This window comes from Setaria viridis, chromosome 2 (genome assembly GCF_005286985.2).
Source record: "Setaria viridis chromosome 2, Setaria_viridis_v4.0, whole genome shotgun sequence".
Taxonomy (NCBI): domain Eukaryota; kingdom Viridiplantae; phylum Streptophyta; class Magnoliopsida; order Poales; family Poaceae; genus Setaria; species Setaria viridis.
Window position 1 is genome coordinate 22,771,782 of NC_048264.2, and position 143,394 is coordinate 22,915,175.

Genomic DNA, 143,394 nt, shown 5'->3' on the forward strand with positions numbered 1-143,394 from the left:
TGGCAACGCTATGAGTGTTTCAGATGGGAATGCAACGACAATGTCACACCTTGCGCTTTTGAGGGGGGTGACAGCGTAACTTACGGACGGAAGTTGCGGGCCTCCTGTTATTGCGGCGCAACGTGCCGGGCGAAATCTGCGGGTTTTTCCGTTAGCGATACAGCATCATCACGAGGATTCTTCTAGCATCATTGACTCTTGACTTCATCGAAGAGACTGCGAAGGGAAAGAGTAACCTTGTTTTCCCCACAAGAATTCTACTGGCATCAGGCTTCCGGGCGGGTGCTACTCCTATCAAAGACTACAAGCTTCTAGCCTGCGAGTGCTATTTTTTGGGCCATGGTTCTTGTGATGAACGGTGGTCTATTTATAGCAAGATGGCTAGTATACTACCAAGGTGCTACAGTGGACCCGTGATGTCTCACGACAAGATTCTTGATGGATTAACTTTTTTCTTCTTTGACCATTGGACCGATTATCCTAATCGCTTCAATGCTCGGGGGCTACTCTTATGGAGTGCGTCTTGCGACGCCCTCCGTAACCTTCGCTTCAACCTGCTGGATACCAGCATCAAGCAACTCGGCACTCGACTTCGCTCTGCGTGTTGGCTCTGCGTTCGTTCGGATTTTCTTCTTTTTTTGAGCACTGCGCAGCCTCTCCATCACCTTGACACCATCGCAGCTTCAGCTGACTTCATTTCAAGCTTCGTTGTGATGACCTCAAGTTCTTGTTCGCCTACACATCGCTCGGGACCTTGAGTTATATGGGTACCCCATGGATCCCTACCGACCAGGATACTCGTTGGACCTGACAAGTGGGCCCGCCCAACCAGGGCGTGCGGGCCAAGGACACAAAGATACTTGTAGTACACGTCAAGGCAACAAGATAGTCCAAATCTTCTCGTATATCATGGAATGCGTATTGTAGTCCAACTCAGATTACTTTCCATGTAACTACTGACATCCCAACATCTCAACTATTCCACGCACCAGAACAAAGCAATACAATCCAGCATATAGAACATAGGGTATTACTCTCAGGAGGCCCAAACTTGTCTAAAACCCTCGTGTTCCCTTCGTATTCTCGCGATCACCTTCGAGTTCTTGGTTTCCCAATCGCCCTCACCTTCAAATCAACACTTGGATAAACCCCTGGTGGACTGCCGAGCTTATAAATCCGACATTCCTGTTGCATCTCTATTGTGGAGGATGCCTCCCAAGGGGAAGTCTGTAATGACGGAGATGTTGTGTTTCTGGAAGTAGTGTCGTAGCTTCCCCGAGGTGAGTAGTATTGCGTATAACAATTTCTGAACTGGTGGGTACTGGTTTTGGAATCTGACAGCACCTCACTGACGAAGTAGACGGGCCTCTGTACTTTGTTTACATGGCCTGATTCTAGTCTTTCGACCACGATTGCCGTGCTGACAACATTAGTAGTCGCGGCGATTTAGACCAGCAAGTCTTCATTGGGAGTATGCGTTGTGAGGACTGGTGGCTTTGATAGGAAGTCCTTCAGTTGTTGAAGGGCTTGATCTGGGAATTTGCCTTAACGTTTGAGTAGTTTAAAGAAGGGTAGTCCCTATTCCCAAAGTCTTGAAATGAATCTATTGTGGGACGCCATGCATCCAATCAACTTCTGGACATCCTTGATGCACTATGGGGCATGTAAATTTGTGATGGTGGCGATCGTCTCAGGATTAGCCTCGATTCCTCGATAACTGGTGATGAACCTGAGTAGTTTTCCGGAGGGTACACCGAACACGCATTTTGTTGGGTTCAGTTTCCACCGGTATGCTCATAAGCTTGCGAAGGTTTCTTCCAGATCCACAATCAAGTCGTCGGGATTTCTGGTCTTTACGACCACCTCATCCATGTATGCCTCTACGTTGTGGTGCAGTTGTTTCCTGAAGCACTCCTGGATGGCTCATAGATATGTGGCGTCTGCGTTTTTCAACCCAAAGGACATTGTTGTCTAGCAGAAAGCTCCATACGGGGTGATGAATACGGTCTTGATCTGGTCTTCTTCCTTGAGAGCTATATGGTGATACCCTGAGTAGCAGTCAAGAAAATAGAGTAGAGCGCATCCAGCCGTTGAGTCGATGACTTGATCATTCCTAGGGAACCTAAAGGGATCCTTTGGACAGTGCTTCTTGAGGTCTGTGTAGTCGACCCACATCCTCCACTCGTTGTTGTTCTTCTTTCGCATCAAGACGGGGTTGGCCAGCCACTATGGATGATAGACTTCTTTTATGAAGCCGGTCGCGAGTAGTTTGACCAACTCTTTTTTGATGGCTTCTCTCCTGTCCTGGGCGAATCGACGTAGTCGTTGTCGCTTGGGTGTAGCTTTGGGATCCACATTCACTGAGTGCTTGATCAACTCCCGGGGCACCCTCGGCATATCAGATGGCTTCCATGCAAAAATGTCTCGGTTGGCCCGGAGGAAACTGATGAGCGCATCTTCCTATTTAGGGTCCAGCCCTAAGCCAATCAGGGCAGTCTTGGAGCTATCACCAGTCTCTTTAATATCGACTTCACTTGCCGGCTTGACCTTGGTCATCCCCGACTTCTTCTCTGAAATCTCAAGTTCTATCAGAGACAGTTTCTTGGAGGTGGCGAAGAATTGCATCATCGAATTTGGTACCTGGGTAGTCGCTGCTAGTTCCACAGCTTCTATGTCGTAGTCATATGATCTCTTAAATTCTCCGCGCAGGGAGAGTACTTACTTAGACCCTGGTATTTTGAGTACTAGGTACACGTGGATGTCCATGAATTTGGCCAGCGCTAGTTTTCCAAGGATAGCATGATACAATGTTTCGAAATCAGCCACCTCGAACCGGATGTACTCGGTCTGGTAGTGATCCTTGGTCCCAAAGGTAACTGGCAAGACCACCTAACCTAGGGGTACAGCTGCGTTGCCTGGGACAATACTGTAGAACAGAGAGTTCATCGGGGTAAGCATATCTATTACGTCGAGGCCCATCTTCCTCAGAGTCTTGGCAAAGAGCACGTTGAGGCCACTGCCGCCGTTGATGTGGATCTTGGTGAGTCGAGAGCCTACAACTACTGGATCCAGGATGAGAGGGTAGCACCCTGGGTCTGAGAAAGTAGTCCACTAATCCTTCCTTCAGAAGGTGATTGGCATCTCGGACCACTTGAGGAATGTAGGCAGTACTGGTTCAATGGACATGATCTCTTGGAAGGCTAGTTTCTGGGACTGCTTTGTAGCAGTACTCGGTATGCCGCCGAAGATAACGTTGGTGGTGTTGGACAGGTTCTGAAAATTCCCATTATCGTCCTCATCCTTATCTTATTTGGCTTTGCCCTTATCCTTTTCTCAAGAAGGTTCCGGCAAATCTTTTATGACTCTGCGAAGGCTATAGCAATCCATCACAAAGTGTTTGGAGTGAGGGGGCCACAGGCACTGCTTCTTTAGGAGCTCCTTGAACATAGTCCTCTCTTGATTTCCACCGCTTTTCTTAGAGGACTGTGACATCACTGCGATAGTATTGTCTAGCTTCCTCTTACGGTTTTGACCACCCGAGTAGTTGTCTCGGTTGTCGTTAGGATGATCATTACGGTTCTTGTCGTTGCTTTGGTTGTTGTTCTGGTTGTTTTTGTTTTGGCCTCTGTTACAACTAGACTCGAACCGCTCGATCTCTTTGTCTTCTTCATCCGCCCAAACTTATATCATAGTCTTGAGAGACTTGATATCCTCCGGGGGTCTCTTGCCAAAATCTTGGAACATCCGGCGATCATAGAGACCGTTCTGGAAACAATCTATAGCGTCCCGTGGCGGTGTTTTAGACCGGCAACCCGCCTAGGGGGTACCCTAGATGGTCTTTTATGCGGTAAGGGTCGTCGAGAATCAAGGAATCAATGGTGACGCAAGGAACACGATTTAGACAGGTTCGGGCCGCTAGATCGCGTAATACCCTACGTCCTGTGTGTTGGTTTGTATTGATGTATGTTCTGGTCCTGAGGGATCTGTCTTGAGGGGGGGTCCTTGCCCGGCCTTATGTACCCGGGAGGGCAGGATTACAAGTCTGAGTCCTGGTCGGGTACTATTATAGAGTTCTACTCGGTACCGTCCCGAGCAATTTTCCATAAACATACAAGACTAGTCCGAGTAGGATACGCCCATCCTTGTTCTGATTACGTCCGAGTACATCCCTTAGTGGGCCGTCCAAGGCCTACACGTGGGTCCGGGGAGTAGTCCCGACAAGCCCCCGAGTACTTTGTAGTCGTGCGCCATAGTCTTGGGCGCTGCAGACACTACCCGAGTAGTTTCACGGACTGAAGTGCCCGAGTACTGTCGCGTGGCTGGAAGGTACTCTTTCTGCAGTTTCGAGTTGTCTCCGTCCCGAGTAATTTTTATATGGTAGTGCAATGTCAATCGCACTCCATATGGAGTAGCCCCCGAGCCTTAGTTTGAGTCGAAGACTCAGGCTTAGGGTCAAACCAGCTTTTGCCCATTTTACCCTCGGAGATTTTGAAAAAGAAAAAACTGACCAACGGGTATGGTACCCGCAGCCTCCTAGCACTTAGGCGATTCCTGTCGTTGAAGTGGTCATCAATCCGTTGACTGTAGTGGCCGTTGGGTGTTTATGGCGATTAATACGCGATTTGATCTGTCCGTTGCGTAACCAACGCGTCGAATCCGGAACCGGCGGAGATAAATCTGGAACAGCCCCATTTGTAGTTGCCGTGACACCGTACGGGCATTAGATCTATTTTTCGTCTTCCTCCTCTGTGCTTTCGTTCGTTGTGCCACCGCCGCCAGTGCTGCCGCCTCCGCCACTGCCGCTTTTGTGAGGTAGATCCGAGTGGAAACCTCTTCCCTAAGGCGAGGTTGAATCCATCGAATGCGCTCCAAGAAGATGGGCAAGAAACCGAGAAGATCCAAGGCAAGGTTCTGGCGACGAGCAAGGTTAGATCCAAGAAGGGGAAGGAGTTGGTGCTGCCGGCACCGAAAGTGGGGCCGACGAACCAGACTGCTCTGCCACCACCTAGAGCAACTTGGCAACACTCAGTGATGAAAGAAGAGGGAGTCCAAGCACTGGTTGATGCCAAGCTTCTTCAGCCGAAGGAAATCGTGCAGTGGCACCCCGCATTTCCCAATGCGTGGCAGTTCGAGGAGCACCCGGCGGAGACGGTGATGCTTGCTCACTTCGTGGAAAGGGGACTGGCCGTGCCTACCTCCGACTTCTTCAGAGGTATTCTCGAGTACTACAATCTTCAGCTCGTCCACTTGAATCCCAATGGAGTACTACACATGGCTATATTTGTACATTTGTGTGAAGTTTTCCTGGGAGTACCTCCAAGTCTCGAGCTATTCAGGAAATTGTTCTGTTGCAAGCCTCAGCCGAGTGCCCAGCGGACGGAGGTTTTTGGAGGCTCCGGGTTCCAACTCAGGAACTCGAATGCATATATTGAGTATAATCTGACCGACTCCCATGGGGACTGGAAGAAAAGGTGGTTCTACATCGGGAACCATGATCCTCGCCTGCCTGTGGTGAGTGGTCACGCGCCCAAGCATGCGAAAAATTGGGTAAGCGAGCCTGAGGATACCCCGGAGCTTGATCTTCAGATGCAGCAGATCACCGAGTTGAAAGCACTCGGTCTGACTGGGATCAACGTGGCAGCCAGCTTTCTGAAAAGAAGGGTCCAGCCACTTCAAAAACGTGCTCACCCGGGAAGTGAGTACAAAGGTCTGAAAGATCCTTCGCGTATGTCTGAGGAGGACATATCTGACGATGACGTGGAGGCGCTGCTGGCGAAATTCTTCAGGAACTATCAGGGAGTTCCAATGATCCCTGCGGCCCTTCACCAGTATGAATCCTGGTACGAGCCAGAGGTGGTAAGTATTTCCTTCCTAACTTGTTTTCTTTGGACTTGTGAATCTTGTTGCTGACACCGATTTGCTGTTTAGAAGTCCCGAGTACTTGACGGCTATGTGGCACAGTCGGAAGAAGAGTTAGAGACCGCCGCCGAGGAGTCAGAGGGTGAACCGTCTCGTCCTGTCAAGAGGCGCAGAGTAGTCCGCAAGATGGCTGCAGCTGAAACTGTTGCAACCACTGAAAAGTCTCGGGGTACCACGGTATGTAGTTGATGACTTGTGTGTCACTGATGAACTCGAGATGCATTATTGATGTGGTGAATCTTTTCTTGGTTCACGAAGGCTGTAGATGAGACTATCTCTGAAGAGATAGCCGCGTCCAACCCTGAAGTCGGTGATGCGGCCGTTGACACATTGCCGGAGAAAATACTGTCAACAGCTGTGGTAGCCCCCGAGTTAACCGCGCCAGCTCCATCAGCTGCCGTGCCACCCACTGCTGATCAGGCGGTGCTGGGGCTACCTGCTGGAGTAGCAAAGGAGGTGTCACCAGTACTTGCTACTGGCACCTTGCTGTCAAATGTGATCGCCAGTGGTGAGTGCTGTCCTTTTCAATTGTAGTCATATGAGTAGTACTGTAGTCTTGACTTCAGTTTTGTAGGTCTTGGTGAGAAGACGGCGTCGGCGGTTGTCCCCGCGGCTCCGAATACTCGACCACCTGTCGTCGAGAAAAAACGTGTGCGACTGCCGCCACGCTCAACCCGGTGAGCCTCCTTGTCTTGTTGGATTCCGTTGGATTTTCTAAAAATCGTGTAGTGACACTTTGGTGATGCAGGGATGCAGAGGAAACTATCCCTGTAGAAACAGGGGTAGTGCCAGATCCTTTGACTACAACATCTGTTCCTTTTGAGGACATGATTGTTGAAGAGGTACCCGAGGTTGACCCGGGTCGTCTTGGAGCTACGATGTCGATGCTTCAAGACGTGATTCGCTCGGTAGAGGAGCCTGCTGCTGCATCAGGCTCGGGGAGTGTCGGCCTATCCTTGTCCTCTCGCGGAGTGCTGGCTGTAGTTGAGAAATCCAAGCGAGCGACTGCTCCAGGTAAATGCCTGTATTTAGCTATTGTAGTCGTGGTCGGTAGCTGATATGGTGAATGTTGTAGGTGCTGCTCTGAGTACAGTTTCTCTTGTGGAGAGTACCCGAAGGCCAGTACTTAGCCCGCCTTTTGACTCGGAGCTTCAGAGGGCCATGGATGTGTTCCGGGGCATCCAGGTATATATTGCTGATGTTACTACAGAACCTGAGTAGTCGTGAGGCGTGAAACTTACCACAACGTACTCGGACCTTTTCAGGAAAGAAACCACCAGCTGGAGCAAGAGTGCGCCCAACTGAGAGAAGCGCTTCGGGTTCATGAAGTCGGGGTGAAATCCTTTGCCGTGGAACGCGCGGATCACGCCGTTCTACAGGAGAAACTGGAGAGCCGCTATAAATCCTTGAACAAGAAGTATCAAGGTAAGCATTGCGACTACTTTGGGTGTGTTCAACTCTAGTTGGCTGTGGCCTAAGTTCTTTTGCTTTGTAGAGCTCAAGAAACAGGAAGCGTCTGCAAGGAACCAAGTCATTGATTGGAGGAATGCTCACGACCGAGTGGCAAATGAAGCCGAACATCTTCGGGCCGCGCTCGCTGAAGCAGATGCTGCATGCGAGCACCAGCGGGACCGAAAGATGCAGAACGGTGTGATGCTTGCCATGGCCATGGTGGCGTGCAGAGATCATGCCCAGACCTTGGGACGACTTCGTGGCGAACTCCAAGAACTGTCTGGAGCGGCCGAAGATTTGGTGAACGCCATAGCCCCCGTGGAAGGCGCAGGGCCGCAATCGCTAGTAGAGCGGATAAGAGCTGCCCCGAGTAAAGTAGCAGGACTTTGTAGGACTGTTTGCATACAGGTGCTTGTAGTTGTGAAGTCCTACTACCCAAGGCAGACTTGGCGGCAGCTGGAGATGGTGTGGCGCGTAACTGCACAGAGGACGCCTATGCTCAGTACCTTGAGGAGGCGGAGCCCATTGCAGCCAAGATGTCGGAGTTCGTCTCCTTAGAAGAACTTTGAGCTTTTGTGTGTACTCTTGGTCTTATCCCAAGTATGTTGATACTTTTGAATATCAAGATTTTGGATTTTGGAGTGTGTTGTCTGTCGAAAAATGTTGTTGAATCTTCGAAATGTTGCAACCCTGCTATGCCCGATCTTTCAAGGGTGGAGCTCCACCTCGCCCGACCTTGAGTCCTGGGGTCGGAGGTGCCCGACCCCTCGAGGGAGGGACTCCGCCTCGCCCGACCCCAAGTCCTGGGGTCGGAGGCGCCCGACCCTTCGAGGGTGGAACTCCGCCTCGCCCGACCCTAGGTCCCAGGGTTGGAGTAGTCAGAGCCTCCGTCATGTAAGCTAAGCTTCGCGTGTAGTAGTCCCGAGAGTCGAGTAGTCGTAATGTTGTTTGAGTACTCGTCTCCTAAAGGACACGGGTGTACTGTACTCAGCTGTCCTTTGTTAATGTACGGGTGGACTGTTGTCTTTTGTCCGTTGCAGAGGCACGGGTGTACTGTGCTTCTTTGTCTGTTGCAGCATGAGTGCAGGCACATGGGCAGAGGCAGGAGTTGTCAGACCTATTGATCACGGGTGCGCAGTAACTCTTGGACCGGTGGTAGGTGTAGCTTTCGGCTATAAATAGGGCCATGCGCTGGTCGAACCAACTCAAGCTCCTGAGTAGCGATGGATTGCCTGCGGTTGCTTCTTTTTGAGTGTAGAGAGCCAGCAAAGAGCGCACCGGTGCTAGAAGATTCCTCGTAGATTAAGACTACCTTGCCTCCACAGGCTCTTGCGCTCGTAGGGATAGCCGCGATGCTAGAAGAATCCTCGTAGGAGGGTTCATCGCCTGCCTCATCTCGTAGCTACTGATCCAGTGGAGTACGCGCTGGAACTCGCAGCGAGTGATGGGTGATGAGTGCCGCGATCTTCATCCCGCTCTGGAAGGTGGTGGAGGTGCGGCCGTAGAGTAGATAGGCCTCGCAAGGCTAGCAAAAGAGCAGCCTTGGTGCCCTCTGGGCGCGTCTTCCCGGTTTTGACGTTGCCGCTGTCCTGGTGATGGCGGTAATGGAGTACCTGGACGTGCCTTGGGTAGGATACCTGGGCGTGGCTGCGTTTTGTGCAGCTTCCTTGCGTGTAGGCCCTTCCTGCGGTCGGCAGACCTGAGTGGCCTTGTGATATAGTAAAAGCCTGAGGCTTAAATGCAGCCCGCTAGTAGGCAGTTGCTTGTAGGTTTTGTTGAGCCGAGTCCTTGTACTCGTATGTAATCTTGATGTATTCTTGTTTCAGTAAAGATTGATTGAAGAATTTGTATCAGGGCAAGTTTCCTTGTTGTATTGATAGCGCGTTGAAGCGAACACCCCTTGAAGTCGGCAATCAACTAGTCGTTCCGAGTAGTCCCCTTGGAGTGAGTACTCGAGTGCTGCTATGGGTAATAGCGATAGAGGTGTTCTATATTCCAAGAGTTTGGCACCTGTTCGCCTGAAAGCTCTTGGAGTCTGTAAGATCCGGGTCCTGTAACCTTTGATACGATGTAAGGACCTTCCCACGGTGAATTGAGTTTATGCAATCTTGACGTGTCTTGAATACGCTTAAGGACCATATCACCCGAGTTGAAAGATCTTTCCTTGACGTTGCGGTCGTGATAACGCCTTAAACCGTCAAGGTATCTGGCAGATTGCACAAGTGCTGCGCATCTTGTTTCTTCCAAACTATCGATATCCGTTCGCCGCGTTTCTATTGCAAGTTCTTCGTCGTATTGTTCAACGGGTGGTGATTGCCACATGATGTCAGCGGGTAGTATGGCTTCTGAACCATATACCAGAAAATAAGGTGATACTCCCGTAGTCTTGCACGGTTGGGTACGCAGGCCCCACAAGGCATTGGGTAACTCTTTGAGCCATCGGCCGCCTTTGATGTTGCCGACGTCATGTAGTCGTTTCTTCAGAGCATCGAGTATCATGCCATTAGCACGCTCGACTTGATCGTTGGCTCGCGAATGAGCAACCGAGACATAGCGAACGTCGATGCTGCTGTTCTCACAATATTCCCAGAAGTCGTGATTGTTGAAGTTTGACCCGAGATCTGTAATAATCCTGTTGGGAAAACCATAACGATGTACGATTTCATCCAAGAAATCGAGAACTCGGTCTGCCTTTGGGCAAGTGACTGGTTTGACCTCAATCCACTTGGTGAACTTGTCGATTGCCACGAGTACTCTGTTGAATCCCTCTGGCGCGGTTGGTAACGGGCCAATCATGTCGAGCCCCCAGCAGGCAAATGGCCATGTTGGAGGTATTGTGACGAGCTTGTAAGCTGGCACATGTTGTTGTTTTGTGAAGAATTGACAACCTTTGCACTTCTGGACTAGTTGCTTGGCGTCGGCCAAAGCCATCGGCCAGTAGAACCCTGCTCTAAAAACCTTGCCAACTAGTGTCCTTGAAGAGGCGTGGTTGCCACAGATTCCTCTGTGAATTTCTTCGAGGATTTCCTGGCCATCTTCTGTGGTGACGCATTTCATGAGTACTCCAGATGATGCACCTTTCCTGTAGAGCTTGTCTCCGACTAGAACGTAATTCTTTACTCATCGGGAGATTTGCTCAGCTTTATTCTTGTCAGATGGTAGTTGGTGATCTTTGATGTAGTCGATGAAGGTGTCCTCCAGTCGACCTCTATCATCATGATCTCTCGAGAGGCGTCAAAAGTCGAGACTACTGGCGGTGTGACTTGTTCAGGTATGGATGGCTTGCGTAGTTCGTGTACGAAAATTCCTGCTGGAACTTCTGCACGAGTTGAGCTCATTTTGGATAAGACATCGGCGGCAACGTTGTTGTCGCGGACGATGTGATGGAACTCCAAGCTGGAGAATTTGTTTTCCAAGTTACGGACTTCTTTGCAATAAGCGTCCATGTTGTCCTTGTTGCGGTCCCACTCATCATTGACATGGTTTATGATGACTAAGGAGTCGCCGTACACCAGTAGTCGTTTGATGCCGAGTGAGATCGCAAGGCGAAGGCCATGTAGTAGTGCTTCGTACTCGGCTTCGTTATTGGATGCTTCCCAGAATATCTGCAGCACGTACTTGAGTTGGTCTCCTTTGGGGGAGATGAGTAAGACGCCTGCGCCGACCCCTTCAAGTTTGAGGGATCCGTCGAAGTACATTACCCAATGCTCTGGTCGTTCGACTGGAGTAGGGACTTGATTTTAAGTCCACTCGGCTATGAAGTCGACCAAAGCCTGAGACTTGATGGCTGTCCTTGGCTTGAAGCTCAAAGTAAGAGCCCCGATTTCGACTGCCCATTTGGAGATCCTACCCGTGGCATCTCTGTTATGGAGAATTTCGCCAAGCGGGAAGTCGGAGATGACTGTGATGTTGTGCTCTTGGAAGTAATGGCGCAGCTTCCGGGAGGTGAGCAGGATAGCATATAATAGCTTTTTGTATCAGTGGATACCGAGTTTTGGAGTCCGAGAGTACTTCACTGACGAAGTAGACAGGTCGTTGAACCTTGTAGGCGTGGCCCGGTTCAGACCGTTCGACTACTATTGTTGTGCTAACGACATGAGTACTAGCGGAGATGTATAGGAGCAAGTCCTCGTTCGGCGAGGGAGCGGTGAGTACAGGGGGCTTTGACAGAAAGTCTTTGAGTTGTGTAAAAGCCTGATATGCCTCTTCCATCCACTTGAACTTGTCCTGGCGTTTGAGAAGTTTGAAGAAGGGTAGACCCCGTTCTCCAAGTCTCGAGATGAACCGGTTGAGAGCGGCCATGCAGCCGGTGAGTTTCTGCACATCCTTAATGCTCGCGGGGGCCTGCATGTTTGTGATGGCAGATATCTTCTCAGGGTTGGCCTCAATGCCGCAATGGCTAATGATGAACCCGAGTAGTTTGCCGGAAGGTACTCCGAAGACGCACTTAGTAGGATTGAGTTTCCATCGAAAAGCGCGAAGACTGGAGAAAGTTTCCTCCAAGTCGGCAATGAGTTCCTCCCAGTGTCTTGTTTTGATGACGACGTCGTTAACATAAGCTTCCACATTGCGATGAAGTTGTTTTTCAAAGCACATCTGTATGGCCCTTTGGTAAGTTGCTTCTGCGTTCTTGAGTCCGAAAGACATTGTTTTGTAGCAGAAAGCTCCAAAGGGCGTGATGAACGCTGTTTTGGCTTGATCTTCCTCTTTGAGGCTTATCTGATGATAGCCAGAGTAGCAATCGAGGAAACATAGCAGGGCGCACCTAGCGGTGGAGTCGACCACTTGATCGATCCTGGGTAACCCAAAAGGATCTTTCGGGCAGTGTTTGTTGAGGTCGGTGTAGTCGACACACATTCTCCATTCGTTGTTTTTCTTGTGAACAAGCACAGGATTGGCGAGCCAGTCAGGATGAAAGACTTCGTTGATGAATCCTGCCGCGAGTAGCTTGGCTAACTCTTTTTTGATGGCGTCGCGTCTATCCTGAGCGAACCGGTGTAGTCGTTGCCGTTTTGGAGTAGCTTTGGGGTCAACATTGAGGGAATGCTCGATCAGTTCCTTGGGCACACCTGGCATGTCGGCCGTCTTCCAAGCGAAGATATCGTGGTTAGCCCGAAGGAAACTGACGAGCGTGAGTTCCTATTTAGGATCCAGCCCCGTTCCGATCAGGGCTGTCTTGGAAGGATCTCCGGTCTGGAGGTTGATCGATTTGAAGTCTTGCTCACTGGCGGGTTTCACCTTTGTGGAGCCCGACTTGTTTTCAGGGATCTCGAGTTCAGTTGGATGGAGTTTCTTTGAAGCTGTGAAGACTTGCTGCATGGGACTGGGAGATTGAGTAGTCGCAGCGATTTCCACGGCTTCGGTGTCACACTCGTAGGATCTCCGGAGATCTCCTCGTAGCGTGAGCTCTCCTTTGGGACCTGGCATCTTGAGTACAAGGTAGACATAATGTGGTATGGCCATAAATTTTGCTAGTGCTGGCCGTCCGAGTATGGTGTGATAAGAAGTCTCGAAGTCGGCGACCTCGAATCTGATGTACTCGGTGCGGTAGTGTTCCTTAGTTCCGAAGGTGACTGGAAGGATAACCTGTCCCAGCGGTATGGCCGCGTTCCCGGGTACAATGCCGTAGAAGGGTGAATTCGTTGGAGTAAGCATGTCAGTGACGTCGAGGCACATTTTCCTTAATGTTTTGGCGAAGATAACGTTGAGGCCGCTCCCGCCGTCGATGAGTACTTTGGTTAACTTGGAACCTGCCACGACCGGATCCAAGATTAGTGGAAAACGGCCGGGTTCTGAAAATTTTGTCCATTGATCTTTTCTGCTGAAAGAAATTGGAATTTCCGACCACTTTAGCAGTGTGGGGTCCGTCGGCTCGATGGCCATGATCTCCCGGAGTACGAGTTTGTTGGCTCGCTTGGATGCTGTGCCAGGGATGCCACCATAAATGACGTTGACGGTTTTTGAGGCTAGTTGGAAATCACCATCTTCATCTTCGTCGTTGCGGTCTTTGTTTTTACCCTTGTCTCTGTTTTTGGCGTACTCTTCAGGAGTTGGTGGTGCTAGTAAATCTTGCATGACTCGGCGCATGCTGTAACAGTCCAATGCGGAGTGCTTGCTAGTCGGGTGCCATGGGCACTGCTTTTTGAGTAGCTCCGTGAAGGTTGGTCCGTCGTCGTTTCTGCGCCGTCCCTTTTTCCCGGAGGTGGTCATGGTAGCAACAGTGTTGTCAGGCTTCCTTTTGCGATTATGATTACCCGGATAGGAATTCCGAGCATCGTTATGACGAGTTTTATCTGTGTCATTGTTGTGGGTGTTGTCACGTCCGCGGTTACGGTGGGAACCGAACCGTTCACGTTCTTTGTCTTCTTCATCAGCCCATTGTTGCACCATGAGCTTGAGTTTTTTGACATCTGCTGGCCGTCGGTGACCGAAATCTTGGTATGTTCGTCGATCGTAGAGTCCGTTTTGGAAACACTCGATGATGTCTGCTTCAGAGATGTCTATTATGGTAGCCTTCTTTTCGAAGAACCGTCGTAGATAGTCGCGCAGGGTTTCGCCCTCTCTCTGCTTAATTTGTTGTAAATCAATCTTGTTGCCTGGTCTAGCCATGGAGCCGGCGAAGTTGTTGGTAAAAGCTTTTGTCAAGTCTGCCCAAGAGTCGATGGACTTGGGTTTGAGTGACTCGAGCTAGGTCAGTGGTGCGGGTTCCATGCATATGTGGAAATGAATGACTTTGGTGTCGTTATTGCCTCCGGCTACTTGGACGGCTAGCGAGTAACAGCGGAGCCATTGAACTGGATCTTGCTTGCCATCATACTTGGTAATGCCGGTCGGTTTGAATTTTTCAGGTAATTTTGTTTTCATTACCCGGTTTGTGAAACAGGAAAGTGATTGTAGCTGTTGATTTCCCTTTCACGCCAGTTGTTGAGGATTTCTCGTAGATCGCTGATGTTGGATAACTCACGGTTCTTCCGAGTAGGACGAACACTTTTAACCGAGTTGGTGCAGCTGGCTTCACCCACATCCTTCTGTTGAGTAGGAGCTTTATGCTTGCTTGGACCCTGGCTGTGTTGCCGGGGTTGGTTGACTGCCTCATCGTTTCGTGGGGTGGCATTTTTATCTGCAGCCCCCTTGCTTCCATCTGTAATGCGAGGAACGGATGGGATTGGTGATTCTTTGTCAAGCAGCTTGTAAGCTTGCTCTACGAGTTGTGCAATTAGTCCATTGCCACGCTGCACGAGTTGAGCTGTGGCTGCGTTATCATTATCTTGAGGCATCAATGTCGTCAAAATGTTGATGGAAGCGATAGCCGCGAGTGGAGTATTGTGCTCCTGAGCCTGAACTGCGTTGAAAGCTCGTTCAAGATTTGTAATAGGGATATTTGTAGCCATTGACTGTCGACGCTCAGCTCGAGTAGTATTGAGCGCCCTTCGTTGCTTGCGCTGTTCAGGGGTTTCATAGTCGGCTATAGACTCATCGTCAGAGATGTTGTCGACTTGTGCTAGTCACCCGGGGGTTCTATTCTGGCTAGTTCCCGGGTTGTTAACTGGAGTAATAACAAGTATCTCCCTGTCCGGGTAGTAGCTTCCGGAACTTGATGTAGCAATCTCTGTGTAGCTTCCTTCGTGGTTGGATGTAAGTGGAACGCCTTCTTGATATGGCAAGTTGTCTATGTGGGCGATGAGGCGCGAGTCGTAGTCACGGTCGAGGAAAGATGGTCGCAGTCCCGGCCAGTGGACGAATCTGCCTTGCGGTGTCGAAGTCATTACTAACCCTTGGGCTAGGCCAGATAATGGTATTTCTGGTGAGTAGGATGAGTTGGAGTCAACGTCCTCGTCATGCCCGAGTTCAACTCGGGTTTCAGCAAGAAAATCTTGATAGACTTTTGTTGCGTTGCGGAGTTCGTGCGGGAACCACTTTGAAATCGAGACTAATTTAGATGCTGACTGGGGCCGAATCCGAGGTGAGTCCGACCCTGAGTTCAGGGGTCGGCTGAGCCCGACCCTGTGAGGGAGTAGCTCCACCTCGCCCGACCCTGAATGGAAGTCCGCCTCGCCCGACCCCGAGTCCTGGGGTCGGGAGAGCCTGACCCCTAAGCGAGAATCCGCCTCGCCTGACCCCCGAGGCCTGGGGTCGGTGGAGCCCGACCCTTGAACAAGGCGTTGGCGTAGTCCGAGACGAAATCGAATCCGACGCGTAGTCGAACTTAAGCTTGTTGACTTTGAAATCTTGATTTTTTCCGGTCACTTCTTCTGGTTTCATCTTCTGAGTGTCGATGATCTGGCGCCGGAACGATCCCGAGCCTTCGGCGACGCAGAGCCAGGATCCGAAGATGAAGGTGGCGCCAGTTTCAATGAAGAAGACGGGCCTGATGATGACTTTCGCCATTGAGTTCGTGCTGAGAAACTCGACGAGCTCCCCTACCTGGCGCGCCAGCTGTCGATGTTTTAGACCGGCAACCCGCCTAGGGGGTACCCTAGGTGGTCTTTTATGCGGTAAGGGTCGTCGAGAATCAAGGAATCAATGGTGACGCAAGGAACACGATTTAGACAGGTTCGGGCCGCTAGATCGCGTAATACCCTACGTCCTGTGTATTGGTTTGTATTGATGTATGTTCTGATCCTGAGGAATCTGTCTTGAGGGGGGGTCCCTGCCCGGCCTTATATACCCAGGAGGGCAGGGTTACAAGTCTGAGTCCTGGTCGGGTACTATTATAGAGTTCTACTCGGTATCGTCCCGAGTAGTTTTCCATAAACATACAAGACTAGTCCGAGTAGGATACGCCCATCCTTGTTCTGATTACGTCCGAGTACGTCCCTTAGTGGGCCGTCCAAGGCCTACTCGTGGGTCTGGGGAGTAGTCCCGACATCCCGCTCTATGATGTCTATGATCATGGCCTTCTTGTCGAAAAAACGGCGTAGATAACTATGCAGGGTCTCGCCTTGTTGTTGTTTGATTTGTGACAAGTCGATCCTGTTGCTAGGATGTTGCATTGCCCCTTCGAAGTTTGTGAACGTTGCCTTCAGTTGGCTCCACGTGTTAATGGAGTTCTCTTATATAGATTCGAGCCATGTGAGTGGCCCTACCTCTATGCAAATGGGGAAGTAGATGATTTTGGTATCATCGTTTCCTCCCGCCACCTTGACTGATAGCGAGTAGCACCTCAGCCACTGGACTGGGTCTAGCTTGCTGTCGTACTTGGTAATACCAGGAAGTTTAAACTTGTCAGGTAGAACCGTCTTGCGTACTCATTTTGAGAAGGCGGGAAACCCATCAGAATCTTCTCCTGAGTAGTTGACTTCCTGCTCTCGTTCGCGATGGCGCCCTTTGATGATGTCCCGAGCGTCGCGATTCTTGTTGAGCTTCTGACGGAGGTCGTGCGTTGGTTGCTCAGGCTCTGGTTAGGGCCCACGTTGGCCGCGGCCTCCCGAGGATCCCGTTCGACTACCTTCTGCCCTGTGCTGACTTGGTTTGGGGTTTTCAATTCTAAGAACCTTGTTTTAACTCGGTCTGACATTCTCGTTGCGACTAGGTCTGGCGCTACTGCCACGATGGGAAGAGGTGCGTTGAAATGAGCCGATTGGGCTCTATCGATCAAGTTGCTCGTATGCATGCTCTACCAATAGAGACAATTACCTGGTGTACTTGGTTTGCGGCATGGCCTAAGTAATCAGGTCGATGGATGCGATGGTGACGAGAGGAGTGTGATGGTGACGTGATTGAATAGCTTCAAACGCATGGTCCAAGTTCATGATGGGTAGATCAGATGCAAGGCGGCAGCGATGATCTGCTTGTGGCTCGCTTCTTGCTCGTCGATGATTCCTTTGACTTTTGGTCTCTTCTCCTTCTACGTTGGCGGTGAGCTCATCCGCTAACACGTCATTTGGATGGTGCTTGCGTCGCGGATGCCTTTCAGGTGGCTATTTGCTATTGTCCTCTTGAGGAGCGACGATGGCGAGTAGTTCTTGTTCTGGAGAAAAACTACCCGAGCTTAATGTGACAATCTCTGTAGGGCCATCTTCTTTGTAGATAGGAGATAAGGGGTACCCTCCTGGTATGGGAGAGTATCGAGGTATGCGACAAGGCATGACTCGTTGTTCTTGGCGAGAGCAGATGGCTTCATGTTGGGCCAGTAAACAAATCTACCTTGTGGAGTGGATGTGATCAACAGGCCCTGCTGTGGACCTGATAAAGGAGTCTCCTCATCCGGATCCGAGTAGTAGTTGAGGTGCTCAATCGAATCCGAGTTGGATTGAGATCTGGATAGGGTAGCTTGGTAGACAACACCCGAGTTTCAGAGTCCGAACAGGAATCGACTTGTATCATAGACCGATTCACACGATGGCTTAAGCGCCAGCTCGTGAGAACCAATCCGACTAGTAGGAGAAGTCGAGTTGTATTCGGACTCGTCCCTTGATCCTCAGAAGAGGTTGAAAATTTCGTTGAATTTTTCAACGAAATCCTCCAAAGCTTGTCGATGAAGGTTGATGTCGTAGTGCTTCTCCTCTAGGGCAGGCGCGATGTGACGGTGGAAATTTTCAGCACCGTCGGCGATGCAGACCCAGGAGCCAAAGACGAACATCGCGCCCGCTTCGAACACGACGGTGGGCTTGATGATGACTTGAGCCATCGAGTTCGCCGGTGGATCTTTGGCGAGAGCCCCTACCTGGTGCGCCAGCTGTTGGTGTTTAGACCCGGCAACCTACCGAGGGGGTACCCGAGGTAGTGTTTTATGCGTAGGGCTCTTCGAGATAAGGAACTCAAAGGTGAATCGAACACATGATTAGATAGGTTCGGGCTGCTTATGTCGCGTAATACCCTACGTCTTGTGTGTTGGTTGGATTGTATTGATTGATGTTGTTTGGAGGGGGTCCTTGCCTCGCTTTATATTGCCGGGGGCAGGGAATAGGTCAGCTGTTTACAAAAATACTAGCCGGACTCGACTAGAGAGTCCTACTCTAATTGCTATGAGTAGTTTCCTAATCCTCAACTAGTCCTTATCCTCCATGTAGACCACACCGTCTTGCACCGTAGTCTGCATGTCTGACACGTCTCGGTGTATAGCCTCGTATTGTGGGACTGTCCAAGCCTCCCAGTGGGCCCATAGATGTATGGCCGACACTTGTCCGGGGCTTTGTCCAATTATGCTCCAATTTAGTCCAATTTCTTACGAAAATATAATATCCTCCAAAATACAATGCATATGCGAAAACGTCCCAATTATCAGGTATGATCAATAGTTTTGATATCATTTATATGCTGATATTGAAGATAAACACTGACCTGTTGCCGCGCCGGCAAGCTCCGCCATGAACAGCCGCCGCCGCCGCACGCGGGCAAACAAACTTTACTGCAGAGGCTTGAGCTCCGCCACATGTAGGGGCCAAGCTCGGTTGCCCGAGTTCGAGCTCCATTTCGAAAGGCCAGTGAGCTACGCCACACATGAGCGGGCGAGCTCTGCCACCCAAGAATCACCTAGCAGGCGAGGTATGCTGCCCAAGAATCTGCATCTCCTTCCATGGTCGTGGGGAGGAGCTTGTGAGGCCATAACTTGTCAATTCGTGGTGAAGGATCAGCTCCCGACGCCGATTTGGAGTGGAGGGTGGGGACGTGTGGGGCAAGCAGCGCCGTGACCTGGGTAGAGGGTGGGTCGGGGCGAGGTTCGCCACCCGTCCATCGTGTGGTCCTCGCCTTGGTCTATGAGGGGAGGGAGCAGAGGGTGGTGGGAGGAGGAGGGGAGGGTGGCGAAGCAGTGGCGGGCTGGCGCCTGCAGGTGCGAGGGGGAAGAATAGGGAGAGGAGAGGATAAGGATGTGTTGATTTTGCAGATTGGCTCCTGAAAAAATGATTCCATTCGTAAATTAGTCCTCAAATGGAATATAGGTTACCCGTCCTAGGTATACTACCGGAGATGAGCTCAAAAATTTTCCCAACATTTTATCTCTTATATACCTAAAAGGCTATAACAAATTTGAGATATCCAAACGTACGTATATGCTGCTGGAGTTGTTCTTACCTTCATCGAGTGTGTTGCCATGAGTCTCATTGCCGGTTGGGTCGGTCACAGAGATGCCGAGAGCCCGGCAGAGCGCAGTTCGTAGTGGTGTATCCATCCAGTCATCCAGCCGTTGATCCATTTGCCTGCATGGCTCCATCCCGATCGAACGGCAGATAACACCCTTCAGACCCTCCGGCTTCGCGTGGGCCCGTCGACTAGGGCGCACTCGCACGCACCGTCGGGTCCCGACCGATCGCAGAAGGGAGAGAGAGGGGAGGAGGCCTCACCCCTCGTCCCACCTCCTCGCCGCCGCCGATTCGCCGCCGGCGACCTCCCTCTCACGCCTCCACCCTATCGCCCCTTTCCATCTCTCCTCGCCGCCGGCCTCAGCCGCCTCTTGGAGCCCTATCTTCGATATACTAGTTTCCAGTTTTAGTCCCGCTCCCCGCTTCCACCCCAATTCCCGGCGTGGCGCGCCGAAACGCGGTGCGATTCCTCCCGGTCCTCGCGGGCGCCCGTTGCCGAGGCGGGGCTAGGGTTCCGTCTCCGGTGCGCGCGGGGTTCCGGTAGGAGAAGGAGCTGAAGAAGGCGAAGGTGGTGCGACGCTGAAACCCTAGCTGCGGGGCGGGCGGGGATGGCGGGGCTGCTGGGGCAGCAGACGGTGGAGCTGGGCGCGGTGGTGCGACGGGCGGCGGAGGAGTCGTACCTCGCGCTGCGGGAGCTCGTGGAGAAGTCCCAGGCGGAGGCCGAGGGGAAGGGTCTCGGCACCGGAGCCAATGGCGGCTGGCAGCGGTCCGACACTGAGAAGAAGATCGATTTGCTCAAGTTCATCACACGCACGCGCCAGCGCATGCTTCGCCTCCACGTCCTTGCCAAGTGGTGCCAGCAGGTGCCACCTAATTTGAGTCTCAGGCTCTCAGCAGAACTATTTCCTCTCGCTCGTTAGTTTCCTTTCCATAATTCCAGTGTGGTAACATGTCAATAATTCAATTTTACTGATGCAACTGGCTCCAATTTAGTACTAATATCATAGTGTAATGACAAGAAATTTAGTTGTGGTGTTAGGGCTTGTAGCTTTAGTGGCATTGTCTTGCCTATCTGGCTTGATAGTTGTTGGCTTGTTGCAGTGTAGTGGGCTAGTAAAGATTGGTGATTGTTGATGGACTATGCTAGTAGGTTTGCTACTAGTGGAACATTAACAATTGTTTTGTGGATAAAAAGTAATCCGGTTAAATCTTGGCATGTTTATTTATTTGTTTAGTTTGATTTGGTGCAATGGCGTGTCGGTTTTTTCTATAAGAGTGGTGTGTGTGGGTTGTTTTTTCTTTTCTTGTACTCAAGTTAGGTCTAACCAGATTCGTGTATTCCTTTTTTTCTACCTTAATGAAATGACACGCAGCTCTCCTGCGTAGTTCGAGAAAAACCTTGCTTGGCTCTAGAAACTTATATTCTTCTTCTGGCGCTCACATGGTGTGCTCTGACATAGATGAAGCGGGTGAAAGAAATTCATTTTCCAATGTACTGTACTCCATTTTGAAATAGTGCCCACCACCTTACACGCATATATTAGGAGAATGCTAATCAACAAATAGAAATTAACAACACCCTTACTCTTTGATTTAATGTTTTCAGTCCAGATTATAGTGTATGGTTTGAAATGTGCTAATGTGGCTGTTATACTGGTGTAAATTACTTGTTTATAGCATATTTGATGCAAACTAATCCTAGTGCAACCATGTAAGCCATTTTTACTTCATTCTAATTTTTCATTAGATAGCTTTTAATTTAGTCAACATCCATATAAATTTTGTATTTCAAATTTAATTGATCCTAGGGCAGGGAAAATGAAAATTACCAGTAAGCAATAAGTTAAAGACAAAGGTGCAATGAAAGCCGAAAGGCTACTATATACCGTAAGACTCTCTTTCTTTGCCCCAAGCAGTGATGAAGCTTGGATATGGCATTGGCCTAGCCCATAGAGCAGTTCCTCAATAACTTCACAAATTTTCAGGTTGATTTCATGGCATGTTGCGTCATTCCACCTAGTCAATGGATTGCATTAAATATGTCCCGTTGTACCTTAATTTTCAGTTAGGTCAATTGTGATGATAAGCATTTTGTTAAAAACTGTGATTTAATCTGACAGTATATTCTATCTGTATACATTTGGCTGTAGGTTATTTACTCCATGCCCTTTTTTATATAGTATAGACTGCGGTGATGTTTGTTTTACAGCCTCTGTTAATATTAACCCTTATGACCTTACACAATTGTTATCATGATAAACTAAGTTTTTAGAAACTTTCCTCATTGGTTTAGTTTTCCAAGGTGTGAATTGCAGTATATTGTCATTAACGTATCTACTTTTAATCTATTCAGGTTCCTTTGGTTCATTATTGTCAACAGCTCGGAACAACTCTCAGCATCCATGAAACATGCTTCACTCAAACAGCTGACTCGCTGTTCTTTATGCACGAAGATTTGGTGAAAGCTCAGGCTCCTATGTTTGATGTTCCTTCTGCTATTGAAGTCATGCTTACAGGGGGTTATCATAGGCTGCCAAAATGCATAGAAGACATAGGAAGTCAAAATCGACTTTCCCCAGATGAAGAAAAACGTGCTCTGCGGAAATTAGATGCTAGTGTGCGGTACAAAGTACTTGTGACACCTAGACCTAAAGAAGTATCTAATGTTTCCGTAACTGATGGAATAGCAGTTTTACGTGTAGATGGAGAATTTAAAGTTCTTCTCACACTAGGTTACCGTGGTAATGTAGACTTATGGAGGATATTGCATATGGAGTTACTGGTTGGCGAGAAGAAAGGTCCTATTAAGCTTGATGAAAGTAGGAGATTTGCTCTTGGTGATGATATAGAAAGAAGAATGGCAGCTTCTGAGAATCCCTTCACAGTGCTATATGCTATACTTCATGAGTTCTGCATCTCTCTTGCTATGGACACTATTATTAGGCAGGCTAATGTCCTTCGACAGGGAAGGTGGAAAGATGCGATAAGATCTGAACTCATCTCTGACAGTGCCACTGGACAAATTGGAAATGCTTCTCTAATGCAGCTTGTTCAAGATGGGGAATTTGATTCAAGTGGTTTTAAGATACCTGGCCTGAAAGTTAATTACTGGCTAGATGAAAAAAGCACTAGCACAGCAGAACCTGATTCATCTCCTTTTATGAAAATTGAGGCAGGGCAGGACATGCAGATAAAGTGTCAGCATAGTTCATTTGTGCTCGACCCATTTACTGATAAAGAGGCGAATCTTTCTCTTGATCTGAGTTGCATTGATGTTGAACAACTCATTTTGAGAGCAATCGCTTGCAATAGGCACACACGCCTTCTTAATATTCAGAGACAACTGTGCAAAAATGTCCAAATTTCTCAGTCCCCAAAAGATGTTATCCTGAAACGAGATGTCACTGCAGCGAAGGACCCAAAGAAGGTAATGATAGAAAATTTTTAGTTTAAGTTTTGTATTTGCATGGCCTTACCTATCTGCTATTGGCTAAACTGTATTTTAGATGTTTAGTTCCTTCTACCATGTGTTGGCACTTAAGCTTTTCCTGAACCAGGAGTTGCATGCATTCCCATATTTAATTGTTTCGGATGTATAGAGATTGCTTGAATGATGTGAAAGAGTACTGGCATTGAGATTACTGTGCTTTGGCATATGATATCCTTTGTTGTGTAAAATTCGGAATAGTTATGTGTCTCTGCATGCCCATGTGTGTCTATTTTGTCATGCTCAGAAAGAGCTACCAATATAAAAACTAAAAGCTGGGTTGACATTCTGCCAGAAACAATTGTAGTGGGTACTATTCTTGAATTAATACCTGTTGTACCATGGTTCCAATGCTGTTTTTACTCAGGCGCTGATATCCTAGATTAATTATCTTGACCCTAAATGATTCTCCGTTTGCAATCAAAGATGATATTGGATGTGTTTCATGTGTTTTTATGTTTTGACGATATTTCTGTAAACTGGTGGGTTTTGAACATTTTCCAAAAGTTTTCACTTGTTCTCAGAATTTATTATTTCCGTTGTTGTTTTAGGTGAGTTTGATGACTGTTGCAAAAAAAATCTGATGAATTATATGCATGTTCATATCATGCTTCAACTTGATCTGTCATATTTGCATTGAATTATGTTAGCTCTTTTATCTTCACATTTTAATTCATAAATTGCTAACATGAGGATACTGAATTGTTGCGCCAAAATACTCAGGTCATAATGCATGTCTAGAACATATGGTTTGTAAATGAGACATGTACATGGAACGATTGATTTTGTTCAGCCATCAATTGCATCAGATGCTTAAAAGATTTGTTTTTCTTGTGTATGCCCTTTTTGCAGTTGTAGCATGGAATTGATCCGTTTTTATGTTTATGAATTTTGCAGAATGCAGAGAAGAAGGGCTCCTCAGATTGTTTTGGGAATGAAGTGCTTCAAGTAAGGGCATATGGTCAGGCGTATATTAGCCTTGGAATAAATATCAGGTGTGTCAGTACTTTGATTGATCCTAGTATCTTTCCCATTCTTTATAAACCCTCTTTTGTGTTACAAAAGCTTTAGAACCACAATTGCATCACTGAAATGTGTGATGAGAACCATTTGATAAATGGTAATCATAAAATAATTCGGAAAAGAAAATATTTGACTTATGGTGTGTCAACTCTACCTGGTGGAACATTGGCATTTTAGAGTGTCATTTCGAGGTCATTAAGATATTGTTGGATAGAAAAAAGTAAACTCCATAATAGAAAAAAGAAAAGTTCTATTTAACTCGATTGGTTTCAATACGTAAGAAGTGAGCGTGTACAGATTTGTCACTACTTGAGGCACTGAAAGGGACAGGAGGGGAGGTTTATACTAGTCATCTTAATATCCTGCATGGTGAAAAGGAAATTCTTCGTGCCATGCAAGCAAAACCACTCTACAAAATGGCCAAGAGGATTTATTTTCTGTGGTCTACAACTCTACATGAGGATTGCGTTTAACCATTTTTTTTGGGGGTAGAGTAGACACATACTAATGTTCAGGGCTCAGAATTTTTGCAGCACTGTCATTTTTTTGTGCATAATATTTATGTCCATTAAGTTGCTAGATATCATATAGGAGTGATACTTTTTCCTTTCTGAAGACAATAATGGTAGATTTATTTATATGTCTCAGTTCTGGTTTAGCCTTCTCAACTCCCTAAATGTTTAACTCTTTTCTCTTCAATAGGAGTGGCCGCTTTCTCCTTCAATCACCGGAAAACATATTACCACCTGCTGCACTTATGGACTGTGAGGAAGCTCTAAACAAAGGGAGTACTTCAGCTACTGAGGTTTTTTCAAGCTTAAGGACCAGGAGCATCCTCCACCTATTTGCAGCAGCTGGAAGGTTTTTTGGCCTTAAGGTTGTCACTGTGTTTACAATAATATCTGAACTTTTTCACTAGCAGATGTGATGTCATCTAGTGCTTCTTGCACAACATTGAAATGCCACCATGGGATGCATGCACTTTTGATTAATAATATCTTTTCAAATATTTAAATTGGTGACTTGTAATGATGAAACTGATTAGTTGATCTTTATAATATGGTACTTTCATGTACATTTTTGTAGTATTATTGTAAGTATATTATTAAGAAGATGAATGATATTGGTATTGGAGAGCAGAAGATGACATCCTTTTAAGTATGACTTGGCAGTAGTAAATGCTTGTGCCATTTCTTACTTTGAATTATGCCTTTTTGGAAGTGATAAGTTTCTTTTAGCTTCTGTGTACGGTTATCATGGATTTTTGCTTGGTCTGTTATCATGGATTAAGGCAGTATACGGTTTATCATGACTTGTTAGAGCATGCTAAACTCAGTTTTTTGCAAACATAAAGTGTGAAATTATATTGTTTTTATTCCAGGTCTACCAGCAGTCTCAGGGCACTCTGAAGATTCCAAAGGCCATATTAGATGGTTCAGATTTTATGATAATGGGATTTCCACATTGTGCAAATGCCTATTATCTGTTGATGCAACTTGATAAGGACTTCAGGCCTGTTTTTCATTTGCTTGAGACACAGTGTGATGCAAGTGATAAGACTAATGCAAATGCTGATGCTAAAGAAGCTATTAGGTTTAACAAAATCAATGTTGGGCAGATGCAAATACTTAAAAGTGAGTCAACTACCAATCCTTTTGATGTGAAGCTGCAGGCCCTACAAAGTATAATGAGCTCTGCTGACATAATGGATAGTGATCTTCCTGTCCAAAATGGAATTGAGCCTCTTCCACTACTTCCTGCTTGTTCACCATCGTTTTCGTCTATTGTTGATGAGGTTTTCGAATATGAACGTGGTTCTACTGCTGCACAGAACCATTCTATACTACCATCTAGTTTGCCAGCGACACCTCATCTGAGTTCTCTTTCAGTTGGTATTCAAGGAGTAAATGCTAGGGCTGTCTCACCAATGCACGATGGAGGCTTATCTCATACTCAAGCTAATAATATTTTAAAAGTTCATCCTAGTGTCAGTTTGAACAGCTATTTCCCAAGTAATTTTAGACATTTACACGGTACAGACACCTTTTCTTTCTTGAGTCCTGTAATCAATGCATCTACGACCAAGTTGTCAGGTTCTAATTCTAATCATGAATTTGTCTCACTAAGTTCTCCATGTGACAATGTATTGCAGATGTAAATAAATCACTTCAGCTTGTCCCTTCAAGCAATAGTAACAGCAATCAAATCCCTGTTCAAAGCTCCCATTCAGGCAGTCTTGGGAACTCTCCCTCTGATCATTTGGTTAGACCTTCAACTACAACAGGAGGTATTTTACCATAATCTTCTATATATTAGAATCAGATATAAATATATCGGTAAACATCTGTGGTGAACTAGATTAGGCTTCATTATAAATTTATTGTTGCAAATATGATTATCTTACTTGGGCAATTGTCAGGACTAGAGAAGCTTATTACTGCTGGCTCTGATGGTGCATCTAGGAAACGCTCTCTTTCAGATTTCTTACCAATTATCCCTTCATTACAAGGACTGCAACCTAGTGATCCAATTAAACGGAGAAAAATATCAGAATCAGCGCGGAGTCCCCTGCCATTGCAGGCATACACATCTAATTTGCAATCAAGAGCCAGCCTCACCTATGGAGATGTTATTGCGGAAAGAAATAATTGTGTCCCAGCAACTATATATGCTTCTGTGCTACTACATGTGATAAGACACTGTTCGTTATGCATCAAACATGCTCAACTAACAGCTCAGATGGATTCGCTTGCAATTCCATATGTGGAAGAAGTTGGTCTGCGGACACCATCATCTAATCTTTGGTTAACATTACCTTTTGCACAAGATGATTCGTGGAAGCATATATGCTTGCGCCTTGGTAAGGCTGGAAGCATGTCTTGGGATGTTAGGATAAATGATCCACATTTCAGGGAACTTTGGGAACTCAATGGAGGAAACACCACGACACAATGGGGTGTTGGTATTCGCATTGCGAATACCTCAGAAATGGATTCACATATCTCCTTTGATTCTGATGGTGTAGTTTTAACTTACAACACTGTTGAGGCAGATAGCGTCCAGAAGCTTGTGTCGGATTTACGACGACTTTCAAATGCTCGTTCTTTCGCTTGTGGAATGAGGAGACTGATTGGCGTGAAAATTGATGATAAGCTAGATGACAATCAGTTATCCACGGAGATGAAATCACAATCTGTTAATAAAGGCAACAGTGATGCTTCAGACAAGCTATCTGATCAGATGAGAAAGACATTCAGGATTGAAGCTGTCGGTCTAATGAGCTTGTGGTTCAGTTATGGCACCATGCCGATGGTACACATTGTTGTTGAATGGGAGATTGCTAAGGGTGGTTGCACAATGCATGTTTCTCCGGATCAGCTTTGGCCACACACAAAGGTTCATGCATACTTATCTTCGTATTTCATTTTTCTTTTAGATTGATCGCATTTGATGACTTCGAATCTTTCTATCAAGTTTGCTACCAATATTCCGAATATATTTCAGCATGGAAAGTTCTACTGCTGATATTTTGCTGATATTTTGGTAGCTTAAATGGATTCAAATAGTTTTCAATAAGGCCTTGGATGATAAATAAGAAAATTCTTTCTGTTTCCTCTTTTCTAATGTGATGTTTTTTTCTAAACATTACTTAGCTTCTTACTAGTTCTGATTGAACCTCTCAATGTGCTTTAGCAAGCTTCAGATCAGTGTACATTAATTTTGCCTTAATTTTAACTGTCAATATTGCTCTGAATACATATCCTTGAACATTCTTCTTGGGACAAAATGTTATTTTGTAGGCTGGCATGTGCTCAGTTGCATACTTGCTAACTTTTTTTTTCACAAGAAGTGTACATTTATCATTTTATCTTTTGAAAATGGCATCAACAGTGTATAGGCAGGAAGTATAAATGGGTGCTGGCATTTTCACTGTTTCACCAGACAACGCCTGTGAGATCCTTTACTGGAAGTGCCAGATGGGTCATTCCAGGCTTCCATCCATTCTCAACATGTATCTGTTGATAAATAGCTGAAACCATGTTCTCTGTTTAGGCATGAAGTTTGTGATATATTTCTTAATTGATCTTGCAATAAAATTCACCTTTATATGCTTAGTTCATCTCAGAATCAATCTTGCATGAATGCAGTTTCTGGAGGATTTCGTGAATGGTGGGGAGGTAGCATCCTTCTTGGATTGCATTCGACTTACAGCAGGACCATTACTTGCCCTTGGAGGTGCAATTCGTCCTGCAAGGATGCCTGTAACTGTTTCATCTGGATATAGCTCTATGCCAAAACAGGCCAACAACATCCCTACACAAGGGCCATTAGCAAATGGATCATCTTCATCAAGCATACATCATGCACCTGTCCCCTCAAATGCTGCATCTGCCCATTTGAGCAGTCATAATCTCCATGCTGCTGCCATGCTTTCAGCTGCTGGACGGGGTGGACCTGGACTTGTTCCCAGTTCATTACTGCCTTTTGATGTTTCTGTTGTACTTCGTGGGCCATACTGGATACGCATTATATATCGTAAGAAATTTTCTGTTGACATGCGCTGCTTTGCTGGGGATCAAGTTTGGCTCCAGCCAGCTACCCCTCCTAAAGGTGGACCATCAGTTGGTGGATCATTGCCATGCCCACAGTTCCGACCTTTCATAATGGAACATGTTGCTCAGGGTCTAAATGCTCTTGAACCCAACTTCATGAATGCTGCGCAGGCTAGCGGACACTTAAATAACAATGCTGGAGCTCCACAAACTGCTCCTAGTGCAAGTCGCTTAAGTGCTACTCCTGGTGTTTCTTTATCTAGGCCAACTTCTGGTGTTGCTAACCATGTAGCAGCCAGTTTGAGTCGAGCAGGAAATGCCATGTTGGCTTCTTCAGCTCTTGCTTCAGGGATTGGTGGAGCTTCTGTACGACTTACTCCTGGAGCTGGTCTCCCTGTGCACATGAAAGGGGAAATTAACACAGCTTTCATAGGTCTTGGGGATGATGGTGGATATGGTGGTGGCTGGGTTCCTTTGGCAGCTCTGAAAAAGGTTCTGAGAGGGATACTTAAGTACCTTGGAGTTCTATGGTTATTTGCACAATTACCTGAACTTTTGAAAGAAATACTGGGATCAATCTTAAAGGACAATGAAGGGGCACTCTTGAATTTGGATCAAGAGCAGCCTGCACTCCGGTTCTATGTGGGGTAAGAAACTATAAAACTAGCAAATATCCTTAGTTTTCTAGCATCATGATACTTAAATCTATGCCATTCACTTTTCTACTACACGATTAGGATTCAGTATCAATATGATATTCGTTGCCAAATTACCCTTAGGCCCCATTTGGGTCCCTTCATTTTGAAGGAATTGGAATCTATTTAATGGAGTAGGCTAATTTATGTTGGAATGTAGCATTCCACAACTTTCCAAAATTTAGATATAAGCCTATCTTAAATTCATGGGGTGGGAGATGGAAATTGATTCTATAGATTATAGTTATTAGAATGGAATTCAATTCTTATAGCACGCTCTTAGACTCGCTTCTCTATAGTAGAAGTGCAGCATATAAGTATCTCTCCCATATCACCAACTATAATATACAACTATATTCCACATACAATTATATTAGCTTAATTAATTTGTGTCTAAATTATGATTATTAGGATGGAATTCAATTCCAATGATCCAAACGGGGCCTTAGTTTTCTACTGTGCATGGAATTTTATATATCTATATTGGTGTTAGAGATATTGATCACCATGGCTTTCTTTTGAAAATAGTGCCTTATTCTGTTTATATGTTGCTCTTTGGAATATATATTCATTGGAGTATTTTACATATTTACTGAATATGGGTGTTGTTCTGTTGTTTCTTTATTTGCTTTGATCATGGTTTTAAAGGCGTCGCACTGTCGCCTAACTTTAAGCGTCGCTTAGGCGAGTACAAATCCTGGGTGTCTCTGTCGCCATGACAAAATTAGTGCACGCACGAGAATGGTGGGAGGGGAAAGAGATGAATGAGGAACAAGTGGGGAACCGGCCAGCAAGGCCAAGCAACCACCGCATGCACCATTCCTTGCCGGAAATTTCGCTGGTGGCCGAGACAGCATTGAGCAGGCCTATATTTCTTGGTTTCAATAGGACTATGACCCCTTAAGATTTTTTGATTTCTACCCCCTAGTAGAAGAATAAATCCCCCAAATAGCACATGAAAAAACCAAAAAAAAAGCTCTGCCCTCCCTCTCTATCCCTCTGGGATGTAAAGTATATCTCTTCTCACCAACCTCTATTGCTCTCGTGTAAAGCCTTTTTTTTACGCGACAGGAAGTGCCGTCTGGGAGCTTTACCAGGACTCACTTGAAAAACGCGAGCCTTTTTTTCATGCTTTTCCCGGCAGTCACCCCAGAATGAAAGGGGTGATCTCGTAGTTCTTGGTCTGTGAAGATGTGTTGTTAGGTTCCCTAGAGTAACTTTTATCCGTTGAGCGACGGCCGCTCGAACCTTGTTCCGAGATGTTTTTGCTGGTATTCTGTTCTGGCTCGGTTATTTCATCTAGCCATTCCCTCCGGTCAGCTGCAGCGGCAGTGGCAGTGGATCTGAGGGGGTAGGGGAGTGAGTGATGAGGGGTAGTGGGCTAGCCGCACAAGAAGAGACAGGTGGGAGGCGCAAGCCGGCTGGCCCCCAGAGGGGGAAGTGAGAGACGCGACGACTATTTTGAGTCTGGGAGCGGAGCTGCATCCGCATAGGAGGCAGGGACTGGGAGGGAGGCACAAATGGGCTGGCTGTTGGGCTGGGGCAACAGCTTAACCCGTTCCTTCTCCTTTGTCCCTCCCCTTTTCTCCTTTTGTTTTCCTCCTTCCTGCAGTTGCTTTGCTGTTACTCAGAAAGCTGTTTTTCCTAGGCATTTGAGAGGGGGTGGGTCACCACGGCTTGCCTTACCGCCTTAAGAACACTGGTTTTGATGCTGTCTGACATGTGGTTGAGCTTAGACGAGAGTTCCAAGCTGAAAAAGTGCTAGGCTGCTAGCAGCAGTGGAGCCAGGAGTTCTGCGATGGGTGTGCACACCAAATTTTCTTAAGGCCCCGAAGTCAATATAAAATAAATGTATTAAAAAGGGCTTATAATATTGTGCATTTAAAAATTAATTTGAATTTATAAAATTGCAATATAAAGTGTTAATATTTGTAAAATAAGGTCTTACATAAATAGATACAATACCATAAATTCTTCCACTCAATACACTTCATCGTGGTCATGGAAGTTTTGATTATGTTATCGTTAATTACCTTTAGCAAAATATTCCACTCCATAAATGTGGCCAAACAATTGTCTTATCTCTACTACTATTTCTCAACTTATTCTTTGCTAGGATCATTGTGAAAAATAAAAACAATTTCAACACTTGCCATCACCACAACAATACCTTAAGAAACAAATACACCTAATCATAAATAGCATGTTTATTTGCTTCAACAAGCCTAATAGAGTGCTAACAGAATTGATTAGATCATCAGTTTTTTCATATCATCAATGGAGTTATCAAACTGGAGTTCAAACCTTATCAAATTCCATGCTTGTGGCCTATGTGCATTGGTGCGTAACTGCGTATGTGCATCTCACTTGCAGTTGGGAAAAAACACACTTGAAATGTCCTTGGATAAGGTAATTAATTTTAAATCATAGAGAGTTAATATTGTCAGTGGTGATCAAATGCCCAGCAGCTGCCTGCCTGGACACATGAAAAGTATTATGGTCCTAATGAAGATTAGAGAACATATACTTGAGGCCTCTACTTGTGTGTGAGTGCTGAGTAAACGAGTTTGTAAACTATAAATTTTGCTATGCCTAACTACTCCCTGGGGATGTATAGGAGTTTTGGGTGTGCCTGGCACACTGGGCACCCCAGCTGGCTCTGCCACTGAGTGCTAGACTGCTAGTGTTAGGTGTCAACAGTTCACAATGACTCATCTTCCTTGTTTTTCCTTTCAGTTAAGTATTTACATTTGGGACTGCCAATAAATTGGTTCCTGTTTTCATCTTGCAGAGGCTATGTATTTGCAGTCAGTGTTCATCGGGTTCAACTGCTACTACAAGTTTTGAGTGTTAAAAGATTTCACCACCAGCAACAGCAACAGCAGGCTCAGAGCAATGCTCAGGAAGAGCTAGCAGCAGCTGAAATCAATGAAATATGTGACTATTTTAGCAGGCGTGTTGCCTCCGAACCATATGATGCTTCTAGAGTTGCTTCTTTTATCACTTTGCTCACGTTGCCGATTTCGGTACTGCGTGAGTTTTTAAAGTTGATTGCATGGAAGAAAGGTTTTTCCCAGGCTCATGGGGACATTGCTACTGCTCAGAGGGCTCGGATCGAGCTTTGTTTGGAGAATCACTCAGGATCAGCTTCGGCTGATAATACAGAGAGCACTTTGGCCAAGAGTAACATTCATCATGATAGAGCCCACAGTTCAGTAGAGTTTGCCCTGACATTTGTACTTGACCATGCTCTCATTCCTCACATGAATGTAGCTGGTGGAGCTGCCTGGCTTCCATATTGTGTATCAGTGAGACTCCGGTATTCTTTTGGGGACAACAATCATATAGCATTCCTTGCAATGGATGGGAGCCATGGTGGGAGAGCCTGCTGGTTGCAACTTGAGGAGTGGGAAAGATGTAAGCAGAAGGTTTCAAGAGCTGTGGAGACTGTGAATGTGTCTGCTGTGGCTGGAGAGGTAGGCCAAGGAAGGCTGCGAATGGTTGCCGAGATGATCCAAAAGCAACTCCAACACTGTCTACAACAGCTAAGAGACGGCCCACTTTCTGCAGGCTCTACTGCATCATGAGCTTACTTGGAATGAGCTGTGTCGTACTAGGCCATTCCCGATGATCCGACTTGTATACTCAGCATGGCCTTTGGCTTTGTGGCTCCGTGCAGAGGTAAAGGAGTTATCTCATTTGGTAGCAGCGACAGCTTCTCAGCCTGAGGCTTGTTCAGATTGACAATTTTGTACAGTATAAATGGTGTTGGTTGACTCATATGGACCCTTAGCCCATTTGAGTGTGTAGGCTGTAACATAGCTAGCGTGGGTAGTAATGTATTAAGATGGAGTTGCTCACAGGGGTGAAAAAAGATCTTCGGAAATTGGTCTTCTGTATCATGTAAACTGCTGTAGTCATCTTACCCTTCTTTTCCCCTGCTGGATAGCACATTTAGGAGTTTTTATTTTTCTTCTGTCTGTAGGATGTTAATCTAGACAAAAGCAGATCTGGCATGTGTGGTGGTGTACATGATAAACTGTCACTGGACTTGGACTGACACATTCCGTTTGTATAAGCAGGACATCCAAAGTTGTGTTTAGAATGACTCAAGGCTGCAGAGTACGTTGCTTGTAGTTGTAGCTTTTATTGATGTTTCTTTTCATTATTGTGCCTAGTAAAGTATGTTTCAGTCGTTCTTGTTGGTAGTATGATTTTTAATATGCAACACAAAATCGGCTGGGTCCAAATTGATGGATGGATTAATAGACGAGTGCATGCTGTCGTGTCATTGCGTTTCGATTTTTTTCATCTTAACTCATGGCTGGCAAACTGACCACATGGATTGGCTTGAACATTCACAACTTGTTCAGCCCAACGTATTATCGTGGTGGTAACCTTGTGATTGGCCGGTAACATGTATTGTGCGACGCCTTGACTTGCCAACACTAATGGAGAACCATATCTTGGTAGGATGTATTTTTCAACTGAAGTTTCATAACCAAGCACTTGAAGGAGCTTCAACGATGCTAAGCAGCGGATGGAGCCCTATGTTTGGCGTCTTGAATGTCTTTCAGTGGTATGGGCATGCCTGTCGATGGCCAATGTCTTGCACAGGTTTATACAGGTGACTACGGGAAAGAAAACCACTGTTTCTGTTAGTGGATGGTGATGATGGTGTATGATACGGTTAATTTCAGCCGAAAATGTTCAAATCATGTTAACCGTCGTTCTATGTAGGTACTAGGTACTATAGCGCACCACACGCTTTCTATTCAAATTAGATTTCGAATTGAACCTTTGAGGTAGACATGATGCTCGTCACTTGGTTACTCCTATCAAGCATACATAATCAACAGTTCTCTTTTTTTAAAAAAAAGAAAGAAAAAAGAAACATGTAGTGCAGCATATTACTACTACTTCAGACGTGATGAAGTCACAACCAGCTATCGGGGAGGCCGATGTTCTGGAACCTGAACGACGAGTCCCTCGAGTCCTTGCCGGCGAGCCCCGGCCCGTCGCCGTCGATCTCGTCGGCCTCCGTCGTCTCCGCCACGGCGAGTGGCGACGGCAGCAGGAGCACCGGTGGCGGCTTCTCGACGTCGGCGTCGTCCCCCCGGGGCAGCGCCGCGGCGAGGTCGTGGTCCCACATGAGGAAGTGCAGCGTGATGGGGCGGAGCGCGTGGCGGTGCAGCGACAGCTTCTGGCTCAGCGACACGGTGTCGAAGCACTTGACGTCCCCGGACGCCGACGCCATCCACGGCAGCACCTTCTCGCCGCCGACGCGGGACACCACCAGCAGCCTCGACGCCGCGCGCGCCGCCCGGTGGAGCTCCAGGAGCCCCGATCGCGCCGACGCCACCCCCGGCGTCCCTTCCTCCGCCACCGACGACACGTAGATGAACCCTTCCTCCGTGCGGCTGATGGCGAATCCCAGACGCGTGTCGCCGGGGCGCAGCCGGAGCTCCAGCGCTGCCTCCCCCGCCACCGCCGCGTACCACAGCCGCACGGCGCGGACCACGCCGATGTCCACGCCGTGGTAGTCCTCGAACCCGTACAGGCTGGCGCTCGCCATCCCGGCGAGGTCCGACAGCGAGCCCGTGTTCACCGTAGACAGCGCCGTCTCGCCGGAGATCTTGGTCAGCAGCGCCTCCGTCTGCACGCTCATGAACACGACGGGCACGCCGGAGGCCTGCGACGACCGGAGCCACGCGTCCGCGCGCGCCAGGGTGTCGTCCAGGGAGTTGTACCGGGTGTTGGACCCGTCCGTCGCCTTGGGCAGAAGAAGCAGGGACAGGAAGCAGCTCGCCGCCGGCACCGGGAGGAGCTCCCTCATCTTCTTCTCCCACTGGAACGGCTCGTAAGCATGGCCGATCTTGGCGTCGCGCAGCGCCGACAGCAACTTGCCGTTCTTGGAACCTTTAATTCATGCAGGGGTCGAATATCCATGTCAGCAAACAATTTCAATCTGAGCGCATGCAGTTCAGCAGAAGAGATTCCACTCAGAACACAATGCATATGGCAATTGTTTGAGCTCATGACCAACCAGCAACTTGACAACATTTTACTAGTCAATTTGCAACCTAGTTTATGCATATAAAGACAGTAAATTGCGCAAAGAATCAACATAAAAGAATGCAATCATGGAACAAGCATTGGATCTAGGATAAGCAATTGCTAAAATACTCACAAGCTGACCACAAGTAATCTAGCAGAAGAGATGTGATCTTGGTATTTGGTGCTTTGACCTTCAGAAGGTCACCAAGCTCAAGACATGCTTGCAATTTGCAAGTCATGTTATTGTTGCTAGCACTCCCAGTTCAAAGATAAAAAAAGGCTTTCCGAAGAGGCAATAACCTGTGGACGGGGTAGAGCCTCCATCACCACGCTGAAGTTTAGAGAGCGAGATTTCGCCACATAACCAGTATATAAGGCAATGTGTTTGTAATAATGATCTTAATTTTTAGACACCTTCAACACTGTTACCTGCACTACCAAGTGTGGGAGCACGCAAACAAAAACATTGTTCTGTCATTGGATATGCTGGACATTTTTTCCACTGCATGAAAGGGACTTACTAATGAATGTGAACTGCTGCCAAAGCAACATAAGCTGCCAATTCAATATCATGGGGCCCAAGGGCCAAGGTATTGTTATCATGCTCTGGAACCTTAAAAGGGCTGGCAGAAAAGGCCCCTACCTGCTTGCGTTGTTAGACTTTCTGAGTTGAGAAAGCAACATGAGAGAAAGAGACTTCCTCTTGTCCAACTAGTTTCAAAGGGGACAGTGTCAGAGTGACAATTTGTTTCTATCTTCTCCTTTGTTTCATGGAAGATATAAACTGCTTCTAGCAACAAAGAGAAGCAAAACAAGATAATATAATGTCCCGGGACAGATTGACAAGGTCATGTAACTTCCAAGAAGGTGACCCTTTCTTTGATATATGAACTATAGAATTACAGAAACCTAAGAAGACTTGATGCTCAATCTTGCTGGTTACGCCATTGAATCGTCGGAAATTACGATAATACAAAATATAATCCTAGCGTCCTTGTCATGAGTACATGACCAATTTAGGATTAAACAAAGGCAATAAGTTTAAGAGCCTTGGAGGTACCATCATCCAACAAGGCCACGACAACAATGGCAAGCTAAAAGTTGTTGCATACGTTTAAAAAAACAAAGGTTGTCGCATAACTTAAATTCGCTCAATTTCGCATAAAAAAGTACAGAAATTAACAGAACATATAACCCTAGTGTAATTTATTTAGCTCATAAACCTAAAAAAAACTTGCTCAATTCAGTTAAAAAATATTCCAGAAGAGATGAACTGAGCAAGGCAAGGCAAAGGAAGGAAGCCCGTCTCACCGTCGAGCTCGAAGCTCTCGCGGCTGGACCGGTCGCCGTCGACGGAGCCGTCGCCGCCGCCGCCGCGCCGCCCGACCCGCCTCCCGGACGGCGGGCGGCCGCTGCTCGCTGCCGAGGAAGACGACCCGGACGCTGATCGGCTCAGCTGGTCCGCCTCCTCCCCGCTGCCTGGCGAGGCCGAGTCCCCGCGCTTGAAGGCCGACCGGAGCAGCCGGTGCATCTTGCCGCCGCCGCTCCTGGCCGGCGGCATCGCCGGGCCGGCTTGGAGCTCGAACGGCGCCAGCGCCAGCGGCTCCGGTTGGTCGCTCGGCATGAGCAGAGCTGGATGAGGTGTTCTTGGTGGTTTCTTGGTTTTGGACTATGGTGGTGGTGCGTGGGAAATGGAGGTCAGAGGAGCAGAGAGGAGATGCACTGGTTTATATATATATATATATATATATATATATATATATATATATATATATATATATATATATATATATATATATATATATATATATATATATATATATATACAAAATGGAAGGGAATAAAAGGTCCTTGGGATGTGAGATGCGCCAGTATTTGGAATCTAATTGTGCTAGAATGACCCTGACTGTGGAAAGTTTGGCATCGTCTTTTTAACAATTTAATAACTACACCTCTGCTTTTAAATATATGCCTATCATGCCGTTGACACGGCCTAAAATTATCATGTATTTTGTGATGTACAAGATTTCACTTCACTACTAGGAAACAAGATTTTGTCAACCCGTATGTTTTTTTTGTTTTACTACCATGATTATATATTTTATTTACCATATATTATTGTATACAAGATGCTTCTTGCCTAATTAGAACGGCTATTAATATGGATTTTTACAAACCAATTCTATCAGACATCAGCGGCATCCAACACAAGGAATTGTTCACAAGCTATGCAAAGAGAAAGAAAATCTCATGGATGCAATTTGGTTGGTGGGATGAGATGGAGCAGGACGAAGCTGCTCCATTTAGAGATGGCAATGGTACATGGAATGGGCAAAAACCTCTACCCAGCGGTACCCATACCCGCTTACCCACGAGTAAAATATACCTGAGGCGCATGTACATTCCCCTACCATTCTCGAACGTCGAATAACCAGGCGAGCATGTCTTGAATGGCGTGAACGCCGTATCCCTCTCCCGCGCACACGCCCAGAGCAGCTGGGACTTGGTTTCTGGACTCCGGAGCCATGGCCGGAAGTGCAAAGCAACTCCTCGTGTATTGCGGGTGGCGGTGGCAAGAGGCAGGGGAGGATGAGATATGTGTTTGAATGACAGGTGGGCCCATCCTTGCTGCGCGTGGCTGTTTGACTGGCAGGTGGATCCTACGGTAACGGTGACTAACGACCAATGTGATCCCTGACATTGATTTCGGCCATCGAACCAAACAAAAAATGAAACTGGTCCAGCCCTTCAACTAAATGTAGATACAGAACCATTCCATTCTTATAATTTAGGGTGGAATGACTATTTCATCTCACTTCGCTTCTCAACCAAACACACCTCTAAATGTAAAGAGATGTAAGTTTGGATGATACCTCGTCTGGAGAAATTTGGGTGGCTCTTAGATATGCATTCAACCGCGGAGAGCAATTGACCTGGACTGAGGTTTCAACAAAAGGCATGATTAAGGACCAGTACGTGTTTTTTCCCTGGGTTCCGTGTTCTTTTCCATGAACTTTTTTTCCTCAACAAAATAGAAGTGCTGTCAGCTCTCATGGAATATCTGATCACTTCTAACTGGTTTGTGCATGCGCATCTCTCCTTGTAGGTTCTTGACCTTTGCGCGTCGCGACGAACTATTTTGTCTGCATATATATATCTAACGCCGGAGTCACAGCTGCAAGACCTGGTGGTTGGGCCCTCCGGCGCGTGCAAGTCAACAGTGCACTGCCTCTAGTAGTTCTTGAAAATTACCCTGCCAGTGATGAATACGTTTTCTCCAATGGATAAAAAAATAAAATTACCCACAAACCAAGCTATCAGAGACTGTCAGGACACGTTGGTCTAGCTGAAATTCTCGGAGAAAGCGATCGACATCAAGTTTCAGAAAAGCTCAGCACGCATACTCTTGTAAGAACCAGCAAAGACTGTCAAACTTTGACATTCCCAAGAATTCTAAATTCCTCCGTTGCGACGAAATTGCATGCCCCCAACCTTGGAATCTCAAAGTATACTACCAAATTACTAGGGTCAACCGACCGATCAACGCATCTAGCGTGACTTAATACACCATTATTTTTCCCAGAAATCAGTATAAACCACTTTATGGCATGCAAGATCATCTGTCACCTATTTGCTGCTGCATCGAATGGAATTTTCATCACAAATATTTCATTTGCAATGAACCAAAGGGGAAAAGAAAAACCTCCTATCTAAATAAAAAGCAATTGCACTTTCCCTTAAAGATTATTACATCCATCCTAACTTCGGCTGGGAAAATATTAGTTACCTTTTGTCGGACTTGTAGGCGACGAGTTCTTCAGCTTAGGAACGCTCTTGGATCGCTTCATCTTCCAATCCATGCCGGTGAACTCAGCCTCTTGGAGTAGAACCTAATCCCTGGTTTTTCTTACGCTCCTATACCTTAGAACGCCGATTTGCTATTCCTAGCTTGGATACAGCTGGTTTTACAAAGAACTACGGGGGTCATGTAGTGCATATTTTCTCAGACCTTTGAGAAGTATATGAACCAAGAAGTTTCCAAGAGCAAATGCCATTACTTCCAATGCAACTGGTTTGTCTGAGTTCAAAGTCTGAAGATGAGAGCTTTTTTCTACATTGTTCCAGCTTCGGACAGAAACGTACTGGTATGACAGTTATCCAGCTGATAAGATAAACCAAAACTATTTATTTGTTTTCCTTCACAGCCAGAGTTGACTGCAAACCAGTACCTTATCACAAGGCTGATGGAGACACGAGCGGGGCTTACAAAGAGAGCTTTTGAAGCTTCCAAATCTGCTTTGTGATCAATGTCTTTTCCAGAGTCAAATTAGAAAGTAGTATTATCAAGTAATTGTACAAAGGAAACGCAAGTTATTCTCAAATCCAATCATATATTCAACTAAAAACATCTTTGCGGAACCAAACAGATCACATATTTTTAGGCCAACTGCATGTCTAATTTTTCGATAATTGAAACTTTCAATCTTATTGTCCAACAATTAGAATGAATATACTAGGCTATTTCAAATTCTAGCCTTACCAGTGACATGTTCTTGAAAAAGATGCGGTTATGATACAAGTGTAACCCTGGTAAATGTGTTGGGTAGCGTAGAACTCAACTTCTGGAACTTTAAAAGTCCACTTTATTGGCAGGATCCATGGCACCAAGATTCAGTCTTCAAGGACAGTTAACACTTATCATTATCAACATCATCTTTTGAACATCAGGATCAATCATAAAAAACCACAGCTACTAGGATGGAAATAGTATGGTTCTAAGGAAGAGATGCAGCTAAACAAATTGCATTTCTTTTCTGATGTCGAAAACTGCGGTCTCCAATGATGGATAATTATTCTTTTAAAAAAATGATGGATAATTATCTTTTCAGGACCAACCAGTGCTACATCCTTAACATGCAGGCAACATATCTCAAAGTGGCCTTGGTTTGGTGCACCTTCTGCAAGTGGAAGGAGTTTACAATTAGGCCAGCTGCTGAAGTTGTTCAATATACTAGTTCAATTGTTTCAGATTGTGTAGCAGCTTCACACTGTGGTAGTAGTACACTGTATCAGGCGCTGAGAGTTTCTTGATTCTTCGAGGGAGGAGGGGGGAGCCACAACAATATAAAATTGAGAGACCAGTAACCAATACTGGTATAGAATGCAAAGTCAACAGACATGAACAATGGAGCTACCCAATTCCCTCGAACGGAACGACCCAACTTTCACTTGGATTTGCCTTGTGACGCTTTTTTTTTTTGCCAACACACGAATGCGCGAGCTACATGCATCAGTTGATCACCTTGTCGGAACCTTTGCTCCTAGCCGGTCAGACCGGTCAGGCAGGCCGGTCAGACCGGTTCAACGTAGGGACGTCGCGAAAACCTAGAAACACCACCTCGGGAGGGATCCTGTTAGAGGTGGCGCGCCTAGGGTTGCTCGGAGATCGGTCAGACCACTCAGAACATCCTCAAATGCTGTCGAGACGAAGGAGGAAAGTAGGGGGTTGGAAAAGCTAGGGTTTGAAGATAAAAAGGAAATAATTGTGTTTGACGATTGGGTGATAGCCCTCGATCGGCTAGGGGCCTTTTCCTGCAATCTCGATTCATCTCCAATTCGACCAGGACTCCAGATTTTGCCTCGGACTCGGGCTGACCGGTCTGACCGATCGGGGCAACCGGTCAGACCCGTTCGCACGCGCCTGATCGGCAGTAAGCCTAGATCAGCGCCGCTGCCACTTTTGGGCTCCAACACATGCCCCCCTATTTCTTGGTAAAGCTTGCGTACCAAGAAATAAACCTAAGGGTGATGGATCCCACCAGCCATTTTGTTCTAAGGTGATATTTCAAAGTATCGGCCATATTGCTTTTAAACATCTTGCCAAACACTTGGATGGTACATTTTCAAGTACATCCTATTCAGAGCTCTACATAGTTGAAATCCACGTAAAGTCTCCACCATATAAGAATTTTCACGGAGCACACTTGTAATTCTATATGGCCCTTCCCAACTTGGAGACTATTTTCCAAATTTATTGCTGTTAGTTCCTATAGGTAGAATTGTCTTCCAAACCAGATCTCCTACCTGAAATGTTTTGGTCTTGACTTGTTTATTGTATGCTCTTGCTACCTGAATTTTATCCTTTTCAATTTCCATCAAAGCCTCCATCCGCTTGTCGGTGACCTCGTCAATATTGTCCATCATTAAGACATAGTAGGTGTCAAAATCAAGATCATTCTGCTTAGCCACCCTATATGCACCCAAATTCACCTCAACGAGTAAAACGGCTTCTTGACCATAGACAAGCTCAAAAGGAGTAACTTTGGTGGCGCCATGTCTAGAAATACTATGAGCCCATAAAGCTTCAGATAAAACTTCATGCTATCTTTTAGGATTATCCTCTATCTTCTTCTTCTTGATGAGCTTAATTAGAATCTTGTTGCTAGACTCAGCTTGACCATTAGCTTGAGCATAATAAGGAGATGAATTGAGTAATTTAATTCCATAAGATTCCACAAACTCCTGCACTTCTTTAGATATAAATGAAGTCCCCTGATCCATAGCCAATGTTTGTAGAATACCAAATTTGTGTATAATATGCTCCTTAATAAACTCAATCACCTCTCGATGTGTTATATTCTTGAGGGGAATTGCTTCAGTCCACTTGGTAAAGTAATCAGTAGCCACAATCACAAAACAATGTCCTTTCGACGAAGAAGGATGAATCTTACCAACGAAATCCAATCCCCGTCCTCTAAACAGCCACGGTTTTATAATTGAATGCATCGATGAAGCAGGAACCAACTGAACATCTCCAAACTTCTGACACTCTTCACAACCTTTGTAGTAACAAAAACAATCAGCTATCATATTAGGCCAATAAAAGCAAGCCCGCTTGAGAAGCCATTCATCACACGAGCTGATTGATGCGTACCACAAACTCCTTCATGCACGATCCCGCAAATAATTAATCAGAGGCGTTCTCCAGTCATTCGCTTCGTCCTTAGCAAATTTGGAATGATCCATGGCCGAAGTGGAAACTTCACCGGTCAGACCGGCCGGCTGGGCGGTCAAACCGGTTGGACCGATCAAACCGGTTTCGGAGGCCGGTTGGACCGGTCCCTCGAGGACGTAACACTTGGCCTCACAAAGTGTTGGCTTTCTTTCGTGAAAGTTTCGTTTCTGGATGTTATAGCTAGACACTTGTTGTGCCAGAGCATTAGCCCTCAGATTCTCTTCCCTTGGTACATGATAAATAGTAAATTGATCCATGCAAGTTACGTTGTCTAAGCACTTATCAAGATAGGCATTTAAAAACCCGTCTAAACATTGGAAAACCTTAGACACTTGCTGTACCACCAACAGAGAATCTCCATAAGCTTCAACATGTTTTACCCCCATCTCTTGTAAAATTTCCAAACCGAATAGCGAAGCCTCATATTCAGTTTGATTATTGGTACACCTGTGATCCAACTGGCTAAGAAACTCAAAAATAGCCCCGTTGGGTGAAATAAGCACCACACCAACACCGCAGCCACTTTTGCAAACCGATCCATCAAAGTACAACTTCCAAGGGGTAATAGTGGTATAACCGACATTTAAATCAAGTTGTTCATCAATTCTATGCTCAACGATAAAATCGTCTAGGACTTGACCCTTCATTGATTTCAACGGTTCACAAACCAGATCATATTTAATCGGTTTGACAAACCACTATGCAAGTATTTGATAATAAATAATGCCTTAACTTGGTACAAGCATGATATAATGATAAGCAAAACTTTTCAATAAAAGTGTACCTCGTCTCAGCATCCAATAGCCTTCTACTCACATAGGTAACAATGTGCTCCTTCCCTTCAGTCTCTTGAGTTAAAACTACCCTAGAAACACCCTTTTCGGCTGCCACATATAATTTAAAAGGAATACCATGTTTTGGAGCCTGAAGAATGGGCAGTGAAGATAAATAATTCTTGATTTGTTCAAATGCTTCTTACTGTTTTACCCCCAAGTAAATCAGCTTCATTCTTCAACCGAAGTAAAGGAGTAAACGCATTCACCTTCCCGGACAAGTTGCATATAAATCTTCTCAAGTAATTCACCTTGCCCAGAAACTTCTGCAACTCTCTTTTACAATAGGAGCTTATAGTTTTTCTGATAGATTCAATCTTGTTAGGATCGATCTCAACACCTTTCTCATGCACTACAAAGCCCAAGAATTTCCTAGCCGATACACCAAAAGCACATTTGAGTAGATTCATCTTCAAACCATACCGACGCATTTTCTCAAATGCAAGCCTCCAATCAGCCAAATGGAATCCTAGCTCGGCCGATTTCACAACAATTTTGTCGATATATACTTCCAGCACTATTCCAAGCAAATCATGAAAAATCAAATTCATAGCCCTTTGATAAGTAGCACCAGCATTCTTCAAACCAAAAGTCATGACAATCCACTCAAACAAACCAACAAATCCTAGACACACAAAGGCCGTTTTGGACACATCCTCTTCGGCCATAAAGATTTGATTGTATCCAGCATTGCCATCAAGAAAGCTAATCATTTTATGTCCAGATGCAGCATTAATAAGTACATCGGCTATAGGCATAGTATATTCATCTTTTGGTGAAGCTCTATTAAGATCTCTGAAATCAATGCACAATCTGAGCTTACCTATGCCCTTCTTCTCAACAGGCATAATATTAGAAACCCAATCAGCATATTGACAAGGCCTAATAAACTTAGCATTAAGAAACCGATTGATTTCCTCTTTCACTCGATCATAAATAATAGGATTAAAACGCCTAGCAGGTTGTTTATGAGGCCGAAAACCAGGTTTGATAGGTAGCCCATGCTCAACTAGCTCGCGGCTTAAACCAGGCATTTCAGTATAATTCCATGCAAAACAGTCGACATACTCTTTTAATAACTTTATTAAAACGGCCTTGAAAACAGGCTCAAGATTTTTGTTTACAAACATTGGTCTTGGTACAATACCATCATCAATATCCACCTCCTCTAAATGATCAGCCGATGTAAACCCTTATCCTAATTTACTCATGTCATCAAGATCCTCAATGGCCTCACACATATCATTCTTCTGTGCTTGATAGTGTTCTAGCCTCTGCTGCAACCATTGTAAATTTACATCCATTACATCATATGCGGTAAGCCTGCCGATCATTAATTGGCTTTAATACAGCAGCAACAAAACCATCCTTGGTGCAGCTAATATACTCACAATCGGAAAGATCTACACTAGATAAGCACGTAACATTATCATGAACATTCACGGTGGAACTATAGGCTACAGCAACACAAGCCGACGTATCACCATGCACAACCTCCACATCGTCCCCAACCCATTGGATCAAGCATTGATGTAGCGTTGAAGGAACACATTGATTTGCATGAATTCAATCATGACCCAAAATCAAACTAAAGTTACCTTGGGTCTCGACGACGAAGAACGCGGTGGCCAACGTCTTGCTCCCAATGGTAAGTTCCATAGAGACAACGCGTTTAGCTCCCATAAGCTCGCCTCCTCCCACACCACTGACAGTCATGTTGGTCTTGATTAGCTCCTCATTTGAACCACCTAATTCCTTGAACAAAGAATAGGATATTAAGTTGACAATTGCCCTTCCATCAACCAACATCCGAGAAATTGGCTTCCCACTGATATGTCCTCACATATATAGCGCTTTCAGATGATTTGCAGTGGCTTTAGGCTTTTAGAACACATCATCCTTAGGCCCAAAGTCAAGGTGAGCCAGATCCTCCTCCGAGAGTACATAACCATGCATCGACATATGAATCACATTTATCTCCAGGGCCATGCTCTCGGGCGAAGTAATGTAATCAACAAGTTATTCATCGTCCTTTGTCTCATGGACTGATGCCAAGTCATTGTTGCAAACCATAGGGGTAGAAAGAGCGAAACCGGGCGACGTCTCTAGCTCGACCGGTCTGACCGGTTCCCTGATCGGTTTGACCAGCTCGGGCACTGGCACAGACGCCTCGATCGGTCTGACCGGTTCCTCAACCGGTCTGACTGGTGGAGCTGGGGCGTCGGTCTTTGCTCTCCACTCCTTCTTCTGAGGTGCTACGGGTCTGTATCTATTGAACGCCTCATCCCTCTGTTTCATTAGCTCTTGTTCCCTTTTCTCTTGTAGCCTCAGCCTCTGCAACTTCCTCCTTTATGTGCGAGTCAACCCGGGAGGACACCATCTTGGTAAAAGATATTTGGAGCTTGACCCGCTACTACTAGCCTCATGATCATTGGCAGTGGGAGCCTTCTGCATAGATGTCACGACCGGGTTGCTTGTGCCAATCAGCCCTTTTGCATTAGCCTCGACGGAACATCCATAGACCCAATTTGAATAATAGCTTTTCCTTGGCCTTTCTTTGAGTCTACTTCCATCTTCTGAGTCTCTTCCTCCCTCTATTTAGGCTGATACACTTGCTTCAAAGGAGAAATCCAGGGTACCAGGACAAACTGGTCTGACCGGTCAGGGTGGGCCGGTCTGATCGGTCGAGTCTGTGGACCCTGACCAGATGAGCGGGGTGCCCATCGGCTTTGCACGGAGCATGAGATTCTATCCAAAGCTGACTTTCTAGAACCTCCCCATCCAGGATGGAAAGACGGCCGCTACACGGCTGATAGGGCACCCACATTACCCCATTGTCATCCCACACTGGGCATGGAGGATTTGATGCTAGAGGAGCCCAAGATGCGGAGGGGTACTGCCTTGATTTCACATGGTCACCTTTCTGCCTAATAACTGCTCTCCACGATGAACCTTGTCTCCCTTGATGAGTAGGTGACCTCATTCTCTTTTTTACCGGCTGATCCCTTGTAACGGCCTTTTTTTTAGTATACTTGTCCAGAAGCATATCAAAAGTGACCCTTTCCCTAAGGCTGCTCCCCTGATCTTTTGCCATATTGAGCTTCCAGATCCCAATCTCTAGACGCTTTGGTTTTATCATTCGGGGGCGGCTTTGAGGTGAACCGATCTGATCGGTCCCCTGCACCGATCCAACCGGTTCGGTCTAACCAGCAGACACGATCGGTGTTTGACCTGATGTCGTGGGCGATGCTTGCCCCCTGTGTCCAAAGGCTTTCACAGTGATTTTGAATGACTCTCTGCCATCTGGAGTCTTCTCATACACCACCTCCCTTGTTAACTCTTTGCCTCTCAAATCAGGCTTCTCTTCCCCGTTCACCACATTCTTATCGTTAGTAGCTTCGGCTTGATGCGGCCAAACCAGTACCTTGGGTTGCTGGATATCCATTGTGTTGACAGGGAACGGTGCCTTATCCACTTGCATCTCATGGAATGTCAACCGGCCTTCATTTATAGCCAATTGAACCTGTCGACGGAACACATTGCAATCATTAGTAGCATGAGAAAAAGTATTATGAAACTTGCAATATGCTTTCCTTTTCAATTCTTCAAGTGGAGGCATAGTATCGGATATTTTCAGATGTCCAACTTTAAGCAATTCATCAAAAATACGATCACACTTGGAAACATCAAAAGTAAATTTTACTTCTTCTTGCCGACTCTTTTAGGCCAGCTTAAGAGATGTACAAGAATAAGATGATTTAGCTTTAGAAGTCCACACAAATTCAGTAATATAAACTTCATTGTCATCGTCGTTCGAACTATCAGAATCATATTCAATAGCATGCATACGAGACTTAAAGTTATATTTTTGTTTAGCAATCCTAAGTTCCATTGTTGAAGCCTTCATAAGTACTTGTGCGATAGTGTGAAGCTTAAAACCTTCTAGCCAATCGCTAATGGAGGATTTCAAACCCTTAAGTGCAAGATCAGCCAGATCACTATCAGAAAGTGACAAATTAAAGCACCGTTTTTAGTTTCTTTAAACCATCTTATATAATCAAAGATAGATTCTTCTTTGCCTTGCCTAACCGATGTCAAATCCGTCAACTTCAATTGAAAACTCCCAGTATAAAAGTGATCATGAAATCTCTGGTCTAATTGTTCCCACGAATCAATAGAGCCGGGAGCCAAAGACAAGTACCAAGCGAAAACGGTTCTAGTTAATGACAAAGAAAACAAGCGAACTCGCAAAGCATTATAATAACCCACTTCGCCTAGCTGAGCCAGATACTGACTAATGTACTCCCATGTGGTTCGATTATCTTCACCACTAAATTTAACAAAGTCGGGCATGCACTAACCGACAGGATAGGGGATATAGTCAAAATCAGCTTGATACGGCTTTTGATATAATTTCAAACTACTAGTATCTATGTTGAATTTACTTTGCATCAAAGCCAACATCTCCTCTCTAAATCTTCTAATCTCGCGAAGGGAGTGTAACTCTAATTGCTCTGGGGCTGATGTATTCACATTACTCACGTGGGGTGGGTTACCGTTCTGAGTGCAGTGCAAATCAGAAAACACATCATTCGAAATCCCCCTAGATGCAATAGTGGTGTTAGAGATTGGAGGTGACATATATGCTATCGTGCTAATCGAGGGTGTGCTAATCCCAAGCTCACCAACATGGTCAGAAGCAACCGAGTAGGGCACAACAGCAAGCGGCACAGGTGTTTCAGGGACAATGTCTAACTGGCCGGCCTAGAAGCCTGACCGGTCGGACTGCCTGCCTGGACCGATTTGACCACTTCAGCTGTGTTCAGCTTTGGTAGTTGGGCCCGGGGTGGCATTTGTCCCGTGTAGAAATTCAACGGAATGCCATACGTCGGGTTTTCAGGAGTAGCCCCTGTATTTGCCGACGAACTCGTATGCACAGCCCCATGCGAATCAACTTGAGAAAAATCATTTTTATTACATGAAACAGATTTACTTCCTACAAGTTGATCTATTCGTGCCATTAATGTAGTAGTAACCCTATTTTGGTCAGCAAGGTTCTTACGAAGCTCTGCATTAACGGCGGCTTGATCGGAGGGGAGATTACTTACATCGTGAATTTCCTCGATCATGCTATCCTTCATCTTGATTGTGGGCAGCTCGAAGTCCTACACTCTCGTCACCTTGCCCTTGCGATCTTTCTTGATACCCATGAGATATTGCATCTTGATGTATTCCTGGTGCGTCGCTATATTCCGTTGCTCCTCCTCACTGAGATCCTCCATGGATGCCGTGATGATGTTATCCTTGTCTATGTCCGTAGTGGATCCCATCTTACTAGGGTTTTCTGGAACAATTGTAAAACCAGATCTTTTATCCCCAGCGGACTTGCCAAAATGTGTTGACACTTTTTTTAGCCAACACACGAATGCGCTAGCTAGCACGTGCACCAGTTGATCACCTCATCAGAACCTCTGTTCCTGGCCAGTCAGACCGGTCAGGTAGGCTGGTCAGACCGGTCCAACGCAGGGACGCCGCGAAAACCTAGAAACACCACCTTGGGAGGGACCCCTTCAGAGGTGGCGCGCCTAGGGTTACTTTAAGATCGGTCAGGCTACTCAGAACATCCTCAAACACCGTCGAGACGAAGGAGGAAAGGAAGGGGGTTGGAAAAGCTAGGGTTTGAAGATAAAAGGTAAATAATTGTGTTTGACGATTGGGTGATAGCCCTCGATCGGCTAGGGGCCTTTTCCCGCAATCTCGATTCATCTCCAATTCGATCAGGACTCCAGATTTTGCCTCGGACTCAAGCTGACCGGTCTGACCGGTCGGGGCAACCGGTCAGACCCATTGGCACGCGCCTGATCGGCAATAAGCTCGGATCAGTGCCGCTGCCACTTTTGGGGTTGGGCTCCGACACCTTGGGAGTTGAAGCTTGATGCAAGATCCCTCGTGGAATGCTGGAATAATTGAATCTTCCAATTTAGAAGTATAGCTCGGTGTTTTTTAAAAGAAATATAAGGAGAAGCAATTTCAGTACCTAGAAGAAACTTACAGGCACAAATATGTTAAAGACAAAGAGAGAATTTCAGGCCTCCTGGATAAGTTACTTTATTATGGTGGACAAATATCCTTTGCATGTAAGCAAGAACAAGCGTTTGGGGTGTATCAAATTTTTTGAGAAATTGCATTGTATGTGTTTCATTAAGCTGATCTTCCATAGAAATATTTATAAAATGATCATAAAAATAAAATAAGAGAGCTATGGTTTGTGAATTCTGAAAATTCAACTATGACATGCGAATATTTTGCAATAGAAATTAAATAAACTGTTAATTGAGTAGCTTCTTCAAAATATCTATTGAGCTACTACTTACATACCATTACTGTTTAGTTCTTATATTCATTAAAAGTTCACATGAAGATTATAAGAAATTATTATTGTTTTACTTTTAAAATCAAGTCTCAGTGTCCTACTCGGAGCTGAATCACGCAGAAATATTGAATGGCCAGTGTTTGTCTTGATAAGTGTATCTGCATCATATCATACGGATACACATCATCATTCTTAGTTTTACGTCAGAGAAGAGATAGAGACACTAGCTATTCTTTAACACATTGCTTTTCAGGTTTTCAGCAGGGAAGGATATTCTCTTGCATCGTTCTGTGAGGAATTGAGCCTACCTTGAAAGATCCACTTATATATGGAACTTTGGAGGGACCCCAACTTTGGATTTTGTGCATCTAGAAGATTTACTTGAAAGAGGGAAGAAACAAGGGGCTCTTCTTGGAGAATTCCCCAGACTATATCGGTTCTAGATTACTTTTTTATTTTTCATATAAAAAAAATCCTTCTCCATCAGCCTGATTTCCCACAATAAGTCAATTTGAATAATATAAGATCTAGTTGTTCAAAGAAACTCTGCCATATCTCGAACACCAATGTTCTATTGAAAGGGCATGGACATGGTAGGATCTGAACATGAACATGAGAAGCTCATTGGATGAGAGAACAAACTATTCTTTGTGCTAGGCCCACTACATTTCTTTGTTCACTCATTGCGTCCAGTTAATCTTGACTGTGCCATTGAGGATACAAAGGCTTTTGGTTTCTTCTGACCGGACGCTTCTTATCTGAATGTTGTGTACAATACATTAGTAATGATGCAATAATACCATGGCTTTTCTTCAGATAAGTATAAAAATTTCAATGGAAGGAGATGGTACAAAGGAAGCTTTCATGCACACAAAATTATCCACGACGTATAGGAGAATTGTTGAACAGAGATCTTGTAAATGACCCGCCGAATTAATAATCAACAGGAATTGAAACCAAGGAGTAAAAGGGTTTACAGTATCAACAGTAGGATGACATGTCGTGTTTAGACTTCGCAAAGGAACAAAGGATAAGCAAAACCACATCCTGGATCAACTTGGCATACTCTGTTCTGCTGCATGATAAATCATAGTGGGGTGTGGCCAGTATTACATGAAGCAGGCTTGCTTCTGTATATGATAGCCACACTGGTACCGGAGTTTTCTGCTATCAGCATTTTCTTAGACAGGACCGAGTACAGTGCAGAAATAAAGTGTATGAAGTCCATGTTTGTGCAGGCACAAGAACAATATAGCAAAAAGAAAAGGCTGTAAATATTATCCGAAGGGAAGAAGGATTCTTAATAAATGCACTATATCACAATATTAGATACAAAAAGAAGGGCAGTCCCGAGACAATTACAATTTATATGAGTTAACTGTTCCTGTAGACCTCATCTTTACTCCCAAGAATCCCAGCCATTCAATGTGCAGATATGGCAGGAGTAATCAGAAACTCCTACTACCAGAAAGAACATGGTACAATATCATCCCTAGGAGGACATACAACATGTCGCCTTGGATGCAGGGGGTGGCTCCTGACCAGGGATAACAATCTTGGTTCCTTTCAGTAGACTCGAACTTCCACTGGAATCAGACTCCTCATTGGCAACAAGGTTTTTCTTGCTGACAATCCGGTAAATCTCTGTCAGGACAGTCATGAAGGCGCTCTCAACATTGGTGGCCTCAAGGGCAGAGGTCTCCATGAAAAAGAGGTTCTCACGCTCAGCAAACTCCTTAGCATCCTCCGTTGGCACGGCACGAAGCGTGCCTAGATCAGATTTGTTACCAATAAGCATGATAACAATGTTCTTATCTGCATGACCACGTAGCTCCTCAAGCCACCTAACCACATGATCAAAGGACTGGCGCTTGGTTATGTCATATACTAACATAGCTCCAACTGCACCTCTGTAGTAGGCACTTGTTACAGCTCGGTACCTATTACCACATTAAGAAAGGTTTAGACATTAATAGTGTGAATGCTTACATAAAGAGATGGCGTAGATGAACCAAGAGACACTCCCTCCACTTTTTTTTTCTTCCATGTTTTATTAGGAGTGAAAAGTGTGATTGTTTGTTTACATTTGATAATATATATAATCTTGAGAACTGAACTAACTCTTTCTAGTGTCCCTAGCCCATTTAGCATGTATAATATACATGATTAAATAGCTTTGTTTAACGTTCGTTAACATAGAAGACACAAGATTCAAGGGACAAATGAATTTAAGACATCATACACAAGTACACAACTCAATAGGGTCATTTGGCCATCATGTGCTTTTTTGTTATTTGTGTATGAAAAGATAATACCAAATAAAATAGAATGGAGAGAGTACATCCAACATACTTTTGCTAAAATTACTCTAATACATGCCAAGATTCAAAAACTGGAAGTAGAACAAAGTTCAGTTTCTAGTTCTCCATTGAAAACAGAGGATACCCCAATGGACATGGACTCTGTGTACCTAGGTGAACACATACCCCTTATCCACACCACTCAAGTTGTGCTAGATCATGTCTTTATTCAAAATTTAAAAGTTTAAAGGCACATAACTGTGTATGCAATTAGGTTCACATTTTAGTTTCCCTATATATTCCCTATTAAATTTTACCTACGAGAGGATATTTGCTTTGTAATATCTACCACATGTACTATTAGTTCCTTACTGAGCTGAGAAATAGCCGAGTTGGAAAAACTAGTGCGTATCAGGTAGCGCTGGCTCACTGCAGGTATGTTTTGTTCATATTTGCCCTGGATCATTATTTGGTTAGTTACCGTGACGGCAAGCTACACTGGCATGTCATTTGGAATGCGCTACCTGCTGGAGCAATGCATGCTGGAATTTGAGGAATAACCTAACTCTTTTTTTTTCTCGAACACGCAGGATAGCTACGTATCATTATATTAAGAAAAAAAAGGGGAAGAGCCCTTACAGGACACACACACACCCTCAGAGTTTTAAAGGAAAAAAGCGCGCCTGGTAAAACAAAAAAGCGACCAACACTTCCAGCACCTAATCCGGTCCAAGGGCGAGGAGGTAGGGAATACCTCTGGCGCTGGCCAAACCCCACACATGTAATTCCTCACCAGCAAGCATTAGAGCTCTAGCTAGGTTAGGAGATACACCATCAAACACACACCTATTTCGGTGGTTCCATAAGATCCATGCGCCCAGAATAATCAGAGAATTGAGACCCTTCTGTAGTTGTTCTCCTGCTCCTGAAACTGCTCTTTCTCACCAATCATCAAAGGAGACCTCCCCAATCTGCGGAGCTAATGTCTGCTGTCCGACAGTTTGGAATAACCTAACTCTCCACATAAAAATGAGGGAGAGCTAATCTTGCAGGTACAAATTTGGTGCTGTTGAAAGTTCTCTTTTAGGCTTTTCCAAACACCTAACCTGTCTAAGCAAGCTAGCAAATCACTAGCCTAATATCTAAATGTACAATACATGAGCGCAAGATGTACAGTGTATAGAGAACACATGTGAACATTTAGGACGGTGTTTTCTACCCATCTTCTTATACTAGTTGCTCCCAAGCTCCTATTTCTGTCAAATATTTAATTTTTTACCGCCTGCTTCCACTGCTCGTTAAATTCTATATTCAATGAGAGTGTGACCTGTTCATCTAGACAATATTAATCATTTTATGCAAAGCAAGAAATTCAATTCATGATAAACCTAACTTCCAGCAGTTTCACCAATTTATCATTGTGCAGTTATTGCACACAGAGAACAGTATTATCCTTTCCAACATACAGCCTCACCATTCCAAGACCAATTCACAAAACAAAGATTGTTACACCTTACACGTAGTTATATATGTAAGAAACAGACATAACAGAGGCATTGATTGAGATAGTGCGGGGCCAATGATTGTGGCCCAACATCAAAACATGAAATCTAGAAAACGGCAGCTGACTCAAACACATCAAACTCTAGGACCGTGCAATTCTGTTTATGAACTACCTACCCATCTGCAGCAATAGGGACGGAGCCCAAAAGTGAATATCTTGTAGACTTTAAGTTAACCTACATCTGAAAGTCTCCCAACTCTTACTTTCAATACGAAAGGAAGCCTTTTCTTACGCGTAGCTTTGTCCATCACCACCATCAGGATAACAAAATTTTCATTGCATACTGTACTATATTTTTGCCCCACAGCAACGCAACACCATCAATTCTTTGGATCAAGATGACATTTTCTTTTTCCTCTGCTATGCTTGCCTATTTTTAGTTTTAGGAAAAGATGGATGGATCGGTTGATCGATTTGATTACCAACCTCTCCTGGCCGGCGGTGTCCCAGATCTGCGCCTTGACGGTGCGCTTGTCGATGGTGAGGGTGCGCGTCTGGAACTCGACCCCGATGGTGGCCTTGGAGTCGAGGTTGAACTCGTTGCGGGCGAAGCGCGCGAGCAGCTGCGACTTGCCGACCGCGGAGTCGCCGATGAGCACCACCTTGAAGACGTAGTCGATCTTCTGCCCCAGCTCGCCCCGAGACATCTCCTCGCCCCCGTCGTCCCAATTTAAAAGATGGATAGCCTTCTCTCTCTCTCTAGAATTGTTTTCTCCTATCCAAGAACGATCCCCCTTCCTCTCTCGATTGATCCAGCTAGGATCTTGGCATCAAGAACGGGGGTTTGTTGATTTCTACTTTCCAGGATCGCGAGGTTGGAGAAGAGGAGGAGCAGGCGGTGGAGTCCGTGATTGTTATCGGGAGTAGAAGCAGTCAAGAGGTGTAATTAACTAGATTGATTAATGTTAAAATAGCGGACGTGTTGAAGGGATCAACAGAGGTCAGAGGGAGGCCACGGGCACGACCGCACGAGCACGAGGTGGTCTGGTCGAAGAGAGAAGGTGAAGAAGAAATGGAATGGCACTACACGGAGGTAGGAGCACGACCATGTTCAGCCGTCAACGACCATGTTTCAACGCCCTTCTGTTCAGCTCTCAAATAAGGTCTATTTGAAACGAAGGATAGAAATGAGAGAAAACACAGTAATATGAAATGAATGAGGTGGGAAAACGTATGATTGAAAAATGTAAGAATTTTGCAAGAATAGAGGTTTGAAACACATGAATAAGAAGAGAATAGGAAATTTGAAAAGTAGGCGTTTAATCTTATTTGTTTAGACTAATAGTGCACTTTGCTTCTCTTTTCTTAACAATTGACGTATAATCCCATTAGGACTGCTTGGTCCAACTAATGAGCATTAGAGTGCAGATTGTAGCTTTCAAATTGAGGCATGGCCAGCGCAATGCATCTGCATGTATGAAAAGCAAGTGTTTCCTGGATTCTTTGTTTTTCTTGCCTTCGGTATGATGTGATTTTTGCGTGATGCGTAGTGCTTAGTGCTGGCGCTTGCTTCTCTCCAACCTCAGGAAATTTTCCTTTTATTTCCGTCAAAACATTAAGGTAGTGGAAACTTTCCAAAGGAAATGGTTCGCTCAATCCTTTGTTCATGCCCATCATATGCCATATATGAATTTGGAATCATATATAAAGAACAGAGTAAGTATTTGTTCCGCAGGAATAATATTGTTTTCACTATTTTGGATCTTGAGAAATGCAATGTAAGTGACTGAAAACCACCGCTAACAAAAGAAATGAGAAGTGCGTGAAAGGCAGTGGGTAGCATTGAATGAAATGCGTGAGAAAATATGGCATGCCCATCATATGCCATGTATGAGTTTGGAATCATATATAAATAACAGAGTAAGTATTTGTCCAATTCAAGTAGAAGCCTCAAATCCATGATTGATGTCATTTTTAATTTGTCACCGTGGTGCTTGAATACTCATGGCATCTTTAGGGTAGACTACTATGCAATGATTTTTTTTGAAATAAAGTACTACTATACAATGTCACAGTGAGAAATTGGAGGAAAGAAAATCAAATGAGCTTGTGAAACGTGAGGGAAATTAACCCATCAGCTTGCTTTAACATTTAGGTACGCACTAATTGTTACACACTCATTTGATCTCAATACATCCGCTAAGGGTCAATTATTTTGACATTGGTAGCTCATTTGTCTATGCAAATGCAACAACTGTGACTCCCTGACTTGGTCGAAAGTCTATCCTGCAGCCCCTACTGAATAATGCATGAGCACTGTGATTTAAGGTACAGTAGAAAAATGGAGCATCCAATCCAAACAAGGACATGCGGTGGAGGCTATCATATCATTTGTTGGGGGGAAATATCAACGGTCCCCTAATACGCAGCTTAAGGAAACAAACCTGAAGGCCTTGGCCCACCAAAGTGTGATCAAGTCTCCGCCTCGACCGATCCCAGCGTCAGGACCGGGAGCGCCCCGACCTTCCTCCGCAGGGTTTCCGCCTCGACCGACCGTGGCCCCAGGGTCGGGAGCCCCCGACCCTGTACCACGAAGGTTCCGCCTCACCCGACCCCGAGCGAGGGAGTCGGGCACGTCGAGGTCCACGGGTCAGAATCCTCCTCGGATACGTTCCGCGTAGACAGGACAAATCCGGTGGGGCCCCCCATCGGCCTCACCATAAATGCGCCGCAGAGAAGGCAGAGCGCAGGGCGACCGCGCCCCCCACGCAACCCGGCGCAAGTACCCACGCACGACCCTCCTGTACGAGCTACAGTACTGGCGGCCAGCTCCTATTCGTCACAAAGTACTCATGACCTCCGGCGACCGGAGGCAAGCTAGGAACGGCCCCGTCCTCGGGCCCCGCACGCCCTCGGGCCCCGCGCAAAACGGCAGTACAAGCGTGGAGCTCCCCCTCTACAAGCCATCGTCAGAGCAGCGGTATCCACCGTCCTCCCTAACGGACGGCAAGGTGACGACGAAACCCCCTCATCATGATCTATCCTGATACCTACGAACGTCGAAGTAGCTACCTGCGAGGAGCTGCAACACTTGGCATCCGGCGGCGACCCCTTCGAGCATGCACAACGGCACGCGTTCAGGGTCGGCAGGACACCGGGCGCCATCCGTCCCTGCCCTCCTTCCCGCCAGACCTTTTTACCATCTCACTCTCTACCTTTTACCCGGTTCCCAATTGTAACTCCGGTCGGCCCCTTATGATATAAAAGGCGGAACCTAGAGCCGGAGAGGGGGGAGGGGGCACATCGACCGATCGATCAGCGTCTCGAAAGATCAACACTCCTCCTAGAACACAAGAGACCTGGGACCAGTCCCTCTCTCGCCCGTCTGTAACCCCCTACTACAGAATCCCCGCGCGGGCAACACGAGCATCCTCGATACTGGACGTAGGGCTCCCTTTGCCCGAACCAGTCTAATCCGTGTCTCCCGTGCAACCATCTGAGGCTCACGCGCATAAAAGAAATTTTACTAGTCTAAGTCCTGATCCGCCGATCTTGACAACGACATCATTGGACTCCACTTACGCTTACATTCATACTTCAGCAGTTTCTCATAACTACTATATAAAAGGTAAATCATCATTCAGTTTCCAATTTGCAGAAACATCTACATTGGAGCAAGCAGACAATATATACTTCCTAACACTGATAGTTGATTCGATTCAGATAGAACCCTTGCATAGCAATTTTGTGGCTTATCCTTACCAGCACCAAAATAATAACAATAATAATGAGGAAAATATAGTCATCCATAAAGAAAGCAATACATCGCTGTTCCAAACACTCTTGATTTCAGCGCCAACAATGTATGTGTATTGAAAAATACACTGATCAACACTACACAAAGAAGAAAGCTACTGTAGAACCCCCGGAAGCCTCAGATCTGTGGCATTCCAAGTTTGTCCTGAATAAATGACTTCTTGGCTTTTCTGTTGATGAACAAAAACTTTCAATGCTGTTAGTGATATCACCTAACCTATTAGTTCTGTGAACAAAAAATGGTGCCTTACATCTCCCCTCGGATGAACTCCCTTGCATCAGTAGTATGCTTTCCTTGGATTGTTCTGCAAAAATGGCAAAAGCGTCAGGTAAAAAGAAGTAACTAAAAGCTCATCAAAGCCAGTAACGGTAGATAGTATACCAGTGGGTTTGGCCTATAACGGTAGCCTAGCATCATTCGCTTCTTGTATTGCTCATAGATGTCATCTTCAGATGTGACTTCACCAGGCTGGACAGCACCAACACCAAGATGATCCTTCTTCACATCTCCAGCCATAACGGGATCTGCACGGCCCCTCCTCTCGCTACCAAGACCCTCACCTGCAGAGTAAACTATAATTAACACCTAGAAGCAGGATGGTGTATGTAAACGCTTGCCTGCCTATGTGACTGAAAAAAAGTTCCACCAGGGCACCAATGTTGAGAATTGATGCATGCAACACAATCCTGACGGAAAAAAGGATCTACCACGAAATAGTTCCTTTCTGGTGTTTCCATGTTTGGAATCGAGGACTTTTCTGAGTTTAATGTTGACAGCATATTTAACAAAGTTGAAGGTTTGCTGGCTGAACATGACAGAAGCCTCGAGAGATGGGAGACAGAGCAAGCAGATAGCAAATAGGCATCAAGAAATAAGAGCGATGATGATCAGGATTTAGATGGGTGTTGTAACTGTTGCTATAATTTAAACATCCAACAGCCTCCCAAACATTGGGGACTTTATGGCTTGACTCTTTACTGCTTAAGTGGTTATAGTTTTTTTAAAGAAAATTGAATAGGACCAAACAATTTTGTCTTAAAAGAGAAAAAAATCTGACAAGGGTTTACCAGAGAATTACTGTAATTGACAATTATGCTATCTCGTATTCAAAGACTAACCTTCCCTCCAGCCCATCTTAGACAGAAGTTTGTGCCCAATATTGTCTGCTTGAATCTTAGCCTTCTCAGCAGCTTCTTTGGTAGCTTTTTGTGCTTCAGCATCATTACAACGTGCCATGAACTTTTCAAGTTCTTCTGGAGGAATAAAGTCACCCATGTGGTGTCCCTTTTTAGGAGAACCTGCAAAATAAGAATTAATTGTACACTTGTACTGGAATAAATATTGAAGTCTCTGCATTCTCCCTGTACAAAGAATACTATTACAGAAAAGGTACCTTGAAGAGAAGGAGGTGGTGGCATTTCATCTTTCGACTGCCTTGGTGGTCTCTTCCTTTCTTCCTGTGCAGCCTTCTTCATGTAGAATTCCATCAATGCTACAGGATCCGAGGGTGCAGACGTATCACCTGCAACAAATGAGTGCATTGAGCACATATAATAATAATCAACAGTTGAAGTCAGGAGACAATGGTATTTATTTCTTAAGCAAACTCGAAATCATGGAGATGACATGCAGTAGGGTACAATACATTTATTATACACATTAAGCCATAAAATGAAATAAGATATTCAAAGGTATCAAATAAGAAGTAGCCAAAGCAATTGAAGTGCTAGACTTGGATGAGTTGCCAACTCAATCAAACAAGTGAACGGGCGAACACAGTTCACTGACATAGAGAAGTTGCCAAATAATATCAGAAAAGGATAAGGAAACCACATATACCATAACTAGAGCTTCCTTGGGAAGAACTGCCCTCATATGCCCCATACAACGCTGATGCAGGTGTTTGATAGTTGGACTTTTGTTCAAATGAGCTTCTATGCAGACCAACCAGTGCTTTGGAGCTAGCAATGTTAGCTTCATTAACAAGAGCATACATCATCAAGATTTGCACATAAGTTTTAAAATATAGAAAAGAAACACATAAATATTAAGCCACAAACCATTTTTTGCTGCTTCAGCCTCCTTGGATTGAGCAAGAATCTTTTCCTCTTCAGCAAGACGAAACTCATAATATTTGTAGTCTGGACAGTGCTTATCAAACAGAAACCTGCAAATAACCCAAGATTCAACAATTTGTTAAAAGTCAGATTTTAGAATATGAAAGTGAAAGACATGGCAATCTAAAGAAAAATAGACGCTGTTGATCAGAAATAAGTAGTGTAGTCATACTTGAATGGTGTATCTCCAGGATTCCTCTGCCGTGTGATATTCTCAAACTGTCTCCCATTTTTGGCAACAAAGCTTGCTAATTTGTCAGCAACTTGCCTCACTGTTATATCATTTGGTAGTGGGGCTGCATGTCACTTAAAGAACTGATTAATATCAAGCCACATGACAAGGCAATGCAAATTGCTGCAGTAGACTGCCACACTTCAACTCTTTCAATCAACATTCGTCCCCGCAATGTCGATACAGTTAATCTATAAGCTGCAGCAATAAGAAAGAAAAACCAAAACCTTCACAACTTTCTGCTTCCAGTAGCAACTGATACGAATGCAGACACAGAAAAGATGTTTCTTTTGTAAACCTAACAATGTATTCATGAAGCATAATAGGAAAGTTCAATCACAGCACCCTGGTGCAATGTCAAGAAAATGATTATTAAAAAATTATTATTTGGTAAATTTCACCATCATTATGTATCGCAATCTGTTGCTATCAAGACTCATTTTCATTGTTTGTAAATCATGCATTCAATACTTTTAGGGCCTTTTTGGATGTGGAGCATTTTAAAAAATCATTGTTCCTAAAAACCGCAGTTTTTCAAATATGGAAATAAACTGTGGTCTATTTAGGAAAAGCATTATAAGTTTGATGGTTTACAGGGTATAGTGTTCTTCCTTTATGAACAGATATATTGTAATCTGTCCCACATGAAAATTAAATAAATCTTGATGCATACATACTATTTGGTTGTAGTAGCTTTGATATATAACAGTATTTTACATATATGTGGTAGATCAGAATAGGCTAAAGTTTTAACAACCCAAATAGAACAGCACAGCACTGTACAGTGCACCGTATTAAGAATCAATTTACTGGTAATACTTTGCGTGATATGGCGGGCCAATGGTTCACAACTTGAATGCCAACAGAGATTGAGGCATGCTTCATTTTTAGAAAAAAGAAGAGGTGATAATTGGTTTTCTAAAAGCTACAAAAATAACATGGTTGCAATACTACAGTTGTAAAACTTGTATCCAAACACCTAAAAGTTTTGTATGCTATGGTATACTTTAGAAACCATATGAAACTTTGAAAAATATTTGATATTCTAGCAGGCCCTTAGTTGCTTAATTCCACTAGAAATAAATATGCAATGCAGAACTAGTTTCTAGTTTCATCAGAATGTTAATTTCACTATCAATATGCATTCGATGCCGTTTGCAGCTAGATGCCAGGATAACCAGCCTCAAAGGCATGGAAAACCATATGGTGAGGTTATAAAGTGTGCATAAAAGAAGTGATAATATAATCGTTGCTAATGATACTTTATTCCAAGAGCAAAAATCTTAGATGTTTTTTTGTTGTTCTCCAAACCATAGATGTGTCACATACAAGTGAAATGATTTGCATAATATCCAATGAGATAATCTAATCCAATTCATTGCTCTGATGAGGAGTTGACACTCAAAGCAAATGTTCTCTCTTGCACCATCAAGGCTTTCCCCTGTACCTACCTCAGCCTCCCGCTCACCATTGGCAAACCAACCAAGGAGGTGCTGCTGCCTTTAGTTGATAAACTGGCAGATTATCTCCCAGGATGGAAGGCATCTCTAATGAACAGGGCCAGGCGCTTGGTCATGGTGAAAGTGGTGCTGACTGCTGCCCCAATTTATCTTTTAATAGCCATGGATTTACCAAAATGGTTCTTCAAAGCTATTGATAAAAGACGACGAGGGTTCCTCTGGAAGGGTCATGAACAGGCCAATGGTGGCAATTGTCTGCTAGCTTGGGAGAAAGTGCAGAGACCACTTGAGTATGGAGGCCTTGGGATTCATAATCTGGAATTTCTTGGCTTGGCATTGAGGATCTGCTGGTTATGGGCACAAAAAACAAACCCTGACAGACCTTGGGCTGGTCTCCCTGTTACCGTTCCCCTCAAGGCTCAGGCTCTCTTTGATGTAGCAGTTGATGCCATAGTTGGAAATGGGGAGGAAATATTGTTCTGCAAAGACAGGTGGTTGGATGGGCATACCTTGGCCGAGATAGCCCCTAATCTGTTCAAAACAGTCCCGAAACGTACTGCCAAAAGGAGGACTGTGGCTCAAGCACTACAAAATAGGAGATGGATGCATGACATCAAGGGAACTCTTACTATAGAGGTTCCGAACGATTATCTTCTCATTTGGGATATGGTGGATGGTCTTATTCTACACCAAAATGTACCGGATCATTACAAATGGAAGCTAACCAAGAATGGTTCTTACAGCAGTAAGTCCGCCTATGCGGCCTTTTTTGTGGGATCCATCAAGTTCAGCCCGTGGAGAAGAATTTGGAAAACCCTGGGCTCCCCCACGCTGTAGGTTCTTCATTTGGTTGGTATTTCATAACCGAGTTTGGACAGCTGATCGACTAGCAAAGAGAAATCTGCCCCATCCAAAGGCTTGCCCATTTTGTGATCAGGCGGAGGAAACAATAAATCATCTGCGAGTAGGATGTGTTTTCACTCGCAAAGTCTGGACCATAATCTTGCAGCAGTTAGGAGTGTTGCAGTTGGCACCACAACCTATAGTGAATCGCTTTTCAGGTTGGTGGAGGAAATCTATTGCAGCAGCTCCAAAAGAAGCACATAAGGGCCTGAATTCCTTACTAATCTTGGTGGCTTGGGAGTTATCGAAACATCGCAATGCTTGTGTATTTGAGAAGAAGAGGCCAAACATCCAAGAGGTCCTTAGGTCTGTTAGTTTGGAGGGAGGCCTTTGGTGCTCGGCAGGGGCCTCCAAACTCCAGGAGCTTGTGTCCAGGTCGCTGATTTTCAGGGCTTAAAGCTCGGAGTCGTTTGGTCGTCTCATATTTTCCATGGCGCAAATGTGACTTTTTGGCTCTAGGTGTGTGTGTGTGTGTGCGCGCGCGCGCGGTGCCTGTTCTGGTGCCTGGGTTTGGTCTCTCTAGACCCGTGTACTCTTTTCTACCTTAATGAAATGACGCGCAGTTCTCCTGCGTTGTTCGAGAAAAAATGAGATAATCTAAAACCATAAACAAAATTCAAAGGTTAAAAGGCCTCGTTACTTGAAAAGAAAAGGTTAATATATCACTGATGTTCAAGAGCATAACAACATTGAATTGAATGTCTTATCACACAGTTGTATTCAATCATTGGATGCCAAGTACAACCCACAGAATGCCAATAAAACCAAGTAAGGTAGTGCTGCAACACTAAAAAAATAACACTATAACAGCAAGAAATGAATAAATGATTACCAACAGCCCCCGTCGGGGCAGCCACCGCAGGAGCATCAGCTTTCACAGATTTCTGACGCTTGGCGGGCTCCTCCCTCTCCACATCCGCTGCACCCTCCTCATCGTCATCCTCGGGCGCAAAAACAGGCGCAATTGCAACCTTGGCCTTCTTGAGGCTGAAGGCAAGCTTCCCACCCGTGGCGACCGGTCCGGCCTTCTTCAGCTCAAAGGGCCTCTTGTTCGCCGCCACAGTGAACCCCTGTTTGGGGTTCGCAGGCTTGGGCGGTGCCGATGAGGCTGCCGCTGCGGCAGCCTTCTCCTTTTCCTGCTCCTGCTGCATCTGCTTGAACCTCTCCATGAAGGAGCCGTCGTTGGCGAAGAGCCCCTTGTCCATGGCTTGGCAGATGCTCCCCACTGCAGCACTGGCTGTGTAAAACAGCTACAATTCTTTCAACCTCCAATTAATAACCTCCGACCACCGTTGGAGAAAAAAATCTAACAAGGCTCGCTACAGATCGAAAGGGAACGAGAACCCTAGTGGCGATTCGGTAGTTTCCCGCATAAAAAAGAAAAAAAAACTGCCTATTTCCAAAATAATCAACCCTAATGTCCCAAAAACAAAGCTAAGAAATCACGGATCGATGCGCGAGGGCTCGAATCGCGGGGATCGGATCGATCGTTGGGCCGGCGGACGGGGAATTTACCTGGTATAGGCAGTCGAGAGGAAAGTTTCGTCTACGGCGAGTCGGCGATGGATGGGGATCGATCGGGAAAGGAGAACGAGAGAGAATATGACGGTGGAGCGGATACCGATTCCTTCGGCTTCCGCATGCGCATCGCGGAACCGGGCCCGGGTTTGCTGGGTTTTGGGCCCCTGGCGGGCCCATGGTCTCTATTGCATGTTTGCAACCGACGACGGACGACGGGACGCCCAACTTATTGGGTTTCTTTGTTGAAGATGCGTGCGAAGTTTTGTTAGGGGTGTTTGGATACGGATTGCTAAACTTTAGCGGTGTTATATTGGATGTTCGGATGCTAATTAGGAGGACTAAACATGAGCTAATTACAAACTAATTGTATAGATGGAGTCTAATTCGCAAGACGAATCTATTAAGGCTAATTAATCCATCATTAGCAAATGGTTACAATAGCTTCATTTTGTCAAATCATGCACTAGTTAGGCTTAATAGATTCGTCTCGTGAATTAGACTCCATATGTGCAATTAGTTGTGTAATTAGACTATGTTTAATACTCCTAATTACTAATTAGCATCCAAACATCTAATGTGGCAGGTGCTAAAGTTTAGTAGGGGTATCTAAACATCCCCTTAATCGTCCGATTAAAACCTGTATAATTGGGACGTACTTGGAGGAATTTGGCATATCTTTAACCAAACCCTTTGCATAGGCTCGCCGTGTATTTGCGGTCTGGTGAAGCTTACTTGTTTGTGCTTTACTATCTGTATGCTTCAGTCCTTCGCTGCTACCACCGCCTCCATCGCACCATATTATCAAATCATGCACTAATTAGGTTTAATAGATTCCTCTCGCGAATTAGACTCCATCTGTGCAATTAGTTTTATAATTAGACAATGTTTAATACTCCTAATTACTAATTAGCATCCAAACATCCGATATGACAGGTGCTAAAGTTTAGCAGGGGTATCCAAACACCCCCTAATCGTCCGATTGAAACCTGTATAATTGGGGCGTACTTGGAGGAATTTGGCATATCTTTAACCAAACCCTTTGCATGGGCTCGCCGTGCATTTGTACAGTCTGGTGAAGCTTACTTGTTTGTGCTTTACTATCTGTATCCTTCGGTCCTTCGCTGCTACCACCGCCTCCATCGCACCCTCCGCCACTGACCCTGCTGTTGCGCACACCGTTACCGCCGCCTCCACCACTACTACACGTCCCCTGCTGCGACCGCTGCTGCCGTTGCACCCGCCATCATGCCCGCTTCTATCGCCATCTCTGTCGTGCGTTGCCGCCTCCGCCATGCCGTGCTGCCTCCACTGCCCCGGTCATGCGCCGCTACTGCTACCGCCATCGCCACACGTCGTCGTCGGAGAAGAAAACAATGGACCAGCTATGTTTTTCAAAAATGTTGATCTAGATTGTGATAAATGTTGAATGCATTCTCTTGAAATGTTGAAATAGTCCGCGAAAAATATTGAATAGAGCAAATTTTTTAGAATATTGATATGTGTTTTCAAAAAATGTTGAATCTATTATTTCTAAATGTTGATCTATTTTTTATAAAAAGTTAAACCTATTCTTCTCAAATATTGAGCTAATGGACTTTAAAGTTACCATGCTTATTTAACTTCCACAAGTTATATAGGAGCCCCTGAATTCCTACCCATTATCTATGTTTTACCCTTTTTTCTTACTTCATTAGGGAAAAAGTCCAAATTAATCTAATTAAATATAGCCAAAGTTTCGATAATCTCTAAACTATTTTTTAATTTACCCATAAACTATACAATTTGGTTCAATTTAGCCTATGATACAATTTATCTTTTTTTCTCCATAGACAAGTTGAGTTTTAATTAAAAATATTGTAGGGTGGTAGGTCCAAAAAATATATTATCAAGTTTTCATCATTACTTTCATATAATTTCGCACCCAAAAGATTAATCGTTATTAAATATCCTAACCTATAAAATATTGATTAAAAATTTAATGATGTAATTTTCTAACATCTGTTATGATGTCTACTATCATATCACAAAATTGAATTGTACTCCCTTCATTCTAAAATGTAGGTTATTTTAGTTTTTCTAGATACATAGATATTGTTATGCACCTAAATATAGGGTTATGTCTAGATACATAACAAAGTCTATGTATCTAGAAAATCCAAAATGACATACATTTTGAAATGGAGGGAATTTTGAAATGGAGGGAGTACTTGTGAAAGAAGAAAAAAACAAATTATGTTAGAGGGCAAATTGAATCATAAGGTTATAGTACTTGATATAGTTTTGGGTAAACTGAACAAAAATAGTTTAATAAGGTTATGTGGACTTTTGCTATACTTGAAGCGAATAATTTGGATTTGTTTAGCGATTGATATTATATTATGAGATAAATTAATAGTTAAAATCTATTGTCGAAGATTTTTCCATAGTTCAAATATGCCTATCATTTCTGAACGAAGAGAGTACTAATCAACTTCTTAATCTTGTGTTAATTGCTATACACCAATGTACTTAACTTGGTGGTGGAAGCTCTAAAGTATGTGTGTAGAAATACAACCTCTAGCTTAGAGTACATCAAAATAGCCCTATCTCCACAATAAAGGAAAGTTGTTTTCGCTAGATTGATGTTCTGCACCATGTGTTCACTTAGATGACACTTGGCCGCACCATGGCATCAATAACAAGCAAAAAACCATTTTATGGATACTATCATCTTCACAAGAACAAGGGTCCGCTTAGTCGCGGGCATGCAGACGCCACGATGAGACCAACCTGAAGGGCAACTGACAGCCGCGACGAATGGCACGGCAAGCCCACCACACAGCTTGAACCTGGGGATGACAAGACCTCCTAGGGCCGTGGTGGCCCCACGTCACGCACTGGCCTGCCATGGAAGGATCCTAGGAACATCACCGGAAATGAGCCCTGGGAAGGAGGGACCTATGGAACTGCATGAGCTGGCCCTTCCTTCAGTCCAAAGGAAATCAATGCTACATGGTAAAAATGGGAGAACAGGCAAGTGTTCCACTTGCTATCTTATCCTGACATATGGGTGCACATACTCCAAGCGCGAAGACCACCAGCCACCAATGTTAATGAAGCAAGCGTGCAGCAACACCCCTACAGTGGTCTAGATATTTTAGGATAGGGATGGTAGCATGCATGCACCAAGGAAAAGGTATGACTAAACTCACCTCCAAGGCATAGGAGTAATATTAGCAATAGTGGCTTCTTTGTCTTCGTAGGGGTTACTTTAAGCTATTTTTATAATGGCAGGTGGGTAATATTTTAGAAAACATAATAGGAGCGTCCATCTAGGGTCCCAGGTAGCTTCATATGGAGGTTTTAAAAGGAGCCTCCAATTAGCAATAGTCAGATATCTCGATACCGCTCTCAACCTCTCGTCCCGAGTGACCACACTACCATCTCGATACCGCTCTCAACCTCTCGTCCCGAGTGACCACACTACCGCTATGGCTTGTTGCCTAGGCCGTCGACTCTATGCTTTAGGGGAAGTTTCAATCCCCAGGACTATGTTTTAGCACTTTTATTTAGATGCCAAATTGAAGGATTAAATCAAAGTTAATTACTGATCCAGTTGTATAGATAGTGGTTATTTAGTGGTTAGAGCCTATTAGCACTGATTAGCTCAACTTTAGCCCATGTTTAGCCTCTTTAGCACAACTAGGGCTAAACTTTAGTTCTCTTATTATAACTAACCAAAACATCCACTTATAGTCTTAGTCTTCGACCACTGCACTTGTGGATCCCCCGAACAACCTCGCTAGTAGTCGTTGCCTGCCTTCCACCGCTTGCATACCATCGTTGTTGTCCCGTACCCCATGACCTTGCCAGCTGTTGCCCTCCCACCCACAAGCTATTGCTTCGATGTACATAACACCCCGCTTCAAAATCTGCTTATGGCTTAGCTCCTCACGTGGAATGGGTGATGAGGGACATCGTAATAGAAATTAATAAACTATCAAGCCTTACAGGAAAATACGACTTTTGCTACCAAGAACAAGAAGTCAATTTGAGTTTTATCTCTACTACATATTCATGAAAAATTACCTTAGTCAAGATGAATATGATGTCATGGCATATGTCATTATATTGCTAGAAGCTACTATGTTGTCCTAGAAGTTGTGCCTTAGGTGTCAATGAGCAATAGTTGAGTTGTTATGACTAATATCTAGTTGTACCCTTAGCTGCCATCTAGTTGGCAAATTGTTGGCATATAGTTGTATGTGAATTGTATAACACTCTTGAGCCTATAAATAGAGCCAATGCCCTCTAGGTTTGTAAGTTTTATATACTCACTACCTTATGAATTGAACTTGATGTACCTATCATAGATCTTAGACTAGATCTCTTCTTTGAGCTTTGGATTAAGCTCTTGTTGTCTGTGGATTCAGACTACCCTTAGGGCATTATCTACTAGCATGTTGAAGTAGTTCCTTCAACATTTTGTGCTACAACTACCTACAACACCTTGGAGTGGTTCCTTCAATTTAGTATGCTGCACCAAAATGGTATCAGGACCTCGTTGATCATCTCCGGTTGTTGTTTTCTTTGAGAACCTGCAGTAAGACATGGAGGAATTGGGAAAGAGAGTTGATGTTGTAGAGGAGCAGATTCGAACCTTACGTGAAGAACTCAATAGGAGGTTTGATCAAGTAGCATTAATGATTAAAAATCATATTCCAACTGCTGGCACTCAAGGGACTTAACCAAAAGAGGAGGAAGAGAGACAGCAATGCAAGCAAGTTAATCTTGAAGCTAAGCTCAAACAAAAACATGTTGCTAGACATACAAAGCCTCGTAGTAATTAGGACCTAATCATCTGCATAATCATGATCATTAATATTTTTATATGTGCATTTTTTCATGATTCAATTTTTGTAAGTGTTATTACACAAATGATGTATTTTTACATTTTAAAATAAAATTAAGGCAGATTTAAGCTAATTAAAAAATTAAGTAATTTTAAAAATAAAGGGCAAATTGGGAAAAATATAGAACATCTACCAATATAGTTAAAAATGTCAAATGAACCGAAATTAGACCATAAACATGTTTGAATGTTGACGCAAGTCAAACATTTCAATTGAAAGTGAGATAGAATGAGAAAACACATTTCTTATTCATTTTTTGCTATGTTTGATCGATCTTTAAATATTATTTTTCCAACACATCTAAATTTTGACCAACATGAAAGTTGCAATATAGAGTATATACTTTCATCTAGATGTGTTGCGGTTGTATGAAAACTTTGTTTAAATGTTGAAAACCTTGGTCAAAATCTAGTCAAACCACTATTTTGGCCAACAGGTGGAAAATCTTTAAGTCCTTAGAACAGCTCAAACTAGCCTCGAGGGCAATTGATTTTCTCCCAATTTTTCATAAGAATTTTTAAAAATTTCTTTATAGAACTTTTTGTTCTATGCTAGAAAATGACAAGAATAACATGTTTGGCATGACTAAAAAATATCTTGTCTTTCAAATCTTTGTTCAAATTTGGCCAAAACCTATGTTTGAGCCACTGACATTCCAATGAAAATAGAGTTTGTTCAAAGTTTTAGCCGTAATAACTTGCAAACCATTGAACTTTAGAACTATCACCGTTACTGAAAGTTGGAGAGTTGGGCTTAGACTACAACTTTTGTATAGAACTCAAGTGAAGGTTATGCGCAGAAAATTCGAGTTTTGGACCCTTGAAGACAGCTGCTCAAACATGTTGACACTCAACAAAAAAAAAATTTGGAAGACCAAACGGTCCACCGTTCACTAGCGGACCGACGACAGAACCCTTGTGCCACCAATTGCCGGCGTCCGGCCATCCCGATGGATGGCCAACCCACGGCCGCAGTAGCTTGCCACGCCCACGCCCACACACCCTCCGGTTCGGTACCCCCGGCATTTAACCAGACCACCCCGGATTCATCCTCCTCCCTTCCTCCTCCATTTCCGCTCCACCAACCACACCACGCCCATCGGCTCGATTCTTCAAGCTCCGGCCAATGCGCCGATGGCCTCTCCACCTCACCAGCTCCCTCCTAAACTTCCTGGCGTCAATCACCATCCACCTCTCGGATGGGAATCACCATTTCCCAGCCGCCGCCCACCTCACTGTCGACGACCTCCACCCCGACCTCCTCTTCACCAACCACCTACTCAAACCAAACACCGGTGTAACACCCCAGACACCACAAAAGCCCAAGATGTCACTAAACATCCTTCCCACATACTGGAGTAAAAAATTCGGCAGCATAACCCCATAAATAGAGTAAAATACGGAAGCATCAACATAAATGATATACAGAGATAAACCACATACTAGCATTTAATGAGCAAGTTAACAAAATAAAAATTAACAAAGGTCAACCACACTCATCATTAGGAAATCACAAATGGTCACCACAAGATCTACTGTATGTTCATTACAACAAGACAAATGTATCATTATTATTATAAATGGAAAGTGGCAAAGATGTGAAGATGTGCAGCTAATCCCATCCCTTCAAGCAAAACATCCACTCAAGCACCTGGAAAGATAAAAGGGGTGTGAGAATAAATCTCAGTAAGCAAACTGCTTTACCAAGTTATTTAAACTATGAGTTCATTATTCATCAATTTAAACATAGATACATGATAAAATAAGATATACTAGATCATTGTGAAAGCCATCCTCATATGAACAAAAATGAATAAACCACAACCGCACATTAACTTCAGATGATCAAGACCTCATATCCAATTCATGTTGATGCATAATACTCTAATATATAAACCACAATGAGTGTAAATGCAATGCATATGCCTTGCCTCCATACCCAACAAGGTATGAAGCTGCATCATACCCCTCCTCAAGCAACGTACGATGTTGTACCAGTATGGTCGCGGCCAACAAGCAGTGACATCCACGAATGATGTGCAATGCAATATGATGCAATGATATAGTGCAACTGCAAGTAAGGTTTCCACTTATGCCACAAACAACCACATACATAAACATACCTCTTACCTCATGATGGAATAAGGAGCCACCAATATTATTATAGAACAAGTAATAAGGTAATTTAACAGATAGCTTAATCTTTTGTTATGGAATATTTCTTTGTTAGGTTTCTGAATTTATTAATGTGCAGGTAGAATAAACCACAAGTCAAAGCTGTAGCGAAACCACTGCTACATTTACTTGCCTCAAAGCGATGATGCAAATGCCACTAGGCACGATCCAGAGCAATACCACCTGTGTATCATCATGAACTAAGTACACACAACTCAAACAAACATATACAAACAATAGGTATATGGCTCCTACACCTGGAATCCTACAAGACAAAAAGACAAAATCAGCAAAAAACGCAATCATCCTACAAGAGCAGCAACACTTCTCTTTTTTTGTATCTTTTAATCTACAAAAGAAATGCAAGTAAATAAATACATATTCAGAAACTACAGAGAAAGGAGAAGAACTTTCATTGGTGAAAACATTACAAAAGTAAATTGTCCTGATCTTCAGTTCAATTCAGACTATAGAATCTGTCTTGAGTTCTGACACTCAATGGTAAAACCTTTATATCTACTAAGTCATTCATCCAAAAATTATGAAACTTTACCAGAGAATTCACAATTATGTTATCCATAACTTTGGTTAGATGGCTCTTCGCAGTAAAATTCACTAAGATTAATTAATCAGTGTAGCAATCTCAAGTGTTGAATCTGACAACACAAAACTAACAGTCCACTTTAGAATTTCATATCTGGTGTTCTAGCTAGCTGAAAATTATGATCTATACCAATCGGGAACGCTTCATAAAAACTCTAAAACTTTGGTATTCATTTGAAGAGCTGATTCTGGCTCTATGGGTCCCTAAAATTGAATAGATCTATCACTATTTAGAAACTCGCCAGAACAAGATAGCCAACTTTGAATTGCAATATCTCTTAAACCAGATGACCAAAATTATGATCTAGGACTTCATGGAAAGAACTCTGAGTCTTCAAAAAAACTTCTTTTTGGTTGGAATATTAATTCGGGTTGTAACATGTCCATATTTGAAGAGAAACAAAAACTGCTGGCAGCAGTGATCAATCACGAGATCCATCTCTAATTCCACCACTAATTAAACCAACGAAAAAGGCTAATTAAAGGCTCTAAATCTCATAAAAAAATAGGATTAGATGAAAACCATCTCACCTTGATCCTCCAAAAACCTAGCACTACAAGGTTTTGTCACTAGCGCCACGGCACGAAATCGTTGCAATACGGGTCGTTTCGTTGCAATAGCGAGCTATTACGACAATTTTGTGTCGTTGCCTTAAAATGATGTTGTTGTTTAAACTTGCGCTGTAATATGGTATTCAAATGACACAGGAAGGCGTGGGCATAAGGATGAGTTGTTGCAACGACATGTGTCGCAGCAATTGGTGGAAATTACAACGCCCATTGTCATTGCAATTTTGGTAATTGCAACGGTAGGCGTCGTTGCTATAGTGTCTATTGCAACGACATTGTGCTGTTGCAAACAAGCGTTAATACAACGCAAGAATGTTGTTGTAATACGAGACTTATGATGTTGCAATATGCTAACAGGATATCTCAAAAAAATACTAGTCGTTGCTATATGCATCAACCATATCCCAACAAAATATGTCGTCGTGTTACAAATACAGGGTAGCGCAACGAATCATGTGTTGTTGTTATATACTCAACGGATATTGCAACAACGAGAAAGCGTTGTTATATGTTTCAACCATATCGCAACAAAATATGTCATGGTTATATGCGTACAGGGTAGTGCAACACAATATGGGTCATGGTTATATGCTCAATGGATATCGCAACGACGAGAAAACGTCGTTATATGCTTACAAGGTATCACAATGAGGTATGTGCCGTCGTTATATGCATCAACCATATCGCAACAAAATATGTCGTGGTTATATGCGTACAGGGTAGTGCAACACAATACGGGTCGTGGTTATATGCTCAATAGATATCGCAATGGAAAATATGTCATCGTCATATGCTTTTGGGTAGTGCATATGCTTATTTTGTAATACAACGAAAGATCCAAAACAAAAATTGATGCCACATATATATCATTAATTAAATCAATCCATCATTCACGCACACCATTCATGATAAAACAGAATATTCGACATATGAAAATACTCTTGTCCATTCATCCACATGACTCCCAATAATAAAGTATGTAGAACACCTATATTATTCGTACGCATCTATAATCTTAACCACTCCCAGCATTCATGATGATCAACTTTGCTTGAAGGTCTGCTTGTAACCTGTAGGCAACCATGAGTCTTATTGCCCCTCCGTAGCTTAACTGGCATGCTGAAGCGAAGAGAAACAAACAAGTGAATTAAAACTTGTGAAGCTACTTTGTCTTGGAATCAATATGCAACAATATTGAAAGCACAATTCTAGTTCATGCCTGTTGTACTTTCATTTTGCCTGCTCGTGTTTTAGCACCAGATATAAGCTGATGTGTACTAATGAATCTGGATCCTGCAACAACTCCTGCACCTTTACCGCGATTCTCATTGAACAGACTCTTTGCAACGTTGGCAGTTTTAGCATTTCTGGTTGGTGCCAAAGTGTTTTTTTTTTGGTTGTGACAATGGTGCTTGGAGCATTCTAAATCATAATAAAGTTCTTGGAACAATGCTAGCTGAAATTTAATGCAAAAAACCATCATGATTGGAATGCTTGTTCGATGTTGTTACTTGGTGTCGGTGTTTAGGTGGTCTTTTGTGCAGTGGGTGCCGTCGAGAATTAAGGAGTCAATGGTGACGCAAGGAACATGATTTAGACAGGTTCGGGTCGCTAGATCGCGTAATACCCTACGTCCTGTATGTCGTTTGTATTAAACTTGGGCGAGTTGAGAGAGAGTTGTCTTTGAGGGGGTCCATGCCCACCCTTATATGATCGGGGGAGCAGGGTTACAGGCTAGAATCCTAGTCGGATACGGTTACAGAGTTCTACTCGGTGTAGACAGTAGTTTCCATATGTATGCTGACTAATCTTTGGGAGTCCGAGTAGGCTACCTTCCTCTGCCGTGTAGCCCCCGAGCCTTGATTACGTCCGAGTACGCCCCTCAGTGGGCCACACAGGGCTTACTCATGGGCTTGGGATGTATGCCCGACACTTGGTTTGATGTTTCTTGACTATGCACTACTTGTGTTGCAGAAAGATTTTCCTCAGTGCTCCCAACTTCATCGTCAGTTGTATTATTGTTGGTTTGAGGGGTATGCTGCACAATTTAAAAGCGGGCAGGCAAGAGATTAGCAACATATGTATATATATTTTCAATCACAACCAATTATTGTCGATACCTGGTTCCTTGTTTCTTGGCTGTGCAGTACTGGCCTTGCATCAATGTTATCCTCGGTGGTCCTAGCATCAACTTCAGTTGTATTATTGTTGTTTGCCGGGGTATGCTATGGATTTTAAAAGAGAGGAGGCTAGATATTAGTGATATTATGCAAATTTAGAACACAACAGAAATAAACATGCACAAATTATATTCTAGTTACCTCTCGCAGTAAAGCCTGACGATAAGGCGCAATCATTGTTCCAACTTCCCCCATCATTTGTTGTCTAAGTGTGGCTTTAAGTTGTTCTCTCGCTGCTTCCTTTTCAGCTTCATGCTTCTACATTTTTTTCCTGTAACTGACATTCTTGTTCTTCGAGCCTCTCTATTCTCTCCTGAATCATTCTCTCCTGAAGGGCTTCCTGCTTTCGTTTTGGATTCGACAAGTAACCATGACCACGTGACCTGCTGTATTTGGCTCCTGTTGTTCCCTGTATGTTTCCTGGAAAATTTGGTGTTCCTTAGTAGGTCCAGAAGTGTGACTTGTTGGTTCTTCTTCATCTGATTGTGTTTGAGATAATTTTCTGGATGTACTAGTCTGATGGCAAGAAACATTAATTTGGTCATGTTTTCATACAAAAAAATAGCTTGTAATGCCGAATCAATGTTATGATCAAATTAGCACTCAGTACTCACATAAATACTCTTAGCCAGGTGATTTGTCTATCTTCCTTCCCTAGTGTGAGTAGTCTTCCAAAGTTCCAAAAGGGGTAGCTCAGCACCAGTTACTGGATCTCTCTATGATGGCAACATTAAATGCCATTAATATATCATTGTGTAATGTAGTGAAAGTTGAGAATAAGTAAATAAATCTTTACCTTGTCCCAACTCCACTGCGAGAAAGGTTTGGAACCCCCTAAGTGATTTGTTCTCAGTTGGCTGCAATTCGAAGAGTTCGTGCTGCTCCTACTCTGCACAATCATCTCGTAAAGTAATGGTTAGCGATGAAAAGTTGAACTCATGATTGTGTTCTTTTACTTACAAAAGAGGGCTTACCTTGAAGTCCTTAGTTCCAAAGTACATGTTCAAATAGTGCCACTCCACAATATCTATGTCTTCAGGCTTATGTTTCATTCTCTCATCATAACTGTCATATGCCTTGTATGTAGAATGCAAAACGAATCGCCAACTTTTGTAGCGTTCATTGGCAACCTTCCATATCTTTTTGTTCGGACTCTCAGTGGTCTCAAGGTCCCAATGATCCTAGTGGGAAAGAAAACTTGTTATGTATGCTACATTCATAATGTATGTTTCCAAGAAAATAGAGGGAACAAGACTAATATATAACATTATAATGCAGCATGAGGTGGCCATTGACATACCATTACAGAATCTGCGATATCATCCTTGACATGCTGACACACATATTTCCAATTTCTAACTCCAATTAATGGAGCCTTCTTCTTTGTAAACAGAACAACCTCATCCACAAAGGTACGTCTATTATCTCCACAGGGACCACCCACATTTTCGAAAAATTTGATTTTCAGTTTCTGTGGGCCAGTCTTCGATCTCTTGGCCACCGCAGCTAGCCCTTTCAAGCATCCTCTGCCCATTTTCTTGCCACCTACTTACAATAAAAAAATAGAAACTTACATTAAGTCGTGCATAATAAGAGCATAAAAAACTGCAGAAGGTGTGAAGCTTTTAGAACCTTTTGTCTGCTTTGGTTTCCTAGCATGAGTTGGCCATTGTGATGGCGGCGTGGCGCTACTACCATTGCTCTCATCACGTACTTCTGTAGGCTTTGCTTGACCTCTATTATAAGCCACTGAACAAATGAAAAACAAGTGCACTTAGAGGATTGTACAATTTTCATCAAAAATAAGAATTAGTTCAAAGGAAAAAGGATTTACAATATCTCTCATATGGTCCTTCTGCCTTTACCATTTAGAGTATGTTTTTACTGTTTCTTCCCTGTAGTCATCGTATAGATCTGCAAATTACCAACACAATTATGTGAGTACATTGTACAGTTATAGACACATGTGCATAGTGTAGTACAAACAGCATACATATCACAATCTAGGTCTTGGTCTTGAAGCCAATGTTTGTATTCATCAAGTGATTCATCATTACTAGTATCATCATCAGCATCAGTAACATCATCAGACTCATTCATCCTTGGTTGTTTCAGGGGTGTAATGTTGATAGCTCCAACCAGTTGTTGTTTTGATAGTATCAACCTTAGTTTCCTTTCTTCAGATGAATCCATGTACTGAAGCATGCGCTCTACATCTTTGGTGTAACCAATTGACTCAACAGATGCATCAACATTTCCTATTCTCTTCTTGTAGTAGTAGTAGTCCCGCGCATCATATCCAAGTTGATCTTTGAAATGCCACAAGCTGACCAAGTCTAATTGTGCCCTATCAATATTAGCCTGAACCAGGCGCACATCTTGTCCTTTTGCCCCCAAGCACTGTACCATTACCTGCCACATCTCACCTATCAACTCGACTGATCTGTATGTGCACATAGATATCAAGACCCCCGCATCAATGAATGAATATGTAGTACTACTAGTGCTATGCGAAAAGCTAATCAGTAGTAATCAGATCTGTGATTTATAAAAGCATGCGCCAATGAGGAAGCATCAAATCAGGAGAAGGTATCTCCATATTGTGCCTGTGACTACTTTTATTTCCAGTGAAGTCCATGCTCGCAAATACACTTAGACCAGCAGGTGGTTCACTAACAGTGCTCCTTTCTTGACGCTCTGGCCAATCCAGCTTTGTACTAACACCTTCAAAGAACCGAGAACAGAATGTAAGGCACTCCTCCGAGATGTACCCCTCTGCTATTGAACCCTCTGGGCACGCTTTGTTCCTCACATAGCCTTTGAGGGTACGTAGGTACCTCTCAACTGGATACATCCATCTATAGGAAACATGACCCCCGAGTTCAGCCTCCCAAGCAATATGAACTGGTAAGTGCATTATAATATCAAAAAATGCTAGAGGGAATATCATCTCTAGCCAACAAAGGGTCTCTCCAATCGATTTGGTAAGTTCTTTCATTTCAGTTTCCTCAAGCTCCTTTGAACATATTGAACTAAAAAGCCTACTGAGCTCGATCAATGGGATCACTACTTCTTCAGGCAATATTTGGCGCACCACCAAGTGTAAAAATTTCTGTAATATAACATGGTAGTCATGACTTTTAAGTCGAGCAACCTTAAAACCATTAACATCAACACATCTCTTTATATTTGAGGCACAAGCATTGGGCATCTTAACACCTTGAAGAAAATTGCACATAATTTCCTTCTAATCATCACCTAACTTGTACAACGCTGGTGGCAAAGTGTATTTTCCTTTATCATCGAACAATAGATGTTGATCCTACCTTATACCCAATTCTTGCATATCGAGTCTAGCCTTCTCACCGTCCTTACTTTTACCAGCCAAATCAAGCATAGTCCCTAGCAAGCTCTCACATATATTCTTCTCAATATGCATGACATCGAGATTATGGCGTATAAGCAGATAATCCTAGTAAGGAAGGTCAAAGAAAATACTCTTCTTCCTCCAGTTGTGCCATCTATTATCTTCATCGCGCTGCTTCCTCTTCCTCAAAGTAGTCGCTCCAAAAGTGACTTGGTCGAAACTCTTGTAGTGCTCCACTACTTATGCACCACTGAGGGGCACTGGAGTCTCCCTCATTTCTACCTTGTTATTGAAGCTGACCTTGTTTCTCTGCCACCTATCGTTCGTAGGCAAGTAACGACGATGGCCCATGTAGCAATACTTTGAACCATATTTTAACCACAAGTAATCAGTATCCTTATGACAATAAGGACAAGCAAACCTGCCTTTTGTACTCCAACCAGACAACATTGTATATGCAGGAAAATCATTAATTGTCCAAAGTAGCATTGCACGCGGAGTAAAATTTTCCTTTTTTTCCGCATCCCAAGTATCAACTCCATTGTCTCATAACTCTTTAAGCTCATCTGTCAGAGGCTACAAATATACATCAATGTTAATTCCTAGAGATTTAGGCCCAAGAATTAGCATCAACATCATCGAATAGGATTGTTTGAAGCACACCAAGGAGGTAGGTTATAAGGAATTAGGATCACTGGCCATGTAGTGTAAGTCACATTCAACATCCCAAATGGATTGAAGCCATCCGATGCAAGTCCCACCCTAACATTACATGGATCACTTGCAAATGAACTATACTTGGCATGCCTCCATGCCTTTGAGTTAGCTGGGTGCCGCACTTTCCCATCTTCAACCAATTCTTCCTTGTGCCAACGCATATGCGTCGATGTGGTCTCATACATATAGATCTCTGCAGTCGAGGAATAAATGGAAAATACCTCAGTATCTTACGAGGTAAGAGCTTCTTCTTTACTCCACAAGTGCCATCACCACCACACTTTAAATATGTATCTTTCCACCTACTCTCCCCACATTTTGGACATGTGTTTAGCTTCTCGTACTCTTCTCCACGGAATAACACACAGTCATTAACAAAAGCATGAATCTTTTGGTAGTCCAAGCCAAGGTCTCGAACTACCTTTCAAACTTTGTCTAGGGTATCTGGGACACAATGGTCCTTGGGGAGCACATGGCAGAATAATAACAGTACTTGCTCTAGAGCATTGTTGCTAATACCAAACATGCACTTAATCTGATATAACCTCACAATAAAATATATTTGGGTAGCCTCCTTGCAACCTGGGTACAGTTCTTTTTTAGCTTCTTCCATTAAGTTGAAAAATTTTCTTGCTGACTCATTTGGCTCCTCAATATTACTACCTCTAATTTCACCATGTATGGCACCACTAATTAGTGATGAAATCAGTTTAGTGGATGAGATGCCATCATCATGATCACCTTCTTCACCTTCACAAACATCCCAATCATCATCATCCACAACAATACGTTTAGCAGATCTACCAGTATGATGCTTTTTTGTAATACGGATCAAACCCTCTGGTATTCAAGTGCAACTCAACAACTTCTTTATTTTGATATGCCATGCGACGACATCCTCTACATGGACAGGGTGCAGTCTGTCCTGGAAAGGTGCCATCAAAGGTGTCTTCAATGAATTTAGTAACTCCGTTTTGCCACGTAGCATCTGTATGTGACAATTCCATCCAACTACGATCTTCATGATCATGTGCCATATTGCAAAAAACCCAACTAATAGTTTAAGCACAGGTTTATACTACTATACAACTCCTGAATAACCTGCATAAAATATAGGTTCCTCCATCGATATTATTACTATCAACAATTATTATAAAAACTAGTTTATCAGCATCGGTATTATAGTACTAAATGAATATATATACTAATTGAAGAACTCAAGTTTATCAGCATGCACATTAATTGCGATAGGTCTGGATCGAATTTATACCTTGCATTGAGAGGATGGAATCGGACAACGCCCGTGTCATCCCGCGTCGAGAGATCGTGGAGGACTAACAAGGGGACTCTTCCTTAGTACTCGGCAACTCGCGCGCTAGGGAAGACGATGGCAGGCGGTGATCGCACGACGAAGGTAGCATCATGCGAAGAAGGGGAGGAGTCATGCGAAGAAGGAGGGGAGGCGATGAGATCATGGAGGACTAACAAGGGGACTCTTCCTTGGCACTCGGCAACTCGCGCGCTAGGGAAGATGATGGCAGGCGGCAATCGCACAACGAAGGCAGCATCATGTGAAGAAGGGGAGGAGTCGTGTGAAGGAGGAGGGAAGGCGACGCTAGGAGATAGATCAGGATTAGGCCTCTCAGCTCGTGAAAGAAAGGCCTGCCATATGTGTTGGCCAAAATAAAGGCTCACCAACATAAGCTGGCGGCACCTACAAACTCATCTATTGCAACCATGCGTTCCCCTACATTGCAACGACTATATATTATTGCAATAGCACCTTCTGTCTAGCAACGATTCGAGTGTTTGTTGTTATAACCAAGATTTCTTTTGCAACAATACCATTTTTGTTGCAATATCTAATACTAGTTGCAACGGTTTATATTAGTATTGCACTAGCTAAGACTCATTTGCAACATTTTCTATTTTCATTGCTATAACCAAGATTTCTTTTGCAACAACACCATTTTCATTGTAATAACCAAGATTTCTTTTGCAACAACACCGTGTTCGTTGCTATATCTAAGACTCTTTTGCAATGCACGATAGTACTTATCACAACGTGTTATAATCATTGCAATATGGACAATTATTGCCACCACTATAAAATAGCGTGGCAATAACGTTGCCGCAATTACAACTAACATATATTCGTTGTGATATAGCGTACCTATTGCAACCACTAAAATTGTAATCGCAACGCTACAAAAATGGTGGCAATATGTTACCCTATTATAACCAACAAGGGCTATTGTCGTAATAACCCTTATGTATTGCAATGAAAATCATCTGTTGCAAAAAAACCATGACATTAGTAACAAAACCTTGTAGTGTAGGGTTTGTGCAGCCCCTTCCTATCCTTCCCTTCTCTTCCTTTGTCGCTTCTTCTCTCCCTCCTCTAGTCTCTCAGCAACACAAGTAGATCGGTAGGGAGAATTAAAGCACGGGGTAGGGCAGCAGCTAGGAGAGAAGTGAGTCAAAGAGTCGATTTCTGTTTTTGACGGAGAAAAAGAAATGGACGTGAGGGACCTGGTCACGGGAGAGGAAAAGGACTCTAATTGGCCATTAAGGTCTCGGTCATCAAGGGTCACGTACGTTTCTTATTTTCTCTCTCTCCTGATAACTTAATAAAACTTTGCCTTGTTCATCCGATGTCGAAAACAAATATATGGGTAGTAAAATGGAATCATCTCGACGAGATCTACACATCTACGGTCTACGATCATCCATCCGAGCTACTGTTCAAAAAGTCAATTTTAGCCACTTTTACGAAGTGTCCGGTCAAATGCTATTTGTAGGAATTTCTCGGGTGTTACAACCAGTGAGCTAGTGGTCCCTATGTTCTCGCCATTTTATCATTGCAGTTGAGTTTCCAAGCTCGTCTCCGAGAACGCCACCACTCGTTGCGAGTAGTGCTAAGGCTATGGTTTTGGGGCAACAAGTTGGGGACTGGATTCGCCTTGTCTAGGGGAAGTTCATTGCCGCGCCACCGCCAGTCGCCGGCCGCACGCTCTGAGGAAGAAGTAGAATGGCATAGTTGTGAGAAGAAAGAAAGTTGGGGGGTTTTCGGGAAATGTCCAGGGATTAAGTGTAAGTGGGATTTTGTGTGAGATCTAGGGGCTGGTTGTGGGAGCTGCCCAAAAAGGGACCCCGAATGCCATTCGTATCATTCCCTGCATGCAGTAGATGATACAAGCATCCCGCACAAGAAGTATTACATCCATACGTCATACAATTTTATTGATAATTTATATAAGGTTACAGAAAGTGTGGCTATAGCCTTAACCTTAATTGTACAGCGGAGTCCTATGTAGTGTTCCCAAGCCTACATGCAGCTTGGCTCCTATGGTTGATCCTCGAGGTCCTCAGCTTCTTCACCAGCTACTTCTTCTTTTGAAGATAGAAAGGATGGGGGAGCAAGGGTGAGTTCCATACAATGGATACTCAGCAAATCCTATGATTGAAAATTTATATTATACATGCAAGGAAAATTAAGGAAAGGGTATGAGGTTTGATTTCTATTGGTAAATCTATTTCGTGCAAGGTGATGTGAGTTTTGGAAGAAGGAAAAGGAAGAAAGCATATTTTAAGTTGTTAGCCCTAGAGGGGTAGTCTTACCTCTCCTACCAATTCCTAAGTTTTAAGAAGCACCAGAGGTCGTCAGGGTCTTTCTGGGCCATTTTTCGCCCATTTCAATTTTTCCCTCTTAGGGTCTCAGCCCCAACATTCCAACTATAAACACATGATTGCTAATCGACGGGAGCTTTAACTTTTTGGGCTCATGACCGTGAGCCTCGACTATCTAGATAGATTTATGACTCTGCGTAGAGGTGTACACTTTACCCATACGTTTGATCAGCCCATACCTTGATCATAGGTGGTACAGACCTACAAGACTCGTACCCACCAATGTTTGTCTCTAGACAACAGTCCCTAGTTCCATCCACAGATACGGCTGGGGTCTAAACAGGAGCCATACCACTACTGGGGAAAGCCCCATCAGTACCGATTGGGAACCCCATTTAGTACCAGTTGTGCAACCGGTATTACTAGTTTGGTACTAAAGGGGGAGCCTTTAGTACCGGTTGAAATAACCGGTACTAAAGGGGGTATTAAAAAATAATAAAAAAGAAATCCCACCCCACCCTAGTCGCAGACTATCGGCCCGAGCCCGACCCACACCTCACCCCCTGCCCAAGCCTGAGCCCTGTCCGAGCCCCCTGCCGCCGCCTTTGCCCTCTACCGCTACGGATCCGCGCCCGCCGTTGCCCGCCGCCGTCATTGCTCGTTGTCGCCCGCCGTAGCCCGCCCGCCATCGCCTACCCCGACGTCGCCCGCCGCCAGCTCACCTCGCCCCGCCCGTCGTCGCCTCACCTCGCCCCGCCCGCCGTCGCCCCCCACCGCCTCACCTCACCCCACTGCTGCTCCTCACTGCTGGTGAGGGGCGAGCAGAGGGGGAGGGGAAGGGAGGCAGAGGAGGTGCCGGTGGTAGAAAGAGGAAGGGGGAGGGGGCGGTGCTAAGAGAGAGATAGAGGAAGATAAGGTGGAGGGGCGGTGCTGATAGATGAAGATAAGGGGGAGGAGGTCGGGAACGGGTAGTGGGTCGAAGATAATGTGGGTGGGAGCTCCACCCAATACTAAAGGTCTCCCATTAGTACCGGGTGAAGCCTCCACCTGGTACTAATGTGCCTAAGGGCCTTTAGTACCGGATGGAGGCTCCACCAGGTACTAATGGGAGACCTTTAGTACCGGGTGGAGCTCCCAACCAGTACTAAAGGAGGTCACAGGGGGCTCCTGGGGAACTATCAGTTAGACCTGGTACTAATGCTCACATTAGTACTGGGTCAAAAATAAATTGGCACTAATGCAGTGGACGAAAGGTCCATTGCCCAGTAGTATACTATGTCCACATAGGGACACTATCCCGAGAAAACAGATGCATCATAATGTGACATACAATGCCATCAGGTCTTCTGGACCTCAACCTTAGGCCCATGCCGACCAGACCTGGGACTATGTGAAGGTCCTGCTCTAGTCTACCTGTTTCCTACCGTGGCCCCTTGGAAGGTTTACTAGGTTCAGTTGGTAGGGTGTGAATCAAGGCCTGACATAAATAGTCACTCCCGAAGGCTGTACCTTTTTGGCACGTATATGGTTGTACGTTTTACTACAAAGACTTTCCCATGAGCTCGTCCTTATGTGACCAAAGTGAGATTTTGGGACAGGATCCTCTACTGAGGCTGCCCCCCTTACTTCCATGTCCTGCTCTTAATTGTTTCTAACTCTTTAATTGGTTTGTTTTAGATTTATCCCTACAACTCACACTTTTTATGAAAACGTTATGTGTATAATTTTCCTATAAACTTCTATTTCTAGAATGATGCTCGATCATTGATCAAGTCATGATCGGGTCATTCATGGGTTTTTTGGGCTTGAACGGCTTCAAGACATGGCAGGAGGAAAAATAGATGTGGGCTGTTGCTATGGCCTTGAAGAATATGCAAGCCAGGTTATTATCTTGGTTGATTTTAATATTTAAGATACATATAGGATAAAACTATGATCAAGGGTGGATGCTAGGTCTTGCCTTTCGCGAAGTCTAGGTCATTTAGGGGTTCTTCTTCGTAATCCGGGTTGTCGAATTTGTTTTTGGTCTCGTCGTTTTCTACAATATCGTAGTTCTACGTTAAGAAATCAATCAAGCAATCATGGAAATACAACAAACATGGGTTAAAAGAGTATAAGTGGGGTTTAGAAGGTTTAGGTAATTTCCTAGAATTTTCTAGGATTCTTTTTCTAGAATTCCTTGCGATGGATTCCTATTTTGGTCACATGAAATATAGACTTTTCTATTTTTAGAAATGAGTGGAGATTTATTCTAGGAGCTGTAGGTATGAGATTTGGGCAAACAAGGCATGACTAGGTTTGAAATGAGTTCCAATATTTTTGGTGAATTTTTGGTGATTTTTGGAAATTTCTAGCATAGAGAAGGGAACTTTGGTGTGCATTAACTTGGGTGGCTTTAGCAGAAAGAGATGGGAGAAGAAAGAGAGGCAGGTAGGCGGGCTCGGGATGACATGGCAAGGGAGGTCAGCGTGGTGCGCCCGTGGGCCACATGGTGGACCACGGGGGAGGGAGTGTGGGTGTGGTGCATGTAGACCGGGTGTAGCGACGGGGAGGGGAGCGGCGGCGCCGCTCGGTTCGGCTCACCAGACCGCCGTGCGGGGCAAAGTAGTTTGTCGGAGCAAGCTGAGCTGGGCGCGGTGTTAGGTTAGGCTAGGGAGTGGCCGTGGGGGTGGTTTGGGGTACAACGAACTGGTGTGGGTGGCGGGTGGTGGCCGGCGGCGAGGTATGAGCTCAGTGGAGTTTGAGCAGCAGCGCGGCCGTTGAAGCAGCAAAAAGGTATCGTGCTTTCAACAGTCGAGGTTATCGATTTAGGCCAAAACAGTTGGATGGGGTGACATAAAAATAGTGGAGTTGCTCTAACTGCAAAAACATCCAGTTATGCTAGTGCAAGTGATGCCAGACCAGTTTTAGGTGATGTGACTTACTATGGGTGGATAATTGATATTATTGAACTGAATTACTCTGGGAATTTTTCTGTGGTACTTTTCAAATGTGAATGGGTGGATGTTCTTTCAGGACAAGGATTGAAAAAGAATAAGTATGGCTACACACTTGTCAACTTCTCACACCTGATACATACAGGAGAAAATATTGGGCATGAACCTTTTATATTTCCTAATCAAGCTGACCAGGTGTTTTATGTTGAAGACAAACTACACCCTGGGTGGTCTGTGGTCATGAAGATGAAACCAAGGGATATATATGACACTGGTTGTGATGAATGGGAAGATGATATAGAAACTGAGCCATTCCATATCACACATCTTGGAGAGATGTTTAATAATGCGAAGATTAGGAATCAATGGGTTAGAACAGACATTGAGGATACAACAGTGGATGCTAGCACCAGTGGATCGAATGACCAACTGTAGTTAGTTTCTTCAATGGTTCGTGTGACTGTCTCTGTCTCCTTTCCTCTATGTTAATACAAATTGTTCTCATTCTTAATGATGCCACAATTCTCTAGTCAAGATGCTACAATTCATCTTGTTCCATCACCAAATTTCCATTATTTGTTACATTGGGAGTTACTAATATATATTTTCTTTATTGCAGAACTATCATACATGGAGATGATTCTGAGTTGAAAATATATCATAGTTTGCTTTCAGTACAATGCAAAAGTTTCGTATGTAATAAAAACTAGTATTCTGTATTTTATTGTCATATGGTTTTGAAAGGGTTTTATTTGTACACGTACTCCTTGCCTCATCATCTATCCTGCTGATCCTATATTATCAATTGATGTATCTTGCCGCCAACAAAAACGAGTTTTATTTTCTTACATGCATTTCTAATTTCTATGACATTCTCCACTGTCTAGTCGTGATGCTTTCTAGTATTGCGAGTGAAATTCAAAGCCCAGCTCATGTTGTTCTTTTGGCCCTCAATAATGTTTCTGCTACTCATAATATTAAAGTTTTAATAAACAAAAGAATGTGTCAAAACATTAATGCTCCCAAATATGAAAAAAAATATTTGCGAGCGAAATTCAAAGCCTCATGTTGTTCTTTGGCCCTCAACAATAATGTTTGTGGTACTGATTATATTAAAGTTTTAATAAACAAAAGAATGTATCACAACATTAATCCCACTGAATATAAAAAAATATTTCCATGGGCAACTTTGGCTATTAGGACAACATTGAACATATCTTTATTATCAGTTTTCAAAAATCAAAATAAAAAATATATGGAAATTGATCCACTTAATAACAAATATGAATAGCTAGATCAATCCAAACATTCTACCGTTATCTACAACATAGCTTAGATTCAATTCCAACTCCTTGCAAGTCTCATTTTGGAAATTGAATAGTATTCCCACTCTACAATTACTAATTTTTATGTTAAAAAATATAACTCCACAAAACCAAGAATCATTCCAAGATGTTGGGCATAGCACTAGTGGCATGTTTCTTCAGAACAGAACAGAGCACTACAGGTCTTAAATTATACATTTGAGATTGATTTAAATAAGTTTAATTTCTTCATCACAAATATCCACTAATAATTGCCAATATATGGGCAATTTATTAAACTCCAATGACTCATCACCTATTTAATTGAGATCCATTTTTCTATAATTGCTTATGTATTTAACCTCATGGTACTAGAAAGCCATAGACAATATGGAACTTTATGAATGAAGGAATGAAGCATCTACATTGAATGATAACAAAATATATATGTTTCTTTGTAAGACTTTAGTTGTAACATTATTTTGTATGTGTTACAAAAAAAAACTACCATCTTTGTAATATTTTAGTTGTATCATTAATTTTGCATTACTATAGTTGCTATCTGTAACACAATTTTATAGAACAAGTGTTATGTGTTACAACGTTCATATGTAACACATAGTTTTGTGTTCCTATGAAAGTTCTTGTAACACATTGATGAATGAATGTGTTACAAGAGTGTATTACAATATCTAGGTTCTGTAGTGGTTACACTGGTTGTGAATGAAAGGGTAGAATTGTTGTAAAAGAAAGTTTCCAGGACCTCAAGGTAAAACTAATTTGGTTATTCTCCATTTAAATTGGTTGTGAATTTTAGAAATGTGTATAAAATCGTATAGAAATGAGAAAATGTAAACTAATTTTTGTAGCTTTCTGGCGAAGTCTAGTTTCATACAAAATTGACTTTGAGCATGTCACTGTTGTAGATCTGGCTCTTGGAATTATTTTGTGAAGTTTGTAGCATTAAAATGTCAACAGAAATTTAGCTATGATTTATTTTCCAAACTTGCAGTCTGGTTAAGATAGATTTTTAATAAATTCTCCAGTAAGTGAATCATGCTAAAATTTTTACAGTTACATGATAATGTGAAAAGTGTACTTCTGTAAAAATTTCATGTCTAGAAAACATAGCTAGAATTAGTTATAATTTATTTCCTTGCTCTAACTTCTAAATGCAATAAAAATAATCCTAACAGTGAAGTGGTATGAATTTTGGCTGACAGGAAATGGAGATTCATATTACGGCGCTCCTTGAAAATAAAGAAGATTTATATTACGGCGGGTATTTTTAAGTTCACTGTCCAACACGCACCCGGATCGGAGCGTCGGGATGCTAGCAGCTTCAAAAAATTTAGAAGAATACAATAAGTAGGCTTACAAAACTTTAAACGACAAACGAAATTACAAAACAGGCGGGGGTTCACCTGCGAAGAAAGAAGGCTTTGTGGGCCGCTTCCCGTATCAGTAGGGATTACGCGGCCCAACTGTCAAAGTTCATCCCGGACAGCAGCTGACCTTCCCCCACATCCCCCGCCGCCGCACCCTGAGTGAGTCCCTGGCTGCAGCCGCCATTCCTTTTCGGCGCGACCGCGCGAGAAAGAAAAGGCTTGCCACCTCCGCCGCGCCCGCGATTAGTCCGCCTCGCCGGCGCCGCCAGGCCGGTCAGGATGGTAAGCGCCCCCCGAACCCTGCGCCTCTCCGCAGCCCCTGGTTGGTTGTAAGGCTCCTAATTTGTTTTTACTTGCTTGAATCGATCGTCTTGAGGTGCTACGTGTAGGAAGGGGGGGTGGTTTAGGGTTTGTAATCCTGCCCACATTCTGTTTCCCAATTCCCATGGACTTCCACTGAATTGGTAGTGTGCCATGTACTATTCAGAACTGGCACCAGGTTAGAGATACCTGCCGGATTTGGGGTCGCTATTGTTGCAGAACAATCAGCAATAATTCCTCTAGGCATGCAAAATGTCTGGTCTGGTGCAGATAATTAGCCAACTGGGAGAATCCCTGTGGCTAGATGAACACAATGGCATATATAGTTGCAAGTACAAGAGACCATATATTCGCAGGGCAATAACAGGACATTACACCAGGGTATCAATTATTTGTGCTGGTCTTCTATTCTGTATCCGCTGTTAGCGTCTGATTGATGAAACTCGAAAGATCCATACAGATTCAGGTAGTAAACTCCTTGTGTTGCTTGTTACCTGTACGAGTGACTTAAAGATGTGCCTGCCTCCATTGCTGCACATGTCCACAGCTAATGTATTGCCACTGTTTGCAGTGTTTCTTGTTTTAACAAGCAGTCAAGCACCCATGTATGCATAGCTGATCCTAGTTTTCCTTATTGCTGCTTAGTCGAAGAAGAGGGGACTTTCATTGGAGGAGAAGCGGGAGCAAATGCTTCAAATATTTTATGAGAGTCAAGACTTCTATCTGGTAAATTCTTCGGAAGACAATTTGTTATGTTCACCTCAGTTTTATCATATTTACTATTTGCAAGGTTTAGTTCCTCTCCAGAAATAAACTCATGGGTTCTGTTCTTTCTATTTTCCTAACGTGGAAATGTGTCTACTTGTAAGTTGTAACTGTACCAAGATCTGCATTTCACCCTTTCTTCTTCTTATTTACGGTACTAAATATTTTGGTTGAATGAAATAAAGAAACAAATTGGCTTGCCAAGCATTGATCAAATTACAGCATTTAAATACCAGTATGTCAGTTTGTTGCTCTATTGATCCTAACTTGTTAAGTTGACCCAACCATGCTTCCTTCCACATTATTGGAAGCCATCGTTGATATGTTTCATTGTAAAAAAAAAGGATAGTTGCTTTTGGATAAAAAACATTTATATTAGTGCAATTGATTTTCCAGAGGACTATTCAGATCCTTATGGCTCCTTAATTGCATAAACTTGGACATTCATATGCATATGTAGTATTTTCCCATTTATCTCTTCTTTAATGTTTCATCACGTAGAATATGTTTCCCGTGCCATAAGTTTTTCCATCTGCCATTTTCAGCTCAAGGAGCTAGAGAAAATGGGTCCTAAAAAGGGAGTGATCAGCCAGTCCGTGAAGGATGTGGTGCAAAGCCTGGTGGATGATGATCTTGTTTTGAAGGACAAAATTGGGACTTCTGTAAGATTCACTATATGTAATTGTAGCATTGAATTAATTTTATTGGTGATTCAGAAAAGGATTCTTGTATTGCTCAATAGCATGCATACTAATTGCATGCAACTCCAGCTTTGCGTGCTTGCTGTGTTGCAAATAACTTTTTCTTGTTGTCCGTATACCTTTTATATCTAGTTCCATAATAAATAATTTCCTTGCAGGTGTATTTTTGGAGTCTTCCAAGTTGCGCCGGTAACCAGGTATTGCTATGGAGGCTTTCTCTTACATCTTCCTGCCATGCATAATAAAGTGACTGATAAATTGTCGATTTGGATTACGAACTGAAATTAAGATTTGATGACTTTGCCATATAATTTTCTGACGACGATGAGTAAAATGTGTCGAAACTAAGCAGGCCATAAGTCAGAAGATCTTAAATTTTCTTGAAAACCGAGAAAATCTGAAATCTTCTCTTAATATATAGAACTATAGATAGTGTTTTGTTGGGTTTCCTGTATTGTAACCTGATTACAGTGTTAAGCATTTGTGTTAGATCTCAGCCTCCACTGTAATCAAGTTCCTTGCAATCAGATACTGTGACATTGTGCTTGTTTCTTCTGGCTCTAATTTTTGTGATTTTTTGTATGAATTTTGAAGCTTTATATTGGAATCTGTAACTTTCCCCATCTTTGTGTTGCAGTCCCATTACAGAGCATGAACCAAACAAAGTTGAGTTTCGCTCAAATTGTGTTCCATTCCGCTCTCTAATTACGTTTAGATTTTCCTTGCAGAATCTGAACCAAACACTATCATAATATGATGCTGTTACAAATGTGGTACAAGCTAGTTATACTTTATGGAAGCTTAGCAAGTAGAAAGCCATGATTTGCCTACTTCATTTTAGAGGAACACCGTACTTTTTCTAAGGTTAAAGATAAAATTGAATGAATCAGGATAAGATGAATATAGGGGTCCTACTTGTTTCTCGCATTGCACCTTGTAACACTTGTCCCTTGATCCATAGCTGGGTCAAGTTTTAGCTAATAAATCTTATTTGGATTTGTTTGTAGTTGAGGAGTACTTACAATAAGCTGGAATCTGATCTTTCAAGCTCTAAAAAGCGTTACATGGAGCTTGTTGAACAGAGAGACAACCTGAGAAGAGGCAGGGAAGACTCTGTAAGATTTTTTTGCGTATTTTTGAGATATCTGCACTGCAACAAGCATATTGTCCCAACTCATGCATTTCCACAGGAAGAGAGGGAAGCTGCTTTGGAGGAGCTGAAGGCTGTAGAGCTACACCATAAGAAGCTCAAGGTACCTTTGTATTCATTATTCCTTTTTTGGGGGTCTCTTATTCCTCTATACATCTCAACAACCCCAAAATGATTTCAGGAGGAACTGGCTGCATATGCCGATAGTGATCCAGCTGCACTAGAAGCAATGAGTGTGTGATCCAAAACCCATCTTTTTCTAATACAAGGCTTGGATAGATATGCTACTGTTATTGATACATCCATCTGATTATTTCTCCTTTTCATCTAAGTTCTAGCAATATTAACTGGACCTGAATTTGTCTAAGTGTGCAAATCTTCTTCCCATCTTAACTGCAACTCTATGCTGATAAATGCAGAGGATGCTATAGATGTTGCTCATTCAGCAGCTAACAGGTGGACAGGTACTGGTACTTCTGCTAGTGAACTTCCCTCGAAATTCAATAATTTATTACACACATGCTATCGTTCAAAGGATAATCGCATTTTAATGACACTTCAGATAATATCTTCACTTTGCAACAATGGTGTTCAACTACATTCCCGCAAGCAAAAGAGCAACTTGAACATATGTACAGGGAGGTAGGTTGCGTCCTCTTATACTGTTATAGCCTTTTTGTGTTTACAGTATTTTCCCCGACGGCCAATTGATTGATTTTTTCTCATTGCGCAATGTGAGTTACCCATAACCATTGCAGACAGGCTAGTGCTACTGCATCTTTAGTATTCAGATACTTAGATGTTGCTTGTAAATTTGCGGTCTCCTCTGCCATGCCATCTGTAGATAAGATTCGTGATGACACTAAGGAAATTATGTTACATGCTTCCGTGGGTAAAAAAGAGGCGGATAATATGGAAAAAGTGAAATAGCAGTCTGTATGATGACTTTTAGATGAATTGATAGTTGATGCATGTGTTTAAACAGATGATCCATAAGCATCTACTAGTGCAAGAGTGAATCAACATGTTGTAAATTAAGCTGAACATATGACTTATCCCCCCCTTTTTTTTCAGCCTGGCTCACATGGACTGATTAATTTGCATACCCTTCTGTCCTGTAGTGAACTCCTACACCCTACATGATAGATTAAAAGTTCCAGTGTTGCAAATGGCCCAACCTAACCACTTCATAGTTGAAAAACACTTTAATTCTTTTAGTAATTTGTAATCTTGGAAAAAACATTTCGATTAGACAGTTTTGTTTTGTTGGCGGTGAGACTATGGTTTAGCTCTGTGTGAATTACAATGAACAGCTGAAATCGGGAACAGTTATTTTCGTCACCGCTACATGTTTCTCTATCCCAAGTATATTAACTTAAACTGTAAAATGTCTTCATTTCCTTTTGCAAGTCAAATTTTCCATCTGACTATCCTCATTTTTTGACTAAGTTATTCTTGTAAAACTTTAGGTGGGTATAACTGAAGATTTTGAGTATCTGCAGTGATGTTCAACAACCTGCCCTGTTACAGCGTTGTATGTAATCTTGCTCGCCACAGAATGTTGGATCTACCGTAGGTACAAGTTAATCCGTGTTGGTGTTATGTGAGCAATTGGCGCAGTTGTCCACAGTACATGGTTTTAGTATATTTCACATGTTTGATATGCGAATCAGATGCCTACTGAATGTTGTCAGGGAAAATGTTCCGGCTCAGCTGGATGCCAGTGAATGATATGATCTAGATGCATCTAGACTCAAAGGCAGGCGAGATTCTATGACAAGGGCTGAAATTTGTCATAGGGAAATGTAGGTACCATATGTATGTAAAATTGCAAAAATAGATTAAACAGGGTGATAAGAATCACCAGCTTTCAATCTTTTCCATGCCTCATGAAGTCGTGAATTGTTACCTTCCCATTTGTAGCATTCTCCTGTAATACTTCAAAACTTTATCAAAGTCTTGACTTTATCCTACATAATGGCTAGACTACCATGAAATATATTTGTTTCCTGATGGAAAGAACAACTATGACTTGCCAGCTGGAAATAATAACACTCAAAGAAATTCTTGACCTAACACCAACAACGCCTGGATTGCTAAAGCATGAAACCTTTTCAGTGGAGGGAACTTTCTTGAAAGGTGGTTGAATCTTTCAAAAGGGTTTTTCATCAATTGGTAAAAGATATCAACATTTAGCAGAAGGGTTTGACGAGATAACTTGCAATTTGCAACCAAGACCGGGCTATTATCTTTGATTAAAATTTACTCATTTCTATGTCCGCCTGTCATTGTCAAGAACTGTATTGAAAAGTAGTAACGACAACAACAATAAATACTATAGAAAACTAAATTATGACCGAATACATAACTTTTTTTGGTAGTTCTGAATCGAAAAAAGAAATAAGGTCTATGCGCATGATTGACATGGAGCCAGCAAATGAATAACCAAAGAAATGAAGAAACTTGAAGCATATCCAATAAATCGTAGTAATATGCTAACTTTTTTGTGTTTGCATCGCCACTGAAAAAATCACCTTTTAGTTGCACAACCGTGACCTGACTTTATCTATAGTTTGTATCTGTAACAACTCATGTCTCATCGCCCCAACTAATTAATCGTATAGGTGTTTACTGTTCTCTCCGATTGTCAATCCCCATAAAAGTTACTCCTATTTCGTTGTTTGTATATTGTGGTACAAAGAAGTATGTGGTTGTTTGATTTTCTTTTCTTCAATAAAATGATAATATTATTATCGTTAAATAACTCTAATAGTTTTGGTTGCACAGTTGATTCCAAAAGATTTCAAGCGTACCCTGTACACCATGCTTCACTATCAGAAAGATACACCACATAGGACAATTGCCTTTTAGTCCATATTAAAAAAGTTTGTCTTTCAATCAACACATTCTTCGTTATCAAGAGTCTTTAACACTCCTTTGGTGTACGGTTCTCTGCCCCGGCCCTCCGGGCATCCCCTTCTTTTTCATATAGCGGGCAGCTTTCCTGCTGCTTCGTTTAAAAAAAACACACACACTCTCTCTTCCAGCTTGTTCATACTCTGCACTTTGAACCAATATAATCAACCTTCTTTACAATATTAGTCGCGAAGTAACAGTGGTCAATGGCTTCTCATTAGTTTACTTACTTTTGAAGGTATAATAACTTTTATATTTTAGAGTAAACATATGGTGAACCCCATTTCACTCATTTTAGTTACTTGGTGCATTGTTGGTCAACACCAAGCTTGTCCATAGAGGCGAGGTAGACAAATTCTGAAGACTCAGTGAGAATGACAAATAACACTACGGTCACTATCGCTGAAGAATTTGTGACATAATAACTTTTCCATCTTAAATCTGTCTAGTTTTTTGTGATGTGGAAAGAAAGGGAGTATAGGACCATATAGCGACACATGCAGCAAAAAGAAAGTGAGTGACAGGAAAGTAGAGGAGACCTGGAGGAGGGACGACGGATGGGAAAGGAGAGACAAAGCTTGTGTCTGGAAAATGCGCGAGATAAAAAAAATAAAGAAATTATTGCGCTTGAAATAATGTGTTGACAATCATAAAAACGCAAATACCCTATACATAGGTCTTTTAGTTAGTTCCAAAATATAAGGTTATTTCTTCTGAAGTAGTTCCCCTGTCCAAAAAAACAAGTCATCTTAGGAATTTTCGGACAGATTAATAAGAGGTAAAATAACCTCGATTGCCCATTTATTAGCCATATTTGACGCTAATTGACTGCTGCGTGCCCACATGCACACATGCAAAATTAGTATAATTACTTATTTTTTGACTTGTTTTTTGGACGGAGGGAGTATTTAGCTAGTGAAGATTATTGTTTGCACCTATACAACTAGGAAAACTAACACACTAGTCATAACTTGTAGGGATGTCAATAGATCTATTTCTGTGCTAAAAAACTAGGCTGATTGATTTTTTTTGTTGGATCACATTCTATTAAAAGGAAACTCCTACACATTCAACCCTATTGTCCAACTGAAGTATGCTTGCATTTGATATGCGCTGCCTGGTGCATAAACCTCCATCTAGCTGTTTGATCTACGCCTGCTTGGCTCACGGTTATTGGGTGATACGTCTATCAAACATTCTAACTGATTGGTACATGCAAATCAATTTGATAAAAAAACTTATATACCCTTGAATTCAAATCTTGTATAAGACAAAACTAGTTCATGCATGCAACTCCATAAGGCAGCAATAGTTGTGGGAAATGTTCTTAGAAATGCAGTAACTATATATGGGAATAAATATGCTGCTGGTTTCTTATATACAAATAAAAGATAGCTATCACTAGGCTAGAAAACGTTTTTGCTGCCGGCTAAAACAAGTTTGTGCTAGCGGGTATCGCACCCGCCAACAACCTTGAGCCAGCACAGACGGTTCTGTGCTGGCGGTCGTCTTTAGCCACCCATCAGCACTGATGATTTCTATGCTGGTGGTGTGGTTACAACACCCGCCAGCACAAATAGTTTCTGTGATGGTGGGTGCTTAAGCTTCGTATGTGTTTTTTTAGCACAAAGTTAGGCGTCGAGAGCAATTTGCCTAGCAGAATAAGCAGATCATTGAAACTATTGTCTGACTAGCCGAATTTAGCCTTCAGGATCTTCTAGTCGAATTTAGCCTTCAGGATCAGAAGATGAAGGACGAAACGCAAGATTGTCCACTCCTTCCCACAACTCTCATACATACAGTCCGTTGCTGCTTTCTTGAGTGTCTCGAAATTCTCTAACCCTTTAACACTCCCTAGCAACTCTTACGGGTCAATGTGGCGCAATATGTCTTCCATATCAACATCACGTTCGTCGTCCACCCGTGGTTCCACACGTGCATCTGTTTGATCACCATTTTGATCTCCACGGTCATAATCATCATCCATCATAACATGATCATTTTTGTTTGCATCATCCCCACCCACTTCATCATAGCCAGTGTCGATGTTTGTGTTGTTGAAAGTACCTCCTGCCTCACCATGGTAGACCAAATTGTGTATCCACCCACAAAACCTCACTTTATCAAATGCCTCTTGATGACATCAATATCCTCCCATACAATATTGTTGCTGCAGTCAAAATATAGACAACGTTTTTGCTTTGTCTGGCAACTGCGAGCGTACTGCTCCGCTGCCTCGGAAAACTACCTCTGACATGAATGTATGCAAATGTCTCCGTATGCCATACATTCATGCTCTATGATCCATTTTTAGCAACCTATGACAACAATTCTATGTTATATTAACTTTTTTAATAGATATGGCATGGGTGCAATAATTAATAAGTATGAAGAAAAATAATCAAACTTAATTCTATAGTAAATTAATCAAACTCAATTCTATATTACGTTAAATGAAACTCAATTAAACTATGGATGTAATAACTAATAAGTAGGAAGAAATATAATCAAAATAAATTCTATATTACCCTAAATGAAACTCAATTAAATCATGTATGTAATAATTAATAAGTAGGAAGAAAAAGCAATCAAACTCAATTATATATTAAATTCAATCAACCTCATTAATTAAAACTATGGATCTAATAATTAATAAGTAGGAAACATATAATCAAACTCAATTCTATATTACATTAAAATGACAAACATAGCATTTGTAATATTTATGACCATAGAATTTTATTTATAAAAATAATCTATCTCTAATTATTTTCTCTCTCTTCTCTCCTCTCTCTTCTAGGTTTAGATCTAGATCTAGATGATAACCTAATGAAGCTAGAAATGATGGATAGAGTTGAAAAAGATGGTTGGAATGGCACAAACTCACCTTATATAGTCACCTCCAAAGAAATCAAGAGTAAAACCTTCTCCTTTAGATTTGGTATTTTTGGAGTTTTTCTCGAGCTCCTCTCGGGCAAGCTTCAAATGGAAGGTTGACTGGGGAAGAAGCTGTCCGAGACCTTATTTGGGTGGGATCTGTGCTGGCGGGCAACATAAGCCACCCGCCACTAGAGATGGGGTGCATCTGTGCCGGCGGGTGTTTAGGTTGCCCGCCAGCACAGTGGCATCTCGGTGGGTGCTCCCCCGCTGGCCCAGGGAAGCTTTTTGCTGGCGGGTGCCAATCCGACCTGCCAGCACGCTAAATTCCTTATACCTGCACAAATCAATTCTGGCGTAGTGTATTGAAAAAAACATATTGCCATTCAGAAAGCTACTCGATCAAATTCTATAATGCGACAGTTGTTTACCAGCTAATTAACATTCAGATTTCAGAAGAGAGCTGCCCCGGCCAAACCAATGATGTTCTTGGTTAAGTTCAACAGTTGGTGCATAAGTTAGGAACAAAAGGGAGTCCAAAGTCTCCAATACTATTCTTACTCCCTACTTTCTCTGCCCCTAACACTGTATGTACACCTTAAAAAGTTGAAAGTCACACACCTGAAGAACAATCCACTCTTCAGTGCGCATTTTACCAGATCAAACTAATCGACCTTACACTAGTCTTTAAATTAGATCAATTAGTTCTTGCATGCATTGCTTTCTCTCGGAACTAATCTAGCTTGCATGCTTTCAAGAAGAAGAAGAACAATTAAACTTGCACATGCATGCATTATTGTACTTCTTCTTCCCCGTTTTATTTGGTAAGCTTCATCTACAGTCCTGGCCCATCCTCCTGCCTCGGCCTTGCAACCCAGAGCGTGCTGAGCGCGCGAAGGCGGTGGAAGTAGTCGGCGATCGCCACCATGCACCGAGCAGCCTGACGAGTGGTCAGGATGTGGTGGAGCTTGTGGAGGGTCTGCTGCCTTAGGCCATCTGCCTGCAGTAGGGGGTAGCAAGAGAGGCATATATATTAGCACCAAGGTGAAATACACTTAATATTTTTTGCTAATCTTCAGAAACTAAAAGCACAGGTTCGTAATATGTTGCTTATCGACATCTCCTTACTTGGTTTCTATGATCAGTTGGCTGGAGTTATTAATAACTACATTTGTCATATATACGAAAAGTGCATGCAGTATTATATTGTTAAAGCAGGTAAGCTAATTTGCATGCCAACAATTTATGAAATTTGTTGAAAAATAGGAGTAGAGAAGCAGTTGCACCAGGCCGGTCTTATTATTAAACTTTAGTTGCGGTTGGCTTGCTTCTAACTGTTCCACGATTAGTCCAACTTTAAGGAGTCAGTTTCATTAAAGAACTGTAGTAGCTATTTGTACCTCCATACTAGAAATAAGATAGCTTGGTACTATTTTTCTCCTCAAGTTTATAGGTAGCTAGCTATACTAGGAATAAGATACTATAACATATTTTAATTTGTTAGAAAGAATATGCAAGAACATTTTGCTTAGCAAACTGATAAGAAAATGAATTTGGTCTCTGAAATTGTTGTATATTGTGCTCAGTAATTATATTTGGCGCAAACCTAATTAAATCTTGTAGACTATAGCTTTGGTACTATCGACTGCTGCTCTTTTTTCTCTGCACAATTATCATGATCTTGATGTCCCAGCTTCTACATCTTGTCATATCATCGTATGCGAAAGGTTGGCTTCATCTTGGTGACTATTTATGGTCGATCTTCTGCAGGTTATTACATGCTACACATGTGTGGAAGGGATTATTCTTCTTTTGAACTTGCAGCTGTACAAATATGTGTTTGACCTGACGACGCAACGCGCCTCGGCTACGTTGTTGTGTTTAGGTATATGCAGACTGTTCAGCCTTTTTGTTTTGACGTGATCTCTCAACAACCATGACGATGATGAGGTGATGACCCTTGGATGATGCTGGCGGTTTATGCTGGATCCTCTACACCTGGCGTTTTTGTTAAACTTGGTGCAGCACGGTTTAAATTTTTCCTTCAGTAACCAGAAACTCGAATGAAATGGCAAATTTACCATATTTGTCCAGAAGTTGTGGAGTAGGGAAACCATTTACTTTGCTTAATTTGCTAGTTTATTTGCCTAGCCACCTGTAATGGTTTCTCCAAACAGTGTAGGACGAATGGACGATTTTCTTATGACAAACGCTAAAGAACCTTTACTTTCTTTTCACCTTGTGCCATTTGCATCTGCAGCTTCTCTATTTAGTGCCGCCTCTTCATTCAACCCGGATTTACATTCAGTTTCTTATTTTGCAACTAAAATGTCTAGAATTCTTTTAATTGTATTATCAAACTTCCTTTATCGAAAAAAATTGTATTATCAAACTGATGGCACTATTATGAATAATGTATATACATAGTTATATGTTACACTTAATTGCATCCATGAGTTAGTACTGACCAATGCAAGTATTTGTGTCTGAAAGAATTACGTACCTGCAGGACGAAGCTCTCCATAGACGCCACCTTGTTCATGGCAAGGGACATGTGGCCAATGAAGGTGGCGGGGGCGACATCGGGGGCAGCGACAATGTCGGAGATGCTCTGCTGGGTGGCTTCCATGGTGTGGTTGAGAGCCTCCTCCCTCTCCTGCACTGACTGCTGAAGGTTGTATATGCCAAGGATCTGACCCTCTGACAGCGGTTCCACATGCTTCAGCATCACCTGAATACACATGCATATGCCAATTAAAGAAAATGATTAATGTAATTTCCTGTATTATTCTGTATATTTCTTAGAGCTTGATTTTGATTGATGCATTCCTTCCATCAGGGTAATTAATGAATATGAAAAGGAACTGTACGTATATGAAGTGATACAAGCAATGTGACTAATCATGCATGTTAGATCCATTTTTTGCCACATATAGTTGTGTGAGCATAAATGGTCCATGCATCACATGTGTAGGAGACAAGTTTACAAAGAAAACATTAATCAGTATGATCTATACACTCTATCTGAAATGTGTGCTCACAAAGCTGAAAATGTAAGTGTGCATAAAAAGTCCACAAGAAACGACATGTAAATATGTGTGATGCATGTCTACTTGGTGAGAATACTTTTATGGACATCATATATATATATGTACTTTTAGGATGTCTGTTTAGACCCGTTAGTTTCTTAAGGTCAAGGTAATCTAGCTTTAAATAACTTTATTTTCTAGCTATGGCACTAAATATTTCTGTTTTAACATTATGAAAATGGCATGTTTTTCACAAGGAAAAAAAATAGAAGGGTACCATGAATGATGGTAATAAAAAGTGCCTCGTGATTGATGTCCATTTTCAATCTGTACTTTGGGCAACCATTTTCAATTTTAATTTGCAAATATGTGTCCCTAGCTATTTCTATGACACTCATCTACCTTCTAGAAGGCCAAAGAAATGAAATATAGTCACAATATATGCATGGGGAAGGGAATAAAAACGATCGAAGCCCACATGGACCATCCATTAGTCCAGAAACTATCCCCATCACACATCTGGTAACATCTTCCATACCTGTTCCTGTCCGTTTATTACCTACTCCCTGAACGATTCCTCTTACGTTGAATCCAAAATCCTTCTTACCCATCAAGGTACTAGAACCTGTCTACCACATTAGCTAAGATTCTTTTTGAACTCCTCTCAATTATACTCCCTCCGTTCCAAATTACTATTCGATTTGGCTTTTCTAAGTACATAGCATTTGGTATGTATCTAGATATAATATATATCTAGGTGCATAGCAAAAGCTATGTATCTAGAAAAGCCAAAATGAGCAGTAATTTGGGACAGAGGGAGTAGAATCCATCAAGTGACATGAAATGTTGCTTAGATAAAACAGCTAAAAAAGAAGTTTCTTCAGAGCGAGCACTCAGCCCTTGCAAAGCTCTTGGGTTAGGTAGAGATTACTAATAAACCACAAAAATAATACAGGGTCATATTGAAAGTTAAAAATCACACTTAGTCTAACACGGACATCTCAAAAATCAATCATTGACTAGATCGAGTAAATAAGGGAGGGTCAACCCAGAGGGTTGGATATATAGAAGTAGGTTTGGACTGCAAGCTGGTTTCCTCAAGTAAACTTTCATGGCAAATAAAACTTCGGTCAATTAGATTAAACGGTCACACAAGCTAGCTAGCCAATAATTGGTATTTGGATGGCAATGGTTGCATTATTTGGCCTATTGAATGAGTAAAAACTAAACAATATGGGTTGTGCACTGGGTTAAGCTTCCACTAAACAATGACTTACAAGAAGATATAATCTTGCCCATAAGTCTATGGGATTGATCTATCCTGTAATGAAAAGGGACATGTTTTTTCATTTATGTTGCTACTAGTACTATCAAAAATAATCAAATGAACTCGCAACCATGCATCATCGGTTAATTCTCATTCCTAGACGCTAACTAAACTAAGTGCAGCTAGCTACCGCGGTGCATCTATCTCCATCTTTAAATTGTTGATACGAATGTGATGCAACCTTCTGTCTAGAAGTATACTAATGTATAAATTGAACCACCTATTTCACATGTTCTACAATAGGAGAATACACAACAAGGGCGCCGGCCTATTTTGGTGAGATGCCTTTCCAAATGGAGACTAATAATAAACAGCACTTGTCAGAGAAGCTGTGCAAAAAAGGGGATTTAAGCATCTTGGAAGAAATGTCAATTCAGCCACACACTTTACTACTATATATGTTTACTAGCTATGCATTTTATATATCTAGATATAAATTAATGTGACAGTCAAAATTCTACGAAACATGTACTATACCTTTATAACCTCCGAGGGGCGAAAGCCTCCCAACCAAAGGAAGCAACGCTCAGCAGGGCTTGCCCACACTCCAGACAGGAGGTGGAAGACATCAGCCCTGGCCATGGCACCTTTGAGGTTCAGCAGCTCCTCGTGCTGTGCCATTGCACCATTGACGAAGGCCTGCAGCTGTTCATCCGCCATGTGCTCATTCAGCGCAGCCCTGAGCTGGAACATCAGTTTGCTGTGTTCTTCGACCCATCTCCCATACTCCATGTCAAATACCGCAGCTGCTGATCAATATATGTTACAGAAACAAAACAAATGAATTGGTGGAAGAATGGACCATACATCCTAATATGTGGAGTAGTTAAACATGTTTCATTTTGAAAAAAAAATCAAATGTGAGAAGTAATAATTAGACATGTTGACGAAAACACAAAGGTAACTTCTGGAGCTCTTTCCACAAATCAGTTTATTGTTCTGCTGATCATCAATTTCTAGTATTTTCAGTGAGAATCGCAATCAAAGAACTTACACAACGGAATCCTAAAAAATTGAGATATAATTAATAGCAAGATTGAGGGTGACCGAAAAAACTAAGAGATGAAATGGAGTGTCCCATTACCAGGGGAAGGGGCAGAAGGAAAACCAGCTGGCTGCTCGCCGGCGCCCAAGAAGACACCCTGAATATTATATATACATGGTAGTAGTCACTTGTTAATTAGCACTTGCATATAAATGAGAAGAATACAAGTAGTAGTCGCTCCAAGACACAGCTTGTCGTGGAAGAATTAATACAGATAGCAAATTATGAAATTAACCATTTTTTTTTCCATTGTACCTGTACTCTTGCTACTTGAACTTGTTGTTCAAGCTGGCTTAGCCTGATCCTACTTGTCTCCAACTGTTGGATATAAGCCTGAAGAGTAAAAACAAGACTGAATGCATCAATCCACATGGTATGAAAGCAAATCTAATTGTTTATTTTGTCGATTTACTCTAAACATTCCATAAAAGACTGCCTATAGATAGATTAAAAGCATTTTAATTAACTTAGATGCACATGAGACATTCTAGAAGGACAAAAGACTTTGTACCAGCTCGTAAGTCAATATAATTTCTTACATCCCAGATTAAGAAATGAAAAAAAACTAATTAATGGTATATCAACTAATTATATGGGTCAACAAAATTTAAGTTCCATATATATTGGAAATAAATCATGCCAACAGAAAAGTTCACGAGCTTTTGGAAAGTGATATTATTCTTTAGGTGGTTTGTCAAATTCAAGAGAAAGGAAAACTTAGACACATCCTTTAGCACATGTGAGGCCAAAGAAAGAGCCAAAAACTGCTACGTCATAAAATTCACTGGATCAACCTGCTGACAATTGTGACTTCGATTAGGAAACCAGAATGGGATTTTTTTTAAAAAAAGTAGCATGCATGCCGTTTCTCAGTTGACTGACTCACCTTCTTCCTAAGTCTGCTCTTCCTAGCTGCCTCTCTATTCTGTGCAAGCCGCCTCAGTGTCTGCAACATATACACATATATATGGACACAAGTGAATATTAATTGAAGATGAATATAATATTACAGCAAGTCAGCAATGCCGCAGTATGTCGGAAGTGACTTTTCACCATCGTAGGTTACTTCTGAGCTGTTGCAAAAAGGTCAGTCAATGAGTCTCACCTTGGGGTCTCTCACTCTCTCCTGATCGCCAGATGTTGCACCCTTCCCACCGCTAGTTGCTTCCTTCTGCAAGGCTCCTCGTTTTGTCAGTCAAAAGATGAGAGTTGAGAGAGAGAGAGAGGGAGGGAGGGAGGAGGAGGAGTGACGTCAAATCACACTATAAGACATCCAGGTTTAGCTTAAACGCCATAAAAAAGAATCGAGACCTGTTATAAGTAGTCAACAGACCCCCCCCCCCCCCCCCAACCACCCACACAGAGAGAGAGAGAGAGAGAGAGAGAGAGAGAGAGAGAGAGAGAGAGAGAGAGAGAGAGAGAGAGAGACTGCATACATACCTTAGTGAGACTACTCCTGTTCTCCTTGGCTGAGTTAGGCAAGGGCACAGCAGGGGCAGGAGGAGGAGGAGCACTCCTCTGGCCACCTTCTTCTTGTCTCCTGGGAGAAGAAGAGTTACCATTGGGCATCATGGCTGCCACCATGCCCATGCTAACACCCTACACAGAGTTAGCTTTTACAAATTCAGCACACCATATATATGCATCTCCAGTACTTGTTCATCATGGAGTGCATCATGGTGTTTGCATGGAGCACTGTATTGGGAGCTGTACGTACCTTGGCAGGAATTGGCTCGGCCACATGCATCGGCTGCGATGGGAAGATGTTCAGAGTCTCTGCAAACCATGCAATTGACAATGTTGTAATAAGCGCAAACATAAGCGCAATGTGAAGGAGAGAGATGTGTGCGTGATGGATTGTGTATGATTTGAAGAACAAGTGCTTGAATAGAGTTGCCTCTAACAAGTTACATGTCTCTCTCTACACCCCTCTCTCTCCCTTAGATAACGCACGGATGCGCAGATGGACACGCGCAGTGAGAGAGAAGGGACAGAGAGAGATCGAGGCAGCACATGTACAGCAACGTCCGGGAGATGCTTCTGGGGCTATAATTCAACAGAGTACGTGAGAAGGTGCAAATGGAAAGGAATGGGTGAGAAATAGAAAGGAGGAATATTTATAGCTTCTTTTAGATCAAGTTCTTGCAAAGGCCGTCATCGTCAGAGTGTCTGTTACATGTCACACTCTTCACACAGCAAAGAAATACCAAATCCGAAGAAGAAAGAAAGCAGCATGCACCAAAAGAAACCATGACACGGAAGAAAAGGGAGCAGCTGCTAGATATACAGAAGGACCTGCAGGCATATATAGGTGGCAAAGACAAATCCATGGCAAAAAGGGGGAAACTTTTTTGTGTGTAAAGAAGAGTGAAAAACAATTACTGATAGGGAGAGACAAGTTCTTCGATAACATACGCCGTTGTTCTTGATCATGGCCATCCAGGTAGAGAAAAATTGCTGATTGGTCGAATTCCGCCATGTCGTAGCTTGCTGATTCCTTGCTCCTAAAAGGGAAATTGGAGGATGAAATAAGCAAGAATTAGTTGTTGGAAGCATTAGAAAGCAAGTAGGGGATTAGCTTTGTTTTTTTGAGGGATGGATTAGCTTTGTTTAATGGAGCAGATAGAACAGTCGGTGTGACAAATCCTTAAAAAGCTTCTGATCTAGCTACTTGTTGAAAGATACAAGGAAAAGAATCATATCCTGGTATTTGGTAATTTGGTGTCCTTCTTCCTTACCTCAGCACCTAAACTATTTCCATGATCCCTAACTAACCAATAAACTATCTGATATTGTGCTCCATGATGGGTGGATCCGTCTCTTTCTCAACTTTCACCCCTTCATCTCCATGTGTGGTTGAGTTCTAGAAATAAGCAACCCAGGCCAAAAACTCTACAAGATCGATGCAAGATACCCATGGCACGGAGTTCTGATTGCCAAAACTCAAGGGGAAAAAAAAATCTCATTCCCATACCCTAGCAAAAACACAGAACCTCCAATACACTTTTTAATCATTTGCACCAGAAGCAACCATATATTTGAGAGCGAGATGTCAAATCCCTAATCTCGAGAAAGAAAGAAGCAAGCACAAAACATGCATCTTCTTTGTGGAGACACGAATAGAGCTCCCCAAAGACGCGAAAAGAAAAGAGGAACTTGACAGCAACATGTGCAGCTGTGATGCAAGATATATCTTGTGTGACTTACATGGTGGAAGAGGCAGGCATCATCGTCGGCGGTGAGGCGCTCCGGAGACCCTGGGGGAGCTCAGGTGCTTGATGATGGTGGTGGTGGTCTTCTTCTCCAGCAGAGCCCCGCCTGAAGCCCTTATGAAGGCCCTGACCATCCTCCACCCCGGCTCTCTCTCCTCACGCTATGCAGAACACCCAGCAAAAAGATCCAAAAGCAGACATTAATGGCAAAACCGTCTTCTGTTTGCACCCTCTCTTTTTATAGTTGGCACCCAAGCTTTAAAGGAAGTCTTGCAAAGTTTTTTCGTTTGTATGTCACCTAAATCTCCTCTATTCTCCCTCACCTTTTGACCAAGAACCTGAGAGAGGACTTTTAAGAGAGATAAAGGGAGATGATAGATGCACAGGGGAATGGTGAGAAGCATACTAGTCTTTATGTTAATTGGAAGGTTGTGAAGAGACCTCTAGATGTAGGAATTTGGGTAAACGAAGTGGGCCATGAATGTCAGTGGTTCTATCTCTGAAACTTTAAGTTGGATCGGAGGCTGTTGTGTTGCACGTGTGGACCCAAAATGCGACACATTTACTTGTTATGACACGTGTCTTAAAACTGGCTAGAGCAATATTAACGACTAGATGTAGAGATAGATTGTGAGCGTGTAGGTAATATGCATTTAATTAAGAACACGTTCACAACACTCAAGTTATCTTGCACATAGATACACAAGCATGCCATCTTTCTAGCACTACTGGATTTTAGAGCTAATGCCACAGAAATCTTTGCAACCACACCAAATTAATTGTATTAGATGGGTGTTATTGCAACCATTCTGTAATTTGGTTGCAAAACATTGATGCTCTCGCCACCATCAGAATCCTAGTTGCGAATAGATGATCTTTTTGCAACAGTTAGGTTTCGGTTGTCCTAAAGTTTATTTTCGTTGCAATATGAAAGTGTTATTGCCACCAAATTTAAAGTCATTGCGATTGGTAACCAATATTGCCATGAACATTTTGTGTTGCAATACATGTGACTATATGGCAACCAAATACACAAGTGGTTACAAGGAAAAAGATGCTATTGCCACCAAAAGTTTCTGTTGGTAATGGTGGTTTAGTTTGTTGCAATACATGTGGCTATATTGCAACCAAATACTAAGTGGTTGCATGAAAAGAAGATGCTATTGCCACCAAATCTTTCTGTTGACATATGGTGGTTTAGTTGGTTGCAATAAATCAGTGTTTTGACACAAAATTTATTTCGCGAGCTTTACATTATGTGTGGACCCACGTAACCAGCGCCTAGGCCCAGGTAGGGAAAATAGAGGAGTCCCGGTCTGACTTTGTTGTTGATCACGAGATCCATCTCATATTGGTGGCTCCGTCGTCGCTGCTCGTGCGAGGCAGGAGGAGGCGTGCGCTCCATAGTCTCCAGGAATTGCGCTGGGACATCGTCTCCAAGAACTGCACCTGATCAATTTTAGCCAGAAAAGAGAGGGAAGGGACAACAACAAAAGGTACAGGAGATCAGGGAATTTGGAGGTGAGGAGGAAGAAGAGATATAGATCAATGATATCTCTAATTTTTGTTAGACCTTGTAAATTAGAGGAATAATCATATTATTGCATAGGACTTTTTAAGTTTTCATTTGCAATTTTAGTCATGGTGATTTAGCACATATGGTGTGTGTTTGGTGACTGCAGAATAACTTTAATATAATTCCTTTATCGTTATTTGGAGTAATTGATGACCCTTTTTTGCCCAGTAGAATTTGAGTTATCGTCGCTGCAAGTTTAGATTAGGAAGTAAATAATATCTGCTTATAGTTTAGCTATATTTGTGTGGATTGTGTCAAAAAAAGTTGAGGCATTTTCTGTGTTGCCATACGATCAATCGCAACATAATATATGCGTGGTAGTATACTCTATCGCCACGATGTTGGTCGTGACCATACAACCTATTGCCGCAGTGTAAGGCCATTGCAACTAAATAATATAGCAATGCCTAGTTGCGTGGCAATACATACTACTGCCGCGACATCGGCAGTTGCCACACTTCTCTAAAGCAATGGTTCATTCCATGGCAGTTACTATTATTGCAACATGACCAAAAAACCGTTGCAATGCACCTATTACCACAAAGGTGCAACAGTTTGCAACCAAACTGTGATTTAGTTGCAATTTGTACCTATTGCAACCATATTAGCCCTATTGCTACTGTATTGTGACCATTGCCATAGGCCTAAAATCTAGTATGTTGGTAGTGTTATTGTGTTACTAAATTTTAATTAAGCATCAGGGTGCCATAATTTTGATTAAGCATCGTTCATAGCATTCAAGTTATCTTGCATATAGAGACATAGATCTTTTCTATGCCTATCTAATATATGAGCATATACAAAACTTTTGCTATAACTGATGTTCAAAAAGATGGTTGACCACAACTTACACCGGAAACACTGTCCCATGTACGTTATGATGTGTGTTATGGATCTACACAAATTTATGGTGTACCAACTTTTGTATAGTACTGTTTCTCAATTTTTTTGGTAGTGTCAAGTAAATATATTTGTTGTGTTATCATAATTTAAATAAGCAAGTTTTTCCCTTGGTCACCATATGTTCTGATTGTTTCGACTTAGAGTACAAGACTTAGACCATTGTTTTTTTTATTTACTATTTTAGTAAGAAAGAAATCATGTAATGGAAGATTATTTTACTTGGTTACTGTTTTGTTTTTATTATATTAATGGGTATAGACTCCCAACTTCTAAAAGATGCTTCATCATTTTTTTGAGAAACACCTAAAAGATGCTTCTTCATTCACTAGATAAATTTTTTTAGGGCTTTCAGTGTGCAGGACCGCTAAGTTGGAAGTTGGAGAAAAATAAGTAATATTGAAGATGTATTTTGTAACTAAACGTAAGACAGTTAAAATTCTGAGTAAATCCTGATGTGTGGTGTACATCATCAGTCTTTTGGTCAACCTCTACTGCTTCTGGACTCACATAGACATACATAGATGCATGCTTGACACACTAATTACTACTTTGTAACGTATATCTCACTTCAGAGAAAGAGAGGGAGAGAGGCATTTTAGTTCAGGGTCTGTTTGGTTGGGTTGTGAGCTGTGAAAAAGCTGTTGTAAGCTGTGAGATGTGGAAAAGCTGTTGTGAGCTATGAGCTGTGAGGAAGCTAAAAGCCGTTTGGTGAGAACTGTGAGCCGTGAGATATCATGAAATTAGAGTTCAAATCGTGAAATTAAGATGCGCAAAAGCACGTAGAAGGAAGGGATCGGGCAAATTTCAAGTTGAATTAAGAAAATCCCCAAAATTTCCCACTAAGCAAACCCTAACCCTAACTCGAGGATAGGAACTTACCTCGGATCATGACGGCTGCGCGTGGCATGATGGCCGTTACACGTGGATGCCGGCGTGCTCCTCCACTGAGCTGCACCGGCCATGAGCGCGCACATGAGCAAGCCAAGGCGCGAGCTCGGATGCGACTCGGTTTCCCATCCGCGACTCCACCCGCGGCATCAGATCCGCCGTGCACGAATCCGTCGACACCGTGGTGAGCTTAAGCTTGAGGCCATCACCATCGCCGGACTTGAGGCCGGTCGCACTCTTATGCTTTGTTCACCCCGCCGTGATGAAGTGCTCCAGTAGAGCACCCGATGGCGCGCCGCGCAACTTGGTTGCACGTGCGCGCCGGCGGAAGGGCCCGCGGAGGCACTAGAGGCAGGACGGCAGCACGGCTAACCGGCGGCGGATCTGACTGGAGGCGGAGAGGAGAGAATAGGGGAGGTGAAGGGACCAGTTGCAGCTGAGGGGAAGAGAATGGCTAGGGTTTAGGGGAGGCCGCAACGCTCGTTGGTTTTGTTCCGCCGAAACTTGCGCTTCGCCATGGGATGAAGACGGATGGATCAGATCAGCACGAGTGGAGTGAGCGCGCCCTGTGCCGAATTGGTGGCCTAGCCATTGGCTGCTGGGCTCAAGGCCCAGGCCAACAGGAAGGGGAGTGAGCGAGGCCGAAAGCTAGACGGGCTTTTTGCTTGACGCGTTTTCAAGCCTAACGCTGGCAGGTCGATGGACAGGCTTTGGCAGTAAGATGGGCCAAGTCAGCTGGGCTTGCACAGTGTGCTGCTGGGCCGCATTCCACTGCCGTGCGCTGCTGGGCCGCTTTCCAACACCGTGCGTTGCTGGGCCACTAGACTCATGCGGGCTGATTCACCGCTCGCACCGGCCGCTAGCCGGGCTGCTCGCAAGCCGCTCTTGAACGAGCTGGGCCAAAAGAAGATGGGCCGCTGCGGACTGAATTTGAGTTCGGGCTGGTTTTAAGTTTTTCACAACCCACTCACTGTTTTGCCTTTAGTATTTATCCTTTGTGCTATTTAATTTCCATGAGTAATTAATTATGCTAAATTACTGTTTGTATAGCATCATTAACCTGATTAATTTTAAGTGATAATATTCTGAGTAAATAGAACCAACGTGGAATTTATTAAAAATTATTTCATGTTTATTTGGGTACATAATTAATTTCTGACTAACGTTGTTATTAATTGGTTGTCCATAAATATTTTACTTAAGGTATTTTGCTTCAGCCCAACGGTGATGCAAAATTATTTCATGTCATTTTAATCATGTCATTTTGCCTTTGCTTCTGCCCAATGGTGATGCAAAGTTGTTTATTTATATTTTTAATCGAGCCAACACATATTAAATTCATTTATTGTCATCATTACTGATTAAAATTCTTTCATTCAGACTTGACTTCATCCAGTGTGATAAGCTATGTCAATGGCATAGAGAAGCTTGGTTTGGTCCTATGCATTATGGATTGGGACCACTCCATGAGGGAGGATCTTCTTATTGCTCCTACTACTCAAGGGGATAATGATACTACCCTTCCTGCACGCACTGCTGCCTATGAGATAGAAAAGGAGTGGTGGGAGCGATAAGATAGGGTGGCACTCATGATAATGGAGCATACCATAAACCTGGCAATAAGGGGAGCTATTGAGAAAAATCCCAAAATGCCAAATACTTCATGGAAAAGGTTGAGGAGTATTTCAAAGGCTCCACTAAGGCTAATGCTAGCACCCTCCTATCTAAGTTAATGAACACTAAGTATGATGGGCAAGGCAATGTTAGGGAGCACATCATGAGCCTCGTTGACCTAAGGGATAAGCTCAATGACTTGAAGTGCCCTCTTAATGATGAGACATTGCTTCACCACATCATGCTTTCGTTGTCCTCAGTGTTTGATCCCTTTAAGATCAACTATAATGGCAGTGACGCGAAGTGGGATATTCCCACACTAATCGCGAAGTGAAGTCAGTTGGAAGAGAAGCTAATATCTGAGAAGGGCGATTTTGCCAACCTCATTAGGTACGAGGTGAATAAGGGAAAAAATAAACAGATCGTCCCTTTCAAGAAAATAAAGAAAAATAAGAAGCCTTATTAACCTCCTCCAGAGAATGATGGGTCATCCTTGTCTAAGGGTCCTAAATGCCATCACCGCAAGGGTTATAGACACATTAAGAAGCACTGTGATCAGTTTAAGGAAGGGTGCATTAAAAACGGTAATGATGACTTTATTTCTACAGTCCATGAGTCCCTTTATGTTGATTTTCCATTAAGTACATGGTGGATTAATTCTGGTGCAACCATTCATGTTACTAATTCCTCACAAGGATTATGTGGCGCGCAGACTATAAGAAAGGGGATTCACGCCATTAAAGTTGCAAATGGAGTTGAAGCTGAAGTTGAGGCTGTTGGAGATCTCACATTAGAACTTAGCAGTAGCTTCAAGCTTCATTTAAATAATGTTCTTTATGTACCGTCACTTAAGAGAAACGCTATTTCTGTTTCATCATTAGATTGTGATGGTTATTCCTGCAACTTTGGGAACAACAAGTGTGTAGTAAGTTTTGACAATAAGATTATTGGTCATGCCCATTTACATGATAAGCTTTACTTGTTGCCTCTAAGTATTAATTCTTCTATGATGAATGTAAGTGATGTCAACCATAAGCGAAAGAGAAACATTGAGACTCTGTCAAAATTGTGGCACTTCCAGTTAGGCCACATTTTGTAGGGGAGGATGGAGCGTCTCATTAAAGAAGAGATACTTCCAAAATTAGATTTCTCTAACTTAGATCAATGCGTTGACTGTATTAAGGGAAAATTTGCAAAACAAATTAAAAAGATGGAACTAAGCGCAGTTCAGGATTATTAGAAATAATTCACACTGATATATGCAATCCATTTAATGTAAGATCAATGGATGGTTATAATTATTTCATTACCTTCACTGATGATTTCTCCCGCTATGGATACATCTATCCCATATGTGAAAAGTCTGAGCACTTGATAAGTTTAAAATCTTTAAAGCTGAAGTAGAAAATCAGCATGACTTAAAGATCAAAGTGATAAGATCAGATAGGGAAGGGGAGTATTATGGGAAACACTCCACATATGGACAAATTCTAGGATCCTTTGCTAGATTTCTCCAAGATAATGGCATAGCAACTCAGTATTACACCCCTGGTGAGCCTCAGCAAAATGGTGTTGCTGAGAGAAGAAATCGCACCCTTATGAACATGGTGCGTAGTATGCTCAATAACTCTATGCTACTAGTGAGTCTGTAGATGGAAGCTTTAAAGACTACCGCACACATTAATAATTGTGTTCCTAGTAAGTCAGTCCCTAAGACTCCTTATGAACTTTGGATTGGTAGGAAGCCCAGCATGCATTATTTACAAGTATGGGGCTGTGCAGCTGAAGCAAAGATATTTAATCCACAACTTGGAAAATTAGATCCTAAGATCGAAAGCTGCTATTTTATTGGATATTCGGAAAAGTCAAAGGGGTACCGCTTTTATTGTCCTAAGCGTACCACTAAGTTTGTAGAGACAAGGCATGCTGTCTTCTTAGAGGAAACTGGATGCACTGAGGCTAGGAATATTGATCTTGAGGAGATTCAGAGCCATGAGTCGTTACCCATGAGTCAGGATTATTATGCTCCTATGCCATATACCACAGTTACATCTCAAGTGGTGGAACCTCCAGTAGAAAATGTGGGAGTAACACCTACCTTAAATGAAAATGTAGATGGACCTTTGATAAGTGAGCATCAAAGTGAAGATGTGGTAGAACTTGCTGATGGATTGCAAGGGGAGGCCACTGATGAGCCTGAGGTAGTTTAGTAGGAACCTGCTCAAGTAGAAGCACCACAGGCAGTAGCACCATAGCCTCTGAGAAGGTCAACGCGCGGGAGGAAGTCATAGAAGCACCACAGGCAGTAACACCATAGCCTCTGAGAAGGTCAACGCGCGGGAGGAAGTCCACCCTTTCCGATGAGTATGTGTACATAAGTGAAGAGGGACACAACATGGGGAAGGTGGATGACCCAAACTCATTTAAGGAAGCCATAAGAAGTGAGCACTTGCATAAGTGTTGCGAGGCCATGGAAGAAGAGTTGAAGTCCATGGAAGCAAATAGAGTATGAGACTTAGTAAAAATTCGTGAAGGAGCCAAGACAGTAGGCTGTAAATGGGCCTACAAAACTAAATATGACTCTAAAGGGAAGATTGAAAGGTTCAAAGCAAGACTCATAGCAAAGGGCTTTACACAAGTAGAAGGGGTCGATTATAATGAAACCTTCTCGCCTATCTCAAAGAAAGATTCATTTAGAATCGTTATGGCTTAGCTCATTATGATCTTGAGCTGCATTAGATGGATGTTAAGACTACTTTCCTTAATGGTGACTTGCATGAGAATGTGTACATGACACAACCTGAAGGTTATATTGTGAAAGGCAAGGAACATATGGGATGCAAACTAAGAAAATCCATTTATGGGTTGAAACAAGCGTCCAGACAATGGTACCTTAAGTTTGATGAAGTGATTAAGATAATTGGCTTCATTGAAAATAAGAAGGAAAATTGCATATATGTTAAGACCAAGGGGAGCTCTATAATCATCCTAGTGCTTTATGTGGATGACATCCTATTAGTGAGCCGCGATAAGAACTTGCTGCATGAGATGAAGGGTTTTCTCTCATCAAACTTTGACATGAAGGACCTTGGTGATGCCACTTATGTCTTAGGCATTGAGATTCACCAAGACAGGTCCAAAGGTGTATTGGGACTCTCTCAAAGAGCTTACATAGAGAAGCTCCTTGAAAGATATAATATGCACCAATGTTCAGGCACAACTGCTCCAGTTGTTAAGGGCGATAAGTTTGAGTTATTCCAAAGCCCCAGGAATTAATTAGAAATTGATCAAATGAGAACGATTCCTTATGCTTCAGTTGTTGGAAGCATAATGTATGCACAAGTGTGTACATGCCCTGACTTGGCCTTTATTAGCAGGATGCTTGGAAGATATCAATCTAATCGAGGAATAGGCCACTGGAGATAATCGACTATTCAGATGCTGATTTTGCGGGCTGTGTTGACACAAGAAGATCCACATCAGGTTATGTCTTCACACTTGCAAATGGGGCTATATCGTGGAAAAGCTCCAAACAAACACTAACAGCTGCATTGACAATGCAAGCTGAGTTTGTGGCATGTTATGAAGCTGTGGGGCAAGCTGTGCGGCTTAAAAGTTTCATCCCATGATTAAGAGTTGTAGATAGAATAAGTAGGCCACTAAAATTATACTGCGATAATAAATCAACAATTTTTTATTCAAATAACAACAAGTCAAGTGATGCTGCAAAGCACATTGAGATTAAGTACCTTGTTGTGAAAGATAGAATCCAAGATCACCCCAATGAGTTAGAGCATATAAGTAATAAGAAGATGCTTATGGATCCATTAACAAAAGGCTTACCTCCAAATATATTCAGTGAATATGTTGCTGGCATGGGATTATCGGATAGCCTGTGATCTTGGAGGGTCATAAGACATCTGCCTCCCATTATGTTAGGTAGTTTTATACATTGTGGACAACTGTGTCACAGTGGGATTTTAATCACCACTGTCACACAATATCTCCCTACATAATTCCGCTTTAAGGATGGCATAAGTTATAGGCCTTTAGACCAAAGGGGAGAATGTTGGAAAAATTAGGAGTGGTCAAAATGCAGGAACAAAAAGGAACAGGAAAAAGGGATAAGCCCGTGACCCCGCCGTCCCTACGCCCACCTCCGCGCCCGTGACCCCAGATTGCCTAGCGCCACAATAAAAAGGGGGCCCCGAATAGTTTTGAGCCAATGAACACATGCCAAAACCCACGCACACCCCCTGACATTGCCACCCCAATCTCTAGCAGCGCTGGAGCCATCTGAAGGCTGCTGCCATCCTATTGTTGTCGTTTCTGGCCAGAGGGTCGATGCGATCTCCTATGAGCTAGTACAACTATGGCGTTTGCACCCCCAGCTTCATCCCCGACTCTCATGGTTGGGTCATCGCATAACGTTGCTGCTGGTTGTGCTTCTAACCTTTACTACGATGTGTTCATGTTTTAGATGTTAAGGTCCTGGTTTCATGTGGGCCTAATATGTCAGCCTCTCATTCCTTTTATTTCTCCCTCCCTTCTTCTCTCCTATGCGCTGCCATGAATTGATCGGGAGGAATCGAAGGCCTCCTGCTCCTTCCGCAGTCACTGTCTCTCCTCGTTCATCTCCCCCTTGTGGCCGCGACGAGCTGGTCGTCCTCCGTGGCCTGCATCGATGGGCAGTCCGGAGGTCAATAGGCACCCAGACCAATCAAGGGTGAGTCAAGGCTAGCCTCTGACTAGCAATTCCTCACTAGTGGCGAGGGATCCGATGATGAGACCTATACCAAAAGAATCAGTGCATTGTAGCGAGCCGATTTGAGTACCTAGGTGGAGCAAGAGGTGGCCGGAGGAAGGAGTTCAGCGATGGGGCGGAGGTTGACAGTGGGTAACAATGGTAGCCATAGGGATCTTCAATTCCTGGTTGCCCAAGCCATGGCAGCGGCTAGCAGTTGTGGAGGACGAAGATATGGATATCAGGGAGGTGTGGGTGGAAGTGATTTGGAGGGGATGGCCGGAGGTGGGTGGATTCGGCTGGCGGGGTGGGCACGGTTGCTTCTTCTTCTTCCAACCGCGTAGAGGAGGAGGGGCCGCGCCCGCGTGGCCAAGGTGGAGCCCGCGTCCTTGTGGTGGCAACGGAGCCTGTGCGTGCACGGCTTGGGGCTTGCCTGCGTGGTCAGGAAGGAGAGGTCGAGGCCGTGGCGGAGCTCGCATCGGCGAGGTCGCGGGACAGTGCCGACGGGAGGATCTTGCGACGGGGAAAGATGCCGCAGACGGGAAAGAAGGGAAATAAATGAACCGGTACGCTACATAACCAGTGGAAGGTGGGTAATTTTGTGAAAAGTTGGAAGCCACAACAGGTGAAAGTAGGGGTAACGATGCAGTGACATTTGTACTAGCCAAAAGCTGCTTTTTGCTGTGGCTTTGGGAGGGAGCCAACCCTTGTGGTTGGCTTTAAAAAGCTCAACTAAACACACTCTCAGTTTAGTTTGGAAGGTTTTAATTCATTTATGAAAACAGTTCAGTTGATATGCCTTTTATGTTGCTTGTGTGCATCAAAATAGTCTATACAGGTGGGTGGTAACCAATAGCTGCGATTATTTAGCTCATAGTATGATGCCCTCCTAGGTGATAGCACGTCGTGCCACCGGACCTCCTACCTTCCCACGGCTCCACCACTACGTGAGGCACCGTCAGAAGTCCATGCGGGCACTAGGATGGCAACAGCGAGGCATATTTTCTCCTAGTTGTGCCCTTACCCCATGGAGCATGTCATGTGGCTGGAGGAAAGGCGATTGCTCACCAGCCAAGCAGTCACCGGATCCAGGCACTTGGTGGCTTGATTCGTCACTCTAGTGACCAGATCTAGCCGCTAAAGCAGCGGAGTGCAGATGCATGCATGTGGGTGTGGTCGCGGTGGTTCTGTGAGAGTGAGGAGGTTTGCTTGGGCCAAGTGATGGCGGCCTCGCGTGTGTGCGGCATGACATTAGTGGCTATGCAGGAATCCGTATGGAGGCCACGGGCGTTGGATTTCAACGTGTGTAGCGATGCTTGCAAGTGTGTTGAAGGTGCTGCCCCTTGTGGGGGTGAAGTGTGTTGCGCTTGGAGAAAGAAATGGCTGGCAGCTGGCGGAGCCGATGATGGTGATGCCCTTGGGCTCCATTCACTTCCTTGGAAGCGTTGTCGATGTGCCTCCTCTCCGTATCCTTCATTCTAGGAGGGCTCTGCCTAGGATTCTAGGCATGCAATGATAATGCTCGGTGTCATTCCCTTCATGGATGCATCACCTAGGAGATCCCGCACTGGATTAGTGATCATTGATATATGGGTTGTCTACTACTCTTCTACAAGCCTTGGTTTCTTCGCCGCCACTTGCTTTGTGGTGCATCTCTTGCACGCGTGATCTGTACTTGTAGTGGGGGAGTCCGAAGTTAGAGTTCCTTGCTATGGGATTGTTGGTGCTCGTTAATGACACACTTTTACCCCTATTTATCTTTAATAATGGCATGAATATAATATCATAACCATTGATCATGTTTAATAATCGGGCCGTTTCCGCATATGCCTTGCATTTTGGAGGATATTATGTTTTCGCAGGAATTTGGCCTATATATATATTTAGGGCTTGTTTGGGAGCACTCCACTCTAGGAAAAATTGCTCCACTCCATCAGCTCCAAAAATCTCGCAACCAAACACGTCTAGCTCCAGCAATTCCGGCTCCAGGAAAAATGTGGAGCAGGGGGTAGATTCACGTTTTTTGTGGAGTACCTCAAGAGGTGCTCCAAAAAACCCCTTTTCAGATCTTCTCATGGAGTTGGTGGATATTTACCCACCATTGCCATTGGTTACACAACTTACCCCTTCGTTTCTATTTTAGTGAGACTCACACGGACTATCCTCTTCCTCGCGCCACCCCTGACCTCCCACGCTCCACCGCGCTGCTCCCTGCGCGCTGGGCCTTGCCGCCCCCTGCCCAGTGGACCACGCCACCCTTGCGCGCCGGGCCTCGCCGCCCCCTCCCTGGCAGACCGCACCACCCTCTTGCCCGGCGGTCCTCGCCACCCCTGCGCACCTGGCCTCGCCGCCCCCTGCCCGGCTGACCGCGCCGCCCCCTCGCCCGGCTGACCGCGCCGCCCCCTCGCCCGGCGGACCGTGCCGCCCCTGCCCGGGGGGCCACGCCGCGCCTGGCTCGGCGGACCACGCCGCCCCCTCGCCCCGCGGACCGTACTACCCTATGCGCGCCGGGCCTCGCCACCCTCTTGCCCGGCGTACGGCACCGCCTCCTGCGCACCAGGCCTGCCGGCCGGCCAATGTGCCCATGTTGAGATGGTCGGGATTGTGCTCCGGCTGGTCACCACCAGGCATGAAGAGAGGAGAGAGAGGAAGTGGTGGGGGAGAAAAGAGAGGACAATGACATGTGGGTCCATTCACAAAGGGTAAAATAGACTATTCACAATAAGTTCCCATATTTTTTGAGCTGGAGCACTGCGATCAGCCAAACACGTACCTAAGCTCCATGATTTTCTGGAGTTGGAGTGGAGCTGAAAAAGTGTGGAGCTGGTGGAGTGGAGCTGATTTTTTGGAGGTGGAGTGCTCCCAAACAGGTCCTTAAGCATAATTAGATGAGGCCTAGAATCAACGATGACTCAGAGAAAGACGAAAGGCCAGAGGACCCAGAAAGGGTCTAGGCTGATCGACCCAAGGACCCTAAACCGATCAGCCCAAGGGGCCCACTGATATGAACCCGCTAGGGTTGATTCCCGATCTTTCGGTGAGAGAGGCATGGATAACTCGATCGGTCGATGGAGATGATGTTCACGACCCAACTACAACCTTCCAAGCTGCGCCTTAGCAACCGATACACCACCTGCAATGATTGCCGCGATCTTGTGAAGCGCGTCACCCGACCACTAGGGCACTCATTCTGCAAGCAATCGAAGAACAAGCAAGAAAAAGTAGAACAAGCAACTCAATTGCAAATATGGAGATGAAAACTAATCTGAACTCATAAAGTTGGGGTTCTGAATCGAGTAGAACGGATGGTCTAGTCGACACACGCGTCTACAAGGAAGTAGCAATGGCTAAACTTTCAACAAAATAAAACCCAATCTGTTTGTGGCGGCTCTAATCCTTATTAATACCTAGGACATGTCCCTAATGGACCCAACTTGATACACAGCCCATTGGGCCAAAATAAGGCAACCAGCACCTTTGGACAGAAAACCTCTTGGTAGTATTTCGATGATTGCGGCCGCTTCAGAACAGATATGGATATGAGTCTAGATCCATATGAAAATAGACTTCATAAGGATTCCAATGAGTACTTGAACGCTCAAAACAGAGTCCGGATGAGGTCGTGGCGGCCGTTGCAAATTGGGGTAGAGCTGCAGTCCGAATCCAGCGCCAAAACGTGTTGGATTGGATCTCTTTCTTTCCTTGGGCCAAAAGTGACGTGGTGACCTGGTGGAGGACGTTGGGCTTGGACTTGGCCCCAATCTACTTATTTGGTCCTCCATACCTTCCATGTCTGTTTAACACTATTTTTGATCCACGTATATATTTCTGAAATTGACAACGAACACACATCATGGTGCAACATCAGTTCATCAAATGTATCAAATACAATCATGGTAAAGAATTGCTTCACCTTTGAGTCAAAAGTTACTAATGTGGTTGTATCCGAGTAGGTGATGTCCTCATCACCCATGATGTCCATTCGTGCTCATCTTTAGTGAGTATTCCTCTAAGAAGACTTAAAGGCTAAGTTCCCGAACATAAGGCAAGTTGATCACTACAAGGTTTTGCGCCTAAAGCAACACCTCAAAATTGTTGCAATAAGGGTATCATTGCAATAAGATTTGCCCACAATTGTCCATGAGGATGCGTGGTTACCGCAAATGCCTTTATAGATCTCCTCCAGTGTGTCATTGTCGTCTTGCTATGAGACGCACTTCATGAGCACTCCTGACATTGCGCCTCTTCTATAGAGCTTGTCCCCGACAAGAACATAGTTTTTGCTACACTGTAAGACTTGCTTTGCCTCTGCCTTGTCTGAAGGTAACTTGTGCTCTTTGATGTAGTCGATGAAGGGAGCTCTCCAGTCTACGTCGATCATCATAACCTCCCGACTAGGCTCTGATGGACCAGGGTTAGTGGTTAGAGATGGTGCCGGCTCTGCAATGGATGGCTTGCATAGTTCATGGATGAAAACCCCTGCTGGTACTTGAGCTCGAGTAGATCTGAGCTTGGATAAGATGTACAAGGCTACATTGCTGTCACGGATGACATGATGGAACTCCAAACCAGAGAATTTATTCTCCATCTTGTGCAGTTCAAGACAGTATGCATCAATGTTCTCCTTGTGATGGCCCCACTCATCGTTGACTTGATTGACCCCCACCAGTGTGTCGTCGTAGACCAACAATCGCTTGATTCCCAGTGAGACTGACAGGCGGAGCCTGTACAAAAGTGCTTCATATTCAGCTTCGTTGTTGGATGCTTCCTAGAAGATTTGTAGGACATATTTGAGTTGTTTGCCTTTGGGGGATATCAAGAATACTCTAGCACTGGCACCCTCGAGCTTGAGTAACCCATCAAAGTACATGACCAATGCTCTGGGTGCTCCGTTGGTGTTGGTAGTTGATTCTCCCGCCACTCTGCCATGAAATTGACTAGAGCCTGAGACTTGATTGTAGTCTAGGACTTGAATTCTAGGGACAATGCTCCGAGTTCAACCGCACACTTCGAGATCCTGCCCATGGCATCTCGATTGTGGAGAATTTCTCCCAAGGGAAGTCGGTCATGACGGGAACCTTGTGTTCTTGGAAGTAATATCGTAGCTTCCACGAGGTGAGTAGTATTGCGTAGAGCAGCTTCTGGACCGGTGGATACCTAGTCTTGGAATCTAAGAGCACCTCGCTGACGAAGTAGATGGGCCTCTGTACTTTGTATACATGGCCTGGTTCTGGTCTTTCGACCACGATCGCCGTGCTGACGACGTGAGTGGTCACGGTGATGTAGAGCAGCAGATCTTCATTTGGAGTTGGAGTAGTGAGGATCGGTGGCTTGGATAAGAAGTCTTTGAGTTGATGTCGAGCCTTGTCAGCCCCCTCGAACCATTGGAACTTGTCTTGCCGCTTGAGTAGTTTGAAGAAGGGTAGGCCCCATTCTCCAAGCCTTGAGATGAATCTATTGAGCTCCGCCATACATCCAGTCAGCTTCTGGATGTTCTTGATGCTTGGTGGAGCATGCATATCAGTGATGGCAGAGATCTCCTTGGGGTTAGCTTCAATTCCTTGGTGACTGATGATGAACCCAACTAGTTTCCCGGACGGCACGTAGAAAGTGCACTTTATCAGGTTCAGCTTCCACCAGAACTTTTGTAGACTTGCAAAAAGTTTCTTTTAGATCCACAATTGGGTCATTTGGATTTCTTGTCTTTACAACCATGCCATCCACATATGCCTCGACATTGGGGTGGAGCTGCTTCTTGAAGCACTCCTAGATGGCCTGTTCATACGTGGCACTAGCGTTCTTCAGCCCGAATGACATTGTTGTGTAGCAGAAAGCTCCAAACGGGGTGATGAATGTAGTCTTGATCTAATCCTCTTCTTTGAGAGCTATCTGGTGATACCCCGAGTAGCAATTAAGGAAATAGAGTAGGGTGCAACCAGCTGTAGAGTCGATGACTTGATGAATCCTCGGGAGCCCGAAGGGATCCTTTGGACAATGCTTGTTGAGGTCGGTGTAGTTGACGCACATCTGCCACTCGTTGTTGTTCTTCTTCTTGACCAAGACAAGATTGGTGAGCCACTCTGGGTGGAAGACTTCTTTGATGAAGCCTTCTGCGAGTACTTTGGCCAGCTCCGCTTTGATAACTTCCCTTCTATCTTGGGCAAATCTGCGTAGCTTTTGGATCGACATTAAGTGAGTGCTCGATCAACTCCCTGGGCACCCCTAGCATATCCGCTAGTTTCCATGCAAAGATGACATGGTTGGCCTGAAGGAATCTGACGAGCGCCCTTTCTTATTTAGGATCCAGCCCTGTTCCTATTAGGGCTGTCATGGAGCTATCACCGGTGTCAAGGTCAATAGCTTTGATGTTGAATTCTTTCGCTAGCTTGACCTTGGCTGCCCCCAAATTCTTCTCTGGTATCTCAAGTTCTTTGCTGGATAGCTTCTTGGATGCTGCAACTTGCATCATTGAATTTGGCACTTGAGTAGTCGTTGTGAGTTCCACAGCTTCCGTGTTGAAGTCATATGATCTTTTCAAGTCTCCACATAGGGACAGTACTCCCTTTGGTCCTGGTATTTTTGAGTACTAAGTACACGTAATGCGGGATGGCCATGAATTTTGCCAAGGCTGGTCTTCCAAGGTTGGTGTGATACGATGTTTTGAAATCAGCCACCTCAAATCTGATGTACTCCGTCTAGTGGTGTTCTCTGGTCCTGAAGGTAACTGGCAAAACCACCTGGTTGAGGGGTACAACCGCGTTGCCTGGGACGATGCTGTAGAATGGAGAGTTCGTGGGGGTTGACCATATCACTGACGTCAAGGTCCATCTTCCTAAGTGTCTTGGTGACATGATGTTAAGGCCGCTGTCACTATCGATGAGTACTTTAGTGAGTCTGGAGCCTGTGACCACAGATCCAGGACGAGAGGATAGCACCCTGGATCTAAGAAACTAGTCCACTGATCCTCCCTGGAGAAGGTAATAGGCACCTCCGACCATTTGAGGAAGGTAGGCATCGCGGGTTCAATGGACATAATCTCCTTTAAGGTAAGCTTTTGGGATCGCTTGGTGGTGAGCCTGTCAAAGATGATGTTGATCATGTTTGACGGGTTTTGGAATTTTCCGTTCTCCCCATTGTCTTCATCCTCCTTGGCCTGGCCCTTATCTTTAGCTCCAGATGGCTCCGGCACATCCTTCATAGCTCTGCACAGGCTGAAGTACTCCCACACAAAGTGCTTATGGTACGGGTGCCACGAGCACTATTTCTGCAGGAGTTTATTGAACGAGGGCCTATACGAGTTCTTGTTGCCACCGTTCTTGGACGAGACCTGCATTGCCGCAACTATGTTGTCTGGCTTGGGCTTTTTGTTCTGACTTCCCAAGTAGTTACTCTGGTTGTTGTTGTTGGGGCGATTGTTACGATATTTGTCATTGCGGTGGTCGTTGCCATTGATATTGTTATTGTTGTTCTAGCCCTTGTTGCGGTTAGACTCGAACCTCTCGATCTCCTTGTCTTCCTCATCTTCCCAGTTCTGAGCCATGACCTTCAAGGATTTGATGCTGCTCAGGCGCCTCCTTCCGAAGTCTTGAAACATCTGGAGGTCGAAGAGGCCATTCTGGAAGCAGTCGATGATGTCGTTCTTTGTGACATCCAAGATTGTGGTTTTTTTGTCAAAGAAGCGACGTATGTAGCTTCGTAGAGTCTCGCCTTGTGAGAGACAAAGTTGACATGTGCCTTGGTCTATTTGTGATGAGTGATTGACTAGATGATTTGAGGCTTTACCGGTTGAGTCCATATTTCATATGTGCATGATTATGCTAACGGCTAACCGGATGTGTTGTGTGTGTTGTTTTGTGGTGTTTGTGTAAATCATATATTGTATGTTGTGTCTCTTGACTTGTGATGTGCAGGTGTAGGATGCGACATGGCGGTCGATGGCATGAGGTGAAGGTCAAGCGAAAGGTTCATGCCGATGTACTAGGGCTGTGAAGGGTGGACACGAGTAGGCTTGGACCGAGGGACCCAAGGAGTCCAGGCGGAGTCATGGGTGATCCACATGGTGCACGGAAGAGCAAGAGAACACAGACGGTGTTGGAGATGGCGTTGGTCGAGTCAAGCAAGATGGAGGCAAGTCGAGTAGGCGGCCCGGGAGCTGGGAGCGAAAGACTTAGAGGCATCAAAGGCTTGGCGGAGGCTGGACACGTGTCAACATCGGTGAGTCAAGTCGTGCGCGGCGTGCGAGAGAGTTTGACCAGTTTGGCCTCAAAACCGGGGATGAGTCATGCCTGCGAGGTGTGCAAGAGGGTTTAACCGGTTTGGCCTCAAAACCGGGGGACGAGTCTGGTGCAGCTGGACAGCGTCGAGTCGGAGGATGCGTGGCACCATCACGAAGCTTGCGTTGAGGCGAAGCTAAGTCGTGAAGGCACCGGGTCCATCCAATGAACGAAGAAAAAGTTGGACGATTTTGCCCCTAGGGTGTTTGGAGTTGTATGCTTGATGTAATGGCAACTTTTGAAATAACCAAGTGACGATATATATGAGAGATGGCTGGTTGGGGTAGCCATCCCTTTGGTTGTTTTGGTGGTGGTCTACTCATTTGTTTGTGAGAGGGAGAGAGTGGACTGGATGTTTGTGTTGATATTTTTGCCATCCAAGCTTTGTTTGTGCTTAGGATTGGCTTGTAACCAGACATGGTGGAGTAATCCAAGAACCAATTTCGTGCTCAATTGCTTCTCCTTCTCAAGATCTGAAATTTATCTTTTTCCCTATTTTCGGAGCATTTTTGGGTGAATTTTTGGATCTCACGATTAGCAGCGTTTTGGGGTGTTTTTGTTGGGGAAAATCGGTGCTAGGACATGTGCAAGAACATCTAGGATGATCCCCCAGCAAACCTATGCACAAGCACCTCAGATTTTGAGATTTCACAAAATTCCCCTTCTTGTGCCCTTCTCCAAATCCATGGAATCTTGTGACCAATTCATGAGCTTTTCAACATGAAACTTTGGGAATACCTTTGGTATGTTGTTGTGAGTCTATGGTTCAAAATTTGTGATTTTTGGAGGTTGTTTGATCGAGGTTTGGATTTTTCTTCCCTCCTCACGAAGGCTAATTTCTGGAATTACAGAATATTTCGGAAGATTCTGCAAATTTACGGACCTCCGAAAGTTTTCGAAGGTTTCTCTGGAAATCTCCGAAAATCAAGAATTTTCCAAAGGTTTGTTCGGATTTTTCTGCACAGAGGTGTTGTTTTTCGAAGTCCTTCTTCTGACACTTGTTTGGACTCTATCTTGCTTCCGCTACTCTCAATTTGGGCTCCTAGCATCATTCCTAGGTCCATTAGCTCGTGCATAGCTTAGTGGATTTGATTTTGTTAGAAGAGAGGTTTGTGGTTGGGTTTGGGATTTTAGCTAAGGTTCTTTGAGAAAATTTGAATCGGCTCCCATTCCACCCCCTCTGGTCGCCTTCCCGATCCTTCACCTTGTTATCATTTGATCTAGGACAAGTCGATTCTGTTGCTGGGGTGCTGTATTGCACCGGCATAGTTTCTGGTGAACGCCTTCTTCAAGTCCTCCCACGAGTCAATGGAGTTCTTTGCAAGCGACTCAAGCCATGTCAGTGGTGCTGCCTCCATGCAGATGGGGAAGTAGACTACTTTGGTGTCGTTGTTGCCGCCAGCAATCTGTACTGCCAGTGAATAACACCGGAGCAATTGCACCGGCTCTTGCATGCTATTGTACTTGGTGATCCCCGGGAGATTGAACTTTTCGGGTAGAATTGTCCTCCTCACACATCAGGAGAAGGAAGGGAACTCGTTAATGTCATCTCCTGGGTGATCGATTTCTTCCTCGCGTTCACGACGCCTACGGTCGATGATCGTGCGAGCATCGCGGTTGGAGTAGATCTTGTGGCGGATGTCTTCTATGGGGTGTTCAGGTTCTGGGCAACCGCCTCGGTGGCCACGGACTCCCGATGGTCCTGCCCGGCTTCCTTCACCTCCAGCTTGACTTGCTCTAGCACCTCCAGCTTGATTTGGTCTAGCACCTATGGCTTGACTTGGTCTGGCACCTTCAACTTGACTTGGTCTGGCGCCTCCAGCTAATCTGTGTGGAGGGTCGTTGGTGATATGACTTGGCATCCGACTATTGCCGTGATGAGGCACAAATCGTCATCTTTGGCCAGAGCTAGCAGCTTCATGTTGGACCAGTAGACGAATCTACCTTGTGGAGTAAATGTGATTACTAGACCCTGTTGTGGGCCTAATAAAGGCGTCTCATCATCCAAATTCGAGTAATAGTCAAGGTAAATGTGATTACTAGACCCTGTTGTGGCCACCTGATAGACAGTGGTCGCGTTGCAAAGTCCGAACGGGAGTAGAGCTTGGGACTAGTTCGACTTGTGCGATGGCTCCAGTGCCGGCTCACACGAGCTAGATCGATTGGAGAGCGAAGTCGAGTTGTACTCAGACTCATCCCTCCAACCTCTGATCGAGTCAGAGATTGAAAATTTGTCAAAATTGTCGATGAGATCTTCTAGCACCTTGCGTTGGAGCTTCAAGGTTGATGGCTTCTTCTCTAAGGCCGGTGCAATGTAGCATTGGAAACTTCCAGCGCCATCTGCGACACACACCCAGGAGCCGAAGACGAACTTTGCACCTTCCTCTAAAGCAAAAACGGGCTTGATGATGACTTGTGCCATCGAGTTCGCCAGCGGAATCTCGGCGAGATCCCCTACCCAGCGTGTCAGCTGTCGGTGTTTAGACCCGGCAACCTACCGAGGGGGGTGCCCAAGGTAGTATATTGGTTGATGGGGCTCGTCAAGATCAAGAACTCGAAGGTGGATGCAAACACATGATTTAGACAGGTTCTGGCCACTGAATAGCGTAATACCCTACATCCTGTGTATTGGTTAGATCGAATTGCCTTGGAGGGGGTCCCTGCCTCACCTTATATATCTAGGGGGTAGGGTTACAAGTCGATTGAATACAAGAATACTAGTCGGATATGACTAGAGGAGTTCTACTCTTATTCTAATGAATACTTTCCTAATCCTCGACTAGTTCCTATCTTTCCATGTAGACTACGCCACCATGTGCTATGGTCTCCATTTCAGATGCGTCTCAGTGTCCAACCCCATATTTGGGATTGTCCAAAACTTCTAGTGGGCCCATAGATATATGTACGACACCATGACCATATAAATGCAGATGCAGGCCTTGTAGATAGATCTAAAGTGGCCAGGTAAGAGAAGGATCTCAAATCTAACACAATACACCGAGAAATTTACTTTTCGCTAAAGAAATACTCCAACAGCATGGGGGTCGTGGCCGCATCTAGGCATAACTAGGCTCCACTCTAGACAGAAATAAACTTGAGCAGAGTGCTCTTTGGTGAAGCATATGTAGATCTAGAAAAATGGAGGGGACTACAGAGAGAAGAAATGAGATTCTCACTTGTGGAGCTTGAAGATGTAGTAGCGTATGGTTGGATGGGGCAGCCGGTGCTTGTGCGACATCCTCGCTCAACTGCTCAGCTACACAAGCATAGGCGCAGCCGCTGCAAGGACTCTGTGTCAGTGTTTTATACCCAGCAACCTACCAAGGGAGTACCCGAGGTAGTAGATTGGTCAGTTGGGGTTCGCCAGACCTGGAGCTTGAAGGTAAAAGCGAGGACACAAGACACGAATTTATACAGGTTTGGGTCACAAGAGTAGCATAATACCCTACATCCTGTTTGGGGTGTTGTATATTGTGCCCTGCGCTTGGGTGTTGAGCTTAGGTGAGCTTCCGATTCAGGTACCCCTGCCCTCCTTTATATACTCCAGGGGGCAGGATTACTAGTCGGTTACAAGGAGGAGTCCTAGTAGGCTTACATGGGATGAGTCCTAGTAGGATTACAAGGGAACCCTAGTAGGAGTCCAACTTCTCCCTTCCTTGTGGGTACTGGGGATCTATCCCCAACACTCTGAGATGTTCCTCCAACCATGTGTTTGGTTTTGGGACGATGTGCGTTGGGTTGGAGCCGACCCATCTCGTGTTTGGATGAGAGAGGTGAAGAGGGATGGGTTGGATCCAGTCCTGTGTTTGGTTGAGGAGGTTGAGAGGGTTAGGATGGATGTCCTTTTAAAACCATTAGTTGTGGGCCCCAGATGTCAGCTGTGGGGCCCACCTGTCATCCTCTCTCTTTTTTCCCCTTCCCATCTTCTACATGCGCACCGCCTTTCCTGGCTGCTCCCGCACGCCCCCTCTCACCCTGGTGCCACTAGCCACCTCCTCCCGCCCGGTGGTGCTCCTCCCTGCCCGTTGATGCACCTTCCCGCGTCTGCTCTTCCCCGCCCCGGCCCTGTCTGGCTCGGTGGCGCACCTTCCTGCCTTGGCGGCGCAACTCCCCACCCCGGCGGCGCTCCTCCCCACTCGGCGGCTCACCTTCCCACCCTGCACACCTCCCCGTCCCGCTCCTTCCCATCTCGGCACCTCCTGGCCTGGCGGCGCACCTCCCCGCCCTGTCTCCTCTCCGACCCGACTCCTCCCAGCTCGGCAGCGCTCCTCCCTGGCCGCCGGCGTACCTCCCTGGCCTGGCGGCAAGTGCGCCAGTGCCTCCTCCCTGCCCGACGGCAAGCGCGCCAGTGCCTCCTCTCACGCGCAGGCGAGACGGAGCCGCACGCCTTTTCACTAGGTCAGCGCGGTCCCTTTGTTTTGGTGGGATGACCTGAACCTAGATCTAAAGGGAATATACCGATGAGGGTTGGCTCCAACCCACACTCATTTGCAACCAAACATGGGTCAAACCCATCCCAACCCACTTCGACCCCAAAAGCAAACACACGGTAAGAGTGCCGCCAACTATGCCGCACCTTGATGCCCACCACCTGTGGATCTTGCCACCACTGCTGAGGTACCCCACAGCCGCTGAGGTCAGCCGCCACTGCAGATCTAATTGCACTTTAGAGCCAGTAGAAAGGAGAGTGCTAATTTTGGAAATACAAGGTGGGAGTTTGGAGGGGAACTTGTTGGAGGTATGCCCTAGAGGCAATCATAGAGATGATGATATTCCATTTGTATCCATGATTTATATTGTGTTCCTTGAATATCCATTAAAGGCTACTTGAATTGATTTGCAATTATGTGAATTGTATGTGAAACTCTTTACTTGTATGGTTATTCTAAAGGTGTCCCTAGTCGGAGTTCATGTGAGGACACACATGAATATTAGACTAGTACATGTATTAGTTGATGACTATGTTTCAAAAGTCATGGACATGGAGATGTCAAACTAATAATGTAGGCGTATGTGGAGACATGTGCTAGGACTGACCCAACACAAGAAGTGGTTCTCTCTTTACACAACATGTACGCTTTGTCCTTAGACCTGAGATTGTTGCATGTACCCAAGCTGTGGATCGACCTACTTAGGGGCTAGCAAACGCTACACCGTAACAGGGTAGTTATAAAGGTAGCTTTCGGGTTTGTCAAGAAACATGCTGTGAGGCATGGTTAGTCAATACAGGATTTGCCCCTCTCTACTTGAGAGAGATATCTCTGGGCCCATCAAGTGATCGGATCAAGAAATGCATGGCCATGCTACGTAAGATTAAGAGTTAACCTACAAAGGGATTCTGAATCACAGAATCGAGAAATAGTGGTCAGCTTGGAGCTGGACCAAATATCGTGAGGCAAAGCGAATAGCATGTACATGATGTTGTGATGGTTCGTCTGATATGATCTTCATGTGCGTATAGGAGTTAACACTCTTGCTAGACGCCGCTACTAACTATTGGCCGAGTAGGAGTACTCGGGCCATGTCTATACGCATATGAACCTATAGGGTCACACACTTAAGGGGCTGGAAGCTCAATTCGGATATGATCTAAATTGGACCAGGTTTAGGAGTACTAATGGGCCTCGGACCCAGAGGCCCATCAGCAACCCCTCTAAATAGAGGGGAGGGGGTGCCCTAGGGTTTTAACCCTTTTGGCTGAGCAGCAGCCGCCGCCCTCCACGCCCTTGCCTTGTTGCATCTCGCGGACCTAGCAGTCCGGTTTGCAACACAACCTCCCTGCACGTGTCGATACCTTGGAGGTGTTGCATCTGCAGCACTTGGACGAGCTGTCGCGCGAGAGCTTGATGAACCGACGAGGAGCCTGACGAGTCGACAACGAGCTTGACGAGCCGCGACACGAGAAGGACGTCGGTGCATGTGGACGAGTTGTTGAGGAGCTGCTCGACATCGACGTGATCGACTACGCGTGTTCAACTTCGCTGCCCCGACGTGATTCTACATCTTCCGCACCAGTGCGTCGAGTGGTAATCCCGTGATCCATATACGGCAGTTTTCTTGGTTTACGTGGTAGAAATTTTATTTTGCACTAGCATAGCCTACCTCGTATTCCAACAGAACTGCGGTAGCCATGTTTTTATTATTTGCAGGAGGTGAGCAAATACAAAATTTAAAGATCCTGCTTTCAAGTTCCTGGGCGCGAAATGAAAATTTGGTAAGCTACACTTGTTGCGGGGTCCCTAACAAGTTTGTGCACTCTTATCGGATCTAGTTGTCAGCGAAGCTAGGTGAATTTCCTCTTGCATACAACATAGGCGGTAGATGAATATCTGGAAGAGGCCCACGCTTCAGTGAACTGACCAGAAAGGGGAACAGCTGCTTTCTCCAACTATAATGCCTACACGTCTGTTTTTTTTATCTCATGTCGATGTCAAGATTTTCCTTCTTTTTATCCTAACCAAAGTGCACTCATGTACTCGCCGAATATTTCGCATGCCTACCCATGAATGAAAGCCTGCATATTCCACCCTATACTTGTGGTAGGATTCCTGATCATGTAGGCCTATGTATTCTGAGCATCCAACGTATTTTCATGGCTACTGTAATCCTGTGAGGCATGAGCTGGGAGAAGGTACACTGCATTGTTGATCGGTCATGGTGCTTCAATAAATAGGAGTGCTAGGCGACCTACTGGGTTCTGCACCCCGTGAGAGGTGAGCTCATAGCTTCCGCATCTTGTTTATAGGTTACCATCATTGCTTGTGGTCATTGCTCATAAGTTCTAGTTCTGTTGATAAGTGTCTGTAGGAGGAAGGCTGGTCAAGCAAACGGAGAAGGCAACTTTGATGATGTGCCACCTCCGTAGCAGCCAGGCTTCATTGATCCATATGATCTGTACGACATGGAAGAAGCGAACGAGGATGAAATAGAGGAGTTGAAGAAATTTGAGTTCGCTTGGCTGCAGGACCATGGTTACACTAGTGTGCTTCGCAATGGTTGCTTTGTGTGCCCTTATTGCTTTCTTGCCTACCGGACGTGGCGTATTCAGGACATCCTGCAACATGCTTCTGGCATTGGTTGCTCGGGTCATGTTACCCTAGACTTGAGGGCCAGGCATCATGCATTGCGGGACTATCTCCACGGTGAACCTTGTTTTGCTACATTCCATGCTGCTGCAAGTATGCCAGAATAAGCTTATGCCATATCCGTCTCCATGACCATGTCCGTTGTCTCCTCGTTGCCATGACCATGTTCGATCCTTGCATCTGTGTGTTGTAACACTTTCATTTAACACAGATGACTTTATTTGTATTGTCTCGATCAGTGGTTTTAGCCTGTTGGTGCCTGGTGATAGTGCACCAGTTTAGTATTTAAAATTCTTATGGCTTCGTTGTTGTGTGTTTGTGCGCCTGTGCCACTGTACGAGTATGGATCTGTGGGGATGTGTCATGTATGTGTACTTAAGAATGTGATCTAATAAGAATGGTCATGGTTTGTTCATTACTATTTTAGAACAGAGGAACTTACGTTGTGTATCTTCTTATATAAGCTGATAGTCCTCTATACTCTGCTCCCTATTTAAGGCACAAAAGAAATCCCTTGTTGTTTGCTGCCTCTGCTCTCTTCCACGCATCTTTCCAATCTCCACTACCACCCGACGAGCTTCTCGTCCTCATGCCCAAATCCACCAACATGGCTCAAAGCCAGACAAGCTTCTCAGAGCGCATGAACACACTCTTCTCCATGGCAAAAGACCTCTCCTAGGAGTTTAGCGCCCACATTGTTGTCATCGTGTTCTCCCCTACCAGCGAGCCAAAAGCCTACGGAGCACCCACCGCCGACTCCATCCTCCGCACCTACCTTCCCGAGATCCATAGCTCGCCATCTCTAGCTTGTTCTGAAACTGCGGGGTAGGCCGCTGCTTGGGTTGATGGAATGAAGCATGAGGCGGAGGAGACCACTTTCCTGGCCGAGGTGGAAAGGGCACGCCAGGCTGTCGCATGATCAAAGATCTTGGCGGCTCAAACGAGCGTGGGAAAATAGAACTGGTGGGAGGTGGACGTGGAAGCTTTTAGGGTGGACGAGCTGTTGGTGTTCGTCAGGGCGTTGGAGGTGCTAAGGACCGACATCCAACACCACCTCAACGTAATGGAATCATCCTAGAAGGGAAAGATGCAACATTAATCCTTTTCTGTTAGTGCTCTCACTGCAAGATAAATCATGAAGATGTTATGTAAACTTTTATGCTACATTAACCCTTTTGTAATACATGAAATAAAGATTTGTATGTTCTTCTTATGCATTATATTAGCATCAATCAGATGTATGATCTGTTATCAAAAAATTAAATAGGCCGGACTAACATTTTTGATCTTTTGTTGGGAAAAAGATGCTTGGTCTGCATTTTGGCAAGGTGAGAAAGGATTTCCTTGCTTTTGAGAGAAAACCAAAGAGGATCACATTATTTGTTAATAATCGTCCCATATTGATTTTCAATCTCTCAAAAAATGGATGCACTATTCCAACTACATTCTCATTAAATGAAACATAAAATTTGATCCATCTTGGTTTCTAGAGGCATGCAAGTAGGAGAATGACCCATTGGGAATTAAATGAGGGAATAGCATAAATTAGTTTCAAGTAACCATGCCTACATGAGAACTAAGGAAGACCGGCTGCGTGGACGTGGAGGATGTGACATTACACGGTGCTGGAACGTGGACGGTTGCCATGTTAATCCTTGGGTACAAATTAGAATTCGTTACAATTTTTGGGAAAAATATGTACAGACGTATCATCCGTTAGAGGAAAAGTGAATAGGATGGACTAAAATGTTTGAACCTTTGTTGGAAAAATAGTTTGAATTTTGGCAAGGTGATCAAGGATTTCCTTGGTTTTGAGAGAAAACCAAAGTGACAATACATCATCGGCACAATGATCAGAAATAGCGATTCTTGGTGAGGTACAAACATATGATATGTTATCAAAAAAGTAAATAGGATGGAGTAAATTTTCATCACATATTAATTTTCAACCACTCAAAAAGCCAACGAGGGAAGATAGTCATTTGTTTCTAAATACACAGTACAAGATAGCCATTGTTTGTAGTCAGTTGTGGTGCGGTGGGATAAGAGTAAATAAACACATGACAAGACATGGCATGGCAGGCTATGACGTAGCATCATGACCAGGGAAAACCAAAGCACCAAGGAAGATGACTGATTCTTGCTGATGTCCCATCAGAGAGCAAACAGAGCAGGAAAAAAGAGGATTGATCTTCGAACTAGAAAATACGGGATCGATATTTCCATTGATCTTACAAACAAAAGATAACAGTGTAACAAATATGGATAGGGTTCCAACAAAATCTAAAGTTACTAATTAACAGCTTAGCAAAGATAACAACATTGATCTTCCATCGGCGCGGCACGCTCACTCCATCCACCCCTCGTTCCAGGCAACGACGCGGTGGCAGCTCCACTTCTTCTTGTTCTCTCCCCTCAGGGGTGCAAACTTTGCCATCCTCAGGACATGGTCCTTGACCTCATTCAGGATCCTCCACTGATGCCTCATGCCGGGGCAGATGGGGCACGCGAAGGTGTTGTTAGCGTGGTGGAAGACGCGCAGAGCGTCGCCCCGAGGGAAGAGCATGTGGTAGCTGCAGTGACGGTCGTCAGACGAGTCTATCTCAGTCTGGAAGTCAGAGTTGGAGTCAAACGCATCAGCTGGAAGGGTCACCATCAAGGTCAACTTCCGAGGCAGTAATGAGGACTCGGGGGTGGAGGAAGTTGCTCCCACCACCAGAGGAGGTTGGGAATGAGCCGGGGAGCCCCCAGCGTCTCTGTGGCAACCATCCGCGAGCGACAGCGGGTTGAGGTTGGCGGTGTGGGAGCGTGATCCTGATGATGAGTGCAATGGCCACCTGAGGTCGCCAGCGTCAGAGCAGGATCCCGACGCGGAAGCGTCGTTTTAGCGGGATGACCCCACCGCTTAGATGTAGCACCATACCACTGCTGTGAAGTTGCAGGTGGCGACGCGGCAGTAGCGTGGCGACAACTCACCACGGGAGTGCGATGACGAGGAGGAGGCGTCTGAGGACCGCTCGATGCACGAGGGGGAGCCAGTGGGGCAGAGGCGGCGCGACCAGGATCCAGAGTAGGCAGGGGCTGAGGGGGAGACGGATCGTTTCATGGCATCGGTCGGGCTGCTAGGGTGAGGCGCGCGCATTGGGGAAGAGATCATAGTGGAACTGGTGATGACGCCGATGGTGGGGGGAATGGCGATTAAATAAGGAGTTTCTCACTTTCCATGGGAAGTGCCGATGGTGGGGGAAATGGCGATTAAATAAGGAGTTCCTCACCTTTCATGGGAAGTTGCGCCGGCTTCCCTGGGAAGCTAGGCAATGGGTGCCTCTTGAGGATGGCAACTGGCTCCTCGAAGAACATACGAGTACAATTGTGTTTCTTGGCGAGGTGAGGATGTATTTTATGGTTTAGGAAAAGTGAATAGGCCGGACTAACATTTTCGATCCTTTGTTGACAAAAAGATGCTTGGTTTGAATTTTGGCAAGGTGAGCAAGGATTTCATAGCATTAAATCCGATGCAATATTCCAAGTACAATCACATTATTTATTAATAATCATCCCATATTGATTTTTAACCTCTCCAAAATCCGATGCACTATTCCAAGTACAATCACATTAAATGAAACATATAGTAAAATAGAGTAGGAAAATAGGGTATTGATCTTCCATCCAAAGGAAACAGTTCATTGATCTTACAAACAAAAAATAACAGCATAGCAAAGAGGACTAGGGTTCCAACCAAAATCTAAAGTTTCTAATCAACAGCATAGCAAAGATAAACAGAAGGCAACATAACCAAAGTGACACTTGCTATTCTTGGCAGGTGTATATAGGATTATGGAGCCATCCAGTATGGTTCATCGACGATCATGTGTAGTGCTGGCCCGTCGAGCAAGAACGGGTCCAACAGGAACCCCTCGCTCACTGGGATAATCAATGTGGCGGGCGCACTTAACATCAGTGGTTGAGCGGCCAGCCACCGGACACCCCCGCACTGCTGGCCCAGCCTCTAGGGCACTCCACCCACTGCACGCTAGCTTCAGGTGGCAACGGCGCCTGGCGGGAGACGGGGGTCGCGGTATTCTAGCGACGGCAGCATGGCTTCCCCCACCACTCCCCGGCTGACTAGCGATGACCCTCGTAGGTGTTGCAGAGCGTGCGGGGCCCTATCAGCCCAGTCCTCCACTACGACGCCATCATCATGCTGCAGTCGCCACATCTCCCCGCCAGCATGGTGGCTGGCAGGGATGATGGGAGGGGGAGCGTCAAGGATGGACATTGTGTCGCTTCGGCTTCGACGTAAGGAATGGTGCCGTCCTTAGGGGGAGATGTTGGTGGAGGCAACGGACAGACACCAGGAGCCATGTGATAGCAAAGAAGGAATAGTGAGGTTCAGAAAGCGATTAAATAAGGAGTTCCTCACCTTCCATGGGAAGTTGCACTGGCTTCCCTAGGAAGCTAGGCAATCGGCGCTTCTCGATCTGAATGCAATCGGTTATGATTCTTGGCTATCGGATTTAGTAGCCTGGCAGTCCACCAGGGGGTTACCCAAGTGGTATATTTGTAGGCAGGGAGGATTGTGAGATTAAGAACTCGAAGGTAATCACGAGAACACGAAGGTTTAGACAGGTTCGGGCCTCCGAAGAGTAATACCCTACATCCTCTATTTTGGTGGTTTGTATTGCTAGTATGGTATGCGAAGAGTTAACGTTCCCTCAGAAGGCACCCTTGGCCGCCTTATATAGGCTGACGACCTAGGCTTACAAGTTGCATTTAATCTAATCTAGTCGGTTGTTACATGGAAAGCAACCCGAGTCAAATTACAATAAGTATCCCGCAATATCCGGGCTGATTTGAATCACCTGGCCTCCTTGACTTACGCTCCAAGCATCTTCACATCCTTGGCCTGCACGTTTTGGTCGGGTGGGCCCACTTGCCAGGGTTAGCCAATATCCTGGTCGGTGGGGACCCATGGGGTACCCATATCCCTCAAGCCCCTGAGCGATGTGTAGATGAATAGGAACCTGAGGACATCGCAGTGAAGCTTGAAATGTGGTTGGTTGAAGCTGCGATGTCGTCATAGTGATGGAGAGGCTGCACAGTGCTCAAAAAAGAAGAAAATTTGAGCAAACGCAGAGCCATACGCGCAAAGCGAAGTTGAGCGCCGAGCTGATGGATGTCGGGCATCCAGCAGGTCGAAGCGAAGGACATAGAGGGCATCACAAGATACACTCCATATAGAGTATCCCCTGAGCATTGAAGCGATTAGTATAATCGGTCCAATGGTTAAAAACGAAGAAAACAATTGATCCAAGAAGCAGGTCCTACTGCCTGAGCACACGGATAGGCAAAGCCATAGAGGATCGCTGACTCGGAATAGGCGCCCAGCCCCCGAGTACAAGGACTGGCGGAGCCACGGAGGCACGCCAACTTGAAATAGGCGCCCAACCCCCGAGTACGAGGACTGGCGGAGCCACGAAGGCACGCCGACCTAAAATAGGTGCCCAGCCCCCGAGTACGAGGATTGGTGGAGCCACGAAGGCATGCTGACCTGAAATAGTTGCCCAGCCCTGAGTACGAGGACTGGCGGAGCTACGGAGGCATGCCGTTCACCGTAACAGAAAACTCGCGGATTCCCTTCCATGCGCGTGCGCTGGAATGGCGGACCCCCAGATTTCATCACTAGGGTTACGTTGTCACGTCCTTCTAAAGCCCAAGGGGCACGGTTCCATTTTCATTTCCATTCGCCACACTCGCATCACTCCCGTTGCAGTCCACGGAGCACACTGCCACCGCACCCGTGAACCCTAGGCTGCACCGCCATGCTTTCCAATCTGCTCGCACGCACTCCTCCGCCACCACCCAAGTTAGTCATCTTGCTGCATATGCGAATCAAGAGCCTCATGGTTATTAGATCCAAGTACCAGGGATTAGAAACCGAAGAGATGGCAGTGGGGAATGCATCGAATCCATCCACATACTGGATAAAATCGGTGATGACAGAGGAGCGAATCCAAGCGCTCGTTGATTGGGGCCTCCTCGGGCACAAGTCCCTTCTGGAGTGGAAGGCCTGCGCAGGGCAAGAGTTCCCATTCGAGGACAAGATCGAGGCAGTTGTTTTCACGATGTTCTTCGAGCGTGGGCTCACAGCCGGGGCTGTGAGCATCAACTTCTGTCGGAGGTTAACGCAGCCGAACAAGGACAGGGTCCATCTGTCATATGAATACACACGACCAGTAGATCCAACCTGAGAGGCGCAGCAAAAGGTGACCAAAGAAGAAGTCGTCAACCGGGTATGTGAGTTCTTTGGTGGTGTCATCAAGAACAAGTGCTGCCCCAAGGTGTATTCCCTCAAGAGGCCGGCCAACCCGGCATGATCTTAACTACATGGATTTGGCGTTCCTATTTTGCTTTTGTATTGTCTCTAACTAATCTTGTTGATTAACCAGAGCCGTGAGTTTGAGTTCTTTTGCCCGGCACCGCTTCCTGAAGGGGCCGAGCAACAACAGCCCAAGGTCCACCCGACTACCGAGTTTGACCAACCACCTGCCACCCTTGATTGGGAGTTGGACTCCTCCATTGGGTCAGATGAACATGTGTCAGATGAGGTCGGCCGGACCGAGGACTCCGCACCAGTTGGCACCAAACATGGCAGGTTGTGAAGAAGCTTCCTACCTCCAAATCTCAGAAGCTGAGCGGCAAGAGGAAGAAGGTGGCCGGTAAGAAAGAGAAGACTGCCCCAAGCACAACCTCCATGGGCAGATCGGCCAGCGAAGCGGATGAGGAGTCAGACACGCCAAGCCCGGCCACCAAGAAGAAGAAAGTCAAGCTCCTTGAGATGACCGTGGCCGACACGGAGCGGATCAAGGAGATGCTGAAGGTAAAAATCTGCAGGGGTTGAGCAAAGATGTGTTGTCGCCACCACCGCCCTTGCGTCCCATGTTCCGGGTGAAGCAGAGCACCATGTAAGTGCAACCTAGTTATATTGTCTGTCTTGTCGATCTTTTGCTTCCTATCTTGCTTAAGTTTCCTCTCTCACCAACGATATAGGAAGGTCGTGCTAGATGATGAATCTGGTACGCAGCTGACTATTGACTCATCTCATGCCGAAGGGGTGAGCGGCCGTGTCCTTGAATTGTCCTCACCTCCGGAGGCTAGGTAGGATCAAGATAGTCATGCCAGAGGAGGAGCTGTACCAATCCCGGTGCTGCAGCAAGGCATAGTCGGGGATATTGCTTCTTCGAGTGAGGATGCTACGGACACTGTTGTAGTCAGCTCTGCAACCGAGTAGATGCCTGGTGAGAGAGCCGGAGCCAAGTCTCACCTGGAAGAGATGCCCAGGGATGATCCACTGCTGGAGAAATCATCCGGGGATGCTGGGGTGGACATGCGAGGATGAGATGATCCTGATACTCTGGACTTTTCCAAGACTAACCTTGCTGGGGATGTGGCGGAGGATAAGAGAGATCTTGCCGAGCTGCGGCAGTCATCCTCCAGGTTTTCCACAGTGTTATTTGTAAGTATGCCGACCAACCCAAAGAACCTACATCTTAAATCCCATTTCTTTGCAATGCTCTGATTTTTAGAGTGTAAACAGAATCTGGTCACGCGTGCTCATAAGAGGGTAGACGCAATTCAGCAGGCCGTGGAATATCGCCATAAGGCACAACAACTTGAGATCGACCTCAAGAAGGCCAAAGAGGATGCTATGGAGTAGCTTAAGCAAAAAGACCTGGAGCATGCCGAGCAAAGATAGATCCTTGCTGCACAATTGAAAGGTACGCTGTGCCAACCTGTCGACTCGGTTCTGTCCTTGAAGTCTTGGTGTTGATGTGTGCTGGTTTGAATGAGCAGATGCCGAAGTAATGGAGCATGGGCTAAAGCGAGACCTCAAAGAATGTGAGGCTGCAAATGCTCGTCTCCAGGAAGATCACGATGTGGCAGTTCACCATGAGTACGCTGTGTCGCAGAAGCTGGCTTATGAGGATACTGACCGCTACTTAGAAGCTATAATGCAAAATCTTCAGGGCTGGAGGTGGAGCTAGAAGATCTGTGCAGGGTGGCCATCTATGTGATGGACATTGTCCAACCGGAAACCGACCCGACTACACCGACGCCACTTCTCGATCACCTTAAGAGTGTGCCTGGTCAGCTAAAAAAGCTGCTGAAGGACACCACGGTGGAGTGCATCAAGAATCTCTTGGCAGTGTTAAAGACGCACTTTTCATAGAATCCTTTGGAGCGTGCTGGTGCAAGGGTCACGTCGGACTTCGATGTAGAGAAGCTTCCGGAGCTGGCCGAAGAATTTAGTGGTGTAGCAGAAAACATCATTAGGGAGCTGGACCTGTAAAATGAAACTTGTGGTGTATCAAACTATGTGATAAGACAAGTGATCTAATTGATTTAATGTATGCGGAAAGAAAGGGCTCCATCCCTCCCTTGCTGTATATGTCAGGACAGCGTGTAGCTGAGAACTGTAGCCGCTAAGTGCCCAGCCTTGCCTGACCAGCATTCTGCGGCGAACGGATCTCGAGCTTGTAGAAGGGGTGAACGTAAGGTTGTCTAGGTTTCGCAAGCTAGTATGCCGACCACACGAGTTAGTCGTATTGCCTTGAGAGGGGGAGGAGGAGGAGGAGAGACCCAGAGGTCGGCACCTGAGGGAAGCCCCTGAGCTTGAAAGTGGTGGTTTGTCGAACAGGTCAGGCAGCGCCCAAGCATTAGGAACAGCTCGGGCAAGAACAAGAAGGAAGTAGGTACGCAAAGAATCTTGGAGGTTTTATTCATTCAATAAAAAGGGAAAAAAGAATACATAGCTTTTATGTTCTAAGGGTAGAAGCACCGCAGGTGCTCGATGTTCCATGGATTAGGGACGCTTGAGCCATCTGCCCATTGGAGTCGATAGGTGCCTAGCTGAATGACTTCTTTAATGATGAAGGGGCCCTCCCAAGGAGCTGCCAGCTTGTGCATGTCTTTGGTGGACTAGATCCGGCGAAGCACCAAATAGCCGACGTTGAAGGATCGTTCTTTAATATTCCGATCGTGGTAGTGCCGTATCTGCTGCTCGTGGCGTGCATGTTGGATGAGAGCCACCACTTGATGCTCCTCGAGGCTATCGATGTCAATCCACTAGCTTTTTTCTGCTTCGCCTTCCTCATAGTATTGGATGCATGGGGCGCCAAAGGCTATGTCGGAGGGCAAGACAGCCTCTAAGCCATACACCATGAAGAAAGGAGTGCAGCCAGTAGCCCAGCTTTTTTCGGTCTGAAGGCCCCAAATGACATGGTTTAGCTCATGTAGCCACTTGGTGGTGTACTTGCACACGTTGTTGAAGATGCGAGACTTGAGAGACTAGAGGACCATCCCGTTCACACGTTTGACCTATCCATTGCAGCGCGGGTGCACTACTGAGGAGTAGTACACATCGATGAGGTTATCTTGGCAAAAGTCCCAAAACTCGGAGCTTGTGAATTTTTTACCAAGGTTGGTGATAATCTGTTTGGGATTCTGAAGCAATGTGTGATCTCTTCCGTGAACACGGCTTTAGCCAACTCGATGATGGTGATAGCCTTAACCTCAATCCATTTGGTGAATTTATCAACAGCCACAAAGATATGAGTGTAGCCGCCTGAGGTGATCTTGAAGGGTCCGACCATATCCAGCCCCCAGCATGCGAAGGGCCAGGATGGTGGGATGGTGTGCAGGGCTTGGAATAGTAAGTGTTGTTGCTTGGAGAAGAACTAACACCCTTTGCACCTTTGGACGAGCTCCTTTGTATCGGCTACCACTGTTGATCAATAGAAGCCAGAGCGAAACGCCTTGCCGACCAAAGTGCCTGAAGCGGCGTGGTTCCCACATGTGCCCGGGTGGATCTTGTGAAGGAGGTTATTGGCCCTCACTATGTAGAATGCACTTCATCAAGATGCCTGTGGATGCGGCCTTTCTGTAGAGCTCCTTTCCGATGATGACGTAGTTTGCACTGTGTTGTGCTAGTTTCTCGTATTCTATCTTGTCCCCTAGCACCAGCTGGTCAGTGATCAAGGCTATGAACGGGGTGCGCCAGTCTTCTTTTGTCTCAATCATCATGACGTCAGTGGGACCTAGGTTGGCCGGAGCCTCAGTACTGTTGTTGACCTGGTCCGAGTCCGAATCTTGATGGAGGGTCTCCGGAGGTATTGGACAAAGACGCCGACCAGGACTTAAGCTCCCTTGGAGCCGAGCTTTGACAAGACATTGGCGGCAATGTATGCTCCCTGGGGACATAGTGAAACTTGAGGCCGTCGAAGTGGACCTCAAGTTTGCGAACTTCTGCACAACAAGCGTCCATTGTCTCCTTAGGGAAGTCCCAGTTCTTATTGACCTACTCGATGATGACCTTGAAGTAACCGTACATGAGGACGCGCTTGATTCCAACGGAAACGGCAATGCGAAGGCCGTGGATGAGTGCCTCGTACTCGGTGCCATTGTTGGTCGTCTTGTAATGGATTTGGAGGACGTACTTGAGCTGCTCGTCTTTGGGGGATATGAAGAGGACCCCCACACCAGCTCCTTCGAGGTTGAGGATGCCATCAAAGTACATTATCCTGTGTTCCAGCCTCTCCAGGGAGGGCAGCTTCTGGATCTCTATCCACTCGGCCTCGAAGTCCGCTAAAATCTGCGACTTGATCACATGACTTGGGCAAAAATCAAGGCCAAACTCATCGAGCTCTATAGACCACTTGACAACTCAACCATTGACATCCCTATTGTGGAGGATTTCACCGATTGGGTATGAGGATACTACCCGGATCTTGTGTGCTTGGAAATAATGGTGCAGCTTTCTAGACGAGATTAGGATTGCGTAGAGTAGTTTCTGAACCTGTGTGTAACGAATCTTGGAGTCGCTGAGGACCTCGCTAACATAGTACACCGGTCGTTGCACCATGTGTGCATGGCTGGGCTCTTCACATTCCGCAACTAGTACAGTGCTGACAACGTGCGTCATTGCAGAGATGTAGAGTTGTAGTGTTTCTTGGTCGGTTGGGACCGTCATGACGGGGGGAGTGGTAAGGAAGGCTTTGAGTTCTTCGAGTGCCTTGTTGCCTTTGTCATCCCACTCAAACTTGACCACCTTTTTGAGTAGCTTGAAGAAGGGAAATCCCTTTTCGCCGAGTTTTCTGATGAAGCGGCTGAGGGCCGCCACTATGCCGGTAAGCTTCATGACGTCTTTCTTACTAGCTGGCTTCACCATGTTTCTGATTGTGTCAACCTTGATGGGATTGGCTTTGATGCTGTGTTGGCTGACCATGAAGCCTAGGAGCTTTCCAGATGGGACACCGAAGACACATTTGCTCAGATTGAGTTTCCAGCGATAGGCCCGGAGGCTGTCGAAGGTTTCTACGAGGTCGGCTATAATGTTCTCCTCATCCTTAGTCTTTACAACCACATCATTGATGTAGGCCTTGACGTTCTTGTGTAGCTTCTTATTGAGGCAACCCTAGATTGCCTTCTGGTAGGTGGCGTCGACGTTTTTTAACCCAAAGGTCATGGTGTTGTAGCAGTAGATGCCGAAGGGTGTTATGAATGCCATTTTGTCTTGGTCGGCAGGATTGAGAGCTATCTGGTGATAGCCTGAGTAATAGTCGAGGAAGCACAGCAGGGTGCTTCCAGCCGTAGAGTCTACGACCTGGTCGATGCACGGAAGAGGAAAGGAGTCCTTAGGGCAATGCTTGTTGAGGTCGGTGTAGTCGATACACATTCTTCATTCACCGGTTTTCTTTTTTTACAAGGACTGGATTTGCTAACCAGTCGGGGTGCTTACATTCATGGATGAAACCGGCAGCTAAGAGCTTATTGAGTTCTACCCTAATGACCTCCTTGCAATCTTGGGTAAAACAGCAAAGCTTTTGTTTGACTGGTCTTGTTGTCTTGCTCAAATCCAAGGAGTGCTCAGCCAACTCCCGCGGGACATCAAGCATATCGGATGGCTTTCATGCAAATATGTTGGAGTTGTCCTAGAGGAAACTGGTGAGTGCAAGTTCCTATTTGGGGGAGAGGTCGGACCCATGAGGGCCGTCTTGGATGGGTCTTCCAGGCTGAGGTAGATCTTCTTGACCTTCGAATTAGGCTGCAGCGCTATGGGCATCGACTCTGTCTCTGGAATCATGAGCTAGTTCTGATCCACCTTCTAGGACTCGGTGAGCATGGCAGTGGCTTTGGATGAGTACTCCAAGGCTTCAACGAGTTGTACCGCCTCCATGTCGCACTTGTAAAATGTCTTACCGTCACCGTAGATGGAGAGGACTCCATTTGGAGCTGGCATCTTGAGGATGAGGTAGGTGTGCTACGGAATCATCATGAACCTCGCGAGCATGGGTCTACCAAAGATGGCATAGTAGGAAGTTTTGAAGTTAGCCACCTCGAGGGTGAGGTGCTCTGTACGGTAGTTGTCGGACATGCCAAAGGTAACTGGCAAAACAACTTGGCAGATAGGATAAGATCCTTTGCTAGGCACGATGCCTAGAAACGGTCTTCATAGGGCTAGAGGCGGTTTAAATTGAAATCCATGTGCTTCAGGGTTTTGGTGAGGATGATGTTAAGGCCGCTGCCACCGTCAATTAGCACTTGTGGAGGAGAGCCTAGTCTATGGTCGGGCAGACCACCAACGAGTAGGACCCGGGATCTGGAATGTGTACCCATTGATCTTCACTAGAGAAGGTTAGGTGCATCTCTGACCAGCGCAGATACTGGACTGGCCGTATGGAGACGAAGTGCACCTCTCGCTAGTGCAGCCTGTATTTGCGGTTGTTGTAGAATGCCTTAGGCCCGCTCATGATGATGTTGACTTGAGGGTTAGGTTGCTGGAACTCCCCATTCTGGTCGGTGCCAGCCCGGTGGGCGTTTGGGTTTGGCTAGTCATGGCACTCCTCTCTATGCTGATCATTGCGGTCGTCACATCGGCGGTTGCCACAGTCGTCACGGTCATCATGGACGTGGTTTCGGTCATCGCGATGGCATTCATGACGATCGTCGCGGTGATGGTCGCCGTGGTCATCACAGTCATCATGGCGCGGTTGTCATGATGATTGTCGTCCCTGCGGTAGTCGTTGTGGTGAGGTCACTTGTACTCCACCGGAGCACTGAGCTCTTTCTTGAGGACTGTGCAGTATCGGAGATTGTGATGTGCGTCCTTATGGAAGGGGCACGGAGCGTTCAGGGTGTCTTCAAACTCTTCCCGGTGGAAGGTGCTTGGTCTGGCGGGATCAGCTTCAGTGGTGAGGACCTCGGGGGCCCTTTTTTCAAAGTCGGGAGGATTCCGGTCATGCTTGGTATTCCTCATGGGTCTGTGGTTCGTGTCATCATTCTGGCGATGCTTGCCACCATGGAACTATACTTGCAACTCCTCCTCTTTGTTGGCCTAAAGGTTGATGAGCTACATCATCTGCCCGACTGTCTTGGAGGCAGCCTCATACAGCTTGCAGAACATGTTGCGGTTCATCAGGCCAGAGTGGAACTACCAGATGACGTTGTGGTCCTCGACGCTGGCCAGCCTGTTGCGGTTCTCGAAGAAGCGGTTCACGTACTCTAGGAGAGTTTTGTTCTTCCGCTGGCGGACTTGCCCAAGATTCTCCATGTTTCCAGGTCGACTGTAGGTAGCCTAGTAGTTCTGGGTGAAAGCCCTAGTGACCTAACCCCAGGAGTCAATGCTGCTTGGCGGGAGGTTCTCTAGCCACAAGAGAGGGGTAGGACCCATCACCACTGGGAAATAGGCGGCCATCTAGTCGTAGGTGTTGTTGGCGGCTTTCACCGTGGTGTTGTACATTTTGAGCCATATAGTGGGGTTGGAGCGGGCATCATACTTTTTGTTGATAGCCGGCTTGAATGTGGCAGGCCACATAACAGCCCTGAGGCGGGGAATGAAGGCAGCAAAACCATCGATCGTCGTGT

General features: G+C 44.5%; 6 protein-coding genes and 1 pseudogene across 13 annotated transcripts; 3 read left to right on the forward strand and 4 right to left on the reverse strand.

Moving 5' to 3' along the window:
• The first annotated feature begins 19,586 nt into the window (after positions 1-19,586).
• LOC117845734 (mediator of RNA polymerase II transcription subunit 14) lies at positions 19,587-33,265 on the forward strand. 3 transcript variants are annotated; one of them, XM_034726800.2, is made up of 9 exons: positions 19,587-20,257; positions 21,748-22,821; positions 23,779-23,876; positions 24,607-24,781; positions 25,286-25,937; positions 26,057-26,191; positions 26,414-27,300; positions 28,053-29,104; positions 31,944-33,265. In XM_034726800.2, the coding sequence occupies exons 1-9, from the start codon at positions 20,003-20,005 to the stop codon at positions 32,737-32,739; spliced, it is 5,124 nt and encodes a 1,707-aa protein (XP_034582691.1). In that variant the 5' UTR covers positions 19,587-20,002; the 3' UTR covers positions 32,740-33,265. The 3 variants fall into 3 exon arrangements, with proteins under 3 accessions (XP_034582691.1, XP_034582690.1, XP_034582692.1); XM_034726799.2 differs by having other exon boundaries at positions 19,588-20,257; positions 26,324-27,300; XM_034726801.2 differs by having other exon boundaries at positions 20,190-20,309; positions 26,324-27,300.
• Positions 33,266-33,920: 655 nt separating this feature from the next.
• LOC117845735 (uncharacterized) lies at positions 33,921-36,900 on the reverse strand. Its single transcript, XM_034726802.2, has 2 exons — positions 36,521-36,900; positions 33,921-35,071 (listed from the first exon to the last, which is right to left on the reverse strand). Exons 1-2 carry the CDS (start codon positions 36,831-36,833, stop codon positions 34,089-34,091), a joined length of 1,296 nt encoding a protein of 431 aa, XP_034582693.1. The 5' UTR covers positions 36,834-36,900; the 3' UTR covers positions 33,921-34,088.
• Positions 36,901-50,682: 13,782 nt separating this feature from the next.
• On the reverse strand, positions 50,683-54,310 carry LOC117842428 (ras-related protein RGP1). The gene is made up of 2 exons (XM_034722884.2): positions 53,721-54,310; positions 50,683-51,370 (listed from the first exon to the last, which is right to left on the reverse strand). Exons 1-2 carry the CDS (start codon positions 53,939-53,941, stop codon positions 50,923-50,925), a joined length of 669 nt encoding a protein of 222 aa, XP_034578775.1. The 5' UTR covers positions 53,942-54,310; the 3' UTR covers positions 50,683-50,922.
• Positions 54,311-57,022: 2,712 nt separating this feature from the next.
• On the reverse strand, positions 57,023-63,438 carry LOC117843593 (SURP and G-patch domain-containing protein 1-like protein). Its single transcript, XM_034724241.2, has 9 exons — positions 63,279-63,438; positions 62,596-63,013; positions 59,341-59,464; positions 59,112-59,218; positions 58,891-59,025; positions 58,445-58,573; positions 58,170-58,349; positions 57,433-57,611; positions 57,023-57,355 (listed from the first exon to the last, which is right to left on the reverse strand). Exons 2-9 carry the CDS (start codon positions 62,966-62,968, stop codon positions 57,329-57,331), a joined length of 1,254 nt encoding a protein of 417 aa, XP_034580132.1. The 5' UTR covers positions 62,969-63,013; positions 63,279-63,438; the 3' UTR covers positions 57,023-57,328.
• Positions 63,439-83,867: 20,429 nt separating this feature from the next.
• Positions 83,868-84,788, forward strand: LOC140221869 (uncharacterized; annotated as a pseudogene).
• A 2,362-nt stretch (positions 84,789-87,150) lies between these two features.
• On the forward strand, positions 87,151-91,872 carry LOC117846457 (meiotic nuclear division protein 1 homolog). Of its 3 annotated transcripts, XR_004638304.2 has the most exons (11): positions 87,152-87,327; positions 88,012-88,092; positions 88,677-88,793; positions 88,991-89,029; positions 89,840-89,947; positions 90,023-90,085; positions 90,164-90,215; positions 90,402-90,446; positions 90,545-90,624; positions 91,452-91,558; positions 91,677-91,872. XR_004638304.2 is itself a non-coding variant. In XM_072292169.1 (10 exons), exons 2-10 carry the CDS (start codon positions 88,054-88,056, stop codon positions 91,485-91,487), a joined length of 579 nt encoding a protein of 192 aa, XP_072148270.1. In that variant the 5' UTR covers positions 87,151-87,327; positions 87,938-88,053; the 3' UTR covers positions 91,488-91,872. The 3 variants fall into 3 exon arrangements, 2 of the variants coding, with proteins under 2 accessions (XP_072148270.1, XP_034583511.1); XM_072292169.1 differs by having other exon boundaries at positions 87,151-87,327; positions 87,938-88,092; positions 91,452-91,872; XM_034727620.2 differs by having other exon boundaries at positions 91,452-91,872.
• Positions 91,873-96,239: 4,367 nt separating this feature from the next.
• LOC117844179 (transcription factor TGAL7) lies at positions 96,240-104,781 on the reverse strand. 4 transcript variants are annotated; one of them, XM_072292170.1, is made up of 11 exons: positions 104,384-104,781; positions 103,559-103,680; positions 102,894-102,952; positions 102,617-102,775; positions 102,282-102,347; positions 102,063-102,122; positions 101,432-101,509; positions 101,216-101,273; positions 100,609-100,880; positions 98,279-98,506; positions 96,240-96,775 (listed from the first exon to the last, which is right to left on the reverse strand). In XM_072292170.1, the coding sequence occupies exons 1-11, from the start codon at positions 104,404-104,406 to the stop codon at positions 96,611-96,613; spliced, it is 1,290 nt and encodes a 429-aa protein (XP_072148271.1). In that variant the 5' UTR covers positions 104,407-104,781; the 3' UTR covers positions 96,240-96,610. The 4 variants fall into 4 exon arrangements, with proteins under 4 accessions (XP_072148271.1, XP_072148272.1, XP_072148273.1 ...); XM_072292171.1 differs by having other exon boundaries at positions 100,609-100,877; positions 104,384-104,779; XM_072292172.1 differs by having other exon boundaries at positions 103,592-103,680; positions 104,384-104,778.
• Between the last annotated feature and the right edge of the window lie 38,613 nt (positions 104,782-143,394).

Excerpts from the sequence above, each read along its gene's own strand:
- LOC117842428 (XM_034722884.2), bottom strand. The coding sequence starts at position 53,941 with ATGTCTCGGGGCGAGCTGGGGCAGAAGATCGACTACGTCTTCAAGGTG. Across the intron at positions 51,371-53,720 it reads GACACCGCCGGCCAGGAGAG|GTACCGAGCTGTAACAAGTG; the intron begins GTTGGTAATCAA and ends ATGTGGTAATAG.
- LOC117843593 (XM_034724241.2), bottom strand. The coding sequence starts at position 62,968 with ATGGACAAGGGGCTCTTCGCCAACGACGGCTCCTTCATGGAGAGGTTC. Across the intron at positions 59,219-59,340 it reads CCTGGAGATACACCATTCAA|GTTTCTGTTTGATAAGCACT; the intron begins GTATGACTACAC and ends GGTTATTTGCAG. Across the intron at positions 58,350-58,444 it reads ACCACCTCCTTCTCTTCAAG|GTTCTCCTAAAAAGGGACAC; the intron begins GTACCTTTTCTG and ends CTTATTTTGCAG.
- LOC117846457 (XM_034727620.2), top strand. Across the intron at positions 89,030-89,839 it reads CAAGTTGCGCCGGTAACCAG|TTGAGGAGTACTTACAATAA; the intron begins GTATTGCTATGG and ends ATTTGTTTGTAG. Across the intron at positions 90,447-90,544 it reads AGCAGCTAACAGGTGGACAG|ATAATATCTTCACTTTGCAA; the intron begins GTACTGGTACTT and ends ATGACACTTCAG.
- LOC117844179 (XM_072292170.1), bottom strand. The coding sequence starts at position 104,406 with ATGATGCCTGCCTCTTCCACCAT. Across the intron at positions 103,681-104,383 it reads ATGCCTGCCTCTTCCACCAT|GAGCAAGGAATCAGCAAGCT; the intron begins GTAAGTCACACA and ends TTTCCCTTTTAG. Across the intron at positions 102,123-102,281 it reads AGAGAGTGAGAGACCCCAAG|ACACTGAGGCGGCTTGCACA; the intron begins GTGAGACTCATT and ends TATATGTTGCAG.
- LOC117845735 (XM_034726802.2), bottom strand. The coding sequence starts at position 36,833 with ATGCCGAGCGACCAACCGGAGCCGCTGGCGCTGGCGCCGTTCGAGCTC. Across the intron at positions 35,072-36,520 it reads CGAGAGCTTCGAGCTCGACG|GTTCCAAGAACGGCAAGTTG; the intron begins GTGAGACGGGCT and ends CATGAATTAAAG.
- LOC117845734 (XM_034726799.2), top strand. The coding sequence starts at position 20,003 with ATGGCGGGGCTGCTGGGGCAGCAGACGGTGGAGCTGGGCGCGGTGGTG. Across the intron at positions 20,258-21,747 it reads TTGCCAAGTGGTGCCAGCAG|GTTCCTTTGGTTCATTATTG; the intron begins GTGCCACCTAAT and ends TAATCTATTCAG. Across the intron at positions 25,938-26,056 it reads TAATTTTAGACATTTACACG|ATGTAAATAAATCACTTCAG; the intron begins GTACAGACACCT and ends AATGTATTGCAG.